Raw genomic sequence first — 144,179 nt, forward strand, 5'->3', positions numbered from 1 at the left:
CCCTACCTCTAAAGGGGCACTGTAGTTGCACGCTGTGTTTGAAATAATTTACTCAGGCAAATAAAGAAACACTGTGGCAAAATCATTAAGAAGCTTACCTTGATACACTTCTTGTTTAAGTCTTCTTCAGCAAACCATGGGCCAGAATCATTCTGGAAAGGTAAGGCAAAGTAACTAAGCAAGGCCAAAGCATGTCAGTTTGGAGGGGGATGTAAACCAAAAATGTCATTGGAGATCTAATTTTGGGGTAGGAGAGGTCCTAGCTGACATGAACATTTCAGTGTACAAATAAGCTATCAAGTATTTGTGCGGTACATTAGGATACAGACATTATTTTTTTTCGTGCTCTAAACCTATTGCTAATTTGCACCACTTGCATTTTAAAAGGCTTTTGAGCAGCATTCAGAAATATGTATCCTTGACATCTAGGTTCATTACTCAATCAGGGCCATGCCATGGTTTTGGTCAGCACACTGAAATTAGATACATATTTGTTTGAATACGTTAATGAATCAGGCTGTTTGTTCGGAGATTATACTTTGGTTAGAGTTGATAACAAGTATTGTTATTAAAAAAGCATTATGGAATATGCCTTACCAAATAAAGACACATTTCAGTAGTAGGAAATTTTTTATTCCAAAAAAAAAATATACATATTTTTGTCATATATTAAACTATATTTTTAGGTTAAAACAATACAAATTATTTTTTCCAAGCCTTTTTGAAGGGGGTTGCAAGGGAGGCTCCCCTACTCCGACTTCTTGTCACTCGTGATGTAGAGGAGTCAGAGGAACCAGGCAATGGGGCAAGGCAAGTGGGTTGTGTCCGACGAGGTCGAAGGTGCAGGGTCAGGGGATGGGGATGGGGCCATGACAGGCGAGGGGGAAGTGGGCACAACAGGGGATTGGCCATAGCCACGGGCAAAGGCTAAGCACATAAGACGACATAGTTCGGGGTCAGGGAGGGTGGACGCGACAGACACACCAGGGAGGGCGGACGCGTCAGACACACCAGGGAGGGCGGACGCGACAGACACACCAGGGAGGGCGGACGCGACAGACACACCATGGAGGGCGGAGGCGACAGACACATCAGGGAGGGCGGAGGCGACAGACACATCAGGGAGGGCGGAGGCGACAGACACATCAGGGAGGGCGGAGGCGACAGACACATCAGGGAGGTTGGAGGCGACAGACACATCAGGAAGGGTGGACGCGACAGACACATCAGGGAGGGTGGAGGCGACAGACACATCAGGGAGGTTGGAGGCGACAGACAACTGGGTATGGGGGCTGCCGAACAAATAATCTGAGCTGGGTGAAGGGATTGTGCCGGAGGTGCGTTGGGAGTGGGCATGCAAGATATCACCCAGGAGTGTTGCAATATTTGTCACTGAAGTATTTAAATTATCCATTTTGGTGGCGAGTGTCGTCAGTAAAGAGGTGTGTGTGCTCATGAAATCGGAGAGTGTGTTAGTGAGACTGGTGATTTGCTGATCCATGTGTTGGACAGTGCTCGATATTTGTGACAGGTGAACATTCTGTGCATCAGTGGCGTTTCTAAGATTTTGGGCTGCGCGTGCGAGTGTCCGCTGCCTTACATATTCAGCTGGAGCCAGCTGAGGCTCCTCCACATCACGGGCAACTTCATCATCCACTGGTGAAGCAGGCGCCTGCTGCTCACATTCTGTAGAGAGATAATAAGTAAAATAAAGTAATTAGAATCAAAAAGTAAGGTACAATATGATATTTTGGAAAACATCTTACAAGTGACTAATGCTACTATGTCACAATATCCATATTTATCTCTAGCGATATCTATATATATTATTTGACAAATAGACACAGTCAGTAAAGTTAAATAGGGCTATTAATTTTAAATTTGATTAGTACCTTTTCTGTACTTCAACCTTTGAACGCTCATACGGAGATATTTCATTGATGAGCCGTGTAATTTCCTGCCAATGCGTTTGGCGCTCGCGTCCGGTTATTTGCCGGTTGCCACTGTGGAACCTAGCCAGAACCTCTTCTACCAGCACCTCCAGCTCCTCCTCTATGAAATTGTTTTTACGCCTAGTTGGCAGCCCTGGTGCCTGCACATTACTTGGCCCAGCATCAGACATATTCCTATTTCAAAGAAAAGTCGTGTCTTTATAGGCAATGCACACAGTCAGGTGGTGATACAGAATCTAAGCACATCCACCCCCTACATAAGGTACCATTTCACAAACTTCAAACTATGTCTAAAACACATGCCCCTTATTATAATAACATTGTGGCTTGTCTATTTAACGAGCATTGAGTTTGGTCACTGCATTTTGACTGACATATTCGTCAAATACTATTGCAACATTCTCCTACTACTACTACTCGTCACTTTTCAAACCATAACATTAGTTTACAGGTTAGCAACACACCAAAATGAAGGATATCACTCAGTTGCAAACCCTATATTGTGTAATTATTATTAATATTTGGTTACAAATCAGCCAACAACACACTTAAGTGTGTACTTTAAATGCAATTTGCGAGGTATGTGCCCAAAATAAGTGTATACATTTGGACCCATGTGTCCATCAATGCAATGAGCTAGTTATTATGGTGTTGAACATGGATAAGGTTAAAAAGAACTTAGCATACTGTAGGCTACTATTGAACATTTTCCATGTTAAATGTGAGGCCAAGGGCCATTTCCATACCAGTTTATTTACAGTCCGGCCACACATATTTCATAGCAAACAGTTTGCTACATTAGGAGAAAAAAAACATATTAAAATCTTACAATCTCTGATTTAGTTTTGTACTTACTGTTTGTTGTTGGCTTCTTAGGCTAATCATCCAAATTTAATGAAATCTTGATTGTGCTCTATCCAGGCAAAAAAGCGAATGAACAGGCACTAGACCAAAGCACAGGTGGGTTTAAATGGAGTTTGGAATTAATAAACCAGGTGTACACTCTTCTTCCTAATTGCGGAGCACACAGTACTCGTCTCAGTGCAGGCGCCCGCCATGTTCTTGGTGGGAGAGACAATCAGAGACACAACACAGGTGTGTGAAAGCTCCGCGTGTGACGTGAGCACGCCCATACATGCTCAGCGAACCAATCGGAACACAGAGGCCCCCATTTTGTGTGATAGACATTATACCAAAATGAGGGCTACTATTTTCACCAGGCGTGAGCTGAGAGTCCTTACAGAGGGTATGGACAATGTACCCTCTGGAAGGTATGTGTCCAACGAGGTCAAGGTGCGGGCCTATCAAAGGGTCCGCAGACACCTCCGATATAACATTCGCCGAAGCACCGTTCAGCTCCAACGGCGGTGGAGCGATCTCCGGCGCCGCCAGCCCCAACTTCTGGAAGAGCTCCGTCGGGAGATTAGAATAAGTGAGTTCTCTACTAATCGCAAAAACATGACTACATATATATATTTGCTCTATGGCCCTGAATCATTAAGGATCCTTAACTTAAGAAACTTCTTATTTCAGTCTCCTGGACAACACCATGTTACAATGCAAGGGGTGCAAATTATTATTCTGTTTTGTACATAAGTTAAATACTGACTGTTTTTTAATTTAGCACACAGATACTTGATAGCTTATTTGTACACTGAAGATTAAAGTTGATATTTGTGTGCTACATGTAAAAACAGGCAGTATTTAAGTTATGTGCAAAACAGAATACTAATTTGCACCCCTTGCATTGTAACATGGTGTTGTCCAGGAGACTGAAATAAGAAGTTTCTTAAGTTAAGGATCCTTAATGAATCAGGCCCTATGTTTGTAAATATGTTCACCCTAAACACCTGACATGGCCTACAGAACAATGTGCAAGCACACTATAAAGGTCATGCCCCTTCCAGTGCACCCAAAAAGTATTGGCTCCTGTGTCCTAAATGTGTCTGCTATCCATTTACTGACCTAAATGTTTTTGTGTGTCAATTCTCACCATTAAGTGTGGTTTTTGAAAACAGGCATTCTAAGTCTTGACCCGAGTGCTGTAACTTGCTAGTCTAACCTTAAAAACATTTTGGAGTGGAAGATGTGTTGTCATTATTGGGCCAAGATTTAAAAGGCACGTTTCAAATACAAAACACCTTAGTGTTTAGACACATTTTTGCAAGCTCCCATAAGATGCACACAGATTAGAGAGTGTACTAGATATAGCTAATCATTCATTACTTAACTGCCTATTTAGCCTATTTTAGACTGTGAGGTAGTCCCAACAAAGGGTGATTTCCAAAGTATACTCAACATTCAAAGATTTGTAACTCCATCAACTAATTCTGTGGTCCTGTAAAGAGAGAACTAATTGACATCATTACCAGGGCCAAGGGAGTTTGCAGACTTAAAGTCACCTACATGAAAAAACATACTACGGGCAAATTTGAACAACACATAATTAGGCGGCCAGTAGTATGTTTGGGGAGTGTGTTAGACAACACATTCAAATATGGAGGAAGCCTTGAAACTCCACACATATGAAACATTAATCAGGGAGTTGAACTCCTGACCCCAGTGCTGTGAGAGCAAAGTGCTGACCACTAGGCCACTGCGATATTCCACATCTCTATGTAAAATACCACAATTTGTGCCAGGTCATCATCATAAGCATTTTTTAATATAGCGCCACTAATTCTGCAGCACTGTACAGAGAACTCATTCACATCAGTCCCTGCCCCATTGGAGCTCACAGTCTAAATTGCCTAATAGAGACATTCACACACACAGACATAGACAGAGAGGGAGAGACAAGGGTAAATTTTGATTGCAGCCAATTACCCTACCAGTAAGTTTTTGTAGTGTGGAAGGAAACCAGAGCACCTGGAGAAAACCCACGCAAACACATGGAGAATATACAAACTCCACACAGATAAGGCCATGGTCAGGAATTGAACTCATGACCCCAGTGCTGTGAGGCAGACGTGCTAACCACTAGACCACTGTGCTGGGCCGACAAGTCATGTGAAATGCTTTTTGTTCATCATGTTTACCTCCTTGCATTGTTATTAGCAAATATTTCTGCCTGCTGACAATGTAAAGTTTATTAAATATGTATGATCACCAGATTGTCAAAATACTATCTTTTTTTTCAAATGGTGATTGTGTTAACATTTCCTTTGGTTTATATTTCCTTTTTTCAAACAGACCGGGCACGCTGGGAACGGCGCCAACGCCGCCGGGCAGTCGTGGAGGCGCAGGCAGCGGAGGAGGAGGAGGAGCAGCAGCCAGTGGCGGTGGCAGTGCCACTGTCATCGGAGGAGGAGGAGGAGGATGCGGTGCCAGTGGCAGTGGCAGTGGAGGAGCAGGAGGAGGAGGATGCGGTGCCAGTGGCAGTGGCAGTGGAGGAGCAGGAGGAGGAGGATGTGGTGCCAGTGGCAGTGGAGGAGCAGGAGGAGGAGGATGCGGTGCCAGTGGCAGTGGCAGTGGAGGAGCAGGAGGAGGAGGAGGCGGTGCCAGTGCCGGTGCCAGTGGCAGCAGCGGTGGAGGAGGACGAGGAGCAGGCTGACCGGGAGCCCCAGAATTTTGAGTACTCCACATCGGGCAGCCAAGAGGCAGTGGAGTTGGAAGATTGTAAGTATTTGCGATAAGTGATGGACATAGTTATATAAGATTGACATGTGCATTAAACTTGTGCATAATCCCTGCTGTGACATGTTGATTAAATGGTGCCTTAAATGCCACAGGTTGAACACTTATAATATCTGCCTATAAATTTTAGGTGCATTAAACACTCAAACCACAGCCATAGCCATCTTAACACATGGGCACGCATGGCATTGGCAAAAAAAATGTGGCCGCTAGCCTGGTCAACTCGTCAGTATATTAATGACTTGTTTATAAAATCTAATATACACCAAAATCGTTGGAATTCCTGTGAGTGATTGTATAGGTAGTGGCCCATGTAGTGCATTGACCTGGGGCCAATAATGCTGGATAAGACAACCCTGTACATGGCCCTCTCCCCGTGGCTCACCAGAATTTAGTACATTGATTCAAATGCCTTCTCAACGTCTAATGTGCGTGCAAATGGTTTTGTGGCCAGAGGCCTAACTTTTGAAAGTAATGTAACAGTAAACATCTCTAGTAAATCCTGTCTGTTTGATGAAATATGTATCCATGTATGTAATGTTTAATTTCTGATTTCTTTCAGCACCCACTGAGGAAGCTGGCAATTGGCCTCCACCACCACCCACCGCAACAGAACATATGGCCCACATGGGTCAAATTGTGGAGGACCTGGAAGGCCTCCACCTACATATTGCCAATATTGTAGTCAACCTTCGGTTTAAATTGGCCTACTGGGCCTCATTTCAATGATAATTTTTTTTTTTGTGTACAGATTTATATGTAAATAGTTTCAAAACATTGTTGCGTTTTAAAAATATATAAGTTTATAAAAAAAACAAACCTTGGTATGTGTGTCTTTATTCATCTCATTACACAACATGTGGGTATATATAATAGTCCGAAAAGAGTAATGAAGAAAGATGATTTGCTTATAACATCATTTGTATAGCACAAAAGGATTTCTTTAGCTGTTTGCATGTAATCCAAAAGTAACATGTGCCCTCCACGAACAAGCCACCCCTATAACAGGTATTGCATCTGTAGGCCCTGTGTGCAAGATAAAATCCAAAAATGTCAAACGCTCTAGCTAGTTACCAATTCCCCCAAATACATATGTCATTGTAGTGATAGTCCAAGGTTACATTCAAGTAACAGAGCAAAGCCAGTGACACATTGAAGAGAGCCTCGAAAGTGTACCCAGAAGTGGCATCAGTGGTGTAAGGCAGAAGTGCAAGCGAGGCAAAGGACCATGGTACTGGAGTGTGGAGAGCGGCCTGTTTGGATAAAGCTGAGTACATGAGATAACGTTTACGCCATGGATCCAGATGAAAGTCTATTTGCTGACAATGTTGCATTTAGCTCCAAGGAAGCTGTCACCTACAACACCCCCCCCTCTTAGTCCATTCAGAATACTCAATGTCAGCATGCACCTAATACTGTGCATGTGAAGTATAGGCCGTGAGGCTTCTCGGATTTTCCCTCCAAATAAAGATTTACTTTCAATACAGTATAAATCAGAGGGCATATTTTACAATATGGTTGAGCATGTATAACAAATCAAAAATGAAAGCATTGTGTCACATTTCTTGTTAGGATAATGATTCCAGTCCACACATTAGTTATGGGAATGCTCAGTATTTGAACTCATGTCTGCTGTGCTGTGAGTCCAAAGTGCTAACCAGTGAGCTACCTGTGAGATAGGTATTTTGTGCGTAGATTGTGTGAATAATGCAGAGTAGTATTAAGTGTGAGTTGTCTGTGTAGCAGGCATGCTGTATTGTTGGTGTTGTCTGTGTTTTATTACATCTGAGGTTGGGGTAGTGGGTAGCTGTCCCACTTTGCATACAGTCATTCCTGAGTTCTAATCCAGACAGAAACCTTTCCTCTATGTGGAGGTTGTATACACTCATGTGTGTATCCTTTATGGAAGAGTATGCTATGCATTTTGCTTAAAAGGCAAAAAGATGTATTTACAGCACATACATCTTGATACATTCGTTATTCATGTGGTTTTTAATGTAGCCATATCCATGCATTTTGCATACTATACGGCGACTTGAAATCCAAAACACAGAAAGATTGTGAGCAATGTGTTTATTACAAGTGTGTATTACACTAATTAGTAGCAAAGAAAAAACAACCGTTCAGAGTGTTACACATCATTGTTATTTGTCAGTGATTAATGAGTATTAAGAGCTATCTCGTTAAAATAAGCCCCAGGCATATGTGTTGTGTTGTATGTAAACAAACTGTTGGTCCCTCCCACAGTGGGCATAAGGTTTGCATTGCTTGGCTTGTCATCAATCAGTTGAGTACCGTCGCTTGTGCTTGTAGCATGTTTAAAGATCCGCAGGTGGGTGTGTTTTCTAACGTTTGCACTGCTTATTTCCGTCACTTAGACCACATGGGGGTGTGCTTTTGCTGTTTGAGGTGCTTATTTCGGTTTACGTCACTCAAAGTATGCAATGCAGATGAGTATGCGTTTGCGAACTTTGATGAATCGGGCCCGAAATGTGTATCAATCAATAAATAACCTTTATTTATACCGATAAACACATGTATGATTAAATACAAAAATATACATTATAAATAGAAAATTAAACAGCAGCTTTTAAATGAAAGCATATAAATTAACCATCATAATGGTTGTAACATACAGTTATGGACATTTTTTAATTTCGTTTAATAGCCTCCCCATTAACAGTATCATTTTATGTTTACAAGTAGTGCTTTTTTATTGTCAGAAACTAACCCTCCTACCCTCTCCTCTCCCTGTTACAATGAGAGGCTGAGCGCTACCACTGAACGAGTTCTGTTTAGTTAAAAACAAGTCTACCAAAGCACCGTTAATATCAAGTAAAGGAGTTTAAGCTGCATCAGAACAAAGGACAAAATGAGTAGTTGCTCACACATACCTGAAAGCATTTGCTATATTATTTTATATGTTCTCTCTTACAAAACTATCTTCTTGCTTACAATCAAGTAAAATCTTCAAATGCAAACGTAGCTTACATAAATGGGGGCACAACTATGAGGCATAACATGAACTGAGTTCACAACTAAGAGATGTAACATGAACTGGGGGCACAACTATGAGGTATAATATGAAATGGGGACACAGCTATGAGGGTTAATGTGAGTTGGGGGCACAACTATGATGGATAAAACTGGGGGGCATAGTTTTGAGATATAATATGATCTGGGACACAACTGTGTGGCATAATATGAACTGGGGGCACTATTGTGTGAAATAACATGAACGTTTAATTGTTGGTCCCATTATTTTTAATATTAACATGATATTAGCATTATAAAGTAAGAAATAATTCAATTTAAATTATATATAATTTAAGTGTTCTGGTATACAGTGGTATATAGATAGCTAGCTATATCAGTGGATTCCAAACTTTTTCAGTTCAAGGCACCCTTAGGGCCTCCATAATTTTTTCAAGGCACCCCTAAGCCAAAATAATTACCAAGCAGTCCCCCGCCTTGCTTACCACTAGCCCTGGTCTAGGCATCCCTGTGAGATTGCTGAGGCACCCCAGGGAGCCACGGCACACGGTTTGGGAACCACTGAGCTATACACTGAATAATATTCAGGTGCCAGTATTTTCATAAGATATCCTCTACTTCCACTTCCATAAAGTAGGACAAATAATTGGAAGATGAGAGAAATAGAAATACTTACACAGCATCTCTTAATAGTAGAGCCTCCTTCTTTTTATAGCAGCAGAAGGACGTTGATGAACTAAGAAGCAGAGACACGATCACATGATCATATGATCACATGAGTCATTCCCCTGCAGTTCACCTCTGATCTCATTTGACAGCTGCTGCCTGTCACTGAGAGGCTCACAGCAGCAGCTGGGAGGCTGGGGAGCAGACAGCAGCGGTGGACAGCTATCATAGTTGTCAGTCTGAGCTCTCTGTTTTAATGAAAATCGATCAGGACCATCTTTACTTTGCTCCACCCCACCAAGGAAGTGGGTGGGGCTATCAGGTGTCGGGGCCTACCGGTGGATAGTCCGGCTCCCTGGCAGGCCAGTCCGAGGCTGATCTTAACTGTGCTGCATCAGTTCTGCTCTCTTCCACTTGTATAATGACAGACCTGTAACTCGTCAGGAACTCATACCAACACAATCTTCCCCACTGCAAGTCCACCTCTAGCTCACCTCTTCAACCTGTCTCTCTCCACTGGCACATTTACATCCTCCTTTAAACATGCGCTCATCTGACCAATACTAAGAAACCATCTCTCAATCCCGCCTCTCTCTCCAGCTACCACCCTATTTCTCTCCTCCCCTTTGCCTCCAAACTACTTCAGCGATTAGTGTACAAACACCAGTCTCACTTTCTCTCCTCTCATTCCATTTCAAGTCTCTGCGATCAGGCTTCTGCCTCCAACATTCTACTGAAACTGCTCTCACAAATGTTATCAATGATCAAGTTACTGCAAAATCTAAGGGTCCTTTCTCCATACTCATTCTCCTGGACCCCACTGCTGCTATTTGACACTGTTCATCAGCATTTTCTCCTACACACCCTTCACTCCATTGACCTTCATAACACAGTACTTTCCTGGTTCACTTCCTACCCTTCCTACCCTTCTAACCGCTCCTCTGTTCTTGGCCCTTTACTTTTTTTCATTGTACCTGTTAGTAGTCGCGGTGGCCACGACTCTCTGAATCCTCTTCTGGCGTCCCGGCCATCGCTATGACGACCGGGATGTCATTTCCTGCGTCTTCTTTGCCTGGGCAACAACCGGGATGCTGGGGAGCTTCTGGCGCCGAGCCCGGCCAGCTGTAAAACAGCCGGGCGCATGCGCATAGGGCAAGACAGAGGCAGTCATTCAAGGCTGGATTTGATCAGCCAATCAAGGCTGATTAAGAATTTAATCACCGCTGGCACTCTGCCTATCCCATTGGCAGACTCTGCATATTTATTATACTGCAGCTGAGGACACATTCGGGACTGTGTCCTGATTGGCCATCTGTGCTATTTAGGGCAGTGAGGACTGGGCCTCACTGGCGGTTATAGCGTCCTGTTTCAGTACTGCTGCCTGCTACTTTGTCCCTGTGTTTGGTGTTTAACCTAAGATTGATTTCCCGTGTATGACCCTTGCCTGTTCCTGGACTCTGAACCTCTGCTTCTAACCCTGATCTTACACCTGTCCCTGAACCCGTCTTGACTATTGCAACCTCCTGCTATCTGGCATTCCTGACACCCATATATCTACACTGCTATCCATCCTAAATACTGCTGCAAGACTGATCTTCCTCTCTCACTGCACCATTTCTGCTGCACCACTTTGCAAATCCCAACACTGGTTCCCTGTGTCCTCCAGGATCCATTTCAAATTACTCACTATTACCTTCAAAGCCCTCAAGAACATCATTTTCATACATCTCAAATCTCATATCAAAATACTGGAATGGAGACAAAGGGAGGGAAACAGAAAGGGACAAAGTGATGAAGAAGGGGGTCATAGAGTGATGAAGAAGAGGAGGGGAGGTACAGAGTAATAAAGAAGATGGGGCAGAAAGGCACAGAGTGATGAAGAAGAGGGGGGGCAGAAGGGGACAGAATGATGAAGAAGAGGGGGGGCAGAAGGGGACAGAGTGATGAAGAAGGGGGGGGAGGTACAGAGTGATGAAGAAGAGGGGGGGAAGGCACAAGTATTAATCGTAAGTCCTACTGATTTATATCCGGGCCTGGTTGTAATTTTCTAAATGTACCCATTTTTTTTCCAAATAGGGCCCCCGACAGTCCAGGATCCAGACAAGTCGTAACTAAAGAAACCAGCAACCACAGGTGGTGAAAGTGACAAGAACAGGTAGGACAGTCTGTCAAATGTTCTGATTCTACTGGGACAATCCCGATTTTTGGTGACTGTTTATATACACACTGTATTCTTTAAATACTACACTATGGTGTTAGCTGTCCTTCGTGGGCTGACCACTACCCCTCTAGTGTCTGGTCTCACCTCTATGATGGCTGGCCACACCCCCACTGGTGGGCCCCTAGCGTGGTCCCCTGGTGGTCCCTTCATGCCCCACTACGACACTGCATGGAGAGTGCAGAGGATCTACATTTGTTTTTGCTTATACAATGTAAGTCCCAACACTCCTGCACCCCATTCTTTACATTAATTAATTCCAACTTGTGTCAGGTGAGTCCCAGGTCTCCCATGACTGCTAGTGCTTAGGAAAGACTTTCCTTTAAAAGCTGTGTGCAGGTAAGCCTTAAGGACAGATAAAAAAGCATAGTATTTGATCATGTTAGGACTGAAAAGAATGGGAAGATTGTGGCGTGAGTTGGTCAGCACAACATATATTGCAATATGTGGAACTAACATTCCCTGTTTGTAATATAGAAAAGTATTTAGTACAGCATTAATTATGTGTTTGGAGAGTGCAGAGTATCTCTGTTTTTTGTGTGTGTATATATATATATATATATATATATATATATATATATATATTGTGACAGAGTCACTGGAAGGAGCCTAGATACAGAGGTATGTGTCCCAGGCTTCCAGCATTGTATACATAAGCCCCAGTCCGGGTCTCTTGTTTTATCAGTCTCTAACAGACTGATTAAGGAATGTACCTGTGAGGTGCTTGTAATAAGGCAGCTGTGATATGCAGTCAGGATCTCAGACCCGGGAGAGGAGAGTGTCTCCCAAGATACTCTGTTGCAGGGAGCAACAGTTACATGTGGTTTGGCGTGTGTGTGGGACAGGAGGTCCTACACATGAGAGAGGGCCTCCATAAATGTATTACCTAGAAGCCAGATGGCTAGGATTTTATTTGTGTTTTGTTCCTGTATTCAAGCTAGTGAATAAACTGGCAATGGCTGTATCCAGAAACGCCTAGATTCATGCCGATCAAGAATAGCAGCAGTCTTGGAGATACTTACAGAAGCCAGCTCTGTGTGTGTGTGTGTGCTTGAAACATTTAAAGGAACAGACACCGTGGAAATACATGCATGTCTTGTCATGTGGAGAAAAGCAGCTAAATATTGGAATGTTTATGCACAGTAACAGTGGGGTCCAGAGAACCACGTGGATGTGAGTAATAAACCCTACTGTGAAAAACTGTATACAAATTTGCTGCATATATGATAATTTGAGAAGAGTTGAAAGTTGTCTGTGAAAACTGGCCATTTGTGTTGGGAAAACAGAAGTGTTTGCAAAGACCAGTGAGAGGCAAAGGAATCAAGTATTTTGTGGACTGTGTTTGTTAATTACTCTAAAGCAAAGTCAATACAAATTTGTTTATGAAGACTCAGAAAAATGAGCACATTGTTGGCACAGACAAAAATGTTTTCTGCAAAGTAAAGACTAAGTTGTGTTAATTGATGGAAAGCAGGTCTGTTCATTAAGACTGAAGAAAAAATAATTCCAAGTATTAGTGTGTGTGTCTGAAAAGCACAAGTTGGGTGTGGTTCTGTGCATAAACCGAAAAAACAAAAAGACTTTAAAGAGAAAAGTTTATTGAGAATCTTTGTCAGTGCAAAGTGAATGTTTTCGGTGTTGAAACAGAAGTGTGCAAATGTGTTTGCAAAACCATTGAGCAGAAGTTAAAGGAGAAAAAGAAAAACTTTTGCTCTGCAAAGGAAAAGTTTGTGATATATGCTGGGTGTTGTAGTTCCACAGCTTTTTAAGTCAAGTGAGGTGTTCCTTCTGCAAAGAAAGTGCTTGGTTCGTATAAAGTTAAGTTGGCTACTCAAGCTACAGTGGGCAAGAAGAAGTGGAAGCCTAGTGTCTCAACCAAAAAGAGACTGGCTGAAAATGTAAAGAGACAGGCACCCAATTTTGGGAAAGTACACTATATTACCAAGTCTTATGAACCCTAACCCAGGACATCGCCAGCTAATTAAGAAGGCTACATTCTGCCCTTTCCCTGCACCGGGAGGCAACATGGAAGATATGTTCAAAGCGTTGGTACAATCTAACGCAGTTCAGCAAGAAACTAATAGGGTAATTATCAGAGGTCAGCAGGAAGCTACTGCAGTTCAGCAGGAAGCTAACAGGCTACAGAAGATAACCAATGAAGAGACCAACAGGCGATTTCAAGCCATTGAGGAGTCCCTGAGGCAACAAAACCGGCTTGGCAAGGATTCCCCGGAAGTCACAAGTAGCTCCAGCTCTATTCCAGCTAGTCATTTTCTTCAGAAGATGACCAAGGGAGATGATGTAGAGGCCTATTTAACAACGTTCGAGAGGACGGCTGAAAGAGAAAATTGGCCTAAAGTTCAGTGGGCTGGCCTACTCGCTCCCTTCCTATCTGGGGAGTCACAAAAAGCCTACTATGATCTCAGCGTTACTGATGCCAGGGACTATGATAAGTTGAAGGCGGAAATTTTGACCCATTTAGGTGTCACAATGTCTGTCCGTGCTCAAAGAGTACATCGTTGGGGATACCAGGAGGATAAACCTCCCCGCTCACAGATGCATGACCTAATCCACCTTACCAAAAAGTGGTTACAACTGGAGACTTTGACAGGCCCTCAAATTGTGGAAAGGATCGTGATGGATCATTATCTAAGGGCCCTGCCTGCAACTCTGCGCAAGTGGGTAAGTCATGGAGACCCCAAAACGGCAGACCAGCTTGTGGAGATGGTCGAGAGGTATCTGGCAGCTGAAGAACTAACGAGTATACCCTGCCGGCTCCTAGTTCCACTACACCGATCTTCAGTGACTTCTGGTAAGACTGTTCCAGGGGGAAAAGGTGCTAGGCGGTGGAATGAACTAAAACACCCAGAGACTGGGGGTCGGGAACCTGTAGATTGGCCAGTCATGCCAAGTAGGTCCCAGCCTCGTATAGGCCTTGATAGAAATATGATAAGATGCTTTAGATGTGGTGAATTAGGCCATATTGCTGCTAACTGTTCCCTTACCTCTGAGCCTATGCAATGTGATACTGCTTGTGTACAGCGCAGAATGTCTTTCTTCACCCAGTGGGCCTGCGCTGCAGACCGACACCCTGAGTCTGACAGACAGATGTGTGTAATTACCGTAGAAGGCAAAAGTGTTAATGCTCTACTAGATTCCGGTAGCATGGTGACACTTGTGAAAGCCGAGTTGGTGAGCCCTATAAAGCATATAGTGGAAAGTGTTGGGGTAACCTGTATACATGGGGACACACGGCATTATGCCACCGCTGCAGTGAACATAGTAACGCAGTTTGGTTCAGTGATATTTACTGTGGGATTAATCCCTCGTTTGGGGTTTGATGTAATACTGGGACGAGATTTCTCTCACTTTTGGAAGCTGTGGGGAACCCAGGGGGTTACACAAGAAAATAGCCCACACACAGTAAATAATGTTACAGATGTGGTAAGGGTGGAAGTGTTCCCAGAATCTGAAATGATTCCTTTCTCCAGTATGCTTGGTGAAAAAACCTAAGAGAGAATATTGCAGCAGTTTTTTTGGCCAGGGATCCATAAAGATGTATCTGATTATTGCACGTCTTGCCCCGAGTGTCAATACCATGCTCCTAGGCCACACTTTAAAAGTCCGCTTGTCCCGTTACCCATTATTGAAGTGCCATTTGAGAGGATAGCTATGGATTTGGTAGGTCCTTTACTAAAGTCTGCCCGAGGGCATCAATATATTCTGCCAATATTAGATTATGCTACAAGATACCCGGAGGCGATCCCATTACGCAATAAGTCGACAAAGGCTATTTCTAGGGAACTCGTACATTTCTTTAGCAGAGTCGGGATACCGAAAGAAATACTTACTGACCAGGGTACACCTTTTATGTCCAGAATTATGAAAGAGCTGTGCCGCTTGTTTAAGGTTACTCAACTAAGGACCTCTGTGTATCACCCACAGACTGATGGGTTAGTGGAGAGATTTAATAAAATGTTAAAACATATGCTAAAGAAGGTAGTGGACAAGGATGGGAAAAATTGGGACTGTTTGTTACCATACTTGTTACTGGCAATTAGAGAGGTACCCCAGTCCTCCACGGGGCTCTCACCTTTTGATCTGTTGTATGGGAGACACCCTAGGGGGTTACTGGATATCGCCAAGGAGACGTGGGAGGGGCAACCTAGTCCCCATAAAACTGTAATTGAACATGTTTCCCAGATGCAAGAAAGAATGTCTGCAGTGGTGCCAATAGTAAGAGAGCACCTAGAGCAAGCCCAATTGGCACAAAAACGGGTCTATAACCGTAATGCCCAAGTACGTACCTTTACTCCGGGTGACAGGGTGCTTGTTTTAGTGCCTACTGTAGAAAGTAACTTGTTGGCTAAATGGCAAGGACCCTTTGAAATAATGGAAAGAGTGGGGGAAGTTAACTACAAGGTTAACTACAAGTTAACTACAAGGCCAGGGAAAAGAAAACCAGAACAAATTTACCATGTAAACCTTATAAAACCGTGGAAAGAAAGAGTAGCCCTGTCAGTTATCCTGGTTTCACCGACACCTGTTTTGCCACTAGTCCTGGAAGTAGTAGTAGCTAACACCCTCTCAGTTGCCCAACAGAGTGATGCTAAAGAGTTGCTCATAAGAAATAGAGACTTATTTGTGGATGTACCTGGTAAAACAACAATCATTAAACATGATATAGTCACTGAACCGAGAGTTAAGGTCAATATGAAACCCTATAGAATACCAGAGGCCCAACGGGAGTTAGTGTCAAAAGAAATTAAAAAATGTTAGAATTGGATGTAATTGAAGAATCACATAGTGAACGGTCAAGTCCTATCGTGCTCCATCCGAAGCCTGATGGGAGTTTACGCTTTTGCAATGACTTTCGTAAATTAAATAAGGTGTCTAAATTTGATGCATACCCAATGCCTCAAGTGGACGAGCTTATTGAAAACCTGGGTACAGCACGTTATTTAACCACTTTAGACCTAACCAAAGGGTATTGGCAGGTACTGTTGACAGACAGAGCCAAAGAGAAGACAGCTTTTTCTTCCCCAGAAGGTCTATTCCAATATAAAAGGTTACCATTTGGGTTACACGGGGCGCCGGCCACATTTCAAAGAATGATGGATAAGATACTAAGGCCCCATAGGCGTTATGCTGCAGCCTACCTCAATGATGTAGTTATCCATAGTCCAGATTGGCAATCCCATCTGTCCAGGGTTCAAGCAGTGTTGGACTCTATTCGGGAGGCAGGTTTAACAGCTAACCCAAAGAAGTGTCACTTAGGAATGGAGGAGGTGAAGTATCTGGGGTATACCATTGGTAGAGGTCTGATAAAGCCCCAACTTAATAAAATTGAGGCAATACAAAACTGGCCAAGACCTCTGAACAAAAAATAAGTTAGGACTTTCCTGGGAATCACCGGGTATTATAGAAGATTTATTCCCAATTTTGCCACTATTGCGGTCCCGTTGACTGACTTGACTAAGGGTAAGAAATCTGTAATGGTTACGTGGAGTTCAGAAGCAGAGAATGCTTTTCAGGCATTAAAGATAGCACTGTGCACGCAACCGGTTTTAGTGACACCGGACTTCAAAAATGAATTTGTTGTGCAGACGGATGCATCAAATGTAGGGATAGGTGCGGTCCTGTCCCAGAGTAAGAATGGTGAAGAGCATCCTGTTATTTATTTAAGCCGGAAGTTAATTGCACATGAAAGAAACTATGCCACTATTGAAAAAGAAGCCCTGGCAATTAAATGGGCCTTAGAAACCTTAAGATATTACCTTTTGGGCCGGAAGTTTAGGCTAATCACTGACCATGCTCCGTTAAAGTGGATGTCGGAGAACAAAGAAACTAACGGGAGAATAACTAGGTGGTTCTTGGCCCTCCAAAATTTTACGTTTTCGGTAGAACATAGGCCAGGAAGCCAACTGGCCAATGCAGATGCTTTGTCCCGGATATATTGTTTAAAAACAACAAGTGTTCTGCCTCACAGGTCAAAACAAGGGGGGAGGATATGTGACAGAAACTCGGGACTAGTGATAAATAGCAGATACATAAGTCCCAGGTTCCTGTCATTTGTGGCTTAACAAGTGTTCCACCTGTAGGTTGAAACAAAGGGGGAGGATATGTAACAGAGTCACTGGAAGGAGCCTAGATACAGAGGTATGTGTCCCAGGCTTCCAGCATTGTATACATAAGGCCCAGTCCGGGTCTTCTGTTTTATCAGTCTCTAACAGACTGATTAAGGGATGCACCTGTGAGGTGCTTGTAATAAGGCAGCTGTGATATGCAGTCAGGATCTCAGACCTGGGAGAGGAGAGTGCCTCCCAAGATACTCTGTTGCAGGGAGCAACAGTTACATGTGGTTTGGCGTGTGTGTGGGACAGGAGGTCCTACACATGAGAGAGGGCCTCCATAAATGTATTACCTAGAAGCCAGACAGCTAGGATTTTATTTTGTGTTTTGTTCCTGTATTCAAGCTAGTGAATAAACTGGCAATGGCTGTATCCAGAAACTCCTAGACTCGTGTGTCTTTCTGTTGCTGTTCACCCAGGAGATGATACCTGTTCCCCTGAGTATACTACAATATATATATAGCAGGCATATTTGACAGCTCTCCTATAGGGGAATAGGTGAAAACCCAGCAGGAGCAGACTGGGTTTAAATACTTAGCCTGCGGGGTCCACAAATTGCCACTTTAAATGAACATTGATGTCAGTCGCAGCAACGTTAAACTGAAGTCCTGTGAGTTCGGAAACCCTGGCTGTCAGCATGGCGGTTCCTTCGGAAAGCTACACATTCGGTGTTCAGGTAAGTCTGTTTAGATTGCAGTCATATTATTCACAAATCGGTTTACTTTTGTAAAAAAAACAATAATCAGGTAACTAATTCTGCAATAACACTTCTGCAAATATGTCAAAGCATGCCTTCATTCTTGATTTTTGTATTTCCCCTGTAAAAATGTGTTGCGTGACTTTTTGCGGGTTTGCAAGTCGCAATGGAAGTGCACATGGAGCAAAAAGTCCAGCTTACTAACATATTAGGACCATCCTGCCAACCATTTTAACTCTTTCATTTTTCTCAGAGAAAACTGTTCAGTTTAGCCTCACTTTTGTCCAAAATTAATAATAGGTTAACATGGGCATCACTGTGGAACAGTGGTTAGCATTGCTGCCTCACAGCGCAGGGATCATGGGTCTGAATCGGACTATGCTATGTTATGTTCTCACTATGTTTGCGTTGGTTTCTTCCAAGTGCTCTGATTTACGTCCACATCCAAAGACATATTGATAGGTTAATTGGCTCCTGACAAAAATTAACCCTAAAGTGTGCATGGTAGGGAATATAGATTGTAAGCTCCACTGGGGCATGGACTTATGTGAATGATTAAATATAATTCCCGACCATGGCCTTACCTGTGTGGAGTTTGTATGTTCTCCCCGTGTTTGCGTGGGTTTCCTCCAGGTGCTCCGATTTCCTCCCACACCCCAAAAAAAACATACTAGTAGGTTAGTTGGCTGCTATCAAATTGACCCTAGTCTCTCTCTATGTCTATGTCTGTGTTTGTGTGTGCGTGTGTTAAGAAATTTAGACTGTAAGCCCCAATGGGGCAGGGACTGATGAGAATGAGTTCTCTGTACAGCGCTGCGGATTTAGTGGCGCTATATAAATGGTGATGATGATGGCGATGATGATAGTCTATTAATAAATAAATTATATGAGTGAGGCAAAAATAGGACTCTCTTTATTGCATGTGTCACCTTTGTGTGTATGAATGTTTTAATTAGCCTAGAAATGCTGTCATCAATATAAAGTACGCCTGGAAGGTATAAATGGTAGCCCACTGAGAGTATAAGCCAAGGTCTGGTTTCCATAACCTGTAAGGATATGTGAAGACAAATCTTTTTACAGAGAGAAAATCCTTGGCAGCCACCCCCAGACCAAGGAAGGCTCCATTGCATTCACTTTCATTAATCCTTCAATCGCATGTGGGTGCATAGCGATATGAATTCATGGTTCTAGCCAGCACTCTGAAAGGAATGCCCTAACACAATCAGCAATTTTGCACTACACATACCTTGTAGCCAGTTCACTGGTTGACCTTCCTTGGACCAGTTTTGGTAGGTACTAACCACTGCATACTGGGAACACAAGACCTGTCGCTTTCAAGATGCTCTGACCCAGCCGTCTAGCCATTACAATTTGGCCTTTGTCAATGTCTCTCAGATCCTTACACCTACCCATTATTTCTTCTGATGTCAACAAATCACCTTCAAGAACTGAATGTTCACTTGCTGCCTAGTATATCCCACCCCTTCACTGATGCCATTGTAATGAGATAATCAATATTATTCACTTCACCTGTCAGGGGTTTTAATGTTGTGGCTGATTGGTGTATACTGATCATAAAGTAAATATTATCCTTCAATGTATAATACAAATTCCACTATTACAGGAATTTTACTTGTGTATTTTGCACTACAGTAAGTGAAGTATGGTACCAATCAAATATAAGGGACTTTTATATAGGTGACTAATTAGCTGGTGCAGAAAAAAATAATAAAACAAATCACACAAAAAAAGTTGTCTTTATTTATTGTAGAACTTAAATTTGAATAGACCAGCCCTGCAAAACTGGAGTTATTATAAGACATGAACAGGCAACATTTTTTGTAGAGAAAAACTATAATGAGAATACATTTGCAATTCTGTGTAAAATTAAACACAATTTTATGTTGCAATTTATCTCATACAAACATGAAATATTTTGGTATATTCATTTTGATGTTTGTCTTCCTTATTTTTGGCTTTTTTTCTTTTCTAATCCTTGATTGTCACTGTTTCTATGGTTGCCTATCAAGACTGTGACTACAAGCCTTCTAAATATATTAACACAAAGAGGTGGAACATCAAACACAATTCTAAATAGAATACAAACATATTTTTTAAATTCAGTAAATTGCAATATTTGAAGTTATTTTTTACACACATTAAAACAACTGCATACTAATGAGAGAAAAAGGTGGAACACCAAAGTAGAACAAATTAAGTTGCACTATCAAGACCTGTAATATGAATGAAATTCTGTGACTACTCATAGAATTAAATATTTTGTTATATTTTTATATATGTTTGTAAATGTGGTATTTTTGCACCTACTTCTTTCTGTTTGGATGTTAAAATTATCCAAAAGCATGGGCCAGTTTGCCAACTCATTTAGAAAACAATATATTTTATCTGACCCTTAGCACCCATAAAAACAAATCCTTTAAGTTTTACCCAACATCTGCTTATTTTGCCCCAATGATATATAGAAGCTAAAGATCTCTCATAACAAAAGAAAAAAATAATTCTAGAATAACGTGTGTAATGTCAGAGGAAACAGGAATTCTGGGGCTTGTAGGATCTATGCATCTTTAATATTGCAATAAAATATGAGTATAGATTATTTTCCGCCTGGGATACTAGCATCCTCAGCATAGATCTGGCTTTTAGAAATGAAAAAGTCTTAATACTTCCACTCGCACAAGTGTGGAGTATTAGGAGACATATATATATATATATATATATATATATATATATATATATATATATATATATATATATATATTTAGTATGTATATGTATAGGGTCGAAGAAGTGTTAACATAATTATAAGCCGGACTGAGATATTGATAGAGACAATGGAAATAAATAGTATATTTCTCTTTATAACTTTAATATATTTAGGAAAACAAAAAAAGCTTCCACTGTACAAGGCAATGTAATCTTCACTTTTTTCCTGGCAATGTTTTTAAGGCTCACGAGTTGGACTGGAAGGAATGTTAATGGTTCCACAGAATAGCAAATGCTTACACTGACCCTCAACATCAGAGTTCACTCAATCCCAACACTTTTTGTCAAAATAATGCAATTCTGCAATATCCATTAAAGCATTTGCTAAATTCCAAATATGATTGGCTGCACTAATTCTGGATGTTTTCCCCTTTATCCATAGCTAGGTTCTATTAGGCCAGTAATCAACTGTATTTTTCATTCACAGTATCTTGAAGGAGTGGGATTGTTGGAGCTCTATTCACTTGTGTTTTCTTTTATTCTTTCTCAAAAGAGTAATGTCTCCATTTTACCTGAAATTCCAAACAATCTGCCCCAGGCCTAACGTTCCAGGTGTATACCACTATATTCCTGGAGGGCTAAGATGGGGTATCTTAGTGAACCAAAAGCTATTAACAATAAACACTGTTGTATCTTTGCTCATTTAGCATGACGCAGAGGAGCACTTTATCATTCCGTGAACATGTCTGCCCAGACATGTTGCCTGCTTTCTGGTTTCACTAACAGTTTCTGACTACAGGCATTTAAAAAAAAAATTAAAAGCCTTATATAGTATTACTTTTAAGTCAGAAAATCCCATAGCTAAATGGTTCAGGAGATATGACAGTAATATGTCCTTAAAGTACTATGTAAAGTTAATAATTTGGCACTGACCAATTCTAATTTGTCATTCATAATCCCAGAGAAGACTGGATAAAATGATATTGATATCATGTAGTATTTTAGCCAAAGGAAAAGAAGCATGCAGTGAGGTAAAATAGCAAAGCTTATTTCACTGAAGGATGCAGGAGATAAGTCTCGCATTAGCTGAAATTGATTTTAGAATTTCACAAAGCATCTGTAAGAAAGGAAGAAGGGAATATTTTCTTAGCTGTGAAGATTACACTGCAAGGAAGCTGTGAAAATGAAGCATGTGCTGCCTGCAGAGTTTACATTACTATTTAATGGGTAGACCAGACAAATTGAAGGGTTGCTGTGCAAATTGTAAGATGTGTATTTGGAAAGAAAACAAGCAAAATAAAGGAGAACGAAAGGTATGTACAGTATAATCAGTATAATTAATTTATATGGTTTCATGCCAAGTAGGGTAATATGTTTCAAATGAAAATGTATCTGAAAATGTTTAACTGTACCATGCAGAAAAAAGATCAAGAATATCTGTTGTGTATCGAAAAACATTAAAGGCAATGGCTTTTTAGGATTTGTACTGTTTAAATATTTTCAACCACTTGATAACCCAGATCTCAGTTTCTATAATAATAACTAACAACATAATACTTTCTACATCAACACAGTAAAGGGTTAAGTTGAGATACATAGATAGGAGTTTCATTCTAGCCCCGTCCCACCCAGGAATTCCAGTAAGTGGTTATTGCCGTCAGCTAGAATAAAACCTGTTTTTTTTCCTCCCAGACAAATCCAGTTATAACACATTCACTGCAATAGCAGCGAAAGATTTAGGCAGAGTTCCCCACCCTTTTTCTGCTCACATATTCCACATATCCATAGCTTTAGTAAGTAATAGAACAGCATTTCAAGCCTTCTTGATTCCAGAGACTTATGGGGATTCAGTGCTTGCCCCATTTCCCTTATTCACATAGAAAGGGCGTTGCTGGGTCTGTGGGAAATAAGCATAACATAAATGTTAGTGACTTATATTGTTTTGTGAATACTACACCAGATAAAGTTGAATTCTTTGTTTGTGTCAAATCTAAATAGATTCATTATAACATTGAAATTACAGATGCAGTTTAACTCCAAACAAAGTCTAACAAAGGTCATTGGACTATATCATAACCTGGGGAATTAGGTGACTACAAGTGCAACAAACCATTATTTCTGTTCATTAATGGATCACTAAATCAAAGTTTAAAGGATAAGTTCACCTCTTAGACTTTAAGAGCTAGATTTACGAAGCTGCGGGTTTGAAAAAGTGGGGATGTTGCCTATAGCAACCAATCAGATTCCATCTGTCATTTTGTAGAAAGTACTAAATAAATGAAAGCTAGAATCTGATTGGTTGCTATAGGCAACATCCCCACTTTTTCAAACCCACAGCTTAGTAAATCTAGCCCTTAGACTCTACTAGATACAAGATAGGGCAGGCATTATATTAAAAAAAACACACTATTTTAGCTACTTTCCCAATTTTAAGTATAAACAAAATTGGCAAAGGTGAACCTAAACCTTTAATATAAATTGTATGAAATATATTTTATGAAAATATACTTTATATGACTTGAACAAAGCAACTAAATGGTAAACAATGATCACTGATTAAATCTAATGTATGATATTAATAATACAAATTAGATTGAATGGTATTGAAACCAAAATGCTTTTTCTTTGCACCTGAAAGAAACAACAATGTTGTGTAAGGCTGAAGATGAGACATTAGTTACTCTTCACAAGAAAACAAGTAAAATAAAGTGATTTTTAATATCACCTTTTAAACAATATACCGTATAAATATTTTCAACAATCTGTGCCAAATTAAGGACCAATATGATAATATTACTTAAGTCAGTTGAGATCAATAAAAATATTTGCAAAAGAAAGAATGTTAAATGAGTTTTGTGAGTCATTGCTAAATCCTGTTGTCACAGAATACTTTATATAAAGTGAACTTGATGGTTTGCCACCTTTTATACAGCTCTTTTTAAAATGTTTCATATAACTGTCATATTCAATGTAATATACATGGATGGGTATGTCAATCTCACAGTACTGTCATGGTAACATATTGGAATGTTAATTATATAAAAAAAAAAAATAGAAAAACAGCTGGAGGGAGTCGGACCAGTAATTAGAGAGAGGTGTTGACACAACACTGTTTAACCCATAAAGATAGATATTGATTAAACAGTATTTTATTTTTTGGGTAACTTAAGTAGATGTAATGTATAAGTGATATAGTTACATTGTAATTATTATTGTTATTGCCATTAATGATATCTGATTAACCATTGTTGTTATTTATGTTATTTTACATATTTGATTATTGATGGAACTTTCAAGTGTTAAACCTACTGCTGTGTTCACCCTAAATTTACCCAGAAATAATAAAGGGTGTTTATTTTTTAACTTTTATTCTTCGCTAAAAAAACATATTCAGGATCAGTCATTATTGCTACTATAGAAAATCTACTTTTTATACAATGCAGGCTATACACCTTTTTAGGCTACACATATTATTGTGCTTCTGAGCAAAGTAAAATCATATGTTCCTTTACTATATTATTAAACATACATTAATATGGGTGGAATTTAAAGCACATGACAGCATTTCATGTGTTATCCTAGACAATATGATAACTTCCACTGTTCTAAAACATTCTCTCCATTCTGTTCCGCTTGAAAAAAGTAGGGTATTGACTCAAAAACTTGATTTATGACATTCTTTGTCTTTCTCTCTTCCCTTGAAAATGAGTCCTCTTTCTTATTGAAAGACATTATTAGAAAGCGGTCATTTTCCTGTCCGAAAATAGTGGACATTTACCATAGAGACATGTGTAAGAGCTGTGAATGGGCACGTTTCTCTCCCACCCAAGAACCATTTTAGAACACTTCAGTTGTTATAACACTGTGTGCAGGTTGACTCATCTCCAGCTTACAAAAATCTTATCTAAGCTGAGGAAATCAATGGGGATTTTATTTAGCGTAAATACTCTAGTCTAGTAATTCAACATCCCTGTCTAATTCCAGTATACACAACTCACCAGCAGACTTTGTTTTGAGGATTTCCATGTTTGAGGCAAAGTTTTTGTTGGCTGGTGTCTCGTCATCATTGGATACACTATAGGAAGTTATAAAGAAAATTTGTTACTATATATAACTAAAACAAACATAAGCTCACACAATCACTATATAACTAGAAGAGAGATCCACTGAAAGGACTCCGTACCAGAGGTGGAACTAGCAAGCTGTGGGTCCCGCTGCAGGAAGGCGGAGTGGAGGGAACAGGGGCTCCCGACCCTCTGCATCTGCCATGCAGTGGGCCCCATTATCTCCATGGGCCCCAGTGCATTGCACCTGCCACACCAATGGTATTTTCGCCACTGCTCAGTACAATATAATCCAGATGTTTTCAAAGTTTTGTGGTTTGGCAAGTCATAAACAATTTAGCACAAATGATGAGTTGATTATAGATATAGATTCACAATTACTTTTTAGAAAATAAAGGTTCCCCTTAAGTGTTGGTTTACAACATTTTTTTTAACTGACCCGTATACTATTTAATATAGCAAAAATATCTCTCCACTGCTCCATGACAGTAGGTGACCCAGAGGATATGGCCTTTTAAATGTAAGTTGTAATAACAAGACTTTCATTTAGACGCATCAACACATTTGCATGGTGTCATGACTGAGAATATTAGGAAATGATTGCTTTCCTATAATCAAAGACATTTCCATAATCACACCTCTAAATATTTTGGGCTCTAAAAGCTTAATTTGTAAATGTTATTAGTGGTTCTTCTATACAGTTGTATGTATTTTGGGCTTCCCTGATAAAATTATGTTTCATTGAATCTCTTAATTAAAAGAAACAAACCCTCTACAGGGTAAAATTTTAAGTATATTTCTGTAAATTGTAATGCACAATTACAATTTTTTACTGAATTTAACAGGTCAAAAAATCTTATTTTTTGGAACAATTTGCCAGTATAAGCAATCATTGGCAATGAAAATGTTAAAATCCCAAACACAGGTTTGTGTAACTATAAGAGCAATCACACAAAATAACAGGTGACACCAGTTTGTATTACTGTAAAAACTAACCCATTACTAAAAGATTCTAAAGTCTTGCCACACATATACAGATCATGGCACTTTTGACTAAACTGGAGGTGTGTGACCAGCTAATCAGTGATATTGCTAATCAAAATCTGATCTAGTCAAATCACATCTGGTAGGGCACAATGGGAAATCTAAGCAGTTGATGTTTTTTGTGGCAAATGCTTGCGGTCATGTGAAAAACACTGATTTAGACTGTGTACATATGCAGAACATTTTTCTTATTGCACAATATACAGATTTCCTATTCCACGGTCCTGCTGAGCAGAACATGGATAGTGGCAAAGGCAATAGGCAAGGTAGGAAATATTGAATAAGTGGCCTCAATGTCAATGCTTCAACTCCCTTATGTCCTTGAAAAAGCTTGGGGGCAAACATTAGAATAGCCATTTTCTATCAGGAAACGGCTCACCATTATATATATATATATATATATATAAAATCTATCAGGGGCGCACGCAGGGGGGGGGTTTCCCCTCCGCTAAAAAAGTGCCGCTATGTAGGGGCACTTTTATAGCAGCCGCGGCACTGTCAAAGAAGCGTCCGCGGCGGTGCTGTATTGTATACAGTGCCGCCGAGGACGCTTCTTTGTCAGCGCTGCGGCTGCTGTATAGTACAGTGCTGCCTAAACGGAGCTGCTCTCTCTTTTTTTAAAAAAAAATCCTGCTTGCGCCCCTGTGTATATACATATATGTGCGTATATATATGTGTGTATATATATATATATATATATATATATATATACACACACATATATGTATATACACAGGGGCGCAATATATATATATATAATATGCACTAGCACATACACACATATGCACAAACATGACTGGGTATGCAGTTGACATGTACTTAGAATCAGGCTCAAAGTAGCAGTAGCAATACCATGTATGATAATAAATCATAGTTGAATCATATAAAAAAATGTACCATTCATGTTAAATGGATTGCTATCTTGTTGACTGGTGGCCTCTGTGGTTGTCACAGTGGATTGAAACTGGTAAGATGGTAATTGACTGGTGCCTAGAATAAAATACAAAAACATTTAAATATATTTATGGCTATGAGGTACCGAACAGCTCATTCGACTGCAATTGAAACCTGGAACAGCAAAATAGATTTTTCAATTTATTGTTTGACATCTCATATGAAAGAGGTGAAATAGAAGGAAGATTAGAATGAACACCAGGGGGTAAATGTATCAAGATCTGATTTTTTTAAGCATTTTAAAATTGCCTCAAAATTTAGTCCACAAGTCGCCAGATGTATTAAACTGCGATTTTTATTCTGATCTTAAAATTCGCTGGTCATCTTTGGCGATTTGCTGATATATCGAACACTCCCATTTTTAGCTAACTCTCCTGTGTTGTCTTCATCTAGCTGCATGTTTAGTAAACACATCACTGTTACACTGCCCTAGAGCCCTAGTGCTTTCAGCACTGGGCTGGTTATTCCTAGGGTGGGGGCCAGCTCGTTTTTTTTGGCGAACCCCACTAACTAGGGAATCCAGCCCAGCGCTGACAGCCTGGGGTTGGTTTGTTATTATGGCAGGGGGACCCCTGCCGTGTGTCCCCCTGCTATAGTGCCACCCAGGGCCGCCGAGAGGGGGGGGGAGCGGGTACTAATTACCCGGGCCCGGCATGTCAGGGGGCCCGGCCCGGGCCCTTGCGCTGCTGATTTTTTTTAATTTTCAAATATTTTTTTTCAAAACGTTTTTTTTCCTTTTCTTTTTTTTTTTTTTTTTTTTTTTGGCAGGGGGGGGGGGCTCGGTCGTTGGTGGGGGGAGCAGGCTAGTTTAAAAAAAAAACAAAACATACTCACCTGATCGCGGAGCCGGCATCCCTCCTCTCTGCTGCTCTGTGCTCTATTCAGACTGTCTGAATGCTGGGTGTGATGTCATCATGTCATGCCCAGCATTCAGTCAGTCTGGAGCAATGGAGCACAGAGCAGCAGAGAAGACCAAGAGAGGAGAAAAGGTAAGTGAAGGGAGGAAAATGAGGGGGGCACAAAGGGGTTAAAAAACGGGGGGGCAGCATGACAGAGGGGTTAAAAAATAAGGGGGAGCACAGAGGGGTTAAAAAACGGGAAAGCAGCATGTCAAAGGGGTTAAAAACGGGAAAACAGCATGTCAAAGGGGTTAAAAACGGGGAAGCAGCATGTCAGAGGGGTTAAAAACGGGGAAGCAGCATGTCAGAGGGGTTAAAAAATTAGGGGGAGCACAGAGGGGTTAAAAAACGGGAAAGCAGCATGTCAAAGGGGTTAAAAACGGGGAAGCAGCATGTCAGAGGGGTTAAAAACGGGGAAGCAGCATGTCAGAGGGGTTAAAAAATTAGGGGGAGCACAGAGGGGTTAAAAAACGGGAAAGCAGCATGTCAAAGGGGTTAAAAACGGGGAAGCAGCATGTCAGAGGGGTTAAAAAATGAGGGGGAGCACAGAGGGGTTAAAAAATGGGAAAGCAGCATGTCAGAGGGGTTAAAAAATGAGGGGGAGCACAGAGGGGTTAAAAAACGGGGAAGCAGCATGTCAGAGGGGTTAAAAAATGAGGGGGAGCACAGAGGGGTTAAAAAACGGGAAAGCAGCATGTCAGAGGGGTTAAAAAATGAGGGGGAGCACAGAGGGGTTAAAAAACGGGGAAGCAGCATGTCAGAGGGGTTAAAAAATGAGTGGGGGCACAGAGGGGTTAAAAAATGGGAAAGCAGCATGTCAGAGGGGTTAAAAATTGAGGGGGAGCACAGAGGGGTTAAAAAATGGGAAAGCAGCATGTCAGAGGGGTTAAAAACGGGGGGGGGGGGCAGCATGACAGAGGGGGTGAAAAAATGAGAGGGGCACAGATGGGTTAAAAAACGGGGCAGTATGGCACAGTGGGGTTAATAAACAGGGGTCAGCATGGCACAGTGGGGTTAAAAAATGGTGGGCAGCATGGCACAGTGGGGTTACAAAGGGGGGGGAGGCATGGCACAGTGGGATTGAAAAAGGGGGGGAGCAGCATAGTATAGTCTGATGAAGGGGAGCCAGATGAAGGGGGCAAAAACAGCATGGAGGGCACAGTGTGATCATAAGGCATGGCGATGATGAAGGGGCACATTATTGTAATATTGGAGCTGGAGGAAGGCCTAATTATTAATCGTGGATGGTATTGATTTAACGCCAGGGTTGTTTGGAATTATCTAAATGTAGCTATTTTTTTCCAAATAGGGCCCCCAGCATTCCAGGATCCAGACAAGCCGCAACTAAAGAAACATGCAGCCACAGGTGGAGAAAGTGAGAAGAACAGGTAGGAGAGAGCAGGACAGTATGTGAAATGTTGTGATTCTAGTAGGGACAATACCAATTTTTGGTGAATGTTGTGCCCAATGTAAGGTGTAGGCCAAGACTGAACTGTTTGTGTACACACTGCATTGTTTGTATACTACACTGTGGTGGTAGATGTCCTGAAAGTCAGGAGTGCTTGAACATATGTGACGCTCCGGCGAATTGAGAGCCTAGTGGTTTTTATGTTAGCCACGCCCCAATGGCACGTTTGCCACGCCCCAAAATGCATGACCACACCTCCCAAAATTTTTGCACCGCCGTTTGGCTAGCTACGCCCCTGAATGCATGACCATAAACCTAAATTTTTTTGCGCCGCCGTAAGGCGGCGCAAAAAATTTTTGGGGCTTATTTGACTATGAGGGGGGGCCCCATGAATTTGTTGTACCCGGGCCCTGAATTCTTCTTGGCAGCCCTGGTGCCACCCACCCCAGCTGGTTTGCCTATTGCTGATTATGTTAAAATCGGGGGTCCCCATGCAAATTTTTTCAATGATTTTCTCGTAACCGGCAATAGGTGCTCAGACAGGGGGACCCCACGCATTTTTGAAAAAAACCTTTTATCTATTTTTAAACATTTGACAGCTTCTGGACCTCCGGCTCTATAGGCAGTCTAACAGTGATGTGTTTACTAAACACACTGCCAGCAGGCAGCGTGTTGTATCTGGCGATTTTTAAAGCAAACTCAGGAGAGTTTGCTTATTCGCAGCTTCATACATTTGAGACTTTTATAGCTAGTGTGGCAAACAGTCAGGACTTTGATCTCTATCGATTTTGGAAATAGCGATTTTGACAGAAACACATCTCTGGCGATTTTACATGAAATCTCACCTTCATACATCAGCGAGTTTTAACTCTCCCGAGAAAATCGCTGGATTTGCAAAATCGCACCTTGATACATTTACCCCCAGATATGATTTTTATGAAAGATACTGGAAAATCTTGAAGGCACTCTAACCTCAAAATTTTACCAGGAACTACCACCATAATAATAATAGTTAGATCATTTCAACATTAACAATCATTTGAGACTAGTGAATAGTAATTTATGATGATTTTAGCTAATCATATAATTAACCAAACTAATGCTTGAATATTACTTTTTAAAATTAATCATCAGGGTTGCATTTATTAATTTATTGAAGGGAAGCCATTGTGTTCTTAAATAAATTAAGGTGATTTATCCCCTTTTGGCAAGAGAAGTATCACATTGTATCGAACACAAATATACTAAACAGCAAATATGGACAGTGTTATCAACCCTAGGCCAGTTTCTTTCGTCTATGTCAGCTCTCCTGATCAGTGATAAGCACTAGAAGGGCTGACATAGAGGAGAAAAGTTGGCATTGTAGAGACGAAATCCTGCTCATTCTGCTTGCATACCAATACATCAAACAGGGAGATTTGATTCTCTCCAACGCCAGCCTTCCTCCTGGCCTGCCAGGCAGCCAGGCTAACCACCGGTAGGCACCGCCAGGTTCAAGCTCCACCCCCTCTGTTGTTAGGGTGGAGCTTACCGAACACCTGGTTCCCTACACTTCCGACAGCAGCAACATTTTGGGTAACCACACTAACGCGCAGGTGCAGGGAGCCGCGTCTGGGCAGAGTGTGAAGGGGAGCCAGGTCAGCATTACAGAGTGTGAAGGGGGGCCAGGTCAGCATGTCAGAGTGTAAAGGGGGGTCAAAGAAGCATGGCACAGGGTGATGAGGGATAAGGGGCAAAGGCAGCATGGTAGAGAGCAAAGGGGGCCAGGTCAGCATGGCAGAGAGTGAGAAGGGGCCAAGGCAGCATGGCAGAGAGTGAAGTGAGAAGAGGCCAAAGCAGCATGGCAGAGTGTGAAGGGGGGCCAGGTCAGCATGGCAGAGTGTGAAGGGGGCCAAATTAGCGTGGCACAGGGTGATGAAGGGGTTCCTGGAGAAGGAGGGAGCAAAAGCAGCATGGAGGGCGCAGGGTGATCATAAGGAGGCACGGCATGGTGATGAAGGGGCACAGTAATGTGTGTGTGATGATTTTGTTTGTAGGGTGATGGTGGGGCAATTTAATTTTATATTGGGGACTATTAATTTAAGATGGGGTGGTTTGGGCGCTATTAATTGAATGCGGGGCTGAGTTTGAGGAGCATGAGGTCTATTTATTAAATATGAATATGAAATATTTAATGACAGTGACAATTGTGGGAAATAGGTATATTTATTATACGTAAATGCTATTAATTTATTGCTGGGGCTGTCTGGAGGGAGGGAAATAGGTTTATTTATTAAATGGGAATACTATTACTTTAATGTTGGGGCTGGAGGAAGGCCTAAGTATTAATTGTGGGTCCTATTGATTTAACATCGGGGCTGGTTGTAATTTTCTAAATGTACCCATTTTTTTTCCAAATAGGGCCCCCAACATTCCAGGATCCAGACAAGCCACAACTTAAGAAGCCAGACAATCCCGATTTTTGGTGACTCTTCTGCCCAATCTAAGGGGCAGATCAAGACTGTGTATTCTTTATATACACACTGCATGCTTTATATACTACACTATCATCATCATCATCATCATCACCATTTATTTATATAGCGCCACTGATTCCGCAGCACTGTACAGAGAACTCATTCACATCACACTATGGTGCAAGCTGTCCTATGTGGGCTGACTACTCCCCATCTAGTGTCTGATCTAGCCTCTATGATGGCTGGCCACACCCCCTCTGGTGGGCACCTAGCGTTGCAGTCCCACAGTGGGCCCTTCATACCCCAGTCAGACACTGTTCCTCCTATATACCACCCCTTCCACATGTTGGATGAACTATGGGCCTTCAGAAGGGAAATTGTGCTGTTTACATTTGATGTTTATAAAATTGAGTGCGCTAAAAGGTCATTCTCTTAGCAGAACAGGTAGGGAAGAAAACATATTTTATTTTAAAGCAACTTACTAAAAATGTATGTTTTTTTTATCCTATGGAATATATGATGCCTATTGTTAATAACTTGGCAAAACAATTCTGTAAAACATTGGAACCTTGGGCATTATATAATAACATGCATCATTTAACTCCGCTTCCATCTTAACTTTTTCTTCTGCTCTAAGTTGGGATTATTCTCTCCTCCTCTTCTCCTAAGGCTCCTCCATCTCCTTCTTCATTCCCTACCTCCTTCTCCTTTCTTCTTCTCCTCCCCTTCTTGTTTTTCACCCTATCTTATTATCCTTTTCCATTGCCTGTCTCTTCTTTCTCTCCTCTCATACCTCTTCAAAAATGCTTGGTTGTTTATTTTTACATGACTGCTTTTACACAGTTGCCATTTTCCTGACAATTTTATCCTCATCTCTATGTCAAGTTTGTTTGCTTTTTAGTGGTTTTTCATTCTCCTGTATCAGACTGTTTTACCTAAACTTTGATTGGGTTCTCTTTGTGTTTTTTTTCTCCAACCAGGCAAAATAAACCATTTTAAAAATAACATTATGTTTTTAATACTAGATAGGCCATATCAACCTATTAAATTACTTTTATTAATATGTCAGTTTTAATTTAGAAAAATAAATTATTTGACACTGATCAACACACAGAATGAAACGGACAGACTGATACACAGACTGAATCTGACATATAGACTCACAATGACAGTGACTGCACACAAGCAGAAGCGCTCCCTACCACCTTCACTTACCTTACTTGTAACCTTTTGTTCTACAGATTAAACCCCCTACACCTGCCCGTGGTCCTGTAGCGGCTACAGCATTACTTATCAATTAAGACAATGTGTAAACGTGACTTGTATTTTACATATTTTATTGGCACTTCTTTACTACCGGATTGGAAAAATCTAATGTGCTTTGAGGGAAAAATAGTCAGCAGCAGATTCTAATCATTGACACATTAATGGATATATATGATTCGGACCATTATTACCTCGATCTACTGCCTTTGATTTCAGATAAATATTGAGAGACACTACACAGTGGCTGACTAGAAAACCGCATGAGCTTTAGACCAATGTACAGTACATATCAACATCCCCTTTTTAAACTGTGTTGCTCACATTTTGTTTGATGGCAGAAATGTAGCAAATGGCCCTTTGAAAATCATTTGGCCTCTATGAACTGTACACATTCAATGTTATATGAGAGTAAAAATAAGCTTTCCTAAGTGTCATGCTGTTATCAGCAACATAACAAATAATAAAGCTTGTTCTCATATCCCCCTCCCGTGTATTTCTGATGCTGACAAGAATGCACTTTTATAGAGTTGATTACTGCTTTATTCAGAAACACTAGGGGCCTGATTCATTAAGGAAAGTAAGGCAAATAAATGAGTAAGTTTTCTCCTGGACAAAACCATGTTACAATGCCAAGGGTGCAAATTAGTGTATTATTTTGCACATAAGTTATATACTGGCTGTTTTTTTCATGTAGCACACAAATACTTGATAGCTTTATTTTTACCCTGAAATTTAAAATTGATCTAGGATATGCCCTCTCCCAACTGTAAATCTGCCATCATATTTTAAATTGAGCTCCCCCTTCAATGCAACATGGCTTTGCCAAGGTGCAAAGTTACTCATTTTTTTGCTTTCCTTTCCTTAATGAAGCAGACCCTAGCTGCAGAACTTATTCTTTAGAACTAAGAAAATTAAAGTGTAAACCACAGAGGAGAAGATACTGATAGCAATTTCGACTAGAAAGCTTATGCAGTGATCATAAGACGGAGTGATCACAAGGTGGAGTGTGCCAATAGATTATCGTCCCTCTGATTTATACTGTAGATAGCACTAGCAGTTATTGAAATTAGCACCAGAACCAGCAGTAATACCTTTCTGAGCAAAGGTCGAGGCTGAATAGGTGGCAGTGTCCTCTTGGGCCGGGAGGGGAGAAGCGTCCCACATTCTGTAAGATCCTATAAGAAGAGGTGCTAACTTTTGAGAATTAATCTGCAGACAAAAGCTAAACTTTTATTTAATTAATATCTCTATAGGATTTTTTTCCACTATGATTTTGTTGCATTTTGTTTCTTATTATTATTATGGGTACATAAATTATGGATATAGATGTATACCCAGCATTTTAGGAGTATAATTGCTCAATTCAACTTTAGCATAGGAAAATCTATGGAAATTACAAAATAAAAATATTGGTGAGGATTTACTATTATGTTATCTGATCTAAGAGAAAGGTTAGTACACACATGAAAAGCTAGTTATTACATTGTGTACAAATTAAGCAGATCTTAATATTACATTGTACCAAGCAATAAACGTGCAATAGACAGATAATAATATTATAACATGCAGTTATTATTTTGTGAATTGAGCAATGCACAATATAAAGCACAGACAATACAATGACACACAAAATTAAAAAAATATAAATATTTGGACATTTCCTGCAATCACTTATTACAAAAATGAAATTTATTTTCTAAGAAAAACACAAAACAACAAGATGATGTTGCAAAATAATTTAATTCTGCCAGCTCCCATGCTCAGTGTAGAAACCTGCTTCTGAATGACTCGTATATTTGGCCTCTCCCCATTAAACATAAATTGGTCTTGAATACTAATGATTAATTGCTCTTATTTTGCAAATGTTCTTGTTTATCAGCTCATAGAGGTAAAGGATTAAACGCACAACTAACAATAGTCACGTAGCCTAGTGGGAAAGTGTTATGGCCTGGGTTTAGGACAGATTTGGGGGGAGTGTTGTGGATTGGGGTGTTGCCTAATCCATGCAGTTTTTCTATCAGGAATGTTAGTATGTATGTCAAGATGATGTGCTCCATTCACCTGACAGTTTGGTGGTTTTAATTTTTTTCACTTTCATTGCTTTTCAGTGCACTTAAACGCAAGTCTAGAACAATGAAGACATTGTGGAACACAATCAGCTTCCTACTAAATGTCCAATTTAAAACCATCTGGGGTGCAATTGTAAAAATTAGGCTTATTTGCACTCTAAAGGGGCTTTGTAACTATGAACACACAATAGTACATGTACATGTAGAGAAGTTAAAGGGTACTTCAGCCCATTGTATTTAACTTATATTAAAAAATGTTAACATTAGTAAAGTTTAAGAATAAATGATATACAAAAACATAAGAGGGCTTTGGAATGTAATAAAGTGGTACTAAATAAACATTTAGAGATGATAGGTACTTAGTTAACACTTAAATACTTAAGGGGGGGGTTAGAAAATATTTATAGGTATCAGGAGTCATTATTACATAACATGTCAAATTAATTTTCTTAGTTTAGTTTAATTTGAAGCTTTTTCCTTTTTATCATCTGGTTATAGACATCTGATTTGGGTGAGTGTGACATTCCTGATAAATTGGAGTTGCCTGTGTAACACTGGATACACAGTCTAAAATAAAGAATATAGATGCATTTTTGTAATGATAGCCATTATGTAATGGCCACATTTAGAGGAATATACTATATGTAATGTCAAATCATGCCTCTTATCAATACGCAATTAAAAATAGGAAGAGGTATATCAATCATTTTTGTAGCCAGTCATTATACCTTTGTTTCCATAGATGCTGTTTAAGCTTGAAGCATTGCTCTCTGCTAAGTTACGCACAGGAGAAGGCTGGAACGACTGTCGACCACCTGCTATAGAAAATAAAGATAGAATTTCAAATGAAAGAGCCAAAACATAAGTGTAAGTTATTTCTTTGTCACAGATCACTTTTTAATATAATAATAAGTTTTAATGATAGCAGTTAATCTCCTTGAAGAGGATGGCATTTTCTTAAACATTAACTCAAAAAAAATATGCTGATATTTAAGGGATTAGCATTTGAATGGAAATGTCAAACTATTTCAAAGAGATCTATCATAAAAATTAAAAGCAAAATCAATTTCATTTAGTTTGTCTTTGGCCATAATCTTTAGTTAACATATTAAATAATATATATGCATAGTGCTGGTCTTCAAATTAATCTGTCCACCCCTGGCCTCTGTTCATGTATTATTTTCGTGATACATGACCCTTAATAAAATCTCTATAGCCAAATGTGCTCAGTGTGCACTGCTCATTACAGTCAAGTTTACTCAGCTAACATGGAACTACTACACCTATACTACACTTTCAACACAACATCCATTTTGTTCAGGCAACAAAATGGCTGCTTCTATTGTTTACATGTGACATGTGCACTTTAAATAAGATTTATACAGTCTACAGCCTTAGGTCACACCCCAACTGGTCTTTCAGTTACTAAAAAGTCCCAGCAGTTAAAAGTTAAAACTAACATTGTACTAAACTCTTCCACAACCTGGATACTTGAGAACTAGACTATAGACATAGGCTGACTGCAGAAAAGTGAAGGTTATTACAGGAAAACTTTTGTTTCACTATTAAACTGCAATAACTTTTAATAAAGCTTGGTTAGAAAATATACTTATTCAGCAATGCCTACAGAATATTTTGCTGTAATTTATATAATATTTCACTGTTAAAAAAGGACATTTTAACTAATAATTATACTAAAGTTTTAAATTTAATTGCAGTTAATCCTGCCATTTTTAAAATACAGAGCTGTAATCCTTTGATATTTACTAGCAAAGCAATTAATCAGGGCTGTGGGAAGCAACAATTTTGCTAGAAGAAGAGCCCAAACAATGTATTTCATTAGCTATAAAGTGCTAGATAAATAAGTGCATGCTATATTTTCATAAAAGTACATCATTTTTGCAAATTAAATTAAATTAAATTACATCAACTGAAACATGATGAAGATAAGCTTCTTTACAGACAGAAAATTAAAAGTGCATTTACACCCTTCAATTCCGCATACAATTTTATGAACTAATGAAAGCGTTGGGTGCTAGAAATATAGTCTGAGTCGAAAAGGTACATTGTGTTAATATATAATATATTGTGCAATTTTGTAGTGAACACAAGATTTCAGAAACTTGTAATTTGCACATTATACCATGGCAAGTGGTTTTGGCTATGAAACCTTTGTTAAGCCATCATATTATGGCTTTGTGAGAGTGTCATTGCTGAAACTGGCTGCCACATACTTATTTTAAATATATCCAATAAAATGTAATTTATAACACAACATTTAATTTAAATTGAATAATATAAAATACATTTTATGATTATTGTAATTGTACTTTCATTGTTATATTCATTGTGCACTTAGCAAATATTTTACTGAACATAACCACTGAGGGCCTGATTTTGAGTTAGGAGCAAACCCAAGAAAAGGAATAAATTTGCACCTTGGCAAAACAATGCTGCATTGGAGGAGGAGGTACATTTAAAATATAGGGACAGATCTATAGTTGCAATAGGGCATGTCTTAGATCAATTTAATTCAGTGGAAACATAAAGCTATCAAGTATTTGTATGCTACATGAAAAAAAGAGCCAGTATTTTCCTTCTGTGCAAAAAGATAAGTCAATTTGTACCACTTACATTGTAATATGGTTTGTTCAGGTGCAAATTTGCTCATTTTCTTTGCTTTGCTCCTAACTCAAAATCAGGCCCTGAATCTTCAACATGATACCGAAAACTTTCATTCACATATTCTTTACATTTATCAAAAATAGTCACATTCTACTTTCTTTGATCATCAGAAAAAAAATGTATTTGCATGTTAAGCTTGCCACACTTGGGCCAATCATACAACTTGAATGTCGGGCAACAGGGTCATTGTCTACTTTGGCTACACACATAGATGGCTAAAGTGAAAAATCTGACATTTCACCATCATTAGTAGTAGTAGTAGTAGTAGTAATTGTAGAATAAACTAAAGAAAAGAAAATAATGCAAAAAAAATACAGATCAACAGGACTAATGTTAGTTACCTTTCACATTAAAGAGAGAGCTGAATCTTCCAAATGAGTCATTTGGTTGAGACCAATCAGTTGTGAGATCTTTCATCATGTATCTGTTTTCCACTAAAAGAGAAGTTTAAAGATTTTTACGACACCAATATTACTAAGAACAAAGTAGATCTCAATGTTTAGTGCTTAAAGACCACGTAAAGTTATTATTTGACATTACTTCATCAAAGGCTGTATATTATTGTGTTAGAAAATAAACATGAAATATGTTTCTACTTAACATAATATATCCACCATGCTTTCACTCCTCTGTAGTAGTTTGCCGTATTAGTAGGGAGATACTCCTCTAACTAAATCGGCTGACAGTGACTGCTAAGCAGACTTGCTTTAGAATTGCACAGAAGGGATTGGTTGATTCATAGACAAGGAGAAACCAAACCCTGTGTTGTCAACGGTCTCAGATTTTTGACATGTATCAGATCCAATAAGGACACTGTCTTAAAGAAGTGGGAGGAGAATGCACTGTCTACAGATCATTCTTTGTTTTTTACAGAGCTGCAGTATAATGTAATTTAAATTTTGTATCTAAGTGGTCCTTAAATATGTCATAGTATTTTTATTGTTGTTTTGCACTGGTTGAAACATTTATGCATATATACCGCTGACGTAAAGCAATATAATTATGCAGGAAATAAACATATATTATTGGGCATTGATGAAGAACACTCTGGGTTAAAAATAATAATATTAAAAACACAGAGAACATGTAAGGCTTCAACACTAATGAAATGTACATCCTATGATTTAGCTATTTTACTGAATGTGTTTCTTAACGGTCAAAAGTGCAAGGCCGCTGTCCTGTTGATGAGCACCTCTCCTTTTTTAAGCCACAACCTTTTTAACAACTGGACACACAGGGTGCAGGAAATTAAGATTTTATGCAAACTCTGCTTTATAATATGACATTCTATTGATTACCATTATTGCAAATGGTTTCAAAAGTTCACCTATTATGTCCCTGCTTTTTAACTGCCACAAAGTAGCTGCTGCTAGAGCCAAATGAAGACCCAATGGGACCCTAGGCAAAATACTGGTTTGAGCCCCCTTCCCACCCTTAGGACCTCATTTAGAGTCGGATGCAAAGTTTGTTTAAGAAGTGTAGGAGTGGGAGTGTGCCGCAGTTTGGTAGGGTATTACGAGTGGCAAGCGTCCCACTCATAATACCCTACCGAGCTGCGAGCAGTTCGTGCAGCTAGCTAACAGTTTGCGCCACCTAATTCCTGATGCACAGCTTTAGCCCTTTTTTGGTGTGTGTTGCGTCTGCGCCTCACTGCAACTAGGATTTATTTACATGGTCACGCCTTCACAATTCCGCGTTCCTCCCTTTCTCTCCTAGTAAGCCGCAAGCTGTCGCAAGTGTTAATTGCGTCCAAGATGCAGGCGGATATGGTGCTTTCTGCACATGAGTGATAGTGTTTTTTTGTTGCATGCGCCTAAAACGGACTTTGCGTCCGACTCTAAATGAGGTCCTTAGTGTGTCAAAATAAAAATCATAATAATGAGTAAGGATAATCTGGGCCCTAGGCAGGTGCCTAGATTGTTAATGGATAATCCAGCTATGGCAAACTTAACCACAATATAGCTTGGAATGTATGGGTATTTTTAGATTATTTTTTTTAAATAATACTGTCTATTTATGAATATTTACTCCCAACTAAAATGAATCTGCTTTATTTTCCCATATCACCCCAGGTTATTAGGCCGGCTGTAAGAACATTCAATTCCACCAATGTCTTTTGTGCGATACAATATAATTCAAGAAATCACCATGGCTTTACCATTTATAATGTTTTTAAGCTCACAATCATGCTAACTGAGGCAAGTCAAGACCTGGAAAGAGCCACAGCTTTATATCTCCATCCAATATTTATACTTCAGCATCATCATCATCACCATTTATTTTTATAGCGCCACTAATTCCGCATTCCGCACCCCGTATGCAGTAATCGCACCTGCTGATATTTGGTTACATTCTCTCACCGTAAAAGTGTTTATGTAGCAAGATTTTGTGATCAAGAAATTGCACTGTATCATTTTTCTAACATATTTTGTTGGCCTAGGGGATTCTCAGTAAATATAGCCAACCTGTTTCAACATGTACAATTACTGTAGCCACAATGTCCTACAATAGTTAGCATAAACCATTATGATTTTACATTTACCTTTCAAACTTGCAGCTTTTCCATTTCTTTTATAAGCTTACTAAGCTGCCTTTTTGCTGCAATGTAGCATAACAAAGTAGCATATTACTTGTAGGATATAGGCTTTTAAGATGAATGATAAACTACTGCAGTTGGAAAAAAAAATGCAGCGATTCAAAAAAGCATTTTATGGTTGATTTAAAAAAAGAACTGTACCTGCTTATTTTACTTTTAAAAAGCTCAGATATTTGTATGTGAATGTTATATCCCTTTAGATTTTGGGTTAATGGTCCCTTAAAGTACCACTAAACCTCACAAAAGAAATGATCACATTAGTCAAATGTACAATGAAGTTAAATCTATTTTTCTGCATAAACTCATAACTTCAACTGTCCCGATTCGTTGACCCCAAAAGGGTGGGGGTTATGGATAAGTGGACATGGCTTCACTGTGAAGAAGTCATGATTGGTTGGAATGGGGTGTGGTTTGTGTGAAGTGTGGACTTGGCTTGTAGAGATCGGGGGCTGGGCTTATTGTGTCCTGATTTTGCCTAGATACATTTTGAGAGGCATTGGTAAGCTGATATTCCACTGTTAAAAAAGTAGTATTTATCCACTCCACTACAGACAGCCCCTGAAACCCCCTCTCACATTGTCAGAACAGTGTCCTGCAATCTGCTATAGGTCCAAAAAAGAGACTACAAGCAATTGAGCTGTTGTGACATCATGACCATGACCCTGTGTATAAATACACCAATATATATATAGTTATGTATAGACACTCCAGTTATTGTATATTGTTTAGCTCAGGAATACAATCTTTTATATATATTAAAGTCAAGTGTCTTTTGCTTAGTCTTTAATGTGGAATAAAAATACGGAATATGATTAAATGCAAATGAAATAAAAAGTCAAGTCCTAAAGCTCTGTATTTTTCTACGTCAAATTTTCCAAGACTAGTGGATCAGGAGATGCATAATATACGTTTATTGTCAAAGGTTTATAAAAAGATAACGTGAATGGCTGCATCTGAGAAATGATTGAACGTTGGTGCTAGACCATGATATGGAACCCCAGTGATCCTATCAACATCTAAATAAACTATTTTTGGTTGTGCTGATATGTCATTTTGTATATGTATTGATTAAAAAGGTAAGAATCCATTTTGCATGGCATAATGCATCATGAATTAAATAAAGTGTTACAACAGTAAACCTTGATGTGAAATATTGGACAGTTTACTGTTAACATTACAATGATTATAATTCCAATACTGAATTTACAGGAAGAACCTGGCCTTTTCTAGATAACTTTATCAGTTACAATCATTGCGTGTCATTGTCTGCCTTGAACTCCACACGTATAGCAGCAATCAGTCAAGTAAGAGCGACATTTAAAAGGAAAAGAAAGCTACTTTATGTCATTTTCTTAAATTATCTGAACTGGTTCTACTAACATTTGAGAATTGTGTAACAGACATTGCATCTCACAGGAGCTGCAACTCTCTAGTTGAGCTGTTACTTTGCTATTACTTGTGTGTGATAGATGTTTTAGACAACATTACTGAAGGCAGTAGTATTATAAGAAAGGTTTACAAATTCAGGACCTGACATATGATAAAAGTGTATATACAAGTAAAAATACAATGTATAGACAGGGACTTATAGAAACGGCCTGAGTCATTAAGGAGAGCAAAGCATAAAAAATGGGGACTTAAATCCTCTATCTGTACACAGATAAAGGAAAACTCCTATAAACTCTTATTCTGGTGGTATTTAGTCCCATCCAGACTGAAAACAATTTATCCGGCAACCTCTACCCTTTGCTGGCGCAACTGTGGCCAGCGCGGCTCCCTGTCCCACATCTGGTGGAGCTGCCCAAAAATCATCCCCTTCTGGAAGGAGGTAGCTGATCTTATTCATAAAATAACGAATCAAAGATCTCCATTCCATCTATCTTACTTTCTCCTCCCTCGACTACCTCCTGACACCCACAAAATAATGTGGTTACTCCCGGGCCATATCCTAAATGCAGCCAGATGCTTAATAGCCAGGAAATGGAAACATTCAGAGAGCCCTTCTGTTGCGGCACTAATTCAAAGCGTTTGGCATATTCATAACCTAGAGCACATGACTAGTGTAGTTAATGATCGCCCTTACAAATTTCTCTCCACATGGCATAGGTGGCAAGAATACTTCACAGCTACACATTCCTCTTCTTGAAAAATGTAAATATCGATACTTCAGTAATTGTTTGAGCTAAGTCTCGCTAGGCTCTTTTTCCGCTTCCTTCTTCTTTGTTCTTCCCCCTACTAACACTCCCTTCTCCCCCCCCCCTACAATCTGCCCCCTCTCTGTTTTCCACTTATATTTTTTTTTCCCCTCTTCCTCCCCCTTTCTCCATCTTCCCTTCATAGTAATCCGGTTATCTCATAACCACAATTCTTTTGAATCTCGCTTTACCCGTATATTATTAATCTCAAGGAGCACTCCGTTTGTGGTGGTTCTGAGGTCCTTATTTCACCTGTATTATAAACTATCGCTGTTAATACTGTTATGAGTTGTATGATCACAACATATGCTGTACCGTTTATTCTTGACAAAAATCTGAATAAAAATATATTTAAAAAAAAAAAAAATGGATACTTTGCATCTGGGCAAAACCATGTTGCATTGGAGGAGGAGGTAAATTTAAAATGTGGGGACAGATTTATAGTTGGATTAAGGCATATCCTAAATCAACTTTAAATTTCAGTGTATAAAAATAAATTATTAACCATTTGTGCGCTACATGAAAAAAACAGCCAGTATTTAACTTATGTGCAAAATAATAAACTCATTTGCACCCCTTGCATTGTAACATGGTTTGTCCGGGAGAACATTTACTTCTTTTTTTTACCTTACTTTCCTTAATGTCCCATAGAGAGGAGAGAGAGATAGACAGAGAGAGGGATTTAACACTGCAACAAAGAAAAATAGTTTTGCTTCTTTTCCAGTGATATAAGAAGACAAACACATATCTGCAGATTTCTTGAAACAGTTTTATATATAAATATAAATATTATATTATTAACTATTAATAATAATTATTATTAATTAAATATGAATTATACATCCTAATATATAAAAGCGATAGTCCTGTGCAATTCTTAAAACCGGAATATATCATATCCAAATAAATATAGAAACCAATCTACATACATAGGTATCAATAAATAGACATTTGCTATAAACTAGATGTAGTCCATTTATATATGTGTTTGAATTAATATTTATTATAAACAAATAAAAAATAAAAAATAGAGATTCCTAATTATTGGTATATAGAATCAGCAATAATATTGTATATCTTGATGGTACCAAATTGATACATAAATAAGATACAAATGTAACAATAATGTAAATCAATACCACAGTAGATGTTAGTGAGACTCACTGCTTTGAAAAAGTCTGCATCTATCAGACGAATTGCGTCAGCGAGTCCTATCTATCACATACCCGTGGATCTGAGAGACCCGAATCAGATAGTGTATATCACTTCATTGGAAGGAACCAACTTCTTTAGAAACTTTGTATCCTGCTATTTTTTTCATACAACTTTAATAGGGTGCGCACCCGCGGTCACGTGACTGCTGCTCAGATGTTAATCGTCAAAGCTCTAAGAATCGAGGACTCTGGGAATACATGTGTACAGCCTAGCTGATAATAGAAAGTGTCTTCAGCGAAAACCGTGAGTTACATGCTAGCGGTAAATTGACATATTGGAACATTTCCTTATGAAGCCTGTGAGCCTAAGAATACTGACTATCTATATGGTTCTTTCCTACTTATGTTTGCATAGGTCTTGAGTCCTAATCATTTTGGGTATAATTATTCCCTAAGAACTTGTTGACCACATATGCACAAATAGGGTCTGGATCTACTGTGGTATTCATTTACATTATTGTTACATTTGTATCTTATTTATGTATCAATTTGGTACCATCAAGATATACAATATTATTGCTGATTCTATGGTATATACCAATAATTAGGAATCTCTATTTTTTATTTGTTTACAATAAATATTAATTCAAACATATATATATATATGTATATATATATATATATATATATATATATATATAGACTACATTTGGTTTATAGCAAATGTCTATTTATTGATACCTATGTATGTTGATTGGTTTCTATATTTATTTGGATATTATATATTCCAGTTTTAAGATTTGCGCAGGACTATCTCTTTTGTGTTTGTGTTACTATTGTGGGAATTCACTATCCCCCGTCCAGCTGCAGTCTTAATTTACCTATACTTTTTTCTTTTTTAATTCTTTAGCGCCTGATTTAATATTTTTAATCTTAATATATAAACTGACAGTTTGGTGTGGTACCTTTACGCTAAGAAACAATTTGGATGTATGAACTTTCTTTGTTATAGCTGCATTTGACACCACAATTTTCCTGCGTGAGTTTGATAGGCTCCCCACATCACCACTTTGTGCCACTATCTAGCAGTCAGTCTGTAGCTTCCTGCTTGCCTCCATCATCCTCCTGTTATCATTTATCTCTCACATGCAGCCCCTTCCTCACTAACATAATCAGAGAAGTGAATAAGGCAAAACTTAAAGAATTAATTTTTATATTGAATGTTAGGTTTCATGGCCCTTATTTTTCCATAATAATAATAATGTTATTGCTCAACATCATCTGATCAATGTTCATTCTATTTAGGGAAGGAAGGTAAAGTGGTTAATAAAAAACAAACATTGCAAGCAATAGTGCTGCAAACACCAAAATGAACTCAGAAAAGCAATTAAGCTCCTCTGCATGGCACCTTATGTTCTACGTAACATCCTGGGAAATAAAGAATAGCAGATTAATATGATTAGTCCTGATAGAAATAATATTCATACCACATTATAAATATTTATAGGTGAATTAACAGCTCCTGAAATATTGAAATAAATTGATATCTTAGAATATGGCAGTTAACCTGCTGCTTTATTAATTTATTGTGTATAATGAATGGGTCTTAACCCAATATTGTATAAATTTTCATGTGAAATGAAGAGGGATCTAGAATGAAAATAAGTACTGGAATTTAGCAAACAGGAAGATATAGAATGTCTTCTGTTACTGCGAGTCACAAAACTCTCCAATGTACCTTCACAAAAAAAAAATTTAAGTACAGGACACATTTAATGTGGACTGTGTGACTAATTTTTTAAGGGGAACCCTGTCATTTTCATGTAACTGACTGCTCAATAAGATTGTTGTGTTTTGTGCCACAGATTGACCTCCTTGATATGAATAAATGTTCCATGCCCCAAAGTTACAAAAGCCCTGGGGGTAAATTTATGAAGCTGCGGGTTTGAAAAAGTGGAGATGTTGCCTATAGCAACCATTCAGATTCTAGCTGTCATTTTGTAGAATGCACTAAATCAATGATAACTAGAATCTGATTGGTTGCTGTAGGCAACATTTCCACTTTTGCAAACCCGCAGCTTGATAAATTTACCCCCTGGAATGGTTCCAAGAACGTGACTGTGAATTAAGTTCATTGCAGTGACCTCACCAGTCAACAGATCTCAATCCAAATGAGTGTATGTGGGATTAGATGGAAGAAGCTATCTAAAGTAAAGGTCAACTAACATCTATTTTTTTTACAATTTTGTTTGCAGTTTTAAAAAGGAAGAATAAAATATACATTTGACAACAAAAATCACATTATCAGACCTGGGATAGATAAGAAATATATGTTCACCCATACTTCATTGATCCTTCTCACTTTAATGACCTCAAAACAAATGAATATTTCCAGTAAGAGCGCCATGGCTTCCATGACTGGTATGCGCTGTCCTGCAATATTACTATCATATACTCAAAGCTCCATACAAAATCCATCCAATTCAAGAACAGGTGAAAGGAGATCTGGATAGCAATGCACCACATAACGACTGCTAGCCTATGTAACCACTAGCTGGTTTGCAACAATTATAGTACACACACACATGATTTGCTGTAGCTTTTTGAACCCTTTGTTGAGTCCATGCCCAACATATTCCTGCTATTCTTAGTGCAATGGGAAGAACAACTTGCCATACCTTCTCCATTTATAACCTTGTCCCACTAAATCCTTCATAATATCCTTTGCCCTGACTACATCTATGGCACTGACTACCTCTGTATCATATAATCACAATAACTTTCTTCTTCACTGGAGGTTGATACCATCAAGGGTCTCTTCATACCCTTGATATATCCTTGCTAAATTTTGCTATTGTGTGTTGCTGTAACATGATTTTTTCCATTATGCAAAACTTTGGAATACAGTATGTTGCTGTCATATGAAAAAGGCTGGCAAAAAACAGTAATGAGTACTGCTACCAATGGCTAGTAGACTGAATTCAGATCACAAATACTGCTTGCGTATAGCCAAATGCATTATTATTTGTCTAAAATGCATTTAAATCTATACCTGCCTTTAAAATAATTTCAATGCAACTTATACAATTTAAAGGACTACTGTACTTAAAATACTGTGCCTCATATCAAAGAGTAACTAAGAACATTCATGAAAATACATGTAAATAGATCTTTGCATAGCAAATGTAAATGAAATGTTAACCATCTCAAGTTCTGACAAGGTACAGACAACTTACATAGACTTTGATAATGTTATAGGATGCCTTTTTAGAGTCAATTGTTTTATATTTTTGATTAATTGGCCTCTTGTGTGGCCAGTAAGAGGGCTTCAATGCCTTGTACACAGTGTCTATATAACATAAATCTAGCTCAGTTGTTATCTATGATGTAATTCTATTTTACTACACACTATTACATTTTGTTACACTTTGACTTTAGTACCCATTTCAGTTCTGTCTTACCATTCTTTTCAACTAGATTCCGACTAGCCTCTATTTTACTGTATTTGTCCACATTCTTCTTGGAGACTGTAATCAGTTCCTCTCTTAAGCCAGCCATAGCTTGCGTCAGTTTTTCTCCTTCCAGAGTCACTGTGTAGGTAGGCAGTGGAGGTATTGGAGGAGCATTTCTTATAACCATCTGAAACTCCTACAAAAATATATACGCATTAGATTTAGAGTTAAAATACATCATCTGAGAGGTGGTAGATGGTAATGATCGACAGTTTCATTTCTGCACTGCCCTTATATCAATTATTTTTGTATATTACACATCCAGTTCCATTAAAGCATGTACCCCGAAATGCTGCTACAGATTATTCTGAATTTTTTTGTTTTTCTGTTGAAGACCTTTTTAGACCCCTCCATTTACTTGAATGAAAAAAATGCTAATTTGACTATGAGTTTTAGACTGTGCCTGAGACATGAAAAATTAAAGATTGCTTTATCCTCCGTGCTCCTGAACACAATGTTATGGCGCAAAGGAAAAAAAACATTTGTCTAAATGTACCCTTAAGCTAGGTACACATTACAAAAAATTACTGCAGATGTGATTTTTGTATCGATTTTAACAACGACTAAAATTCCTGATGAGCATGAAGAATTATGTGTACACACCTATACGATTTACCTACAGATCTGTACTCTTCTTCATATCTGTACATACAAATAAATGTGTTTTTCTGCTTTGTCATAGAATTCTATTTTTGTACAGCTGAGGAACTACCTTTTATATGAACGCTTTACTATCTCCTAATTAGAATCAGAAGCTTACCTTCCCACAATCAAACAACAATATATATATAAAATACATATAACAAACAAAGAAACAAAAACATAAGCCAATAAAAATATTGTTTGAACTCTTGCATCAGCACTAAAAGTCAGTCTTCCCAGTAAGATCCATTGTCACAACTGTATATAATGTAAAATGATATACTTAAAATAATTACAGTTCATGAGTCTTTTAATTATTTAGCAGTATTGCAGATTAATATGAGTAAACCTTTGTTATACATGTCAAAGGATTTTACGGATTACAAAAGGAGTGGTTTGTTTAGTGCATTAATTCACTAAGATCCTGCTCCTGCTTACAGATGACCTTTACTGATTATGTCTTAACGTAAAGGAGCTTTTGAAAAGTAGGAGCTGTGAACATCTAGTTGTTTCTGAGGTTAATGATTTTGACAGGACTTCCGGACACTTGTCATCTCTTTGTGACTTTGGACATATTGCTTCATCCCTGCACCCCGGACACTCAAAAATTAGTGAGTGTGACCCCACACGAAGGCTATGACAGCATGTACTGTAAGAATTGCTTATTATTATGCATAGCCAGAAAACACTATCAATTTCAAGTTAAGTTAAAAAATGTGTTCATATGCACAGCAACAGCAATATGTCAAAAGTATTATTAAAACTAAACTAAGGTTAGCTCTTGCTGTAACTACAAAAATATTTAAAGCTGCAGTTACTATTTACAAATTCATAGACATCATATGCAACAACTGTGATTTCTACTGTTAAACAATCAGACTTCGGATGATATTTGATGCAAGTTTAACATAATCTGTGTGAATTTGACCCATTGTGTTACAAATGTGTTACAAATTGACATATTCTGTGAAATTCCTTATGCTAATTATTTAAAATCTGTCTTTCACAGCTAAAAATGCTGTCTGAAGACACACCTGTTTATGGAACTTATACTTTGATCTGTGTGGAAATTCCACAACCTTTCATATGACTGTTTTATGACTCAGTAGATGCAAAAGATGAACTGTAAACATCTAGTTAAAGCAACCTGTACATTCAAATTATGAAATGCATGAAAAATAGCTTGAAGTAATGACTTCATACCATAGATAGTTCTCGTGCTATTGCTATATTAGTTCTCACATTCACTGAAGTCAATTTTTTTCAAGAGAAGTATGTGCTATTTTCTTTACATTAACTCACCTGTAAGAAAAGTACGGCATCTGTGGTATGTAACAGCTTGTCTCCATCATGTTGCTTATCTTGAAGTTGATCTCTTTTCACTTGTAAATCACCTATAATCTGCTCAATAAGATCTACAGCAGCTCTCTCCTTTTGTTCTAAAAGGGATTTCACCTCTTCCTGCTGTCTCTGAAGTTCTCGTATAAGATCCTTGAAGCTATGGTCCACAGCTGACTTTTGGTTTGTTGTGAAATTCTAGAAATAGGAAATATTAAAAAAGATTGAAATGCAATCACTGTTAGACAGGTCACTACAACTAAGTCACAATATATTTGTAAACAAAAAAGTTGACAAGAAGGCACATTGCTAGACTGTGTTTTTTTCTCATTATGAATAGACTATTAACTCTCAACACAATCTACACTTGTTTAAAACACGCACACTTTTATGGGTATAACTTTAAAATCTGAATGCAACAAAGAGTAAAAACATAAAATTAGTATTATTAACATTATTATTGTATAATCATTGTAAACCTTGTTTAATAAGTAAAAACTATGCAAAGGGGCATTTTCTAAAAAGTGAAACTGGTTTTTTTATTTGTATTTTAATTACCACTTTATAAATAAAGTAAACTGCCAGCCTGACTACTTTTCAAAGTGTAATAATAATAGGTTCAGCTTGTCCCACTTATCTTTATAATTGCAGTGACTTGGGTTGAATTAGTTAATGTTTCATTCAGTCATTACTTCAAAGTAACATAAATGTCAAATTATTGTTGTAGGGAAATACATGAGGAAAGCAGAAGTTGATAGGGAACACACTGTGAAAAGAAGACAGGTTGCTTAGTGTGTTTGATGTAAATCCTCAATGCTTGTTTTTCTGTCTGTATATCTAGAACATGAAACATGACACTTTCAGAATATGTGTGATCAAAAAATCACCTGGGATAAAGCTATTGCAAGATGCACAGCCATAGTATGTGTAATATGCAAATATGTATAGATGTTTGGATACTTGCAGACAGGATCTGCTTGAGCGAGTCTACTTGTAAATGGCCTGCTTTGTCTTTGGGTGGAGTTATATGGAGCATTAGCAGAAATGATCACCTCTGCTGCTCAAAACCATTTAATTGCTGGGACATAGAATATACTTTCCCAGCAGTTAAAGGGCTTCCAGGGCAACACTCTCTGTGCAGGGAATGCTAGGGTGAGGGGCTTAATAGCCCCAATTGTCTTCCCTCAATCCACCATTCAAATAATAGGCCTGTTACAACCTCATAAGTACAAACACATTTCTACTGATGCAAAAAACCTTCATTAGAATTTGGATGATGGGCTTGCAGAAGAACCTTGTTCAGATCAGCCTAGATGTTAAAAATGTATGACATTGTATATTGCAATAGTGTTATCCCTAGTTATTTATTTCTAATATTCATAGTGTGTAAAGCATTTTTCTATACATGGTTAATATAATTGTCTAACAATATACACTGTTTTAAACTGGCAAACTATATGTTGCCACAAAACTATATGCTTTCAAAACTCCATACAGTAAACATAAATGTGTTGTTATTATTATTATTATTATTATTATTATTATTATTATTATTATTATTATTATTACAATGACTATTATTTGCTCTTAAACTGGAGGAATATGAGAAGCTTCTTCAACTAATTGGTAAAGAAAAATTTGTAAAATGTTGAAAACATTTTCTAAATTTTAACCCTGGTGCTCATCAAAATGTAATGCTACTGACTGGGTTCTACCTCCCAGCAGAGGCGGTAACTGTGATTTACATCTACTACAAATGGAATATTACTGAACGCGTGACACTTCCCTGAGGGAGAAATACCAGGCATTCATTGAATTTTGTTTTTGTCAGAAAAATGATCTTTCTACTTAATGATCACTATTTTACACGTATTGTATGTTCATGAACTTTTTGGCCAAATGTACTTCTTACTCAACTGACTTCATTTAATGTATTTGCTAAAACAAATACTTTAACATGAATGATATAATATTTTTTAGAATTTTTTTGACATGCTTCCATTTATTTTAGCTTTTTAATTTGATTAATGTGTAAATGAAGCTACTGTTACATAGTTGAGTGTTAAAAATTCTAAAGCATGCTCAGCAAATGACTTTATTACAACATACATTCAGACTATCATTACCTATCATTGTTTCCTGAATAGTCTCTATGCACTTATCTTATGTGTATAGTAACAAATGCTAGGAGACTTTCAAACAAGATAACTGAACTGGTATAACAGACTTGGCTGGATAAAAATCATGATTTAACAATGAATTTGGAATGCTATAGCATATTTATAAATTATTTGTCTATATGTAAACACATTTAAGGAGCTGTCTGTGAAGATAATAGTAAGATAATAACAATGTAGAGTCCATATGGGTATGGACAAAAGCAAAAAGACAGCTGTAAAGTACTGACTGGGGATTGGTTTAAGTCACTGAACCTAAATGACTGTACTGAATTCAGTTATTACAAATTGAAAGGCCAGCAAAGTATAATATGGTGCTTGTCATCTGTAATTTAAACTTCATATTTAAAATAATTGGTGGCCTTTCTTTGCAGACCCTGAAATGTCTGGTAGCATTACAATGCAGGCCACTGGTAAGAAAAAAGAGAGCAATTGTAAAGCCATATTAAAGAGAGCATTTAAATTATTAGATATAGAAGGGACTGAAAGTTACTTATGAAAACAGTGGTCTAAGTGGAAATTTAGTAGTGGCGATAAAGAAGTTGATAAGCAAATGGTATTTGATACGTTTACAATGAAAGCAAGAGGATAAGTGGCAGTATGGCATACCACCGGATACCAGCCCACATTGACCACTGTGTGTATATATATGTTATACAATGAATACTGCAAAAAATATGAAATCATCATCATCATTTATTTATATAGTGCCAACATATTCCGTAGCGCCTTAATAAACAAACTGGGTAAAACAGACAAAGAGGTGAGAAGGCCCTGCTTGCAGGCTTACAATCTATGGGACAATGGGAGTTTGACACATGAGGTTAAGTCTGCAGTCTAGCTGGGCCGAAATGCAAAATGTAAAGGTAAAAGTGACTCATAAGCTAAATGATCCTGTCACACAACAATGTTGGTCAGGGGGTAGTTGTCTTGTGTAAAATTGTGTAACGGGTGGTAATAGGGTAATGTAGTAATGTTAAGAGGGTGGTTGAGGAATATTATAAGCTTGTCTGAAGAGGTGGGTTTTCAGAGAACGCTTGAAAGTTTGTAGACCAGAGGAGAGTCTTATTGTGCGAGGGAGAAAATTCCATAGAGTGGGTGCAGCCCGAAAAAAGTCCTGTAACCGGGAATGGGAGGATGCAATGAGGGTGGATGAGAGACGCAGATCGGAGTTGCCGAGTTGGGAGATATTTTGAGGCAAGAGAGATGATGTATGTTGGTGCAGTTTTGTTGATGGCCTTGTAGGTTAGTAAAAGTATTTTATATTGGATTCGGTAGAAAACAGGCAACCAGTGTAGAGACATAAAGAGTGATTCAACGGAGGAATAACGATTTGCAAGGAAAATCAATCTTGCCGCAGCGTGCAAATAGGATTGTAGGAGTTTGAGTCTGTTTTGGGGAAGACCAGTAAGGAGGGAATTGCAATAGTCAATGCGGGAGATAAGTGCATGAAATACGGTTTTTGCAGTTTCTTGCGTGAGATATGTGCGAGTTCTGGAAATGTATTTTAGATGTATGTAACATGATTTAGATATAGAGTCAATGTGGGGACCAAAGGATAGGTGTGAATCAAGGATTACACCAAGGCAGCGATCTTGGGGGGGTGGGATTTATGGTCATGTTATCAACATAGATAGAAATGTCAGGTATGCTCTTGTTGGTGGGTGGGAATATTATTAACTCTGTTTTAGAAAGATTAAGTTTGAGCTGGCGAGAGGACATCCAAGATGAAATGGCAGAAAGACAGTCAGTTACACGGGACAACACAGATGGTGAGAGATCAAGAGAGGATAGATAAATTTGGGAATCATCTGCATAGAGATGATACTGAAATCCAAAGGAACTTATTAGATTTCCAAGAGAAGCGGTATAGATAGAGAACAACAGAGGACCTAGCACTGAGCCTTGCGGTACTCCAACTGATAAAGGAAGCGGAGCAGAGGTGGACCCAGAGAAATTAATAGTGAAAGAGCGATTAGAAAGGTAGGATGTGAACCAGGATAGAACAGTGTCTTGAAGACCGAAATGAAGTAAGGTTAGCAACGATTGCGACTGTATAACAGGCTGTCACAGATTGCACATCTAATCTGCAAATGTATTTAAAGCACATAAACAGCAGGAAAAAGAAAACATAATATTTGGCCAAAAAAAGTCTAGGAGACACAAGTGTAGGAGATGAAGCGAAAGCAGTTCCCACAAAGGATGTCTATGTTCATTATTTAAATGTTACTTATTGAGCACAGGAGAAGGTGTGGTTCCACCTACACAAAATTAAGCTTCTTAAGCCAGTATGAGCATGGTTTACGGAAGGACTGGTCATGCCTAACAAATTTTTATGAGGCGGTAAGTTTCAAATTTAATCTTGTTAATGCAGTTGATGCAATACATTTGGCTTTTGCAAACTTGTTCAACAGTTTGTTACATAACATGAAATTACTAAATCTAGGGGAAGATATATGTACATGTGTAGAGAACTGGTTACAGTATAGTAAACCAAGGGTAGCTATATATGAAATATATATGGACAGAGCTAACGTTATTAGTGATGTACCACAGAGCAAATATTGAGCCAGGCCTGTACTTTTCAATATTCTTATTAATGACCTTGAGGATGGTCTACACACGGCACCACACTATGTAGAGATAACACAGAGCAGGAGAGTATCTTGGTACATAAATATTTACACAAAATGACTTTGAAAGTGGCAGGAGCAATGTCAATCGATAAGTATAGGATTATGTACCCATGCTGTGGTAATAACTATGATACTTATATATTAAATGACATAAAGATGTGAAACACTAAGATTGGAAAATTACTTAGGAATGCTAATTGACAGAAAGCTGAGTAGCAGCACACAGTGCCAGGCAGTGGTTGCAAATGTGAAAAAGTCCTCAGATGGATAAAAATGTCCCTGATTATACTTTATGCCAAAGGTGCTTCTTAACCACCATATGCACAAAGGACCACTTAGTTATTCTATTGTTTACTGCAAAGCGGGTGTTGCATACTTTAAATAAAAATATAAAAATTATTGCCCTCAGCTTTGTGTTGTGGTTTATTTATGACCCTACATGGAGGGCAGTTTACTCACAGTTTACTAATATAAACCCAGTCTAATGTTGGGATGACACAATGTAAAGAGACCTAAAGTGTGGGTAAAATTGGAAAACACTCCCATTCTAAGGGCGGAATTCAATTGGCCGTGTTACTGCTGAAAGTAACGTTTCCTGCGCACTATTACCGTTAGTATGGTAATCTTTAATGGGAACAGCTAGCAGAAATCCCAGTAAAATTACCGTATTAACATTAATAGAGTGCAGGCTGCGTTACTTTTGGCAGTAACGCAGCCAATTGAATTCCCACCTAAGACACTAAAGTTATAAATTAGTGAAGTTTTTATCAATGTTATTTCTGTTTCAGTGTCTTACATTATTACATAGTAAAGGAACATCAAATTCCCCAGTGTGACAGATAATTTAATCCCCAATTACAGTAACAACCAAAACCATTTATTATAATTTGAATTGCAAGAGAATAGAGAGTTTGGGTGCCTACAATTGAACAGAATAACATAAGAGTCTTAACAACATCCGTTCTTTTTTAATTTAGTTTAGTTGGGGATATACTTGTCACCTAAATTTGTTGTATAGGTATTGCTATATCATTATAGTAATCCCATATATAGGTTAATTCCCATACTACATTTAGGGACAGATTAAATTCATAAAAAATCTGTGTGAGCTGCCTCTGGAGGGCTGCGAATGTGGTACCCCAAAGCCCTGTTGAACAGCATAGAGGAGTGCATAAACGCTTTTAAAATGCAGGGCTACAAGGGGTTAATTGTGCTCCTGAAAACTTGTGCCCAGGAGTGATTGACAGGAGGAGGATGAAGGCCCTGATTGGCTGGGGGAGTAACAGGAAGAGGATGTGCAGGAAGGAGGAAAAAGAGAGAGCAGCATGGTAGAAGGAACAAGGGGGAAAACGTGCAGCCGAGCAGAGACAAGAGTGAGCTGCTGCCAGAACTGTGACATTGCCAGCAAAGCGGACGGAGAACAGCTGGGTACACGCAGCGGGGTGCCAAATACAGTCTCCACTAACTGAAGAACCATCTCAAGGTAAAACCCTAGCCTGCAGTGTACTGCACACACCCCAGTGTCAGAGGGAAGAGTGATGAGAGAATCTATCCAAAACTGACATTGCATTCTTGTACAAGGAAGGATTGTGAGAGCTTTTCCCCCAGATCATACCTTTACACAGGCTGCAGGGAACAATTAAGACGGTTGTTTCAGCTATATCCCGTGTGTGTACTGATATCTGGACACCATACCCTGTTGCAGAGCACATGTGCTGATAGAGATTCATTGACTGTTGAGAGGACAGCGCCATCTTGTGGCTGAAATGAGCAACAGCCCTGCTTTCTACTATAATACTTAACCCTTGATGGAAACCTCTGCAGGACATTAAAACACTACCAAATTCCTGTACACAGGTCAGCCCAGGACTGAGTGGAAAATATGGTAAAGTTACCAGGGATAATATTGGTGCACCAAATGTTGAGATGGATGTTAATGTTATGTGATTTACCTAAGAATTGATTTATTAATATTGAAGGTGGGACATTCAGTGTTAGTGGTACCGCTGCAATTCAAGTTAACTCAGCAGTAGATGCTAGTTAGCGCGGTAGTGACCGTAAGAGTCTTGATGGGTTATTATTGATGGTTTTTGCATCATCACCAGTCAGATATTGTTAACGTGAAAGTAGTAACTGTGATTACCAGTGTGCCTTATTAGACAATGTGCATTGAAGATGTTATCGTTATTCTGCCTTATACTCACCAGGTGTATGTCATATGTTAAATGCTATTGTGCTCTATGCTGATCAGACACATTATTTTGTCATTACTATTGAGCTGAAGGGGTCAGTGGCGCGGTGTCTTACCGAAACTATCCTTACCGCATTCTCAATAAACCCAAGTTGTTTGACCAATCCTTGTCCCTGTCATTGAAGTATTTATCTCCTGACCACCGGATATCCGAACAGAAAAAAACCTGACTCGTGTCTGGAGGACAAGGTAAGGGAAGGATTCCCACCAGTACTCGACCACCACACGAGACACCTTTCATGGATATTTTCTGACAGAAGTAATGCTGATTTCTGCTTGTGCCCCATAGAGGTGTGAGCAAAAATCTGTGTTACATTTTACCGTAGTAACGCTAATAAAGCGCGGCCGCAATGTTCTGAGGAACATCGATGCCAATTGAAACTGCTCAAAAATATGGGATTAAATATCCTACCACATATTTCACATGTGTCTTTTGTGTTGTTACTATACCTTGAGTTTGGAAGGTGTGAATTAGTTTTTTTATTTTACCACTTATTTTGATCACATAACCTGAAAATCCAGACAGAGAATTACATAGCAGCAGCAACTGTGAAATCTTCCAATGCAAGCCATTAAAATGAGTGGGACTAATACTTTGTTTTCAAGACAGCACCTAAAATTAATTTTAATTACACCATACACTGCCATCATCAACCACCGCCTGCTGTGCTTTGTTTCCCCTATCACAAAGGGGGTAATTTATAAATGGGTGGAGTAGCACTAATGAGCTTCAGTGTACTTTGGCCTCTGATTTGTTTTTAGTTTTACACTGTTGTGAATGGATTTAAATAGTACGATACATAGTCTTAGGGCCTGAGTCATTAAGGAAAGTAAGGCAAAAAAAGAAGTAAATTCTCTTGGACAAACCATGTTACAATGCAAGGGGTGCAAAATAGTTTATTATTTTGCACATAAGTTAAATACTGACTGTTTTTTCATCTAGCACACAAATACTTGATAGCTTTATGTCACTCACCGTACTGTGAGTGCCTCTTCCCGGACATTTAGGAACCGTGGCCGTCCTCCATCCTGAGGGTCTGCGCATGCGCAGCCCTTTCCTATACTTCAGTGTATGTCCCTTTAACTCAATTGGCAGATCAGGCAACACTCCCTATATTAAGCACCTGTGGTCAACACCACGTTGCCTGATCTTGGAGTCTCATTCCCCATGAGTCTCTGAAGGTGTTCCTGTGTTTCCTCGTTTATTCAGCCCAGCTGATTCCTGTGGTTTCCAAACCACTTCTACCTCTGTGGTTTCCAAACCACTTCTACTACTGTGGTTCCCATACCACTTCTACCATCTACTGTATCATCGTGACTGTGAGCTGATTCCTATCCGCTGCCTCCGTGCACTACAGTCTTCTAACCACTTCAACTCTACCTTGAATCTTTTGGACTGTTAGCTGATGCCTATCCGCTGCCTCCGTGCACTACAGTCTTTCATTCACATCCACTCACCTGTTCATGATTGTGACTGCTAGCTGATTCCTATCCGCTGCCTCCGTGCACTACAGTCTTCAACCTGCAACCCGTCTGTGTTTCATCGTGACTGTTTAGCTGATTCCTATCCGCCGCCTCTGTGCGCTTCAGTCTTCAGCCCTTGTCAACTCTCCCGTGTTTCCTGGAGTCTGCTGCCACTATTGCTACCCGCTACTCTCCGTGATCAACTGTTCCAGTTCAACTCTGCTCTGGTGTCCCATCGTTACTGCACCTGCTGGTTGCTATTGGCTACCTCCGTGTTCCCGCAGAGACCCGCTGCTGTTACTTCTCAGCGCTACGCATCCATCTACTGCTGATCCGCTCTCCACGCCTTCCTGGGTTCCCTGCTGGTCTACCTACCTGTGCGCTGCACCTGCTAGACTACCGCTTCACCCATCCAGGGACTTTGCATCCTGCCGGCCTCCTGCCGTTCAGGTATCTCTGCACTTCTGTCTGACTGCCTTCTCCTGAACCACGGTATGCATACTTCCCATTGACTGTGCTGTGTATTGCATACCTTGCTGGACTGTGTTGGTTCTCCTCTGGAGTGTACTATCCGCTGAGTCTATTGCCATCATTGACTGTGTTATCTCATGCTGGATTACGTCAAGAGACTTTCTATATTGGCAGTGTTGTTCAGTCATTTATACATTTATATTGTGCATATTACTGTGGATCAAAGTCAAGGTGCCCGTGTATATATTGTGTTGCAGTCTCTCCCCGTGCACCTCCTCACATATATATTCAGTGGTACAACTTGCTAGTGGCAGACCACTGACCCCTGTTTCCAGTTTCACCTGCTCCAGTATCCTCTCACATAGCAGTGGTACAACTTGCTAACGCAGACCACTGACTCCCCGGATACCTCCACTTGGATTCCATTCCTTCACTCAGACAGCGGTACAACTTGCTATCCGCAGACCGCTGACTCTCATCATCTCCTCGTTCTGTTGGACATTCCTCCTCACTATAGCAGTGGTACAACTTGCTACCGCAGACCACTGACTACCTTCACGTGTCCTTTGTCCATACAGTTCCTCGTGTATTACTACCTCCATATTGCCAGTGCTGCTAGTCATAGACTTTCCTGAGCATCTCATCATCTGCTATTTCCTGTTCCGTGATCACCCTGCTACCAGAGTACCATATTACCACCTATACTGCTCTGGTAAGCCTATCACCTGGTGATCCCTGGGTAAAGACTCCTAGTGCCCGTGACAGTAAGATCAGGCCATGACAGACCCAGATACGGAACCTACCGCTAAAGAGATGCTGCAGCATCTGGTCAGCCGTGTGGAGCAACAGGATGCTCGCCAACAGCTGTTACTTCAATGTTACCAATCATTAACCTCCCAAGGAACATCTGGACAGACTGTTACAGCTAATATTGAAGCTCCTGTGCTTTCCTCCGTTTCCCCAGTGCCATCCCAGGTGTCTACAGCTCCTACGCTTCACCTGCCTACTCCGTCAAAATATGACGGGGACCCCAAAACTTGTAGAGGTTTCCTTAACCAATGTTCAGTCCATTTTGAACTCCAACCTCAAAATTTTTCTACCCATCGTTCCAGAGTGGCCTATCTTATCTCATTGTTTTCGGGACAAGCCCTGGCTTGGGCCTCCCCCCTGTGGGAAAGAAACGATCCAATTCTACAAGATAGTGCCAAATTCATTTCCACGTTCCGAAGTGTGTTCGATGAACCAGGTCGTGTGACCTCCGCTGCTTCCAGCATTCTTCGTTTGCGACAAGGCTCCCATACAGTAGGACAGTATGTCATTCAATTTAGGATCTTAGCCTCTGAACTTCAGTGGAACACTGAAGCATTAGTTGCCGCCTTCTGGCAGGGGCTCTCCGATAAAATTAAAGATGCACTGACTACCCAAGAGCTTCCTTCGTCACTAGAAGATTTGATCTCTCTTTGCCATCGTGTAGATATGAGATTTCGTGAAAGAGAGTCTGAGAAAACAACAGCTGTCAAAGCACCTCTTCGTTTAAACCCTCAATTTCGTCCAGCTCCATCCTCTGTGATTCCCATGGAGATAGGACGTTCCAAATTATCTTCAGAGGAAAGGAAACGAAGAGTAAAGAATAGACTCTGTATCTATTGTGCTGATTCCACGCATATGCTCAGCTCTTGCCCTAAGAGATCGGGAAATGCCAGGCCCTAACTAGTTCTGGAGAGGTGAAGTTAGGGTCCCTGGAGTCCTCTCCATTGTCTATGAAATCTAAAGTCTGCGCTTTTGATGTTACGATTTCCTTTGCTACCAAATCCTTTGAGTCACAGGCATTGATTGATTCCGGAGCAGCAGGAAATTTCATTTCTAAATCACTAGTGAATCAATGGTCCCTACCAGTGATCACTTTAAAAACACCCATTACTGTGACGGCTATAGATGGATCACGCCTCATCAATGGTCTCATCACCCAGAGTACGTCTCCAGTAACCCTTCAGATTGGTGTACTACACCATGAAGAAATTTCGTTTTTAATTCTTCCAGTTACGACAAGTCCGATTGTCTTAGGCCTTCCATGGCTTCAGTGTCACTCTCCCCAGATTGACTGGCGCACCCCTCAAGTTACGTCTTGGGGGTCTGAATGTCACCATCGTTGTCTCTCTCAAGTTATTCCTCTTAAAGTACAGCGATCTTCCATCTCATCTTCCTCCCCGGGACTCCCTCCTCAGTATGCTTCATTTGCCGATGTGTTTGATAAAGCTCAGTCTGAACGTCTTCCTCCTCATCGTTCTTGGGATTGTCCGATCGACCTTCTACCTGGCAAGACTCCTCCCAGGGGTCGGGTCTATCCTCTCTCGTTACCTGAAACTCAAGCCACATCTGAGTACATACAGGAGAATCTCCAGCGTGGGTTCATTCGACCTTCCACCTCTCCCGCTGGAGCTGGGTTCTTCTTCGTCAAAAAGAAGGATGGATCATTACGCCCTTGTATAGATTTTCGTGGACTCAACGCCATTACTATCAAGAATCGGTATCCCATTCCGCTGATCACTGAGCTATTTGATCGCATCAAGGGAGCTCGGATATTTACTAAGTTGGATCTTCGTGGTGCTTACAATTTAATTAGAATCCGTTCCGGTGACGAATGGAAGACCGCGTTTAACACCAGAGATGGGCATTACGAATATTTAGTAATGCCCTTCAGGCTGTGTAATGCCCCCGCTGTTTTCCAGGGTTTCATCAATGAGATCTTTCGGGACTTATTATATGTATGTGTCGTTGTCTACCTAGACGACATATTGATCTTCTCACAGGACCTGCCTTCTCATCACCAACATGTGGCAGAGGTCCTCTCCAGACTACGGAAAAACTCGTTGTTCTGTAAATTGGAGAAATGTTCATTCGAGTTACCCCAGATTCCATTCTTGGGGTATATAGTTTCCGGAGTTGGCCTGAAGATGGATCCAGACAAAGTAAATGCTGTACTACATTGGCCTCAGCCAACTACTCTTCGTGCCATCCAGCGTTTCTTAGGTTTTGCCAATTACTATAGACGCTTCATTCAAAACTTTTCATCCATTGCATCTCCCATTGTGGCCCTAACTCGGAAAGGGGCTAATACTAAGCAATGGTCATCTGAGGCTCTCCAAGCCTTTCAAATCCTCAAAGAGGCCTTCTCGTCTGCTCCCATTCTGCGACAGCCTGATGTGACACTCCCCTTCTTCCTAGAAGTAGATGCCTCTAATGTGGGCTTAGGAGCTATTCTCTCCCAACGCTCGGAGCAACAAAAATTACATCCTTGTGCCTTCTACTCTCGGGGTCTTCTGCCCGCAGAGAAAAATTATACTATCGGGGACAAGGAGTTGCTGGCCATCAAAGCTGCATTAGAGGAATGGAGATACTTGTTGGAATGAGCTCGCCATCCGGTGACGATCTTCACGGATCATAAGAACTTGTCATATTTGCAATCTGCTCAATGCTTGAACCCTCGTCAAGCAAGATGGTCTCTTTTCTTTTCCCGTTTTGAATTAATTATAACCTTCAAACCAGCCGCTAAGAACAAGAAAGCTGACGCTCTATCTCGAGCTTTTGTGACGTCCTCTGATGTAGAAGAGGTTCCCAACCATGCTATTCTAGACCCCAAATGTATTTCTCTGGCTGCTTCATCCACCAAAATGCTACCATTTGGGAAGACCCTTGTGCCTCCTACTCTGAGGAGGAAAATCCTTTCGTGGTTCCATGCCTCTCGTTTTTCTGGACACGCCGGTGAACACAAGACCTTTGAGATTCTCTCTCGTAGTTACTGGTGGCCTTCAATGAGGAGAGACGTCAAAGAGTTCATTGCTTCCTGTGAGCTATGTTCCCAGTTCAAATCCTCCCGCAGAACTCCAGCAGGGTTGCTGCGACCACTACCCATTCCGTCCAAACCGTGGACCCATATTAGTATGGATTTCGTTACTGACTTACCACCTAGTAAGAATCAGAACACTATTTGGGTGGTGGTGGACAGATTTTCGAAGATGGCTCATTTCATTCCTCTGGCTGGTTTGCCTTCCTCGTCTATTCTGGCTGAACACTTCATTAAAGAGATCTTCCGTATCCATGGATGTCCGTCTGAGATTGTGTCGGATAGAGGAGTACAATTCGTTTCCAGATTCTGGCGAGCCCTTTGTAAAACCTTGGGCATACGATTAGCACTCTCATCTTCTTACCATCCGCAATCTAACGGACAAACTGAACGTGTCAATCAAGATCTTGAGACTTTTATAAGGATGTTCTCATCAGCCAATCAAGACAACTGGGTAGAGTTGCTTCCTTGGGCTGAATTCGCCCATAACAACATGTACCATGAGTCATCATCCAAAACTCCATTTTTTGTGGTCTACGGTCACCATCCGTCTTTTCCGGAATTTCCTGCCCTCCCGCCCACCCAAGTTCCTGCGGTGGAAACTGTTTGTCAGACCTTTAAAAATATCTGGTCTCAGGTCAAAACCTGTTTAAAGAAGACATCTATCAAATATAAATCTTTCGCAGATAAGAAGAGGCGGGCTATTCCACCACTAAAAATTGGAGATCGTGTCTGGTTATCCACCAAAAATATTCGTTTGAAGGTCCCATCTATGAAATTCGCCCCTCGTTTTATTGGTCCATATAGGATCATTCAAGTAATCAATCCAGTATGTGTGAAACTTCTTCTTCCTAAGAATCTTCGGATTTCTAATGCCTTCCATGTGTCTTTACTCAAACCTCTTATTATCAACCGTTTCTCAAATCCTCCCTCAGCTCCGCAGCCAGTTCAAGTTCATCAGGAGGAGGATTTTGAGATTACTGAGGTACTAGACGCAAAAATTTCGCGAGGAGTCCTCCGTTTCCTCGTTCATTGGAAGGGCTTTGGTCCTGAGGAGCGCTCTTGGATCAAAGCTGAAGATCTGAATGCTCCTGCCCTTTTGAAGAAGTTCTACTCCAAAAATCCGGACAAGCCCGGTTCCAGGCGTTCTGTGCCCACCTTTAAAAGGGGGGGTACTGTCACTCACCGTACTGTGAGTGCCTCTTCCCGGACATTTAGGAACCGTGGCCGTCCTCCATCCTGAGGGTCTGCGCATGCGCAGCCCTTTCCTATACTTCAGTGTATGTCCCTTTAACTCAATTGGCAGATCAGGCAACACTCCCTATATTAAGCACCTGTGGTCAACACCACGTTGCCTGATCTTGGAGTCTCATTCCCCATGAAGGTGTTCCTGTGTTTCCTCGTTTATTCAGCCCAGCTGATTCCTGTGGTTTCCAAACCACTTCTACCTCTGTGGTTTCCAAACCACTTCTACTACTGTGGTTCCCATACCACTTCTACCATCTACTGTATCATCGTGACTGTGAGCTGATTCCTATCCGCTGCCTCCGTGCACTACAGTCTTCTAACCACTTCAACTCTACCTTGAATCTTTTGGACTGTTAGCTGATGCCTATCCGCTGCCTCCGTGCACTACAGTCTTTCATTCACATCCACTCACCTGTTCATGATTGTGACTGCTAGCTGATTCCTATCCGCTGCCTCCGTGCACTACAGTCTTCAACCTGCAACCCGTCTGTGTTTCATCGTGACTGTTTAGCTGATTCCTATCCGCCGCCTCTGTGCGCTTCAGTCTTCAGCCCTTGTCAACTCTCCCGTGTTTCCTGGAGTCTGCTGCCACTATTGCTACCCGCTACTCTCCGTGATCAACTGTTCCAGTTCAACTCTGCTCTGGTGTCCCATCGTTACTGCACCTGCTGGTTGCTATTGGCTACCTCCGTGTTCCCGCAGAGACCCGCTGCTGTTACTTCTCAGCGCTACGCATCCATCTACTGCTGATCCGCTCTCCACGCCTTCCTGGGTTCCCTGCTGGTCTACCTACCTGTGCGCTGCACCTGCTAGACTACCGCTTCACCCATCCAGGGACTTTGCATCCTGCCGGCCTCCTGCCGTTCAGGTATCTCTGCACTTCTGTCTGACTGCCTTCTCCTGAACCACGGTATGCATACTTCCCATTGACTGTGCTGTGTATTGCATACCTTGCTGGACTGTGTTGGTTCTCCTCTGGAGTGTACTATCCGCTGAGTCTATTGCCATCATTGACTGTGTTATCTCATGCTGGATTACGTCAAGAGACTTTCTATATTGGCAGTGTTGTTCAGTCATTTATACATTTATATTGTGCATATTACTGTGGATCAAAGTCAAGGTGCCCGTGTATATATTGTGTTGCAGTCTCTCCCCGTGCACCTCCTCACATATATATTCAGTGGTACAACTTGCTAGTGGCAGACCACTGACCCCTGTTTCCAGTTTCACCTGCTCCAGTATCCTCTCACATAGCAGTGGTACAACTTGCTAACGCAGACCACTGACTCCCCGGATACCTCCACTTGGATTCCATTCCTTCACTCAGACAGCGGTACAACTTGCTATCCGCAGACCGCTGACTCTCATCACCTCCTCGTTCTGTTGGACATTCCTCCTCACTATAGCAGTGGTACAACTTGCTACCGCAGACCACTGACTACCTTCACGTGTCCTTTGTCCATACAGTTCCTCGTGTATTACTACCTCCATATTGCCAGTGCTGCTAGTCATAGACTTTCCTGAGCATCTCATCATCTGCTATTTCCTGTTCCGTGATCACCCTGCTACCAGAGTACCATATTGCCACCTATACTGCTCTGGTAAGCCTATCACCTGGTGATCCCTGGGTAAAGACTCCTAGTGCCCGTGACACTTTATTTTTATACTGAAATTTAAAGTTGATCTAGGACATGCCCTACCTCAACTATAAATATGTCTCCACATTTTAAATTGACATCCCCCTCTAATACAACATGGTTTTGCCCAGGTGCATTTATTATGCTTTGCTCTCCTTAATGACTCAGACCCTTAATCTTTAATGAAAAGGCAATTTTACTCTGAATGGTGGGTAAAATAGATGTATAACAATAAAATTGTAATTATATAATGACAAAAGTACCAAAATTACAAAAACAAGATTATATTGTACACATGGGACATTTAAATGACCTACTATACACTTAGACCTGACTTTAACATGCACAGGGAAACCTTAGCAAGCAGGGTTTACCAACTGAGCAGAAAGACAATATAAAAACAAAATTAGGATTGTACTTAATTGTGCACATAGCACAAAAGCAGGCATAAAGATATTAAATTAGGTGGACTAATTTGTAAATGGCAGTCTAGTCATAATTAATCCACAGTCTTCAAAAGTTTTTCATTTTTAGTTCAAACTTGCCCACTCTCCCGGAATGTCCGTGAGACTCCCGAATTCCAGGTAGGTTTCCCACCCTTCAAGGAGAGCAGGCCATTGTCCCGCATCCTGCCAATTCCTATGAAGAGAGCAGGATGGCGTCATTCACCGCGAATTGAAGCATTTTGACACCACCCCGCGGTCACCTCATTGCGCTGTGGGGCCAAAATGATGCAATTCACCGCTCCCTGCCTCCATCCGTCCCCACACTTGACTTCCCCTCCCCTCTGGCTGCCATTTGTATGCTGGTGCTTGTAGTTCTACAAGCACCAGTATGCCCAGACTGTTAATGGCAGCCCAATCTGGCTAGGACTTGTAGTTCCACTAACTAAAATGGTGTTTTATACTTTTTCATTCTACTTTTTTCACTGTATTACCCTACACCCACTGCCCCAGTGGTGTAAGAAGAGCGCTGGGCTGGGTCTTCCTAGAAGGGGGGACTGCACAATTGTTTGGCTGACCCCACTCCCTAGGGAATTCAGCCCAGTGAACAGCCTGGGGTTGGCTTTTCATTATGTTAGGGGACCCCTGCTGTTGTCTCCCTGCTATAGTGCCACCCACCTCGACTAATAGGCCTAGTGCTGGTTTTCATGAAAGTGGGGGGACCTCACACTTTTTTTCCCTCAAATGTCATAGAAACCAGCAGTAGCCTGGCAGCACTAGGGTTCATAGTGTTTACATGGGGAGACCCAACACTTTTTTTAAAAAAAAAATAATTTCCCTATTTTTAACAGTATACAGTCGGCAGGTCCGGCAACTGTATCGCGGCCGGACCAGCTCGCATTGCCCTCTAAATGTCGGCAGTATGATTGTCTGCATTTTCACTGTCAGCAATTACATTTTTAGTATTTTATATGTGTCCAGATTTCATTCATGTAGGTATTTAGGCTGTCTGTGTTTTTTGCATGTCAGTGTTTACAACATTAGGTATTTCCTACTTGTCAGTATTTTAAGTGCCGGCATTTTAGTGTTAGTATTCTTTGTGTCTGTATTATTTGCGTCTGAAATATGATTACCACCCATAGTTTCAACCTCAGAGAAATACTTAACTAGAGTTTTCACAATGCAGTATATAAGTGCAACTGGAAATAACAGAGCTGTATATAAACTCTTTGTTGCTATGGATGGTAGTATACTATTACAGCATACAAAATAGGTAGATTTTTTAATTCAAGTCCATTTTGCACCGTATTTAATTTGACTACATTAATTCCAAATGACCATTCTCATTCCATAATGTATAAGTGTAGTCCTATTACCACATGGCCTGTACTTATTACCTTAAAATGATTGTGCATCTCATAGAAATGTCAATGGAGATCCAAATTAAAACCTTATTTACTGTACATTCATTACAAAGTTGCTAAATAGTCATTTAATATCCAAGCTTGTAACACTTCTAATTCCTATATAAAAAACATTCCTGCATAAAGATTATAGGAATGAATATATATGCTATGTACAAAAATATGATTTTTTAATTAGCTGATCGATATCACTTATGAAGCCGGCTAGGAAGACAAAGCAATTCACATTGGTTTCATTTGGCATACAAAATATGCAAAATCCTTTCTTCATGCCGAGTAAAAAAAAAATACTAATTGCCATATTTTTTGACTGTTGTTCATGTACAGGGAGTAAGACACATAAATGAAAATACTTTCCTCATACTTTGTATGAGGAAATGTTACATAGAAACCCATATATCAAAAGTGCTTTAAACTTTTTAAAAATCATCATCACCAACATTTATTTATATAGCGCCAGCAAATTGTATAGTGCTTTACAATTGGGAACAAACATAGTGATAAAACAATACTGTGTAATACAGACAGACAGAGAGGTAAAAAGGCCCTGCTCACAAGCTATCAATCTATGGGACAATGGGAGTTTGATACCTAAGGTTATTGCTACATATTGCTTATTGGTTCAGCCAGAATGCAAAAAGTAAAAAGTGCTTAGTGGGCTATATGATCAAGTCACATAGCAATGTTGGTCAAAGGGCTTCTGTCTTGGGTTAACTGTGTAAAGAGTGGTAATAGGGTAACCTAGAGAAGCTAAGAGGGTTGTTGAAAATCTTATTGCGTGTTGGAGGGAATTGCACAAAGTGGGTGCCGCCTCGAACAAGTCCTGTAACCGAGAATAGGAGCATATAATGAGAGTAGATGAGAGATGTTCCTCTTGTGCAGAATGGAAGCATCTAGTTGGGAGAAATTTTGAGATAAGTGAGGAGATGTATGTAAGTGCAGTTTTGTTGATGGCCTTGTATGTTATTAGAAGTATTTTATATTGGATTTGGGCAGGGGCAGGCTGGCCTGGGGGGCAGGGGGTTATCTGGGCAGGTCCCATAGTGGTCTACCTTGGGCTGGGTCACAGGCCACCTGCATTTATTTTTCATTTAAAATAGGCTGCTGAGTCGAGTCTTGCCCCCCAGGCTAAAGCTTGCCAGCCCTCCCCTGGATTTGGGGAAAAACAGGCAAACAATGTAGAGACTGACAGAGTGGCTCAGCAGATGAAGAATGATTTGCAAGGAAAATCAGTCTCGCCGCTGCATGCAAAATAGATTTTAGGGGAAGATTAGTAAGGAAGAAATTGCAATAATCGATGAAGGACATGAAGTGTAAATTAATTCAAGTTTTTGCAGTGTCTTATGTGAAATATGTGCATATTCTAGAAATGTTTTTTAGATGTATGTAACATGATATAGATATAGTCAATGTGAGGAACAAAGGATAGTTCTGAGTCAAGGATCACACCTAGGCAGCGAGCTTGTGAGGTGGGATTTATGGTCATGTTGTCAACAGATATAGAAGGTAACTTTTGTTGGCAGGTGGGATTATTATTAACATTGTTTTTGAAAGATTGAGTTGGTGAGAGGACATCCAAAATGAAATGCAAAAAGACAGTCAGTAACACAAACCAACACAGACAGTGAGATAATTAATGATTCATTAAGAGACATAAACAGCGATTTTGTGTGCATAATCTGCACAATTACTCTGCACATGCGCACAACCGGACCATATGCAACAGAAAGCAGCAACATTTAATTAAACTTCAAGCGCAAAAAACATTTACTACAGCCTATAATTTCAGGGAGGGAACGGGGTGGGGAAGGGGTGTATGCATGTATTCAATGTACAGTAAGAGTGTGCCAAGCTCATGTACACGCAGCAGCGTCCGATTAAAGCTCTCAGGTACTGGCTTTTCAACAGTATCTCTTGCTCCAGCTACAGGTATAGTCTAAGTGCCGATTACTAGTGATGTCGGCTGAGTATGTGTGCTAAGACACGTGTTTGCAATCAGGAGCAACTGTAAAACTGTATTTTATGTACAGTAGTCATTTATATCATACTAATAAATGTATGTCATGGAAATGAAAAAAAAACTTTAACTGTGACATTAATTGAATACTTTTTTTTATCTGTGCGTTCTTTTATAAGTTTATAATCCACAGAGACATTGGATGTGTCCTGTAGTGACCTGTCTAGTAGAGCAGCAAGGTTACACCAGTATTCATCACCACATGTATCTTCACTCCCGCTCCTTGCTGAGTTCGTTGTGCATACACATGATTTACGTTCATCCGCATAGTGATGATGCTGAAATCCAAAGGAGCTTATTAATTTTCCAAGAGAAGTGTTATAGATAGAGAATAGCAAGGGGCCAAGTACTGCGCTTTGTGGTACTCCAACTGATAAAGGAAGAGGAGCCGAGCTCCACAGAAATGAACATTAAAGTATAGCCCAGACCAGGCCCGGCGCTCTCATTAGGCAAGGTTAGGCACTTGCCTAGGGCGCCGGGCTCTGGAGGGCGCTCTCCAGAATGAAAATTACTTTAAAACTGTGCGGCGACCGCTGACCATACCTGTCACGGCCGCCGCACAGCATTCAGATGCACGGGAGAGGGGGGAAGAGGCTATTGCTCACCACCGCCGCCTCTCTGCTCCGTCTTCTCCCCTCCACTCACTAGTGTCAGTGAGTGGAGGGGAGGAGACGGAGCAGAGAGGCGGCGGTGGTGAGGTAAGGCTGATTTTTGCGTGGTGGGGGGGCGCCGATTTTTTTCAAAATGCCTAGGGCGCCATGGACCCTAGCACCGGCCCTGGCCCAGACACAGATACAATTATCATATCCCTAACCCCTTTGTCACTGAGGCTCTTCTCACCCCTGTGCTGAGCTTATTTTGGCACTTTTTGGACTGGTCACATTTCAACATAATTATCAGTACTTTGTTTATACAGTAATCACAGAAACACCTTGCTTTACATTTTCAGGTAGTAATGACCATGGTGATACACATTAAAACCTTATTTACATTATTTACTGTAAATTCAGTGAGACCTTGTAAAGTATCTAAACAGCAATTAAACATGTAAACCCTTCAGGCCTGATTCATTAAGGAATGCAAAGTAAACGCAATATGCAAATATTTTTAAATTGGACAGGAATTGCATGGAAGTACGCCCATATTGAAGCACAAGTGTATCTGAAGATAAATTTCTAATTGAATATGATTATAAGTACACTCCCCCTATAAGGCACTTGCTGTATGCAGACACAGCACACTGCAGAATACATACAATGCATATGTATGTTTATATATATATATATATATATATATATATATATATATATATATATATATATATATATATATATAATCATCAGCCCATCAGAAGGCACAGATAAAATAATACATAAAAGACATTAAGACCTATTAATAATATAATCATTAATAAAAATACATTGAAAAATAAAATTAACTTTTTTTTATATGACATACATTTATCAGGATGTTAGTAAAGTCTACTGTACACAGTACATTTTTACAGTTGCTCTTAATTGTAAAGACAGGTTCTGGCATGCATAAATGTCAGTCGTCACCTGAACTGTAGCTGGTGCAAGTGATACGGCTAAAAATCACGCACCCTAGGGATGCACAGAGCTTAAATCAGACTGATGTGTGCGCCCGGACTTAGCACGCCCTTACTGTACATTGGCTACTTACATACACCACTTCCCTCACCAGTTCTGCCTTTGAAATTGTAGGCAGTCGAAAGTGTCATTTGCGTTTGAAGATAAATTACATACACTCACATTCACTGGCGTGTAGTTCGTTTCTGAGCATGCACAGAAACAGACAAAATACGGCACTTATCTGGATTTATATTTCTTAAATGAATACGGCCATTCATTTGTAATGCTTATAATGTGTGCATCCAAAAACATTCTTGCCATTTAAAGGAATGCATATATATTAGAAATGTGCACCAGCGACTTTTGATGTCTCCTGTTTTGTGTTTTGGATTCGGATTTTCGTGATGTTTTGGGTTCGGATTTGTTTTGCAAAACACCTGCCGAAAGGTTTTGGTTCGGATTTAAGGTTTTGGATTCGGATTTTTTTGAAAAAAGCATAAAAACTTCACAAATCAAGTTTTTGGGCTTATTTTCACTCCTACGCTATTATTAACCTCAATAACATTCAATAACAAGCATTTCCACTAATTTACAGTGTATTCTGAACACCTCACAATATAGTTATTAGTCCAAAATGTTGCAACGAGGTATTTTTTTAGACTGCGTAGTGGAGTGGTCCCCACAATATAATTTAAAAACCCTGAACTTGTATTATTCGCACCAATAAATGTATCTGGACTGCATAGAGGAGTGGTTACCACAATATATATAATAAGAAAACCATCAACTGGTATGAATCGCACCAATAAATGTATCTGGACTGCGTAGAGGAGTGGTCACCACAATATAATAAGAAAACCATCAACTGGTCTGAATCGCACCGAATAATGTACCTGGACTGCGTAGAGGAGTGGTCACCACAATATAATTAAAAAACCCTGAACTTGTATGATTCGCACCAATAAATGTATCTGGACTGCGTAGAGGAGTGGTCACCACAATATAATAAGAAAACCATCAACTGGTCTTAATTGCACCAAAAAAATTACCTGGACTGCGTAGAGGAGTGGTCACTCACCACAATATAAATTAAAAACCCTGAACTTGTATGAATCGCACCAATAAATGTATCTGGACTGCGTAGAGGAGTGGTCACCACAATATAATAAGAAAACCATCAACTGGTCTGATTCGCACCAATAAATGTATCTGGACTGCGTAGAGGAGTGGTCACCACAATATAATAAGAAAACCATCAACTGGTCTGAATCGCACCGAATAATGTACCTGGACTGCGTAGAGGAGTGGTCACCACAATATAATTAATAAAAAACCCTCCACGGCTCTGAATTCCCCAAAAAAAAATTCTGGACTGCGTAGTGGGGTGGCCCCGGTACTAAATTTGATACCGGGGCCACAATATAATAAATAGTTACACCCTCATCTGGTCAGAATTCCACCAAACAAGTATCTGGACTGCGTAGTTGGGTGGCCCCGGTACTAAATTTGATACCGGGGCCACAATATAATAAATAGTTACACCCTCAACTAGTCAGAATTCCACCAAACAAGTATCTGGACTGCGTAGTGGGGTGGCCCCGGTACTAAATTTGATACCGGGGCCACAATACCTCCTCCAAGTTCCAAGTGTAGTGTTTATAACATATTAACACTACACTAATTCTAGCACGTCAAACCCTCTTGTTTTAAATAATGACAGGGCATTTAACTTTTGATTAAATTTTTGGAATTTGTTGACATTTTCTTTTACTTTTTGAACATGGCAAACGACTGTTGAATGGTCACATAATGCCAAAAAAATAGTTGCAAGATGGAATTGTCCTTGGGCCCTCCCACCCACTCTTATGTTGTTGAAATAGGACATGCACACTTTAACAAACCAATCATTTCAGCGACAGGGCCTACCAAACAACTGTGGCTGAAATGATTGGTTTGTTTGGGCCCCCACACCAAAAAAACAGTTTATCTCTCCCTGTACAAACTAAACAGGCTCTACTGAGGAAAGATGTCGTCCTCATCCTCAACCTCTGATTTCTCTCCCCCTACAGTGTGTACTTTCTCCTCCTCACACATTATCAATTCGTCCCCGCTGGACTCCACAACCACAGGTCCCTCTGTACTATCTGGAGGGCAGTGCTGTAGTTCATTGAGGAATTGATTATTCATTTTTATAAACATCATTTTTTCAACGTTGTGAGGAAGCAACCTCCTTCGCCGCTCACTGACCAGGTTCCCCGCTGCACTAAAAACTCTTTCCGAGTACACACTAGAGGGGGGAAAACTCAGGTAAAATAGAGCCAGTTTGTACAGGGGCTTCCAAACTGCCTTTTGGAGTTCTAGCACGTCACTACATCTAGTTAATTTAGATTGCAAGGCTTGTAAATACTTTGAAGATAAAAAAAAGCAGGCTGCACAGACTGTGGAGCTAGAAAGTGAAATTAAATGGACCACGTTACTTTGGTGGCTATCTATGCCCCCCCCCCCCCCGCCCTACACTTGTAGTTGAATATAAATAAAGCAGCCTGCATAGACTGTAGAACTAGAAATTAAAATATACAAAGAAATGGACAAAGGCAGTTTGGTATCTGTCTGCATCAGATCCCATCTCCACTAGGAGTAAAATAGAAAACTATTCAGCCGTTATATAATCTAGAATATAAATAAAAATTGAGAAAGGCAATTTGGTATCTGTCTGCATCATAATCATCAACATCCTCCTCAGCGCCAGCTACATCAATATCCTCCTCCCGGTGTACAACATTCACACCTTCATTAGCCAAATCTGTAACTGGACTGTGGGTGATCCTTCCAGCATATGCAGAGGGCGTGCTGCAAATGCTGGATGGAGTCACCTCTTCCCGTACAGTGATGGGAAGGTCAGGGTTCACAACCAACAACACCCTTGGTCTCGCCTTGGGGATTTGTGATGTCATCTGTTTAGAAGGCAGAGTTCTTTGCTGTTTTGTTGTTGTTGCTGACAGCATAACTCTCTTAAATTTTTTGTAGGTGGGGGAGGAGGAGGGCTTAGATCCTTGGGTGAAGCTGGACCACTAGTCATGAACACGAGCCAGGGCCTAAGCCGTTCCTTGCCACTACGTGTCGTAAATGGCATATTGCCAACTTTACGTTTCTCCTCAGATGATTTTGAGTTTCTCTTTTTGCTATTTTTTGAGAACTTGGGCTTTTTGGATTTTACATGCCCTGTACTAGGAGATTGGGCATCGGGCTTGCCAGACGACGTTGATGGCATTTCATCGTCTATGTCATAACTAGTGGCAGGAGCTTCAGCATTAGGAGGAAGTGGGTCTTGATCTTTCCCTACTTTATACTCCAAATTTTGGTTTTCCATTATATGTAGCACAAGAGAGCGTACCCCTAAGCCACACACACTCGGCAAAGCCTTTAAAAATTATATGCGGCACAGGAGAGTACCACTGGACTTATACTGCTGAATCAGTGAACTTTGTAATAGCAGTACCACTGGACTTATACTGCTGAATCAGTGAACTTTGTAATAGCAGTACCACTGGACTTATACTGCTGAATCAGTGAACTTTGTAATATATCAGTACCACTGGACTTATACTGCTGAATCAGTGAACTTTGTAATATATCAGTACCACTGGACTTATACTGCTGAATCAGTGAACTTTGTAATAGCAGTACCACTGGACTTATACTGCTGAATCAGTGAACTTTGTAATAGCAGTACCACTGGACTTATACTGCTGAATCTGTGAACTTTGTAATATATCAGTACCACTGGACTTATACTGCTGAATCTGTGAACTTTGTAATATTTCAGTTCCACTGGACTTCTACTGCTGAATCAGTGAACTTTGTAATATATCAGTACCACTGGACTTATACTGCTGAATCATTGAACTATGTAATATCAGTACCACTGGACTTATACTGCTGAATCAGTGAACTTGGTAATATTGCAGTACCAATGGGCTTATACTGCAGGATTGGTTTTGCAAATTTTGTTGTAATTAATTTTTTTTTGTATTTTTTTGATAACTTTTTTTTAATTTTTTAAACACTTGGGAATAATGGGGAAATAACTATGCCCTTAGAAGCACAGAGCACAGCACACAGCACCACTGGACTGATACTGCAGAACACAGCACAGCACAGCACAGAACTAAACAGCACAGCACGAGATCTACCAGGACAGAGGACCACCTAACACACCCTCCCTCTACCCTGATCAATGCCCGAGTGAAGATGGCGGCGACTAGCGGGGAATTTATAGGTTCCGAGTATCGCGAGATCCGACAGCGGGATTATCAGAGCCTCGGTTTCAAGTTTTCATTTGGCGCCAATACCCGGATCTGTCTCGGCTCCGACTCGGATCGGCAACGTTCTGGTGGGCTCGGATTCAGGAAACCTGAGTGCGCTCATCTCTAATATATATATGAGATATGTAACAATTTTATTTCTTAATTAGCTGATACATATCATATATGATGCAAGTTAGGATGACAAAGCAATTCACCTTGGTTTCATTAGACACATAAAACATGTAAAGACATTTCTTTATGTTTAATACTAAATAATACTAATTGGCATTTACCCAAGACCATTGTACGCCTGCAGCTGTACTTTTAAAAAATAGTTTTGCTCTTATTCATGTATAGGAAGTGAGACACCTAAATGAAAATATTTCCTCATACTTTCAAAAATGTTACATACAAGCCCATGTATCACAAGTGCTAGAAAACAATTAAATATGCTATAGCTCAGGCATTGAGAAATGACTAGAAAAGCTTTTTGGGCTGGTCAAATTCCCTTCCCCATGCTGGACTCCTTGGTGTTTTCTGTAGTGCAATGTGTTATTGCCACCACAAATGATCACCAAACAATAACTATTAAAGGGACCGTATCTTTAGAAACAAGGGCATTTTCTCTTTTTTAAAATGAGGGTACACCTGAGATGAAGGAGGGCACAGAATGTGTTTAGATTATTGTAAATTAATCTTTGACAGAAATATAATGGAAAAAAATATATAAAAATATTATTTTCCTTTGGACTAATGTTAATTATTTTTGCATACAACTAAATAAGTATTTATGTCCTGACCTAAATACTTATTAAATTTTTTCGACCAACTTATAAAACGGGACTGCTCAGTAATTATTATGGAGATTCTAAGGGTGCCACGGACTGCAGAAGTTTGGGAACCACTGCCTTATGCCATATATAAAGCAGTATGATTTTCTCTCTTAGATGCCAGTCTACACATTATGTTAATTTTCTGTAACTTGAATAATGCAAAAGCAAGTTACAGATAGAGAGCTATTATTTTAAACAAATGGTGCAATCAAACATTCCAACAACATTTCATTATTATATTAGTAACACTATGAAGTAGGCCGGGTGAGTACCAGGGGCGCACGGAGGATTTTTGGGGGGGGGGGGGTTTCTCCCCGCCGACCCCCCAAAAAAACCCAAAAAACGAGAGAGAGCTGCGGGCGCATGCGCAGCAGCTCCGTTTCGCCAGCGCTGTCCTATACAGCAGCCGCGGCGCTGTCTAAGAAGCGTCTACGGCGGTGCTGTATACAATACAGCACCGCCGCAGACGCTTCTTTGACAGCACCGGGGCTGCTGTATAGGACAGTGGCCACTTAGTTAGCGGAGGGGGGGCGTTTCTAGAGACTCAGAAACCCCCCCTGCGTGCGCCACTGAGTACAGTGTGATTAATTATACCCTCCTCATTGGCATCAGATTGGGCCTTTAGTGAAGCTAATGATAATCCAACTGTATATGGGAACATCTTAAAGAAGCAGGCAGCATAACATAAGATTCAAAGGCAGGAAATAAAGGAAGAAAGTCACTTTGATGCTAGTGATAATACAAAATTGCATTTTTGACAAGTTCATTACTGCTTGGTGTAAATATATGTCTTAATAGGTGCACCTCCCCACCCAACTGAAAGTAGATGTAAAATCCTATGCTTTAGCAGACGAAGGAAAACTCTCCGCAATTATCTACATTGTTAGAAAAACTCTTTTCAAGCTCTATCATGAGCTTAGATGTCTCTGATAAAAAAATGATCTATATAAAACTTTGGTATTGAATCTGCCTCTGTTGCAGGCTCAGCAGATGGCTGCGTAAAATGTAATAAAACAGAAAAATCAAAACCTGAAAGAGACTATGTTTTACTTACCCTGACACGGTCTTTCTCTTTGTGCCATCTCTCCACTTCATCATCCACATCAAGCAGCTGGAGATGAAGCTGTTCCTGGATTTCAGACAGTTCGGTCTTTAATGGAGAAAGCAAAGGGGAATTAGTCCCAATTTATTATTATCAGATTAAAGTTCTAAACACATGACTGTCAGCAAAGCAGAATTAACATTTGAAAAATATTTTAGGTCTATAGCTAAAAACAAATGACAAAATAATGATGACAGGGAACATACCGTATACTTTTTACTGGTTAGACAACTGTATAAAAACATGGAAATTATTTATATAATGTGATATAATGTTATTTCAAATGTAACTTCTCTTTAGCATTTTTTAAATTTATTACAGTATTTATTTATTTATTTATTTAGAGAATGTATTACAATAGTAGTTATATATAGCATTTTTTTACAGCACCATCTATTTTCAAATGAACAATTTAATATTTAAAGGAATGAAAAGGGTGAAACTCATGACAAGAATGCAACTATATACTTCCGCAAGACAATCATCCACATATGTATTATTTCACCTTAAGCCTTTTTGTGGCATTTGAAGTCTGAGTGTTGGCTGGGCCAGTTAAGTACCTGATATTGCTTAACATCACTATACTGTCGACTCAAAAGCTATGACTCAACTCTTATATACTAGTCATCAGATATGGCTCAGTCTCTTTATACTAGTGCCAGATGTGTTTAGTCACCAGATACTGTATGACTTATCTATACAAGTCATCAAATATCGCTTAATTTCTCTTAGTCAGCACAGACTGCTCAGCCTTTTTGTCTTAGTCACCAATTATGGCTCTGAATATCTATACTAGTAACCAACTGTGGCTCAGTATTGTATACAAGCCAATCAGTCATTTAGCATGGACAATCATAAAGGGGATGTTTTACGGTGCAACAGAACTACTCCGGGACTCTAATCCACCACTGCCCACAATATATCTTGTCCTGTAGTAGTGAATGCTCACATGGTTTATATTACATTGAGTTGAGTGGTAAGTGACTTTCATTGCCCCTTTATCCAGCTATTTAGTACAAGTAACATGTAAACTTTGTTGGCCTTTCATTTTAGTTTAGCAGTTAGGATTGTGTGAGCCAAAATAACAACCATCATAGAATGCACAAATGTGGTTGGATCAGATTGGAATAATTCCTTTAGTGTTTTTCTGCAAAGAAAATCTGTAAATTACTGCAGCAGTTTATGCTTGTGATAATCCGTCTGATGGTAACATGACCCTCCTCAAGATTTGTTCATTCTGCCCACCCACTGCGTGACTAGATATGCCTTGGATGTATGCATGTGGCCAAAGTATAGACACATTTTGTTATTCAATGATTGGGCTGGATTCTTTGCTCTCTTCAAGTTCATCTTCAGACAACCTTTTGTACAGCTACATATCCCAGCTTGCTCTGCACTAATGTACTACAGCAAGGTACATTGAATCTTCTATTTTCTCTTAAACAATCAATTCCATCTGGCAGTATATACTGGATAACATTCATATATTTAGTTATAGCTTTATCTAATGCTGGCATCAATAATGTGTGCTGTATTAGTGTGAATAGTAGAATTGCAATTGTAGGATTCATAATTACTGTTCAAACTATCATTAAACATCTGATCAGATGTAAAGGGCAGGTTTCTGATTTTGTTACACATGTATAATATATAAGTGTTAATCTACTGTAGATAATATTATTAGCATTGTTGAGTAGTGATTATAACTTTTCAGTATTCATATTTGCCACTGTGTAACAATTTACTGAAGATTAAGAATGACATGGAGCTCCAAGTCATAGATCTTTATAGTCACAGAAGATTTGTCTTAAAATAGGGCTCCTTGCAGCCTTGTTTATAGCTTACCTTTGTCATGAGAGTAAAGGGGAATTTGGGCAGTCTTTATATTATGTGACACATTTGTACTTTTTTATGTTTTAAATATGTTAGTAAATTTTTGATTATAAATTTCCTTTCCAAAATATAATGTGTATTGAAAGTGCAAAAGGTGTCCTGATTAATGTAATCCTATGGGGGGTATTCAATCGACGGCGGGATCGCCGAAAATCCCGCGCTCTAAAAATTTTACCGTTAATACGGTAATCATGCTCGTAAATACCGTTAATACGGTAATTTACTCGCTGGATTTCAGCTCGCAGCTCAGGGAGCCACGAGCTGAAATCCAGCAAGATATTACCGTATTAACGGTAATATCTTTCGAGGGCGGGATTTTCGGCGATCCCGCCGTCAATTGAATACCCCCCTAATTGTCTGATTACTGCCACCTCACAGATGTGCACACATTAAGCTAAATAGCATATCTCATCTGGCAAGATGAGATCTCATTTTTTGGATGCAGAATTAAGCGCATTACTGTCGCTAGCCTGAGTTACACATGGATCACCATGATTCGACCAGCTCCTCTCATTGGAATGAGGGGGATGCTAAGAAATGAGTTTAGTACTTTTAGTTATTTTAGCTCCCACTCTAAACTGCACAATATTTAATATGTGTCTGTGGTTTAACTTTCAATATCATAATTCATGAGGAAAATAAATACATTTTGCTATACTATAAAAATATCATGTTTGTGGTGTTTTGAAAATATTTTCGACGTGGTATAAACACAGCCTTCATTTTGCTTTTAAAGTATTTGTATAAAAACATTATAAAACATGCCTGTCACCTAAACACAACATCACAATAAACAGATATTTAAATAGACAACACATAACTAAACTTATATTTGCTGTATGTTACAGAGGTATAGATTCTTCTATAGTCTGCCTTTTACAAGCCAGCATAAAGCGATTTTCTGGTCAGCTATAAATATTCATAAGTATTAATGAGAGTGCCAACAGCTCATGTACTAGCAGGAACATGCTCATTGTGTTCCTGAGGAACATCCTGTGACGTCAACAATCTTCAAGCTTTCAGTATATGCACTGATTAATCATAGCTAATTTAGCCCACTCTGACAGCTAATTGAAGTAATACCTAAGGCATTATGACACAGAAAGGGAAGGGCACAGTTTTATAGCTGATTTCTGTCAGTAATGTATAGTGAGTTAAAACTCCACATTACAACTAGGCTTTTACACAAGTTGTACTATATGTGATAGATCTTTCAGAGCTGCATAAAACATATGCTTTAAGAAGAATAAGAACATGTTTTAACTAGTTCACAATATGGTTGTACACATTAAAGGCCTCCAGGTGATGTGAGGTATAAAAAGTGGGGGCAGGGGGCTTGATGACGCAATATGGATCATAAAGTGGGAGGTGTAAAACATATGATGATGTAATTTGCTTTGTTACACCACTGCCCACTTGGTGTTCACGGATATATCGGGGCAAGGTGAGTGTACTGTACCGTCACGGCCCTATCCACTCAATGTTAGCAGAGGTGAGAGGGTTTGATGACTCAACTCTAATCTTCACATTACATTGTGTCAAAACCCTTCTGATAAAATAGCCTGGTCTCCAAGGAGTCTGTGACTGATCTTCACTTTTCTCCTATATTGCAAATATATTGATGTACATGCAAAATTTTTAGATTTTGCTGGAACAAATTATTTTTTTAAGGGTACTCCACTGTGTACTGAAGGAGAGGTCTATAGTGCAGAGAGATCCTGATTGTGAGGAAATATGCACAGTTTTTTCTGACACTTGGTACAGAGGCCTTCTATATATGTTCATCACGTGTGAATATGGAGCTTTTTAGAAGTGTGAAAGGATTTCTACAAATGATCACTTTCGGAAATGTGGTATAAAAGAAGAATTGATGGTATTAGCCCACTCTATGTGTGTGTTTAAAAACACTAGGGTGTTGTTGAACAAGCAATATTACACTATTGTTGCCTTCTTTTCTATGCCGGTCCTATATGTTCATCGTCTGATCAATGGAGTAGAGCCATGAATAACAGTGGACCATTATGATACAGATGACCTAGATGTATTAACTTTTAAAGTACGCAGATATAGAGTTGAATTAGACAATTAAATTCGGAAATATTACACTAGGACAGTGTTGGCTAACCTGTGACACTCCAGGTGTTGTGAAACTAAAAGTCCCAGCATACCCTTTCAGCAATAAGCTGCTATATATTGGCAAAGCATTCTGGGACATGTAGTTTCACAACACCTGGAGTGTCACAGGTTAGCCAACACTGCACTAGGAGGTGCTTTTTTCTTTCCTTGCCTTTTAATATAATGCTATAATTAAGCTATAGCTCATGCAGTAAGGGCACTTAAATTCAAATATTACAATGATATATTTTTACTTTTTCATCATATAGATCTAACTATACTTATTAATAGGCTTTCTCTATTAAAAAAAAATATGTAGTGACTTTGCAAAAGGCATTACAGTGAAAATAATAGCTAAGTACCAATTACAAAATATATGCAGCAACCACCCTCATTACAATTCCCTGTCCCCCAAAAGTAAATCTAAAATTTGCATTGTGCACATAACCAGTCACATTATTGTGAATTTCTTGCTCAAAATCAAAATGATTTAAAAAGCAAATAAATATTTGTCATAATAATATAACTTAGATAAATTAAGTTTATGCTACAATTAAATATGTCAGTCATGTTCAGCTATTTGCAAAAGGATTAGCATGTTAGGATAGAGATGCTTCTGTATCTAAACCAGCAGATTGTGAGTTACAGGCTTTCAGACTTGCGCTTTGTGGATTGGTAGATTCATACACAGGTAAATGGATTTATATAAAAGCAACTTAAGTAACTCGTTTTAGAGCTACACTATCTACTTTATTTTGTCATGTCTTAAATATAAATTATTCAATTTTGTATTAATAGCCCCTTAAACATTTGATAGAAAAATGATATTCATGTTGCCAATTTCTGTTGTCCTGTTCAACCAATTTTACTTGCTCCAGATATTTATGAAATATTTCTGACCATTATGTAAATGGTATGAATTTCCTGCTTTCAATTCCATCCAAAAGTATTACACCACCCTTAATTATTATCATAATTAGACTTCAGCATCCTGATTTGCATTCTGAATTGCTCTGAAGGGCCTGCCAAGGATAAGTATTTCTCCTGTTATGAGCACATTCAGTGGATAAGTTACATCCTGTTACTCATTACTGGCTTAATGCCACTACTGAAAGGAATTTCACTGAGAAACTTATATTGCCACTAATTTGATCCAACTGGTGAGATATTAAGTAGGACAGAGAGCAGAGTAAGTGAGTGATTTACAACAATCAGTATAGAAACAAGAGTCAGGAATTAGATTTACTTTGCTATGTTGAGTGTAAAACTGAATAAATTAAGAAGAGATCTATTCATTTCTAGAAATGTACAATGATAGCATTTCATGTCACTGACTTCGTGCCAAAAATACATAAAATAAAGTAGCAGTGAGTTTGTAACCCAAGGAAAGATATTTAGCATTGTGTTATACAGCATAAATTATATATGTTATATTTGATAATATAGTAAGAAATTTAATTTTGTCTATGAAATAAATGTGTCACTTGGCGTGATATAGGGAAGAGTGAGCATAGCTCATAAGTTTATTCTGTTAAGCAGATCTTATTTCAAGTAATTATATATATTTCAATTTGGTATGGCATAATTTAATATCTAAAATATGAATCTGATCTACTAATATATTTCAATTAACATGTTTTAGCCATCTTCTTTTTAAAATGGCATTTATTTCTTCTGGTCTAATTTGCATTCTTTACTTACATAATAGAAAAATAACTCCATTTATGTGTCCAGTGTCAGTGACCTCAGTCTCCTAAAAGCCTCACATTAGTCCAATGCCACCCAATTTAGTTGATGAAAAACAAGGGAAGGTCTATAGATATAATAGCAATAAACACAGAGATCACCCAAAAAGATGAGGTGAAAGTGGGACTGTGTGTCCCACTATGAGTGAGTTGTACTGTGAGAGATCCCTTAGCAGGGACTGTGTCCCTCCATGAGTAAGATGTACTGTGAGGGATCCCTTAGCAGGGACTGTGTCCCTCACTATGAGTGAGATGTACTGAGAGGGTTCCCTTAGCAGGGACTGTGTATTACTCCATGAGTGAGACGTACTGAGAGGGATCCCTTAGCAGGGACTGTGTGTCCCTCCATGAGTGAGATGTACTGAGAGGAATCCCTTAGCAGGGACTGTGTGTCCCTCCATGAGTGAGATGTACTGAGAGGGATCCCTTAGCAGTGACTATGTGTCCCTCCATGAGTGAGATGTACTGAGAGGGATCCCTTAGCAAGGACTGTGTGTCCCTCCATGAGTGAGATGTACTGAGAGGAATTCCTTAGCAGGGACTGTGTGTCCCTCCATGAGTGAGATGTACGTAGAGGGATCCCTTAGCAGGGACTGTGTGTTCCTCCATGAGTGAGATGTACTGAGAGGGATCCCTTAACAGTGACTGTGTGTCCCTCCATGAGTGAGATGTACTGAGAGGGATCCCTTAGCAGTGACTATGTGTCCCTCCATGAGTGAGATGTACTGTGAGGGATCCCTTAACAGGTTCTGTGTGTCGTGCAGGTGAAGCGTGAGGATTCTAGTAGCCATCATGTAGCTTAGGGACGTTTGACATTTTCCTTCATTACATTACGAAGACAGCATATGATCAATAATGCCTAGTTGTGTGACCTAAAGTATTAGGTGGTGTGTCTAATTTACAGTAATATAAGTTAAAATGTGCTTTTATTGACTTTATTGAGAATAGGTATCTAAAAAGAGAGATAATTAACATGATGAGTACTGCTGGCTGGGTGAAAACAAATTAAGATATATGTCAATAAACTTGAATTTGATAAAACATTAATACCAATGGTTTTCTTTGCATATTGATTAAAACTTTTACAATATTGATTTTAAAAATTGTATGAGCTGGAAGTGCTTGTGTAAATTATTTAAAGATATAAATTTAGTATGAGGTGGATCTGCATGTAATATTATTTACTTATATAAATTACTTTTGTTGGTATGATGTGTATATGCATTTTATCTGCCCATATTTAATTTTTTCAGAAATTATGGCATGCAGTGAATTAAATGTAATAAAAATAAACTTCCATTCTTTAAACATTGGATTTTGCACTATAAAGATACCTACTAGTGTAATAAGCCCTCATATTGGTGAGATGCTTGGTTGTTGTGCAAAATAGTAAGTATAAAAATAATATAAATATCATCACTGGGACCCACACACTTTTCATATAGTGACTTTCTGTCATGTGTTTGTGGCACCTGTAATGTGCTTATGTGAAAGCAGTGGGCATCCCACTGGTAAATTTAAACTTCTTGCTAAGTTATTTTGTGCACCATCTTGCAAAAATAGATGTTGAAAATCACACTGGCAGACACCTGAAGTCTAGTCTTTTAAATACAAGAATTCAATGAGAGTAGAGTTACTTTTACTTACATATATATATATCTACCTCACCAATTAATTTTGAAATACAGAACTTTATGTGCAGTAAAATGTAATTACATGAATGTAGCAGAACCTGTTTTACTATAGTAACAAATAATGTTAATGGTAGAGTTTTTGAAGCACATAAACATTTCCTGTATGTATATTGGCTATAAATGACACAATGAAAAGCAATGTATGGATTTCTGAATCTGACAGTATCTTACATGCAATAAAAGTTGGTCTGTGATGTATAATTGTTTTTGATCTGGGGTTTGGTTTGATTTTATATAGTATGGGACCACATAAATGTGTTTAATGCATGATCTTAAGGGAGTGGTGGGTATCACAATAATGGCTACTTCGATGTCATTGCTGCTATTAATGTTATGTAAATTTGCAAGCAAATAGGCAACTGTGGCTTTAAAAATGAAAATATTCTACAAAGCTATGTTCTCTGCACAGACAATATTTTGGCATTTATTATCTATAACGTAAATAGGACATGAAAAATAATTCTGGTTACAAGCAGTTTGATTTGAGTAATGTTGTAAGTTATTATCTAGTTAGGGAGCCACCATTGTTAAAATGTAGTTTAGTTTAATAATTAAAATGTGCAGCATGTAAATAGCATATTATGTAGGTATACTTGAATACAGGAACAACCAGTACAAAATAGCACTATATTTAAAAGGCACCCTTTTTCTTCCTTTATCTATAGGGATGTTTTTAGCGTATACAAGGGTAAACAAAGATCAGGCCTCAGCAAAATGATCAGGATTCATCAGGTTTTAAAGCCTGAAGACCATTATTAAAAAGCACTAAGAAACTATCTTACAGGCCACGGATGCAAGTTCTCATTACTAATTCCTCAGGTGGGGTTGAAGTGATGTCAGTCTGCGTAACTCACAGAATTAGGCTGCAGGCAAGTGCCTTGTCTGCATAATGCTCAGACACACCCAAGGTGGGGCTGCACAACAGCCACAGATTTTAGTTATTATACAGAGGCATTCATGAAATGTCATAATAAAGGAGACGCCCTCAGTTTGAGTTATGTTCAGACAGGTAACAGCAGAATTTAAGTCTTCCTACAGTTAACTACTTCCAAACACTGCATTCTGCAATAGAACTTCAAAATGACTTCCAAACCCTAAATAAGTAAAATCCAATTCTGTTAATTTACAGAGGTGTTTAGAAATCGTCAATGCTTTCTATTTCAATATTGGAAAACCCAAAAAGTGCACAATATATAATATGTCATTCTATAAGTTTATGGAAACTGATTATATATTATATGTGTTAATTATTGAATGACTCAATATCCCATTTCTACACAATATTCAATTAACATAAAGTATAGATTATTAATATTTTTTTCCATGTACAGTTTATCCCATTTTCACATACTGATATTTACAACTATTGGAAGATTTATGAAGAATGTATCACATTGCTCAATTGTATATAATGTCAAAGATTGTTCACCTCACATGAAGATTAACATTGACATATCAAATAATGTCCTTAAAATTAGGGAATAGGGGGATTTTCTTTTGGATAATCTAAAATAAGAGTTATGATGATGGCAATAATAAGACCATGTGAAACGAGATAATGCCATATATTTTTTTATCCGGATAGTTCATAACAATTAAACCAGTGCAGGTACCTTACAGACCATATTGAGGATATTTTTTTACACAATGACAATTAAAAAATATCGGATTTCTGTGTGTACGCTGCCAGTCTTTAGCAATGCTACTCTACACTTACACTTGCAGTGTTCCAGATATTGCCAAGATGAAAAAATATACTAAGGGGTATATTTACTAAACTGCAGGTTTGAAACAGTGGAGATGTTGCCTATAGAATATACTGAATAAATGATAACTAGAATCTGGTTGTTATAGACAATATCTCCACTTTTCTAAGTCTGCAGTTTAGTAAATATACCCCTAAAAGCAGATACATTCTGAAAAAGATCTTACAATATTGTGTTATCTAACTTGTAAAATAGATTGATCTGTTTGTAATTGCCCTTCCCTGGTGGCTCTAGTTTATATAACAAAAGCAGCATTTACATTGAGAGTTGTTTTAGTATTTTGCTTTACTTGAACAATACAAGTAGAGTTCATAGGCATTATCTAAGGAGAGATTAACGTTCTTAATGTAATGATTTAACTATGACTATACATAACTCTTACAGGCACTTTGATAAATTATGTTAATATAGGTTTTTTTCCATGAGTATTATATTTGACAATGACAATACTTCTTTAGTTCTTCTTAACCTACAATAAATTAATATTATGTGCTGATAGCGACACTTACCTCTTTCACATATTTTTCAGCCTCAACTGTCACTGTATTGTGATTCTTATGTTCCTGGAACATGCACAGATAGCAGATGCATGTTTGGTCTGTTTGACAAAACAGCTCCATTGTTTTGCTGTGCAGTTGGCATTTTCTGGCTTCAAAGTCTCTGATAGGATCCAGCAGCTTGTGGTCTCGAAAGGCAGCCCCCTCCAGATGGGGCTTCAGGTGAGGCTCACAAAATGAAGTCTGGCAGACCAGGCAGGACTTAACAGCTTTCTTCTTATCATCAATGCATGAATCGCAGAGGACTTCATCAGAATCTATGTTAGATCCTGTGCTTACACGAATAGATCTCCGAGCTTCTGAATTTTCAATACTAGGACTTCCAGCTGCCTTTACATCAGATGCAGTATAAAGGCTCACCCTGCTAATTTTGACACCCCCTGTTCCAGGACTGGTTTTAAGTACTGTTGTCTTCACACCGCCATTGTCTGAAGCAGGACTACTTAGTACCTCTTGATTCTCATCGATACTTGAGTTTGCAAAATCCTGGTGCAAACTGTCATTACCATCTTCGGAAAAGGAGCCATTGGCTGTTTTTATATCCTGATCTTCCATGGTCTTCCTTACTGGATTTTATAAAATACTTCTTAATGCTATAGATTCTATATGCTGGCAAATCTGTTGAGATGCTTTAGGATCAGAGAGAGTGAACAATGAAAGTACTCTGATAAATAACTAACTACCTGTGACTCACACCTATTCTAAAGATGAAACCTGATTCTTGTCGATGAAGAAGATATGCAGGTGAGATGAGACAGCTAAGGTTACACAATCTGATCCACACCCAGGAAGCTTTGAGAACATTCCTGCCCTGCCCTCTTTTACAGGAAAAAAAACTATTTCTTTTAAATTATTTTCCCACTGGCTGCAACCTGCCCGACTTGACGTTGCAGACAATTTTTTTCTGGCAGTTCAACCTGCTGATTAAGTCTACTATAAGCCGCTAGAGTTCTACATACAACTGCAATTTTGACTTTTAATTAAACTTTAGTTTAATTGCATGCAATATTTTACCCAAAGGCATGCATATAAAACACTTAATAATTGTAAAATATTAAAATATAAACAATTGCAAACTGAGTTGTGCAAATAAAGCATCTAATGTTGTTAAACAAAAATATTATTCACTGTTGTAAAATAAATATTAAGAAACAATAGTATTGTAAAGTTTGTCAACATTTTTTTTAAAAAAAACTTTATTTAAAGAGGAAACAGCAGAAAGTATACAAAGATCATATTAAACAAAATAATGTTAATATACAAGATGTCTCCTTTTAGTTTTATATGTTTTATCAATAGTGGAAAGGAAAGGGAAGGGGGAGGATAGAGGGGGGAAAGAAGGAGAGGAAAAGAAGGTGGGTGGGAAGTAAATAAGAAAGGCACAAATACCACCAGAAACATTGCAAAGGAAAGTACATGGGGCATAGCCAGAAACAATTAAACCATGTAGTTAAAAATCAGACATCAACAAGATTGGGATCCAGTTGCGGCCAAAGAACTATGTTCCAATAGCGGGGGGAGAGCCAAAGTGGATAGGCAACTACGCTTTCTAGTAAGTACCATGGCGCCCACATATTGTCGAATTTATTTTATTTATCATGGAGTTAGTACGTAATACTCTCCATGTTTGTGACATGCCATATGTAAGTCTGTAGCTCCTGCATGGAGAGAGGAGAGTGGCCTTGCCAATGCTTTGCTATTAGAGATTTAGCAGCTGCTAGTATATAAGAGATAAGCTTGTTAGAATGGGCACTCTCATCAGGTATATGGCGAGAGAGAAGGAACAACTAGAGGTCCTTACTCACCTGTTGTTCTGACTCAGAGTTTATAAACCCAAGGACCATGTTCCAGAAGGTAAACTATAAGAAGGCAGGTATACCATATATGTAGCATCGTACCCCTCTAACCACATTCCTGCCAGCAACTCGGAGTGGCCATGTGAAACATTCTAGACAGCTTATGCAGGGTTTAGTACCTCCTATAGTATAATTCGGCAGTTCCCAATGTGTGGCTCCCAGGGGTGCCGCGGCGCTGTCACTGGGGTGCTGCGAGCCAGCCATAGGAAAAAAGAAAGAGCACATAAACTTACCAATCCGTAGGGCGCCGGGACCCAGCAGCCTCCTCTCTCCCGCAGCTTGTTACTGAAGTCGATATCCAGTGACAGCTGCGGGAGAGAGGAGGCTGCTGGGTCCCGGCGCCCGACGGATTTCTTTTTTCCTATGGCTGGCTCGCGGCAGAAGAGTGAGAGGGAGTGTGACAGCGGGCAGACAGTGGGGCAGACAGTGGGGCAGACAGTGGGGCAGACAGCGGGGCAGACAGTGGGGCAGACGAGTGTGACAGCGGGGCAGACATAGGGGCAGAGGAGTGTGACAGCGGGGCAGACAGAGGGGCAGAGGAGTGTGACAGCGGGGCAGACAGAGGGGCAGAGGAGTGTGACAGAGGGGCAGAGGAGTGTGGCAGAGGAGTGTGACAGAGGGGCAGACAGAGGGGCAGAGGAGTGTGGCAGAGGGGCAGACAGAGGGGTGGAGGAGTGTGACAGAGGGGCAGAGGAGTGTGACAGAGGGGCAGAGGAGTGTGACAGAGGGGCAGACAGAGGGGCAGAGGAGTGTGACAGCAGGGCACACAGAGGAACAAAGGAGTGTGACAGCGGGGCAGACAGAGGGGCAGAGGAGGGGGGGACATCGTGAGAGGGGCAGTGGAGGTTGACATAGCATGACATGGGCAGAGGAGGAGGACAGCGTGAGAGGGGCAGTGGAGGGGGACACAGCGTGAGAGGGGCAGAGGAGGGGGACAGCGTGACAGAGAGCAGAGGAGGGGGGACAGCGTGACAGAGGGGGCAGTGTGTCTGGATGCAGAGGGGGCAGTGTGTCTGGATGCAGAAGGGGCATAGTGTCTGGATGCAGAGGGGGCATTTTTGCATACAACTAAATAAGTATTTCTGTCCTGACGTAAAATACTTTTTACATTTTTTTGACCCAACTACTTCTAAAACAGGACTGCTCAATAATTATTTTGGAGGGTTGCCTTGAAAAAATTTGGAGACTCTAAGGGTGCCACGAACTGCAAAAGTTTGGGAACCACTGGTATAATTTGTAGACCGTTTCCTTGATTAATGCAGAGATCAAACTCTTGGCAATTCCCTACCTGACCTCCTCCCAACAAGAGTCATCTGGGAGGGGTCCCCAGTCATTCTCCCATTCCCGTTCTTGCCATCCTGGTGTGTTGAGGGTGGTCTTTATCAGCCAATTATAAATCCTGGATATCATCCCTTTGGTGAATGGGGAATGTAGACACATATGCCTCTACCTCCACCGACCCTGGGCCTCTTGAGCACTGCTACAGAGATTCTAGGGGCTTGACACACCATATAAATTTGAGAAAAGTGAAGTGCAAATCTCAAAACACAGTCAGGAACTTTCACCGGAAGAGTCTGGAAAAGGTATAGAAGTTTACGGATCAGGTTCAGCAATGATTCTCCCCAGCCACGATATGATATAGCTCCTCCATATTGCTCGATCCTGCTTAATTTTAGTCAAAAGGGTGGAAATGTTCCCAATATAACATATCATAGGAAGAGGTGATGTAGATTCCAAGATATTTGATCTTATTTGCCTGTCAGTGCAAGACAAAATTAGCCTGTAGGCTGGTCCTAAGGGAAGGAGGGGCATGAAGGATCAGGGCCTCTGATTTGGTAAAGTTAATTTTATAACCTGACAGAAGGCCATACTCATCCATGAGTCTGTGGAGGGTGGGCAAAGATTCCTGGGGGTTCGTCATGGAGAGGAGTAAATCATCAGCAAAGAGGGAGACCCTGAATTTTCCCTAACTGTAGGGAAATTATAAATATATACCCCCCGTCAGAAATTCAGCGGAGAAGCCATACACTTTCAGAACATGAAACATAAAGTCCCATGAAATCCGGTCGAATGCCTTCTCGGTGTCTAGGGAGAGCAACATGGCTGGGAGACGTCTCTGGTTGATTATTTGGACTAGGTCTATCGCGCAACGGGTATTATCCCTCGTCTAGTGACCCAGAATGAACCCTGTCTGATTGTAATGGATCAGACCCAGAAGAACTCTATTCAAATGGGTAGCCAGGATCTTTGCATATAACTTAACATCAACATTAAGGAGGGAGATGGGATGATAGCTTGCACAGTCACTGGGGTCCTTCCCCTCCTTATGAATGACTACAATACGCGCTTCCAACATTGATTTAGGGAAGGGATCTCCATTCAAGACAGCATTGAGCAGGGTGCGGAGGTGGGGGACCAAGGTCTGGGAAAATCTCTTGTAGTGTGCCTTAATAACAGTCAGTATTTCCTCCGTCGTAATTTCCTAATTTAATGGTTGGGCTAAGCTACAGGTGAGTGTGGGGAGATTCGCTTGTCTCAGAATAGCTGCTCCTGGGGTTCAGGGCATCTAGAGTAGAGTAGAATAGAACTTCTGAAACTCGCAACCTATCTGGTCAGGGCTGAGTGGGTGAGCCAGAGGGAGACTTCTGGGCCATAACATTGTTTTGGGATCTCTGAGCCCTCAGATGAGCGACTAAGATCCTATCTGCCTTGTCTCCCTTCTCGTAGGATGTTTGCTTCAGCCATTTCAGGGCTGCGGCAGTGGACTCCAAGCGACGGAGGTTCAAATCAGACCTCACCTTTAGAAGTTTGGTCAGAGTGGTGTCATCTGGGGAGAGTTTGTGTTGTTTCTCCAGAGTTTGGAGTTGGATAGCTATCAATGTACGCTTATAGATGACCAGCATCTTACGGCGTAAGGCCATCCTAAAAAGGTGGCCCTATACCACCTACTTATGAGGTTCCCAGTGGGTTGTGGAAGGTATAACAGGGAGGTCATTGTGAAGAAAATACTCTTCTAATTGGGTCCGGAATTCTTGTGTAAATTGCAGGTTGTGGAGAATGGTGTCATTGAGGCGACACACGGGGCAAGGGCAGGAGACTATGTCTGAAAGGTTAGCAGATATGGGAGAATGGTCAGACCAGATCATCAGATGTATGTGAGCCGCCCGGAGTTTCAATGACAGATCATGGCTGAGGAAGACCATGTCTATTTGTGAATAGGTGCCATGGAACGGAGAGTAGAATGGATAATCTCGGGAGGAGGGTTCCCTAAGACTTCAAGAGTCAAAGAGAAGATGGTGAGTGAGGAGAGAGGGGTGGGGTAGAGTGGATGATCTATCTATGATGTCATCTACTACAACATTAAAGTCCCTTGCAATAATCACTTCTCCCTGGCAGACCCAAGAGAGCAAGGAGTCTAGGGCAGCGAAACACAAACATTGGTTTTGATTCGGTGCTAGAGTAAATAGGGTATTGTTGAGCTTTCCCACCAGAATTAGAAAACAACCGTCAGGGTCAGAATGGCATGTCAACAGCTCAAATGTCACATGGGAGGTAAAAAGTGTAGCAACATCCCATTTTTTCAGTCTGGGGATCACAAGCATGGAAACTAAAAGGGTACAGTCTAGACTTCAATTCCAGATGTGAGTGACAAGTAAAGTGTGTCTCCTTAAGAAAGACTCTATCAGCCCTATGTTGTTTAAGTGTAAGATAAAGTGTTGTACATTTTTGTGGGCTGTTCAAACCTTTAACATTTAAGGAGAACATCCTAAGAGCCATCGGGAGGTGGAAAAAGGACCAACCCTGGTCCTCGAGTGAGGGTCAGATGTGCTTTAAGAAAACAGAGCAACAATACAAAGTCAGTAATGTTGCAATGAAGACTAAGAATATCAAAAAGTGCCTGAAGTAAGGAAAAATGGAAGGGAGACGAGGAGGAAAAAAGGGGAGCAGGGAAGTGGACAGAACTAGTATATGGGGGCACATCTGGCCCGTGATGCTGGCCAGGATAAGTAAGGGGCAATGCCAGTGTCAGGGAAGGTCCGGGCGAGGGCAGTATACCCATTATGAGGACATGGTCAGAGATAGAGGAAAAGGTGTGGTAGTCCCAACCACAGTTGGTGGACTTCCACACCACCTCCTGGCCATGGTCAAAAAAGCTGAGAAGGGAACCAGATGGAGGGGGAATGTCATACAGGGCATGGATCAACTACTACCATGGTCCAGATATCCATTCAAATAAAAAGAAATGGGGCAGTAACAGAGTATCTAAAACAGTAAGAAAGCAATGAAATAAAAACACAGAAAGTTATTAAACAACAAGGTAAAGCAACATTCTGGACCTAAGGCCCACAAATCCTCTAAGTCTACATGAGAAGGACCAAAAACCAGGAGTCTGTCATGTAGATAAATGGGAAATAAAGTAAAGCAGTTTTTGAGCTTTTGAGAATGAGAACACAATAAGCACATATCAAGAACAGAGGCTGTGGTTTAGTGGTTTTTGTCACAGTTGTCCACTTGGTAGTTGGGAGCTTCCAGACGGAGGTGGTGAATGCCAAAGAGCTTGAGCCCGGTCACTGTGTTGGTGGTGGGTAGGGAAGGTCGGGTCTGGGAGTCCCAATGTCTCAAGGAGTCAGACTGCTTCTGCCATTGTACAAGCAGAGTGAAGACGGTTATGATGCCAGAGGAGAAGAGAGAACAGAAAGCCCCAGCGATATGGTCCCTGAGGATACATGTCACTGATTTCAATTCACGCCTCTTGAGGAGGGTGAGCGGGGTGGCCTCCTTGAATGAGATTGAGTCAGTCTTACCAGATTCCCGCATGATCGCCTCCTTAGTAGTATCATAGTGACAAAGGAGGATGACATCCCGAGGATTCCTGAGGGTGACGATGAAGGGCTCTGGGCTCTGTCCAAGAGGAACTGATCCTCTAGATTAGCAGGAGCTAGACAGGCAAAGAGTCTTCTCAGGTAGTAATCAAGGAGGGCTTGATCAACCTTCTCTATGATCGCTCTGATGCGCAAGTTATTATTTCAGGCCCTGTTCTTTTGGTCTTCTTGTTGTTCCTACAGATGAAGCATGTCTTGCTGTAGGCGCTGGAGGTCAGCCACTGTGTCCCAGTGAGAGGAGACAACTTCATCCATTTTAGTGTCAAGGTGTTCCATCCTGTTCCCAAGGTCCTGCAATTCAGTCTTCAGTGAGCCAATTGCTTTTTGAACTTCTGTTTGGATCGCCAGTACCGATTTCCTTGTCTCCTTGACCTTACGGATTAATGATTGCAAATATTTGTAAGCCAGTGGCGAATCATCAGAATCAGAATGAACTATGCGGTGTGGAGTGGAAGTGCTTGGTGTCTTTGCTTCTGTATAGACAAATTTCTTAAGGCTCTAAGAGAGATTCGATCCACCCGCCTTCCTGTCCCCTTCAGGCATGGTACGCTCAAGGAAGAGGCCACAAATAGATCAAACAGGACGTGCTGTTGTGGAGGTTTCTGTGTTTAGGTTAGAAGAAAATGTAGAGTCATGACAATCCAGATGAGAACCCCGACCCAAGGGCTATGTGGGGCATCACAACTTAGTCCATGTCATGGCTCACATTAGAGCATAGCAATGTTCAAGTAGAAGTCCAGACCTCTCCGTCTGTGGGTGTGGAGAAAGGAGCTACTCCCTGTGTGCTAGAATGGGAAGAGCCGCCAGAGAGTGGGGGGTGGTGCAGAGTTCAGAATATAAGCACACTTTGTGTGGAAATGATGATAGATAGGTGATATGGTAAGTGCAAAGACAGTGGTCAGGAAAAGCTCAGAAGGGAGTTGAGTGGCTCGCTGCAGGAGGAGCAGTTCAGGCCTTTGTCTCAGGACAAGTGGCACAAAAATGATCCAGCGTCAGTACTCCCAGAGCTGCGGGTGTACCATGTTTATCTGGTAGATGAAGGGATCCCACTCAGATCTAGGACCGTTTATGCCTTTTTCTATATGAATTGGGGAAGGGGAAGCCTCTGAGAAAGGTCCGTTTTAATTAGGGATGGAGGAGCTCTGTCAGGAAGCGTCCACCATATATGCTGGCCAGGCCACCCCCAGTTTGTCAACATTTTGAAGGTGACACAGCATAGATAACTCTTTACTGTTTATGGAGCGTGCAAATTGTTCTGTTTACTATGGAAGTGTCAGTATGTGTTAACGTTAGTACAAAAATGCTGATAAAATATAAAATGGCTATAAAGCATGTCTTCATTGAAGATTATTCTCAAGGAAATCTGACAAAAGTGATTTCCCAGAAACAAAGTGTGATTGTTCTTGAAGGTAGAATTATAAGCCATATTTACAGAAGTAGTGCAAATAAGATATTTAATGTGACAATTATGTATATGTCTAATCACTGTGCTAGGAACAGCAGGTAATTACTGTTTTCATTCTGTCTGCTGCAGTGTTGCTTTCAGCCTGGGTGTGATCACTTGAACTCCTCTCACAGCTCAATCTTACACCTGCCCTGATTGGCACCTCTGTCTTTAAATACCTGTCAGTTTCATTGAACCTTTGCCGGTTATAGCGTTCAGTTCCTAGTTGCTGACCTGCTCCTGTGTAGTGTGCTGATTCCTGGATTGATATTCTGTGTATGACCTTGTTTCCTGGACTGTGTTTTACTGCTGGTGGCCCTGACCTTTTGCTTGTGACTCGGATATTCTAGCTTTCTGTGGGCCCTGACCGTTGCCTGAACCTTACCTCGTTGCCTGCTTCTGTGCTCGGACCCCATCTTGTTCCTGACTATGGTTATCTCCTGTTATCACCTCCTATACCTCGCTGCGCTGATATTCATAAGCTTGCACTACACTGAGTTTAAGACCTGGGTGCATCTGAGTACCTGTGAGCGCAACAAGCTCTATGGGAAAGGCGGCTGCCATAGGTGAAGACCTCTACACCCTGTTCTGCATGCTTATGATAATCAGCCATTAGCAGTAACATTCAGCCGTTAGCCGTAACATTAATGGTAGGAACAGCAGGTAATTGCTGTTTTCATTCTGTCTGCTGCAGTGTTGTTTTCAGCATGGGTGTGATCACTTATACTCCTCTCACCTGCAACTCAATCTGACACCTGCCCTGATTGGCTACTCCTTCTTTATATACCTGTCAGTTTCAATGAACCTTGGCCCATTATAATGTTACAGCTAACGACTGAATGTTACAACTAACGTCTGATTATCATAAGCTTGCAGAACAGGATGTAGAGGTCTTCACCTACAGTGGTGGGAAACAAACCCACAACCTTTGAATTAGAAGTCCAATGCGCTATCCATTGCAGAAGTTCTGGCTAATCAACTACAGGCTCAATATCAGATTGTTCAAGACTTTTCTATCAGATTGTCTGTTCATAAACAAGCCTCAAAGACTACCTCTTTGCAGGAAATTGAGGTTGAAGAACCCACACTTCATCTCCCAGATAGATTTTCTGGCAACTGAAGGGATTTCCACAAGGGAAGTTGCAAATTATATTTCAAACTACGTTCTCAGTCATCCGGTTTTGAACAGCAGCGAGTGGGTATTGTTATCTCATTGTTTCAAGGAGATCCACAAATCTGGGCATGTGGATTGTGCCCTGACAGTCCAGAATTGTTATCTGTAGATTCCTTTTTTCAAGCCCTGGGCCTCCTGTATGACGATCCTAATAAAGTCTCTTCTGCAGAGTCTAAACTTAGATCTTTGAAACAGGGACGTCGTTCTGCCGAAGAATACTGTTCAGAATTCTGCAGATTGGCCTCAGATTGTGATTTAAATGACCCAGCTCTCTGTAGTCAGTTCGTTTAGGTCTCTCTGAACTAATAAAGGACATATTGGTGCAATATCCAGCTCCAGATTCATTGGAGTTCTTTATGTGTTTGGCAATTCGCATTGATCTGCAAATAAATGAAAGAAGACTGGAAAAGCAATCTCATCTGCACAACTTTTTCTATATCTCTAACTCAGCTAGGACAGGGTTTACAAGGAAATGTAATCTAGGCTTTTACCTTTTACAGAACAAAAACTCCCTCCAGTTAGCTGCACAGATTTTCCTGGCCTCTGGGAGTATTGATGTCCTAGCTTTCGTGGACAGCGGAGCCGCTGAAAATTTTCTAGATATATTTCTGACACGGAAGTTTACTGTTCCTACCCACCCATTAGAAGTTCCAGTACCTGTCTGAGGTTTGGATGGGCACCTACTTTTGGGCGGAAGCGTGCTAGAGAGTACCAGCACTGTTACCCTGACAGTGGGTGCACACCATAAAGAATCCCTATCATTTTATCTTACTCAATCACCAACATATCCTATGGTTCTGGGGTACCTATGGTTTATCAAGCACAATCTAGTCCTTGATTGGTTCACAGGAGAATTGGTGGCATGGGGGAAAGACTGCCAGGGGACATGCTTAGCAACGCCTGTTAATGCTGGTTACGGCTTCGGTCAAACCAGGTCTTACACTATAGCTGCAAAATCAAAATTTTGCTGATGTTTTCTCCACACAATCTGTAGATACACTACCACCACATCGCCCGTAAGACTGCACTATTGATATTCAGCCTGGATGTAAATTTCCTAAGACTCGTGTATATTCTCTTTCCATGGAGGAGATCAAAGCCATGGAGAACTATATTTCTGAGAACCTGAAAAAAGGGTTCATTAGACCTTCTCGATCACCCCTTGGTGCCAAATTTTTCTTTGTCAAAAAGAAAGATGGAGATTTATGACCTTACATTGATAAGAGATGTCTGAATCAGAATACCATTAAAAACAAATATCCTCTGCCACTGATTTCTCAGTTGTTCGAACAGTTAAGCGGTGCTTCAGTATTTTCTCAGATAGATTTACGCAGAGCAAATAATTTGAAAAGCATTCAGAGGGGTGATAAAGAGAAGACCGTTTTTAAATGCTCATTCCAGACATTACGAGTATTGTGTTATGCCGTTTGGTCTTTCTAATGCACCAGCCGTGTTGCAGGACTTGATCAGTGATGTACTACGTGAATATCTGAGTAAATTCGTCATAGTGTATCTGGATGACATTTTGATCTACTCCATATCTTTGTCTCAACACTGTGAACAAGTCCGTTTGGTACTACAGAAACTTAGAGAGAATCATCTATTTGCCAAGTTGGAGAAATAGGAGTTTGAAGTCTCCACTGTGGCATTCTAGGGGTATTTCATTTCTGCCAATGAATTTACTTTGGATCCAGCCAAAGCCCAAGCCATCATTGATTGGAGTCTTTCTAGTAACCTAAAATACATCCAAAGGTTTCTCAGGTTTGCCAATTATTACAGGAGATTCATTGACAATTTGTCAGTATTTCTGGCACCTATCACTCAATTGATTAAGAAAGGAGAAGATCCAGCGGTATGGCCGTCAGAAGCTGTTAAAGCATTTGAGACTCTCAAAAAAACCTTTGTTTCCGCTCCCATCCTTAAACATCCAGATGCAAAGCTCCCTTTTATAGTTAAAGTGGATGCTTTTGATCTTGGTGTAAGGGGAGGAAGACCCCTGTACCCTGCTAATAGTGGGGCACCCCTTAGTGGAACCCTTGACCTGGGACCCAGATGGAGGAGAGACAATGCGAGTCCCCCTGGCGTACACCCCGCCAGAGCTCGCTCCCCCGCTATGCACTGTGAAGGAGAGTACGGGAGTGACCCTGTGCCAAGCCCCGCCTCCCGAACCCTAGCCGGCGCACTGCGCACACGGCTATGTCTAGACATGCCTGTGGACACGACAAGGTAAGGGGAAACAAAAAAAGAATCCAGCCACGGAGCCCCGCAGCCGACCAGAGCATAAGAAGGAGGGAAGGGGGGGGGGCAGGGGTGAGAGAATGGGGAAAAGGGAGAGGGGAGAAACGGGGAGAAGGAGAAAGTAGGAGGAAAGGACAGAGAAAGAAAGAGGATAGACAGGGGGATACACCAAAGAAAAATACAACAAATAAGTGGAGAAGTAAACTGTATAATAACAAAATATCACAAAGCAATAGAGCTCTACTCAGCCTGACTCCTCAGTGTGAAATCCAGAAGCAGAGAGACAGCTCTATTGAGCACCAACACCTATATAAACCTAAACGACTCCCCTCCCGAGTCTTATTGGATAATAAACTAAACTAGGCTATTACTGGTTAAACACCCCATCACTCAAACACGTGATTTTACCTTTGTTAAGTCTAATGGACACACTTCCCTTATAATGAAAACATTCAAGGAAGTGTCTTGGGTGTTTTTAAAAATCATTACTATGGTACATCATTATTTGAATTAATATATATATATATATATATTTTTTTTAACTATTTATTTTGAATACGCAATAACAGTTTACATGAGTTTACAAACATACTTTCACTTCAACAGCCTGTTGCACATGGTACAAAAATTCAAGCAGGCAACAAAGGGTAACTTACTACAGCAATGTGGTGAACAAGTGGGAATAACAAAGAAAATAAGAGGACTGGCTAATGTACAGAAGATAAATCAAACAATTAGGATGGAGCGGTGATTATATATTTTACGGGAAGGGGGGAATGAAGGGGGTAGGGGAGTAGGGAGGGGATATACCCGGGGTAGGGTAAGGGGAAGGGTGGATTGGATGAGCTTTTCACTCAGGTAATCCCAGGTACTGGAGCATGATGTGTGTTGAACCACGGTGTCCACACCTCACGGAATTTAGACACAATTATTCAGAAGGGCAGTGATAAAATTTTGAATTTGTATGAATTGGAATTGTGTGGCGGGGGAGGGTGGCATTTTATCCGAATTTCTTCATATGATGTAGGGACTGTTTCCCCCAAAATGTGTAGTAAGTGGTCAATCTTGTGCGATCTTCACCAGTGGGAGGCTGCATCTGACTCACATGGCGGAAACAATGGATGAGTCCAAATGGGCGTCAGGGGAGATGGGTAGGGCGCTAACGTGTGGTGTTTGTTAGCCAGGTCCCATGTTATTAATGTGAAGGAGTCCAGGGTTGAGGTGCCATGAGCTGATGTGGCTAAGTTGTGTGGCCAGGTAGTATTAGCGTAGTAACCGGAATCCCATGCCTCCCGCCTCCTTGGGATTTGAAAGTAGTGACTTCTTCGATCTGGGTTTCCTGCCGCAGGCAAATAAAGCGATTGCAGGCAGATTGAAGTTTTATCAGTGTCCTTTGAGGGATTGGGATTGGTAGTGTCTGGAAAAAGTATAGAAGGCATGGGAGGATCTTCATTTTGACCGCTTGTATTTTTCCTACCCAGGAGATGTACATGGGTTCCCATTTGGATAAGTCTTGTTGAATACTTGTTAATAAGGGCAGATAGTTCGATCTGTACAGCCCTGAGTAGTGTTTGGTGATATTCACTTCGAGATATTTCATGGAGTGAGGGCGCCACTGGAAAGTGTAGGATATTTGAAGAGCTTCTCGGGTGAGACTGTGGATATGAAGTGTTAAGGCTTCAGATTTAGTGTCATTAATTTTATATCCAGACAATTTCCCAAAGTGTGATAGTTCTAGCATTAGGTTCGATAGAGAAACGACCGAGTTTGTTAGTGTAAGTAAGACGTCATTTGCAAAGAGGGATATTTGTAGTGGTTAGGGCCCGGGGCGATACCAGTTATGTCATCGTTGAGGCGCATTCTAGCTGCACAATGCACAAGGAGAACAACAATGGTGATAGAGGGCAGCCCTGTCTTATACTGTTGTGTAGTTGAATGTGACTGGAGACCTGGTCATTGGTCATAACCCGCGAGGTGGGATTTGTATGGAGGACAGTGACAGCCTTCATAAAATGGCCTGGAAAACTGAATGCCTTCAGTGTGGAGAACATGAAGGGCCAAGAGACCTTGTCGAATGTCTTTTCCACGTCCAAGGCTAGTAGAAGTAAGGAAAAGTTTATTCACATTAATGTGGTGCACTAAGTCAATTACCCTGCGAGTATTGTCTAGTGCTTGTCTATTAGGAATAAAGCCCACCTGGTCAGGATCAAAAAAGCTCAGCCAGGGCTCCATTCATTCTGTTAGCTAGGATTTTAGTGAAGAGTTTGATATCAGTATTGAGGAGGGAAATTGGGTGGTAGATAGCGCAGGCAGTGTGATCTTTGTCCGGTTAAGGAATAACTATAATTGTGGAGGAGGTGGTGTCAGAGTGAAAGGTATTGCTGTGTAGTATCAAGTTAAATAGGTGAGTGAATTTCAGGAGCAGTGTGGGGGCAAATGTTTTTGCAATAGGACACAGTGAGTCCGTCTGGGCCTGGTGCTTTAGAGGGCTTCTGAGAGCTGAGGGCAAGTGTCCCGAACACACTTTTAGCTTTCGTGACTTTGGGGTGTTTGCTGTATGAGGTTACACATGATTCCAGCCCGCAGTCTCTCTCTGCCTATCACACAGGTTACAAACCTACTGAATCTCCCCTACACCGCACTCTCACACCCCACACACACTTCAGGTTTCCCACCACCTATTGAATACGGGCAATAGGACCCCAGTATACTGTCCCACACTGGCACACAAGGCTTCGGACTACCCACAGGCTAGCAAGGAACACACCAGCAAACAAAGGGTTAACTCTTCACATCTCCAGAATGTTACACAGATGTAAATGCATGCACACACTAGGCTTGTTAGTCAAATGTATCAACAAATCACTCCCTGACATTCAAAGGGTTAATTTGGTTGAGCTATTTTCTTCTTAACAGGCTAATGAACTCGTTGAGTATCAAGGACACCACTTACTAAATTTATAGATTTAATATACAAAGGTACATGGCATACAGATATATGTAAAAAAAATAATTAATAAACAATTGACATAACATACACAAGCAAAGCAGTTTAAAATAAAAGGAGTTACATTCGGAGTATAATTTACATGAGTTGCATAATCTGTGCCATGGGAAATTGGCTAGGAAGATAGATAGCTTATCAATGTTGATTGATTTTCCCAAAAGACTGACAGAAATGTCCCCTGGGTGTCACCTACGATTTGTTCTAAACGATTCCTAAAGTTTTTAACTTTGCTAACTTTTCTCAGATATATCCCAGATACATAACTTCCCCTTCAATAAACCAGTCATAACTTCCCATACATTTAAATACCAAATATGATGGGATTACAACAATATCAGATCTCATCCTAAAATACATGTGACTACGGCTCCTTGTATAGTTGGTATCTATGTTTTAAAACCTTTGTATGGTTTTTGCCCCTCAGTACGCAGTGGCATATGGATTTCCAAAAATATGTTCTAAATACCTGCATAAAGAGCCTTCAGGTTTTACCTGGGTCTCCAAGATTCTCACCTAGGCATTTGGCTTTCTAATTAAACCTAGTGGTTCTTTTGTGTTTACAATACCTATTGAAAGGAAGTCAATTAGGAAGTGGAATACATGATCAAAACAATGGATGCCTAGGATCTGCATATCTTAAACTTGTCTCCTCAACCTAATTACCTCCTACTGGGCTGATTTCCGAAATCCGAGCCCACCCGAACAGTGCGGATCCGACGGGATCCGAGCACTGTTCGGGAACTTCCGGGCGCCAAACGGAGCCAAACTGAGGCTATGACATCCAAGTCTCGCGTCGGATCTCGAGAGACTCGGATGTCATAAATTCAGCGCTAGCGGCCGCCATCTTCATTCTGGCTGCGATCACTCGTGAGAGAGGTTGCAGTTAGGGAGCTCCTGTCCTTGTTTTAATATTAGTGGTACTTTTGTGCTTTGTCCAGTGCTCTGTTCTGCTGAGTCCAGTGGTGCTTTGTCCTGTGCTTTGTCCTGCTGAGTCCAGTGGTGCTGCCTGTGTCCTGTGCTCTGTCCTGCTGAGTCCAGTGGAGCTGCCTGTGTCCTGTGCTCTGTTCTGCTAAAAAATAAATTAAAAATAATACAAAAATTATAAAAAAGAAAATTACAAAATTTTTTAAAAAAATTATAAAAAAATTATCCAAAAATAATTGTAAAAAAATATAAATAAATTATTTTAAAAATACTAGGTACTGCTGTATAACTCCAGTCCAGTGGTACTCTCCTGTGCCGCAGATAATTTGTAAAGGCTTTGCCGAGTGTGTGTGGTTTAGGGGTACGCTCTCTTGTGCTGCATATAATGGAGTACAAAAATTTGGAGGATAAAGTAGGGAAAGATCAACACCCACTTCCTCCTCCTAATGCTGAAGCTGCTGCCACTAGTCATGACATAGACGATGAAATGCCATCAACGTTGTCGAAGTCGTATAATTGGATGAACGAAAGTATATTGGTTTAATATTGGTTTGCCGTGCGTATTGCGAAGCGTACGCCACGTGTTACGTGACGTGGTGCGTTCGCACGGTAAAATACGCACGCACACACTCGCATTACAACAGTTAGTTATTTATATAATTTCATATTGGTTCTGTTACACTGTAATTCAGGAGCAGATAGTATTCGGTTTATTATTAGTCTATATATATATATATATATAGATATATATATATATATATATATATATATATATATATATGTTGATTATATGTACATTGTAGTGTTATTAAAGGTTTAGGTAATAGGAGAGGTGTCATGCCTGATATCATATTGAAGCCCTAATCATCAGCAGCTGTCCGGTGCAGTCGGCGAAGAGATCGCACATTGCATACTTTAGTTATTGATATTAGAGAGTAAAACCTTTGTATGATACTGGCTATGAAAAGGAGCAGACCCCCTGGAGAGAAGACCCCCACCTTTGGATTCCTTAGATTGAATCAACCTATTACCTGTCTGGCCTGGACCCACCCAACGTCTGGACCTATAGAAACAATCTACGTCATCTCTTTTGTTCACAATGAAACACTGACTGTATATATATTAGCTGCATCTCACTGGGGCCTCAGTCAACTCTGACACAATATTCTATACAGAATATTGTCCATCGGGTCCCGTGGTTGCGCAGCGTGCGCAAGCGATTGCAGCGGTATGTATGTATTATCTTTTGGTATTGGCTGTGCTGTACTGTACTTTATCATAATATAATAATGTATTGAATTGTTGACTATTTACATCTGCTAAAATAAATTACTTTGTGCTTTGGACACACATTCAATTGATTGGGCAATGCTTATTTTAAAACGATAGAATTACTTTAATAATTTGGGGGCTCGTGAGTTAGGAGTTACGTTACCGGCAGGTATGCAACGCTTACGAAATTCGGTTCCTCAACAAAGGGTGGATGGACGGACGCGTCGTATAAAGCAGGAAAGAACGTAATGCGTCTAATACCTGTGGTTCACTGTGTGTTGCGAAACTGAATGTCCGTTGTTGCATAGACTGAAGGAACGCTAATTAGAATCTAGGGACAAGAAAGAAAAATGTTTCTTTTTATTGTCGTTTTATGTTTTAAAGTGTATTGCATTGCTGTGCGTATGTGTAGTTCCTGCTGTGCGTACGCAAACTTACGGTAGATTTGCCACGTGGTTGAACAATAGTTTTGATAGTTGTTATATGCATACTGTAAGCACTTGGTAAAGTCTCTGAAAAGATAGTGCCATTGTTTGGGAAAGTTATTTTCTGTACAGAAAACAAAGGTTATGTGTGTGTATGTGAATAAATACATAAAGGCAAAAATATACTGGTAACTATAGGCAACTATAGGTTTTTGCACGTGACCCAATACTAATCACGACATTCACTGATAAAGGGTATTGTTTGCTGGAAGGGACAGAGCATTGCGGTGTTATCTGTGGTCCGCATAATGAATCATTGAGCTGTGCAAATCGACTGCATGGCAAGGCCGTGATTGAGTATTGGGAGGGCAGTGTGGTACTATTTAAAAATTCATAGCGCTGTAGTTCAGGTGTGTCTGACGGGGCATGTTAAAAAAGGTGACCTGACAACAAAGGTTCTGTTCTAGGGCTGAGCAGGATATAAAGAAACCTTTGTGTGAGTGGTGTTCTGTTCTAATAAGAGCAGGTGATAAAGAGACACCACAGAGTATGCATGGCATACTCGAAGCGAAAATAACAGGTTTTCGCGGCATTCCCAAATATTAATCGCAAAGCTTACCGATAGTTAGTATCCGTAAGCCGTGCGATCGGACCGCATGGTTGATTTAGTGCAGCCGTGATTGCGACTTGGGAGATGTGGGAGGAAATACGCTGCAACCACTGATATTCTTGATTGATATCTGGTGCTGACAGTGGTAAAGTACTCACACTAGGAAGGGCATTGATATCTTAAGGGGACGTGCCTGTTGAAAACGTCCATGAATAAAAAAAATCTCTAGTAAGTTCTGTTTCAAAGGAGAACAGGTAAAAGTCTTTTTGTGTAGCGTTGAGAAATAGGTTGTTTTCACAATGGATACGAAGCAAACGCTAGAGATAGTTCATGTTGTGCTACCTAATGAATGGCCGGTTGGTTCGGCAAAATATGTTATATATAATAAATACGGTGCGTATGCTACTGCATACTGCGACAAATGGGTCAAGATGACCTGGGAGTGTGTGAAACCTTTCCCAAACATAGGTACTCTTGACTCAGAGGTGTTAAATAATGTTAGAGATAAAGTGTGGTTGATTAAATCAACAAAAACGAGAATTGAACATGATGACTGTTAAAAATTGTGGCAAATGGAAGGTAACACGTGGCAGAGCAGCGTACGCACAGCGGAAGTGAGTGTAAGGAAAAACATGTGTTCAGCGGAAGTAAGCGTACCGGAAACAAGCATTCCGGAAGTGTGCATTGCAAAGCGTGGCGAACTGAGCGCAAACACGCCCCCGATAAATTCGGTTGGGGCAGGAAGTACAGCCAATACCAAAAATGTAAAAATGGTAACTAGTAACTTGTATGGTGTTTTAAGTAATGTTAAAAGTAATGTTTCAGGACAAAGAAGAGGAACGGTCCCACCAGCAGGGGCAGCTGCTGAAAGTGGTGAGAATAATGAAAAGGTTAACACAGGGGGAGACATTCATTGTACTGCAACAGCAATTCCAACAACTAGGTCAGAACAGAGTGATTTAGTAGGCTTATATCCTATCCGCAGAACAGCAGTTCCCAATGGGAAAGCGGACAGAGATGGTGTAGTTCCCATGAAACAGGTAGCAGTGTATTCTCCATGGACTAAGACGGAACTATTTACAATTATGTCTGATTTCCCTGATCCTAGAAAAGATTTGGCCAAGTGTCAGAAATTTATTAGACATTTAGGTAATGCACATGAACCTACTAATAAAGATTGGCGAGTGCTGTTTAGAGCTTGTCTTCCTCTCGATACTGATATACAGAAGTTCATTGAGGGTTGTAGCTTGGAGAAGGATAAACCCTTAACTGAGGATAACAATCAGCATAATATTAGACGTATAATCAAAGAGTTGGCCGTATATTTTCCAGTGACTGTGGAATGGGGCAAAATATACAACATCAAACAAAAAGGTAATGAGAATACAACTGATTATTTTTCAAGGGCGCTAGCGGGCATTATTAAGTACACAGGAATATGGGATATAATGGTAAATCCACATTACAGGGAGGTAACTGTTGCAGTACTAATGGATGGCCTCCAGGAGGATCTAAGGACCTGGATACAAACCTCTTTTCCTAATTGGAGAGGTCTCACGGTAACTGATATTAGAGAGCATGCTATAGAACATGATAAAAATATATGTAAAAAGGAAAAAGCACAGAGTGATAGGTTAATGATGTTGAGTATCCAGGCATTAGAAAAACTACATCCACAACCTCAGAATTATAAAAACCACTATAAGGGACGAAAGAACAGAAATCTTTGAAGTGTTTTAACTGTCTTAAAAAGGGACATTTGAGGAAAGATTGCAAAGAAAATATTAGAGCCAAGGCTAAGAAAATGGGACACGAAGCAAAGAGACTTGGCCCACCTAAGGGGGAATCACATAAACACCCACAGAGACGGCGCACACAAGTCTCGGAGACTTCTCAACAGTTTCCTGTGCACCTCATAGCAGCCAATGCCTTGGGGGAGAACCATAGTCAACCCTGGAGGTTAGGTCAGACCTGTAGTCCTACAAACAGGTGGGGTTTAAACTGTGGTAAGTAGTAGTGTACAAGAAACTGATTTCTAAAAGGTAACCTTTGTTGATTTTGTTTGTTCATTTATGTTGTGAAATGTTTGTTTTCCTAAATTGCTAGCCGACGGCAAAGAATAGAAATGTTTGTTGTGTTTGCTGTTTTAAGATAACTATCTTGTTTTTCTTCTCACAGGTAAAGGGGACACAAAAGGAGTATAGACTTAGTGATCAAAAGGGGAGATAGAGAAATAGAAGAATCACTCTTGAAAGACAAATTAACAATAGACAATTGGAACACTCTTTTGTTTTAGGCTGCAGTGTCTCATGATAATTTGTTTGGCTGAGAATCATTATCCAACAATGAAGTATGTACATACTTTGCTCCAAAATATCGTTTTATGTATTTCAGAGAAAATATGAGTCACTAAGAGTACATTTTTTCATTTCTCTATCATAAATTAGAAAAGTCCGTTGAAAAGGTATGTAGTCAATGAGATACCGAGTTCTTAATGAACAAATGACGGACGACACTGGATTGCACTGTTAAGACCCCCTAGTCAAGTATGGGGTAGGGTCATAGTTAGAAAATAGCTAAGGGGAACAGTGGAATGAATACAGCCATTTCCCCATAGAGTCAGAGTCCAATCCAGCTGTCAGTTTGTTGTAAAAATCTCCCTTTCTACATGTATGTTTGTATTCAAACCTTTGTATTCCCATCATTCATTGCTTTCCTATTTCCCATTCTTTACACAAATGCTAGTCTCTCTCTCTCTCTACCCTCTCTCTCTCTCTCTCTACTCTCTCTCTCTCTCTCTCTCTCTCTCCCCTCTCTCTCTCTCTCTCTCTCTCTCTCTCTGCTCTGGTAGAGATAAAATCAGACAGTCTCAACAATGGGGCTAAAACATATTTTATGTTTTTACATAAGACAAATTCAGAGATACACACACTAGATTGACATGAGTTACAGAAACAGTCAGGGGTTTTGTTTTCATGTGTATAGAAACTGCTGATTTTAAGCAGAAAGGTTCTGTTGTGGAAATACGATTCATGTGTTATAGATTGCATATCTGTTTTGTTTTTTGTTTTGGCTCGTGCCTCCTGTACAAAAATGTGCCTTTATATGGATGCACAAAGGGTGGGCAGGACAGGAGGACAGAAGAATGCTAGAGGATAGGCATACAGATATGCATCTCTGTATAGAACATTGGAGTAGGATTTTTACCACAAGATACGACATAATGTGAAACCCTAGAAAATTTAGAATTTTCATGTTTTATAATTTTCACTGTTAGACAGGCATGTACTGGATACTGTTATATTTGAAGAAAGTGTTATAGAAAGAAACTTCTTTGCCTTTCCCACTTAGTCAAGTAGCTGAATATGAGGTACTGAGAATGACATGTGAGTTGGCAGAGGGAAAATCGATTGATATACATTGGTCTTTAACATTTTTCTAGTCTAGAGGGCGATGTTGAGGTGACTGAGAAATCGTTTTATAGCAATACCAGCACATGATTAGGACACTACATAGAGGACTTTATACAGTGACACAGTTACCAACTGAAGTAGCTGCTAGTAAGGTCCACACTTACACGCACAACCATACATGGCTGTCACACCAGGGAGAACATAGCTGTCAAGAAGACAGCAGGGTTTTATGTGACAGCTAACAAATCTATGTTTTGTTTTGTTCTTTGTTGTATTGTTTTAGTTTTAAAAAGGTGAACACACACACACATGCACGCATACACATATTGGTTAATATAGGAAGATTTGTGTTACCCGAGGGATAAACTGTCTGGAAGGTGAAGAGATGTGGTGAGGAGTCTGGTGTACTCTGGAGAGATGGACAAGGTAGACCAATAGAGCCATCCCATATCCCTCCTGCTGATGGGTTTTCCTCCAGGTAAAACAAATACACGTCATCCAATTACCACCATGCAGGATCCTCAAGTATACACAGGTGTACCAATGAAATATGTCTGGGTAGAGGTGTATTGAAATGTGTCTAATGTATTACTGTATCATACTCAAAGCTTTTGTTATTTAATGTGATAGTCCTAGAGTTATAATAGATGATAGGGGTATTCATGTTATTGATAATAGATGTATAATGTATGAGTAGTGGTAACAAATCACATACTTTCAGTTAGCCATAAACCAGTGTGAACATAAAGTAGTGGTACTCGGTAGAATGAATTGAATAGAATAAGAGTTGGAACTTGATTGAAGTGCCACTAGTCCTTTCCCGCTACCAAAAGATCACCCCTGGGCAGACTCCTAACCTGTCAGTTTTTTGAAATGTTCTTGACCCCTCGTGAGATGAGATTGTAACTGGGAGGCTAGGTTAGACCTTGAGAGAAACTAAATAGTGAGACAGTAACCAAGAACGTCCAAAACACTGTTTCCTGAAAGGTCACACTAACTGTCAGGATGTTGGATCGGGAGAGTAAGTTGTGGAGCAGAAATTTCTTAAGCTTAGGTTATGTGCCAGACAGGTACCAGGTGTAGGCTACCAGCCTCACGGCTTCAAGGGTAGCAGAGACACACTGGTGCCCATACCACCCACTGCAGAGGGGCCAACACTCAGAGAAGGGTCCAAGGGCACTCATGAGTCTGTACTGGAAGGCCTCAAATGCAGTTAGTAGCACCTGAGCCAAAGGCTAAGACTGTTGTCCAGCATGAAGTTGTAGTTTTTCCTCTTTTGTGTTCTCTCATTTCATTCTCTTCTCAGGGCTGTTAATTCTTTTAATTATTAGCAGGTGACAGAGACTGGTTCAGGTAATGATAAGGAGGTATTGGGGAGGAAGAAGTTAGTGGCATAATCAGTCCAACCAATTACTCTATTCAATTCAGAGGTAAAGGAAAATTTGGAAACCTTGGAGCTTGGAGAAAGTGCGAGGGGCTATTGTCTGAGTAGCATTACGTCCGTAAGTACGGCGACCCCATAGTTAAAAAGAGACACACTCAGCGATGCCAGTCCAGTAATATTCAGACTTGAGCAGGCATCCTTGAGAATGATTATCATTCTTGGGAGGGTAAGGTTTTAGACCAAACAAAGTGCTGGGCGTGCTCACACGTGCCTCAGTGATTATATCAAGTAGGATTAGTTCTCTTTCCACTAAATATTCTTGAGGTACCCGAACTATAGGCGGGAGGTCACTAAGGGAAAAAGTAGAACACATAGGTCCTTTAGTCTGAAGTCTCCCAATGCTTTGCAAGCCGATCACTGTTAAATCTGAGTATTGAGAGACTGGGAAGAACGAGCAGACAATAGCCCGCCCACAAGTGTTGATGAAAAGAACTGGTGACATTATTAGATGTGTGTGTATATTAACGTAAGCTGAAGGAGATTGCATATGACATTATTGATAGACATAGGATGATGCTATTGATGAACATGAAGTGTTTAAATGTATTCTGAGCTTAAAGACATGCGTTGAACAGAAGAACCTGTTAAACTTGAAGAACTGTAGTAGAGTATTCTGTATAGCTGATACACGTTCTACTGTACCTTGTACCTTTCCAAATAATGTATTAAGTGTTTTATTGCACCCTTGAAGGGCATACAAAAGGTTATCTCCAAGCTCCAGAAGTGTACAGTTTATAGTAAAAGAAGAAGTCGTTTAGAGGATTAAGACTCTCTCTTATGATAACTTGTTTAGATCTACAAACAGCGTGGACATACACCAAGGGGGATTTGTATTACATAACAATGAAACATGGTACTGAGATCCTGCATATAACATCTTTAAGGTGATAGTTTATTGTACTATCAAAGGGTGGACTGTCGAAGTCGTATAATTGGATGAACGAAAGTATATTGGTTTAATATTGGTTTGCCGTGCGTATTGCGAAGCGTACACCACGTGTTACGTGATGTGGTGCGTTCGCACGGAAAAATACGCAAGCACACACTCGCATTACAACAGTTAGTTATTTATATAATTTCATATTGGTTCTGTTACACTGTAATTCAGGAGCAGATAGTATTCGGTTTATTATTAGTCTATATATATATATATATATAGATATATATATATATATATATATATATATATATATATATATATATATATGTTGATTATATGTACATTGTAGTGTTATTAAAGGTTTAGGTAATAGGAGAGGTGTCATGCCTGATATCATATTGAAGCCCTAATCATCAGCAGCTGTCCGGTGCAGTCGGCGAAGAGATCGCACATTGCATACTTTAGTTATTGATATTAGAGAGTAAAACCTTTGTATGATACTGGCTATGAAAAGGAGCAGACCCCCTGGAGAGAAGACCCCCACCTTTGGATTCCTTAGATTGAATCAACCTATTACCTGTCTGGCCTGGACCCACCCAACGTCTGGACCTATAGAAACAATCTACGTCATCTCTTTTGTTCACAATGAAACACTGACTGTATATATATTAGCTGCATCTCACTGGGGCCTCAGTCAACTCTGACACAATATTCTATACAGAATATTGTCCATCGGGTCCCGTGGTTGCGCAGCGTGCGCAAGCGATTGCAGCGGTATGTATGTATTATCTTTTGGTATTGGCTGTGCTGTACTGTACTTTATCATAATATAATAATGTATTGAATTGTTGACTATTTACATCTGCTAAAATAAATTACTTTGTGCTTTGGACACACATTCAATTGATTGGGCAATGCTTATTTTAAAACGATAGAATTACTTTAATAACGTCGTCTGGCAAGGGCAATGCCCAATCTCCTAGAGGGCATGTAAAATCCAAAAACCCAAAGTTCACTAAAATTAGCAAAAAAAGAAAACTGAAAACATCTGAGGAGAAACGTAAACTTGCCAATATGCCATTTACGACACGGAGTGGCAAGGAACGGCTTAGGCCCTGGCCCGTGTTCAGCTTCACCCAAGGATCTAAGCTCTCCTCCTCCCCCCCTCCAAAAAATTTAAAAGAGTTATGCTGTCAGCAACAACACAGCAAACAACTCTGCCTTCTAAACAGATGACATCACAAATCCCCAAGGCGAGTCCAAGGGTGTTGGTGGTTGCGAAGCCTGACCTTCCCATCACTGTACGGGAAGAGGTGACTCCATCCACCATTTGCAGCACACCCTCTGCATATGCTGGAAGGATGACCCACAGTGTAGATCCAGATTTGGATAATAAAGGTGTCAAGGAGGCTATTGATGTAGCTGGCGTTGTGGAGGAACTTGACGAGGAGGATGCTGATGTGGTTATCATAAATGAGCCACCAGGGGGGGAAACAGTTGTTGTCTATGGGATGAAAAAGCCCATCATCATGCCTGGTCAGAAGACCAAAAAATCCACCTCTTCTGTCTGGAGTTATTTTTATCCGAATCCGGACAACAAATGTATGGCCATATGTAGCTTATGTGAAGCTCAAATAAACAGGGGTAAGGATCTTGGCCACCTAGGGACATCCTCACTTATACGTCACCTGAAGAACCTTCATAATTCAGTGTTTAGTTCAGGACCTGTGGCTAGGACCGTCAGCAGTTCAGGGACAGCTAAATCCCTTGGTCCTGTTGGATACATACCACCAACACCCTCCTCGTCAACTTCCTCCACGATCTCCATCAGATTTAGTCCTGCAGGCCATGTCACTAGCCAGACAGAGTCCTCTTCAATACGGGATTCATCCGAGGAAACCTGCAGCGATACGCCTACTACTGCCACTGCTGCTGTTGCTGCTGGTAGTCGGTCATCTTCCCAGAGGGGAAGTCGTAAGACCGCTACGTCTTTCACCAAACAATTGACCGTCCAACAGTCATTTGCCATGAGCACCAAGTACGACACTAGGCAAAGCGGATAACTGCGTCAATAACAGCAATGTTGGTGTTAGATGTGCATCCGGTGTCCGCCATCTGTGCAGTGGTATTAAGACCAGTTGGAGGAGGTATTGTGGCCCCAGTACCAAATTGGGTACCGGGGCCACTCCACTACGCAGTCCAGATAGCTGTGCAGTGGAATTCAGACCAGTTGAGGGTGATATATTGTGGCCCCGGTACCAAATTTGTTTTTGTAGTTCCAAAAAAGAGGAACTGCCATTTCTATTACTATGTTCTTTCTTTCTGTATTTCAAAAAAAGAATAACTGCCATTTCTATATCTATGTTCTTTCTTTCTGTATTTAAAAAAAAAAGAATAACTGCCATTTCTATTACTACGTTCTTTCTTTCTGTATTTCAAAATAAGAATAACTGCCATTTCTATTACTATGTGCAGTGGAATTGAGACCAGTTGAGGGTTTTATATTGTGGCCCCGGTACCAAATTGGGTACCGGGGCCACTCCACTACGCAGTCCAGATAGCTGTGCAGTGGAATTCAGACCAGTTGAGGGTTTTATATTGTGGCCCCGGTACCAAATTGGGTACCGGGGCCATTCCACTACGCAGTCCAGATAGATGTATATCAGATATTAAACTACATTCAATGTTGGGGCCAAATCTAAAATTAATTAAAATGACCTGTCATCGTCAAAAACAAGAGGTATTGACGCGTTAGAACTATACCCTGTATATGCTGCAGAGGATGTAGGAGCAGGCAGCTGTGCAGTGGAATTCAGACCAGTTGAGGGTGATATATTGTGGCCCCGGTACCAAATTTGTTTTTGTAGTTCCAAAAAAGAGGAACTGCCATTTCTATTACTATGTTCTTTCTTTCTGTATTTCAAAAAAAGAATAACTGCCATTTCTATATCTATGTTCTTTCTTTCTGTATTTAAAAAAAAAAGAATAACTGCCATTTCTATTACTACGTTCTTTCTTTCTGTATTTCAAAATAAGAATAACTGCCATTTCTATTACTATGTGCAGTGGAATTGAGACCAGTTGAGGGTTTTATATTGTGGCCCCGGTACCAAATTGGGTACCGGGGCCACTCCACTACGCAGTCCAGATAGCTGTGCAGTGGAATTCAGACCAGTTGAGGGTTTTATATTGTGGCCCCGGTACCAAATTGGGTACCGGGGCCATTCCACTACGCAGTCCAGATAGATGCATATCAGATATTAAACTACATTCAATGTTGGGGCCAAATCTAAAATTAATTAAAATGACCTGTCATCGTCAAAAACAAGAGGTATTGACGCGTTAGAACTACACCCTGTATATGCTGCAGAGGATGTAGGAGCAGGCAGCTGTGCAGTGGAATTCAGACCAGTTGAGGGTGATATATTGTGGCCCCGGTACCAAATTGGGTACCGGGGCCCACTCCACTACGCAGTCCAGAAAGCTACCTCGGTCCAACGTTTTGGACTAAAAACAATATTGTGAGGTGTGAGGTGTTCCAAATACACTGGAAATTAGTGGAAATGATTGTTATTGAATGTTATTGAGGTTAATAAAAGCGTAGGAGTGAAAAGCAAACCAAAAACTAGATTTTAGCACTTTTTATGCTTTTGTAAAAATAAATCAGAACCCAAAACCTTAAATCAGAACCAAAACCTTTCGTCAGGTGTTTTCGCAAAACAAATCAGAACCCAAAACCTCAAGCTAATCAGAACCCAAAACCCAAAACACTAAAAGTGCCCGGTGCACACCCCTAGTTCACTTCTATGTCTCAATGTAATATTTTATTTGTGCCCTGACATTTAATATTCTATTTCATACTGTCATATTTATGCCCTCATCCTGACAACAAGTTTAACCTCTTCTTCAGAAATGTTCTCAGATAGCCCTTCTGCTTTAATCTGGGTTAGTGCCGGATAGAAAATAGTTGGCGGTGTCAGAATCATGTCGGTCAACGTCCCCTTGGGTAGGTAGATTATAAAGAGCCCCGCAGAAGGAACGAAAGGTCTTGTTAATTACCCGGGAGCCCCTAAGTCCCGTGTGGTGTTAATTGTTTGGGAGACACGTTTGCCAAAAGAGAATCGGCTTTGTTACTTTCTTCGTAGAACCTCTGTCCCAACCAGAGGAGGCTCTTTTCCATGTTTTTAGCTATAAGGTGGCTAAGTTCCCCATGCAATTGGGTGAGTCAAGTTAGGGTCTGTGTGGAGTGAGTGCGTTTGTGTTGTTTTTTGAGCGTAGTGATCTGTGAGGAGAACGAATTGATATGCTCGTCCTCTGTTTTTTATGGGTAGAGGCGAATTTGATGACCTCCCCGCAGAGTACTGATTTCTGTGCTTCCCACATAGTGGGGAATCATACATCTTCGGTGTTGTTAATCTCAAAGTATTCAACAAGTTTGTCTTTCATCAGGGTCTGGAAGCCGGGGAGCCTGAGGAGTGCACCATTCAGTCTCCACGAAGATCCCATGCCACCAGTGGTAGCTAGATCAAAAGTTGCCTTGGTGGCTAAGTGGTCAGACCAAGGGTTGGAGTGAATATCGGTTGAGATTAAGGAGGACATTAGATGTGGGCAGCAGAGGAGCATATCAAATCTAGAGTATAAATCATGTGGGTTTGAGTAGAAGGTATAGTCCCTCGCTGAAGAGTATGTGGCACGCCATGTGTCAAATAGTCCCGCCTGTATAATGTGTTTGTTAAGGGTCTTTGAAGCTGGAGTGTGTATCCGCACTGAGGATCTGCACGATCGATTCAGAGACTGGGTGTCACGGGCACTAGGAGTCTTTACCCAGGAATCACCAGATGGTAGGCTTACCAGAGCAATGTAGATGGTAATAGGGTACTCTGGTAGCTGGGTGATCACGGAACATGAAATGATGGCCGATGAGATGCTCAGGAAAGTCTATGACTAGCAACACTGGTAATAATGAGGTAATGATACACAAGGAACTGTATGGACAAGGAGACGTGAAGGTAGTCAGTGGTCTGCGATAGCAAGTTGTACCACTGCTATAGTGAGGAGGAATGTCCAACAGAAACAAGGAGGTGATGAGAGTCAGCGGTCTGCGGGTAGCAAGTTGTACCGCTGTCTGAGTGAAGGAATGGAATCCAAGTGGAGGTATCCAGGTAGTCAGTGGTCTGCGGTAGCAAGTTGTACCACTGCTATGTGAGAGGGTAATGGAACAGGTGATACCGGAAACAGGGATCAGTGGTCTGACATCAGCAAGTTGTACCACTGCATATATATGTGAGGAGGTGCACGGGGGAAGACTGCAACACAGGATATACACAGGCACCTTATACACGATCCACAGTAATATGCACAATATAGGTATATATATATGTAAATGACTGATCAGGTCTGCAATCTAGAAAGTCTCTTGAAGTAGTCCAGCACAATGATAACACAGTCAATGATGGCAATAGACTCAGCGGATAGCAGACTCCAGAGAGAACCAAACACAGTCCAGCAAGATATGCAATACACAGCACAGTCAATGAGAAGTATGCATACCGTGGTTCAGCAGTAGCAGTCAGATGGGATTGCAGCGGTACCTGAGCGGCTGGAGGCCGACTGGATAGGAAGTCCCTGGATAGGAGAAGCAGCGGTCTAGCAGGTGCAGCGCACAGGTGAGTAGACCGACAGGGACACGAATCCACAGGAGTCAGCAACACGTGGAACTGGACTCATAGGAAACCCAGGAGAATGGAGATGATCCAGCAGAGGGTAGTAGAAGAGATACCAATCCAATGCTGACAGGAGGGTAGAGGCCAGTGGAACACGTGAAGGCGTGGAGAGTGGATCAGCAGGAGATGGACGATAGCGCTGACCACAGCGGCAGGACTCAGCGGCACACGGAGGTAACCAGTAGCAACCACAGGAACCAACAGCGATGGGAAACAGGAGTGCAGCGCAGGGCAGGAGCTGTAGATCACGAAGTGTAGCAGATGGTAATGAAAAGCGGCAGTCTCGAGGAAGTCACAGCAAAGATGAGATGAGAGTGTAGTGCACGGAGGCAGCGGATAGTAATCAGCTGGCAGTCACGATGTTGAACACAGGCGAGTTGCAAGCAGGAGACTGTAGTGCACAGAGGCAGCGGATAGTAGTCAGCTGGCAGTCACGATGTTGAACACAGGCGAGTTGCAAGCAGGAGACTGTAGTGCACAGAGGCAGCGGATAGTAATCAGCAAACAGACTTGATGAGAAGCAGGTGAGTGAGGTAAAAGCTGGAGTGCACGGAGGCAGCGGATAGCAATGAGCAAACAGTCACATTGATATAAAATAACGTTGAAGTGGTGTAGAAGACTGTAGTGCACGGAGGCAGCGGATAGGAATCAGCAAACAGTCATGATGATAAAGTTGATGGTAGAAGTGGTATGGAACCACAGTAGTAGAAGTGGTTTGGAAACCACAGGAATCAGCAGCACTGAATACACAAGTAATACAGGAACACCTTCAGAGACTCATGAGGAATGAGACTCCAAGATCAGGCAACGTGGTAGTGACCACAGGTGCTTAATATAGGGAGGTTGCCTGATCTGCCAATTAAGTTAAAGGGGTATACACTGAAGTATAGAAAAGGGCTGCGCATGCGCAGACCCTCAGGATGGTGGACGGCCACGGTTCCTAAATGTCCGAGAAGAGGCACTCACGGTCCGGTGAGTGACAGTACCCCCCCTTTTAAAGGTGGGCACAGAACGCCTGGAACCGGGCTTGTCCGGATTTTTGGAGTAAAACTTCTTCAAAAGGGCAGGAGCATTAAGATCTTCAGCTTTGATCCAAGAGCGCTCCTCAGGACCAAAGCCCTTCCAATGAACGAGGAAGTGGAGGACTCCTCGCGAAATTTTTGCATCTAGTACCTCGGTAATCTCAAAATCCTCCTCCTGATGGACTTGAACTGGCTGCGGAGCTGAGGGAGGACTTGAAAAACGGTTGATAATAAGAGGTTTGAGCAAAGATACATGGAAGGCATTAGAAATCCGAAGACTCTTAGGAAGAAGGAGTTTCACACATACTGGATTGATAACTTGAATGATCCTATATGGACCAATAAAACGAGGGGCGAATTTCATGGATGGAACCTTCAAACGAATATTTTTTGTGGATAACCAGACACGATCTCCAATTTTTAGTGGTGGAATAGCCCGCCTCTTCTTATCAGCGAAAGATTTATATTTGACAGATGTCTTCTTTAAACAGGTTCTAACCTGAGACCAGATATTTTTAAAGGTCTGACAAACAGTCTCCACCGCAGGAACTTGGGTGGGCGGGAGGGCAGGAAATTCCGGAAAAGACGGATGGTGACCGTAGACCACAAAGAATGGAGTTTTGGATGATGACTCATGGTACATGTTGTTATGGGCGAACTCAGCCCAAGGGAGTAACTCTACCCAGTTGTCTTGATTGGCTGATGAAAATATCCTTATAAAAGTCTCAAGATCTTGATTGACACGTTCGGTTTGTCCATTGGATTGTGGATGGTAAGAAGATGAGAGTGCTAATCGTATGCCCAAGGTTTTACAAAGGGCTCGCCAGAATCTGGACACGAATTGTACTCCTCTATCAGACACAATCTCAGATGGACATCCATGGATACGGAAGATCTCTTTAATGAAATGTTCAGCCAGGATAGATGAGGAAGGCAAACCAGACAGAGGGATGAAATGAGCCATCTTCGAAAATCTGTCCACTACCACCCAAATAGTGTTATGGTTCTTACTAGGTGGTAAGTCAGTAACGAAATCCATACTAATATGCGTCCATGGTTTGGACGGAATGGGTAGTGGTCGCAGCAACCCTGCTGGGGTTCTGCGGGAGGATTTGAATTGCGAACATAATTCACAGGAAGCAATGAACTCTTTGACGTCTCTCCTCATTGAAGGCCACCAGTAACTTCGAGAGAGGATCTCAAAAGTCTTGTGTTCACCGGCGTGTCCAGAAAAACGAGAGGCATGGAACCACGAAAGGATTTTCCTCCTTAGAGTAGAAGGCACGAGGGTCTTCCCAAATGGTAGCGTTTTGGTGGATGAAGCAGCCAGTGAGATACATTTGGGGTCTAGAATGGTATGGTTGGGAACCTCTTCTATATCAGAGGACGTAGCAAAGGCTCTAGATAAGGCATCAGCTTTTTTGTTCTTGGCAGCTGGTTTGAAGGTAATTATTAATTCAAAACGGGAAAAGAAAAGAGACCATCTTGCTTGACGAGGGTTCAAGCATTGGGCAGACTGGAGATATGACAAGTTCTTATGATCCGTGAAGATCGTCACCGGATGGCGAGCTCCCTCCAACAAGTATCTCCATTCCTCTAATGCGGCTTTGATAGCCAGTAATTCCTTGTCTCCGATGGTATAATTCTTCTCTGCGGGTAGGAGACCCCGAGAATAGAAGGCACAAGGGTGGAATTTTTGCTGTTCCGAGCGTTGGGAGAGAATAGCTCCTAAGCCCACATTAGAGGCATCTACTTCTAGGAAAAAAGGGAGTGTCACATCAGGCTGACGAAGGATTGGAGCCGAAGAGAAGGACTCTTTTAATGTTTGAAAGGCTTGAATAGCCTCAGTAGACCATTGCTTAGGATTAGCCCCTTTACGAGTCAGGGCCACAATAGGAGATGCAATGGAAGAAAAATCTTGAATGAAGCGTCTATAGTAATTGGCAAAACCTAAAAAACGCTGGATGGCACGAAGAGTAGTTGGCTGGGGCCAATGTAGTACAGCATTTACTTTGTCAGGATCCATCTTCAGACCAACTCCGGAAACAATATACCCCAAGAATGGAATCTGGGGTAATTCGAATGAACATTTTTCTAATTTACAGAACAATGAATTTTTCCGTAGCCTGGAGAGGACTTCTGCCACATGTTGGTGGTGAGAAGGCAGGTCCTGTGAAAAAATCAATATGTCGTCCAGGTAGACGACGACACATACATATAATAAGTCCCGAAAAATCTCATTAATGAAGCCCTGAAAAACAGCGGGGGCATTACATAGCCCGAAAGGCATTACCAGATATTCGTAATGCCCGTCTCTGGTGTTAAACGCCGTCTTCCATTCGTCACCGGAACGAATTCTGATTAAATTGTAAGCACCACGAAGATCCAACTTAGTAAAAATACGGGCTCCCTTGATGCGGTCAAATAGCTCAGTGATCAACGGAATGGGATACCGGTTCTTGATAGTAATGGCATTGAGTCCACGAAAATCTATACAAGGGCGTAATGATCCATCCTTCTTTTTGACAAAGAAGAACCCAGCTCCAGCGGGCGAGGTGGAAGGTCGAATGAACCCACGCTGGAGGTTCTCCCGTATATATTCAGATGTAGCTTGAGTTTCAGGTAACGAGAGTGGATAGACCCGGCCTCTGGGAGGAGTCTTGCCAGGAAGAAGATCAATCGGACAATCCCAAGAACGATGAGGAGGAAGACGTTCAGACTGAGCTTTATCAAAAACATCGGTAAATGAAGCATATTGAGGAGGGAGTCCCGGTGAAATAGCTGAAATGGAAGCTTGCTGTACCTTGAGAGGAATGACTTGGGAAAGGCAATGATGGTGACATTCAGGGCCCCAAGACGTGACTTGAGGGGTGCGCCAGTCAATCTGGGGAGAGTGACACTGAAGCCATGGAAGGCCTAGGACAATCGGACTTGTCGTAACAGGAAGAATTAAAAACGATATCTCTTCATGATGCAGAGCACCAATCTGAAGGGTTACTGGAGACGTACTCTGGGTGATGAGACCGTTGATGAGACGTGATCCATCGATAGCCGTCACAGTAATGGGAGTTTTTAAGGTAATCATTGGTAGAGACCATTGATTAACTAACGATTTGGAAATAAAATTTCCTGCTGCTCCGGAATCAATCAATGCCTGTGACTCAAAGGTCTTGGTAGCAAAGGAAATAGTCACATCAAAAGCGCAGACTTTAGATTTCATAGACGATGGAGAGGACTCCAGGGACCCTAACTTCACCTCTCCAGAACTAGTTAGGGCCTGGCATTTCCCGATCTCTTAGGGCAGGAGCTGAGGACATGAGTGGAATCAGCACAATAGATACAGAGTCTATTCTTGACTCTTCGTTTCCTCTCCTCAGAAGATAACTTGGAACGTCCAATCTCCATGGGAATCACAGCGGGTGACACTGGACGAAATTGAGGGTTAGAGCGAAAAGGTGCTTTAGCAGAAGTCGTTTTCTCAGCCTCTCTTTCACGAAATCTCATATCAACACGATGGCATAGAGAGATCAAATCTTCAAGTGACGAAGGAAGCTCTTGGGTAGTCAGTGCATCTTTAATTTTATCGGAAAGCCCCTGCCAGAAGGCGGCAACTAGGGCTTCAGTGTTCCACTGAAGTTCAGAGGCTAAGATCCTAAATTGAATGACGTACTGGCCTACAGTATGAGATCCTTGTCGCAGACGGAGGATGCTGGAAGCAGCGGAGGTCACACGACCTGGTTCATCGAACACACTTCGGAATGTAGAAATGAATTTGGCACTATCTTGTACTATTGGATCGTTCCTCTCCCACAGAGGGGAGGCCCAAGCCAGGGCTTGTCCGGAAAACAAAGAGATAAGATAGGCCACTCTGGAACGATGGGTAGAAAAATTTTGAGGTTGGAGCTCAAAATGGACTGAACATTGGTTAAGGAAACCCCTACAAGTTTTGGGGTCTCCATCGTACTTTGACGGAGTAGGCAGGTGAAGCGTGGAAGCTATAGACACCTGGGATGGCAATGGGGAAACGGAGGAAAGCACAGGAGCTTCAGTAGTAGCTGTCACAGTCTGTCCAGATGTTCCTTGGGAGGTTAATGACTGATAACACTGAAGTAACAGCTGTTGGCGGGCATCCTGTTGCTCCACACGGCTAACCAGATGTTGCAGCATCTCTTTGGCGGTAGGTTCCACATCTGGGTCTGTCATGGCCTGATCTTACTGTCACGGGCACTAGGAGTCTTTACCCAGGAATCACCAGATGGTAGGCTTACCAGAGCAATGTAGATGGTAATAGGGTACTCTGGTAGCTGGGTGATCACGGAACATGAAATGATGGCCGATGAGATGCTCAGGAAAGTCTATGACTAGCAACACTGGTAATAATGAGGTAATGATACACAAGGAACTGTATGGACAAGGAGACGTGAAGGTAGTCAGTGGTCTGCGATAGCAAGTTGTACCACTGCTATAGTGAGGAGGAATGTCCAACAGAAACAAGGAGGTGATGAGAGTCAGCGGTCTGCGGGTAGCAAGTTGTACCGCTGTCTGAGTGAAGGAATGGAATCCAAGTGGAGGTATCCAGGTAGTCAGTGGTCTGCGGTAGCAAGTTGTACCACTGCTATGTGAGAGGGTAATGGAACAGGTGATACCGGAAACAGGGATCAGTGGTCTGACATCAGCAAGTTGTACCACTGCATATATATGTGAGGAGGTGCACGGGGGAAGACTGCAACACAGGATATACACAGGCACCTTATACACGATCCACAGTAATATGCACAATATAGGTATATATATATGTAAATGACTGATCAGGTCTGCAATCTAGAAAGTCTCTTGAAGTAGTCCAGCACAATGATAACACAGTCAATGATGGCAATAGACTCAGCGGATAGCAGACTCCAGAGAGAACCAAACACAGTCCAGCAAGATATGCAATACACAGCACAGTCAATGAGAAGTATGCATACCGTGGTTCAGCAGTAGCAGTCAGATGGGATTGCAGCGGTACCTGAGCGGCTGGAGGCCGACTGGATAGGAAGTCCCTGGATAGGAGAAGCAGCGGTCTAGCAGGTGCAGCGCACAGGTGAGTAGACCGACAGGGACACGAATCCACAGGAGTCAGCAACACGTGGAACTGGACTCATAGGAAACCCAGGAGAATGGAGATGATCCAGCAGAGGGTAGTAGAAGAGATACCAATCCAATGCTGACAGGAGGGTAGAGGCCAGTGGAACACGTGAAGGCGTGGAGAGTGGATCAGCAGGAGATGGACGATAGCGCTGACCACAGCGGCAGGACTCAGCGGCACACGGAGGTAACCAGTAGCAACCACAGGAACCAACAGCGATGGGAAACAGGAGTGCAGCGCAGGGCAGGAGCTGTAGATCACGAAGTGTAGCAGATGGTAATGAAAAGCGGCAGTCTCGAGGAAGTCACAGCAAAGATGAGATGAGAGTGTAGTGCACGGAGGCAGCGGATAGTAATCAGCTGGCAGTCACGATGTTGAACACAGGCGAGTTGCAAGCAGGAGACTGTAGTGCACAGAGGCAGCGGATAGTAGTCAGCTGGCAGTCACGATGTTGAACACAGGCGAGTTGCAAGCAGGAGACTGTAGTGCACAGAGGCAGCGGATAGTAATCAGCAAACAGACTTGATGAGAAGCAGGTGAGTGAGGTAAAAGCTGGAGTGCACGGAGGCAGCGGATAGCAATGAGCAAACAGTCACATTGATATAAAATAACGTTGAAGTGGTGTAGAAGACTGTAGTGCACGGAGGCAGCGGATAGGAATCAGCAAACAGTCATGATGATAAAGTTGATGGTAGAAGTGGTATGGAACCACAGTAGTAGAAGTGGTTTGGAAACCACAGGAATCAGCAGCACTGAATACACAAGTAATACAGGAACACCTTCAGAGACTCATGAGGAATGAGACTCCAAGATCAGGCAACGTGGTAGTGACCACAGGTGCTTAATATAGGGAGGTTGCCTGATCTGCCAATTAAGTTAAAGGGGTATACACTGAAGTATAGAAAAGGGCTGCGCATGCGCAGACCCTCAGGATGGTGGACGGCCACGGTTCCTAAATGTCCGAGAAGAGGCACTCACGGTCCGGTGAGTGACACTGGGAGAGTACCATGTTAAAGTCGCCTCCCAGCAGGACCCTACCGGTCCGATGAGTGTGAAGTTTGCGAAATAAATTATGGAAAAAAAGGCGTGGCCTGTGTTGGGGGCATATGTTGTCACTGGTCTTATAGGGAAGGAACCAATCTTAACTATTAATATAAGAAAGCGACCTTCAGCACCAGTGATTGTTTTGGCTACCATGAGGGGGACCGAGTGATGTACCACGATCGCGACTCCATGGCGTGTAGAGGCGTGGTTGGAGTAGAAGGCTGTAGGGTATCTCCAGAAGGACAGCAAGAAGTGGTGATCCTTCTTGAAGTGAGTCTCCTGCAGGTATACAATAAAGGCATGATATTTGTTAACATAGGAATGTAATAGTGACCACTTTTGAGGGGTATGCAACCCTTTAACATTCAATGAAAGAAGAGTGAGAAGCATGAGCAGTTCTAGAATGAACAAGAGAGGTTATAGAGGGTAACGAAGGTGGGTTGACTGAGCGGAATAGGGTTTGGGGTCTGTGTAAAAAAGGGTGGGGAGCAAGCAATAGGAAGAAGAATCTGAGGGGTGGAAGGGGAGGGTAGTCAGAGATTCCCTGTTACGGGGAAGTCCACTACCAAATAGGAGCCATGGGGTAAGGGGCTCAAGAGCAGGACTGTGAACCGCTCTCAAGGCGGGTGATAGTGTGATATACAGTAAACAAAGGTGACTATGGTAGTCCATGTGTAGTGGGGCTGCGGGGGTGCGGGTGGCGGCAGCCTGGGACAGCAACCGCCGTCCAGATCATTCACATGAATAAAGTTAACAGTGTAATGTGTGGGGTCAAGAATATATAAAGTTAAACAACCAACAAAAAAGAGCATACAGTTGCAACAGTATATTAATAAAAAACCAGAGTCGTAACTAAGCGCATATGAGAACAAGCATTAACTTTTAACGTGTGCATGCCCTGTGTCCAGGGTCCACATCTCAGGGGTACGGGAAGAGCGGAAGACTAGAGGATGCACACACCAGTAAAGCATAAACAAATGTAAGTCACAGAGTAATATTAACTGCGCTTTAAAGTCCAGCGGGTAGGTTGGGAAAAAAAAAGGTATGTTAGAACATAGCAGTTAGTAGTCTCATGCAGTTTGTCAGCTTGAGGTTTCATCCTCTGGCCTCAGTCCTAAGGAAGGTGGGCTTAGTTTTGGCGTAAGAAGTGTTGGCCATATTCCAAGGTTTTGATTGCCACCTGACATCCTGCTGCCTTCACCACCAGTCAAAATGGAAATCCCCAGTGGTACATGTAACCTTGGTCCCGCAGAGCTGCAGTGATTTCTTTTAAGTCTCATCTCTTAGTGGACGGTGCTAAGTCCTGAAATATTTGAAGTCTGGAGCCTTCAAATAAAATAAAGTTGGAGTTCCTGGAGCTTAATGTGATCCTCTCCTTGATTTTAAATGAGAGGAATTTCAGGATGACATCTCTCAGGGCGCAGAGTCCTTTGGTTTTGGTTGAAGAGCTCTGTGGGCCTGATAATCAAAGAGGGAGGGCACCAGGTGGATAAAGATACATAATAGGTAAGGCTCCAGGGAGGGTGTATCAATAAATTCTGGAAAATTCCGGATGCGGAAATTATTTCTTCTCTCGTGATTTTCAAGATCTTTGTTTGAGGTTCACATGGAGGTAGCGAAGATCAGAGATATCTTTTTTCGTTGCTGGGATATCTCCTAATTCCAGGTCCTCTTCCCGAGAAGGTCAATTTCGGGGAGATGAAGAGCCAGCAGAGTGTGACTTGTCTTGTCTAAAAAAATGGTGTGTGATTTCAGCAGTCTGCCCCTTTTTGTTTTTGGATGCAGCTTTATTCATGATTAAAGAGGAAGTAGATACAAATTGTTGTAAGTAAATAGATTATACTTGCCCGGTAGTTAATGCTCTGGACGGATGCGTCCTCCATCTCACATCCTTCAAATAGTGAAGTTAAGAGTCAATGTAAGGGGACCTGGTTCACTTGAATGCAGTTAAAGTCAGGAGAATAGTAAAGCAGACCTTGCCTCATACAGTTTGACCACTAGGTGGCGTTGTTGATCAGGTTAACCCCTGTAGCTTTCCAAGAGAAGAGGTTTGTCTCCAGTGCAGCAGTGCTTAATAGAGAGAATGTATGCCTGCCGTGAACCTGCAAAGTTTCCCTGTTCTTATGTATCTAGACAGTGCAGTGCTACCACAGCCCTTTATCACCAGTGCCAGAGAGTCAAGAGGGGGTGCCTTGAAAAGGGCCCTGTGTGACTTGTAGACTAGATTGATGACCGCTATAGAGCCACAGCGTGGCTGCAGTAGGGACCATTCACTCCAAATGACAGGCAGTTTGGATAAGAGTGTAGTCACCCACCCTGCTCTGGTGGTGTAAGTTTATCCATTTGTGTGCCAGGGAGCGTTTGGTGATGCTAGAGGGCTTCCAGGCCTCAGACCAGGGGTCTGGCTTCCATACTGGTACTTCCTGACCGGTAGTAGGCTGCAGTTTAAGTGAGCAGCATGACTATTTGAACTATAGCTTCAGGCCAAGCAGTAAATTGGATTATCTCTAGGCACGTGTGGAAGTGTGAGTCTGGAATTAATCTTGTTCAGATGTGGGGGAGAGTGCGAGGTAGGGCCAACCTGCAGTGAGAGTCGATCCAAGCACCGATCTCCACATCCACGAACCGGAAGTGTCCAGATGCAAACTGGAAGCGACCGCCCGTGGTCCACTCCTGCAGTCACCGGCACCACACAACGTTGTGGAGTTCAGGGAGAGACCCCGCGGATGAAGGCAGCAGTGGAGTTACCTGCCGGGTTAGGTATAGGGATCGGTCGGGTCTCGGTGGCCGCACCCACGTGATTTCCAGAGGTAAGGATCCTTTGGCGAGCAGAAACAACTCCAGCTGCATCAATTTTCAGGTCTAACGATGCCCGAGGACCTCCCAAGCAGAGCAGACTACAAATGGGTCACCGGCAAGCCCCAGAAGATGCTCTTTAAGGGGCTCAGCAGGGAGAGCTCTGCAGCCAAGCAACTGTTCAAGATGGAATTCAGGCCACACCCCACATATTTTCTTATATTTATTTGCAGTACAAAGTAGCTTGTCTGCAATTGCAGGAAAAAAAAAACCAAAACATCATGTAAGGTTGAATGAATTGCTATATAAGTCATATTCTAAATTCTAGTTTCATAAGATGGGTATATTTGTACAATACTGGTTACTTTTTTTTTATTTGGTTATTAATTAAAAAATAGATCATTATATGTTCAGCTTCTAGAATTGTTATTGTTATAGCTGATACTGTTAACATCGGTGGTACAAATAAAAAAATTATCACGCTAAACACTTTACAAGATTCAGATAGATAAAAAAGTTTTCTTTACAAATGTTTAATTTAGTTTGCAATGAATTTGGATTTTGTTTTTGTGTCTGGAAGCACCTTGCGCTGAATTTAATATGCCACTTATATTCATAAGCAATGATTTGTTTAGAAGTTATTTTTATGAAAGTCCTTAATATGTATTTTTAAACGACTATAAGTTTAAAGAGAGAAACCAAATCAGTTTTGTCCCTATACTAAAAATTGATATTAATGGACAATATTTTTTATACACAATGTAATGTATGTTTTATGTAAAACACATGTATTGCCTAAATATAAAGGACAGAAATATGCTATTATGAACATTGTTTATGTAAGGTTGAAGCTGAACATTATTTTTTTTTATTGTATTATTGTGTAATAGTGTATATATATTTTTCCTCTTAAATGTAGATTTACAGTTGCCAAGGTCCAGAAGTTCACTCACAAAGGACTCAAGACACACTGATATGCTTATAGAATAATAATTAGCTATATTCATTTTTTTTTTACTGTGGGCATGTCAACAAAATTTCTTAAAAAATATATGTATATAAAGTTTTCTAAATACTTTATTTGTAATTCCACATGCCTAACCGATGTACTATGCTAAAAATTTTTAATAGGTAAGCATGTGAAATATATAGTTAGCATCAGAGTTATGCAAGTGTTTGATTCCATCTATATAACAATTTTCATTGTTGCTTGTGTGAAACAGGTTATTTAGAAATCAAAAATTCAAATACTTTATCATGATACAGTTACTTATTTTGTACTTGCTATATATTAAAATTAATAATGAATTATTATTTGAAAAATCAGTATATTATATTGAACCATGTAATGCTTTTTCAAAGATCGTACATTTACCATTACACAACTACAAGTGACCCACCACACTGCCGATAACAAATTTTTAGTGTGTACATGATAAACAGGTCTTTATTTTTTTACATGAGGGTAGATTTTCCAATTTTATGCTTGGCCTATTGCCTGTAAATATTAGGTATCTATTTGACATTGGAGACTAGGGTGGCATTAAGTATCATTTTGTATTGCTGCATATCTCAATGATTCAAAATGTACTGCAGCTTTTTTTTTACCATGCCGTGGCTCATTGACAAACTGTGACGATACCGCCCTCCCAAACTAACTAAAACTCCTTCAATGGCAACCTAATGCTGCTGGTGAATGAAGGATGTGAATCCTGTGTGGCTATTACATATATCGATGGGCACATGGCATCTTCTCTAGCAGTGATGGAAATCTATAGACTGCATTGAAAAGGAAAGCTCCTGAAATGGCATTAGATTGTTAAGTCTGCTTGTTAAATAAGGTCATATCACCATGCCCATAGAGGTTAATATTATTATTATTATTCATTTTATTGCACCAAAAGGTTTCCACAGCGCCGTACAAAATACAAAAGACAGTACAAGCGTAGACCAAACAGGGTACAGAGTAAAACAAGTATAACCAAGACTTCAGTAGCTCCAAACATAACAAGTACAGTAACGTAGGAGAAGAAGAAATGGTATTGAAACAGAAGGGATGAGGGCCAAGCTTGTAAGAGCTTACTGTTATGTTCATTTTATCACTACCAATAAATATTGTCCAATGCGACCATTGTGCTTCCAATGCACAAAGATTTAATTGCAAAATATAGTAGGATTTACAGCAAGCCATTATGATGCATAAAAGATATTATAATAAACAGGAAAGTATAAAAACCCAAATACATTACTTATGTGCTTTCCATGGGCCAAGATTCAGATACAGTCCTGTTGTCTGTTGTCAGAAAGAGAGAACAATGGCCCAGAGAAGCTTGCTTTTATGCAGTTTCAGTTTACAAAAAAAAACCACTGATGATGTCACTATGTACATTGATAACACTCAGAGAGGTCTTGATTGGTCCAAGGTTAACAATCTTCCAGTTGTCTGCTGGTCATATGTCAGTTCATTTGATCTTCAACAAAGGGTGGGGGGCAACTTCCCCCAACTGTTGTCTACATGTTTTCCCACACAATAACCACTTCAAACTGACCCACAAAGTACTTTTGAGTATTACCTCATATTGTTCATAACTTGCGATGCGATTGTTACTGTGTCGAAACCAGGTTAATGCTGGTGAAATAAGCTTTAATATGAGACCAAACTCTTTACCTTTTAAAGAACCTGAACCATTAATACCTTTACCATAGTTTTATCTATGTATAAATAATCTCTAATACATTATATATGTGGATTGGAACTAAATAAATGTGTACTATTTAGAAGTGTAAGTGCGAATGTAATTGTATGTGTTTATTAATCTGTGCAATTGCATTATTACACATGGCATACTAATCGCAATTGCACGGTAAAACAATATTAACCAATTTAGCTTACTTCATCCAATTACTTGAATCTCACATTACATACTAAAGGGATTGGAACCAGACAGCAGACATGAGAGGAGTCAATGGAGGATATCAAGCGCAAGAGGAGACAAGGAGGTGGGAGATGAAGAGAACAAGGATGGAGAAGGCTAGGTGGATGGCTAGTAGGCCTTGAGGAACAGATGGGTTTTGAGAGCCCGTTTGAAGGAGTTAAGATTAGGGGACAGACAGATGGTGGAGGGTCGTTCCAGTGGATGGGAGGGCAGCATGGGAGAAGTCTTGAATTCTGACATGGGATGAGATAATCAATGCTGAGGAGAGGTGATGGTCATTGGCCGAAAGCAGGGAACGGGCAGGAGTGTGGATGGAAAGGAGGTTAGAGGTATAAGGGGTAGTGGAATAGGAGAAGGCTGTAGAGGTGATGGTGAGGAGTTTAAAAAGGATTCTGTAAGGGAAAGGTAGCCAGTGTAAGGTAAGGCAGATAATAGGGACTGGACTAATCAAGTAATGTTTTTGAGAGACTTGCTATCCCCACCTTGGACAAAATAAACAATATATTAAACGGCACTGTACAAATTATGAAAACTTTGGTCAGCTCATGGTTGGTGGAATTAGAAATGATTTACAAAAATGATTACCAGTGTTCTTATACAGATATTGTTGCCCAAATCAGAGGTGGAACTAGCAAGCTGCGAGCCCCGGTGCAGGGAAGCTGGAGAAGGGAACCAGGGCCCACAGTACGCTAGTGGTAGTGCACTAATGGTAGTCCCACCACTGGCCCAAATGTCTTAAAATATGCTCTACCTTAGTAGACTCACACAAACCAAAACATTTTAACATAACTGTCAAGTTACGTGCCAACCACCATAAATTAGATTTTATATTTTTGAAATGGTAAACGAAATTGTATAGAGACAAATAATAATGAATTATGTATAAATAAAGATGTAGTAATTTAACCCCAGTACCATATATTCTATGATTTAACTTTATAGTAATAACTATTGATACAACTAATTTTTTTTTTATTAAACATTTTTATTGTATAGCAAGCACTAAATTACGTTTACATATACATCCAGCAACATGACAATAAACTGTAATTTGAAGTTTTCATATTATAAAAAGAAGAAATCCTTCTAAAAGCAGAAAAGAAGGAGAGATAATAAGAAGGTATTAGAGATAAGAAAAAAGAAGAGCAAAAAGACAGAGTGTATTAGAAGTAAAGACGACCGTGCAGACAGCACCCTAATATTTCTAAATAACAAACTAAATTGGATGCGGTGTCAATCATTTAAACAACGTTCAGAAAGGGGGTGGGGTGTGGGAGGGAGAGAAAGGAATTAATGTCCTTCTTAGGTCCAGTATCTTAGCTTCCAAATACTCTTTAAGATTGGTGAACGTGACTGGATCGTAAACCTATTTGTCGATACTAAATGCTCGTAGAAACATTTACAACCTTCTTAAAATAGACCATTTGGTGCCTTCGAACACATGCATGATGTGTGTTTGCACTTGATTATCCAATGTTTCTATATACGTGCCCCATTTGGCATAAAAAATTGTAACACCTTTTTCCAGGTCTGAGAAAGTAAAGTGTCTATCGAAATATAAAGTTTCTAACAATTCCACCTTTAGTTCCATGACAGATGGAGATGCATGCACCGTCCACTTGCCCAGGTATAATCTGGGGATCTGGTATATATTCTCTCCAAATATCAAAGGAAGCAAATAATATTGCCTCATGATGTAGGTGCAATTGGAGATGAAATGTGAAATTTAAGAATGTGACCATTCTGTTCCAAAATGTCACTATTTATTTGAACAGGTCCAAATAATGTGAATTATCTCTTTCCTACATTTTGGGCACAGGCCTGATTCAAAATCCACTACATGATGTCTTTGCATTTGGGATATGTAGGCTCTGTTGAGCCATTTAATATGTACTTCTTGTAGCCGTGCTTAATGTAGTGCCTTCATTATCTTTTCTGTATGAACTAGTATTTTTATCGGGGGTGGCGGAGATCTGGTATATCCCGTTCCCAGGACCCCCAAGTCCTGGACCACACAGATGATATATCCATATCAATCAGGTCTGTGTATAAAAATTTGATTTGAAATCTATGTATACAAAGAATCCCAAAAAAAGATTCAAGACTGTTTGTGGTATCATCTGTATTTTGGCATATAGTTCATTGTTTGCTTGCAACATAGTGGCGTATCTGCGAGTATATATAGAAATGGGAGTTTGGGAGCACATGCCTCTACCGTAGTTGCTGGAACATATAAATCATACCCCCAGGATCAAAAACATCTTTCGCGTTTAAGATACCTCTCTCCCTCTAAACCTTATAGCTGTTATTTGTAAGTGATGGAGTAAATTCTGGGTTGCCCCAGATTGGTAAGTAGTTAGTATATTTTGAGTTGTTGTTCAGCTTCTTATTTATTGCTAACCATGCATCATATGTGTCTTTAAATAAGATATTATGTGTCAGGTAAGGGGGGACCAATGTCTTAGGTAAATGAAAAAGTGCTACCGTTGCATATATTAAGAAATATTCTTCCTCCAAAGTTCTGATAGTAAAATGCTCGAGGTGTAACAACCAATCTTATATGTATCTAAACATTGCTACCTTGTTGAAAACCTGTATATCAGGGAAGCCCATTTCCCAATTTTGTTTCAGTAGAATAAGTTTTCATCTCGCAATTGTAGTTTTTTCTTGCTGCCATACAAATTGACTAAAAAGAGCAGTACATTTCAATACGTCTGTTTTACTAAGTACTCTAGGGAACATTTGCATAGGGTATGTGAGTTTAGGGAAAATTATACTTTTAATTATTGCTATCCTTCCCATTAGAGACACACGTACATTTTTCCTATTGTTTAGTTGCAATTGGATCTTTTTAATAAGAGGGGTAAAATTGTGGTAATACAATTGTTGTGGGGATGGAGATATGTGAATACCTAAATATTTGAGTTCCGGTTTTACCACTCTAAAGGAGCCAATATGCTGTGAGCATTGTTTTGTCATTTGGCGGGTTCCCTAATTGCAATATTTGTGATTTTTGGAAAATCATTTAATAGCCTGAGTTGTGTACATAGAGAACTAACAGTTATTTATAAGGGTTAACCCATCACAGAATTGTGGGGAATAAGGCCTAAATCAGTGTAAATATGGTATATCAAACTAATCTATTAATAAGTTGCGCTACTAAAGTGTAAAATGTGAAGCCAGAAAGTCTCTGTGTGTGTATTTGGTGGCTCTGACCATCCCAGTGTTAGAAGATAGCAGTGTCACCTGTAGCACATTCAAAGGGCCCCTGCTGTGAGCTATATCCTGATACAAGTTAGTTTTTGGACACCTAAATAGACTGTGTGGGGCCGGTCACAGCAGAACATCCTTGCAGCCAAAGCAGCAATTGAAGGCCTATACAGGTATATAGAAATATGAGCTTCAAAGGAAATTATCTTCATAGTTCATATTTTGGGAAATCTGGATGCCACTACATAATGAGGAGCAGATATCACACCAGAGTTGTGACAGGTACTGGCGGTATACGGGAACAGCTATAATCACATATCTTTGGAAATGGTATGTCACATTGTCATAATTCCATCATGTTCGGTATTTAAATGTGCGGCAGATTATGACCGGTTTATTGAAGGGGGAGTTATGTCTCTGGGATATATCTATGAAGAATTACCCCAAGGTCAAAACTTTGGGAATATTTGTGAGCAAACTATATTTACATCCAGGGGACATCCCTGTCCCCCTATTAGCATTAATAATGCCCCTTTGAAGAACGTCCCATTTAAATTTGCTTAAAAAACCTGTGTTGGGAAGGGGCAAATTGTGAGTCTTTTGGGAAAATCAATCCACATTGATAAGCTGTCCATCTTGCCAATTTCCCATGGCACAGATTATGCAACTCATGTAAATTATACTCTGAATTGAACCCCTTTTATTTTAAACTTCTTTGCTTGTGTATGTTATGTCAATTGTTTATTATTATTTTTTTTTACATATATCTGTAAGCCCTGTACCTTTGTATTTAAAAACTATAAATTTAGTAAGTGGCGTCCTTGATACTCTAACAAAACCATTAGCCTGTTAAGAAGAATATAGCTTGACCAAGTTAACCCTTTGAATGCCGGTGTGTGATTTGTTGATACATTTGACTAATAAGACTAGTGTGTGCTTGCATTTACATCTGTGTAACAGTCTGGAGGTGTGAAGAGGTAATCCTTTGTTTGCTGGTGAGGGCCTTGCTAGCCTGTGGGTAGCCAAAAGCCTTGTGTGTCAGTGTGGGACAGTATACTGGGGTCCTAGTGTCCGTATTCAATAGGTGGTGGCACACCTGAAGTGTGTGTGGGGTGTGAGAGTTCAGATATTTAATTGTAATTATTTCGTCCTCCGAAACCAGGGCTAACAGGCCAAATATTTCTGTATCGGATAGCTGGGGAAAGCTTACTTGAGATCAAAAACCTGTTTTATTATCTAAATTGGCGAGTTCTTTTTCGTACAGATTTTCATAGAAATGTTGAAGTATGTTTAGTATGCCTTCCCCTGAATATTGTAGGTCACCAGAAGCATCCCTGATCAGCGTAGGAGATTGTGAACCCTGCAGAAAATTGGAAAGCAGCCTATTCATTTTATTCCCATATTTATAAAATTGAAATCTGCATTTTTCAATATACTTATTTTCTAACTGTGTTACTACATTATCAAAATGTGTGTATTTCTCCTTATAACATGCTTTATTTATTGGATTCGGGTCTCCATTTCTTGAAAGCAACATTTAGTTCTTTCTGGGATTTTAAGTATGCCTCAGATTGATCTATTCTTATTTTTTTTGGTATAAGAGTTATTATCACCTCTCAATACTGGTTTTACTGTTTGCCAGAATAGAATCGGATCCGAGGCATGCTCTTGTTTTGAGCCAACATAGCCCATGCTGCATCTAGCCTTTTTTTTTTTAATTGTTGTGAGGAAGCCAATCCCGTGGGAAAGCGCCACTGCCTATGCCTACCCAGGTCTGTATTAGTCTCTAGTTTAAGCCAGATAGGTGCGTGATCTGATAAACTGATGGGTACAAACTCTTCATCTGAAATATAGTTAACCAAGGAACTTGATACTAAAAGTTAATCTATTTTGGAGAAGGTGTTATAAATTGGGGAGTGGTAGGTATATTCCAAGTCTGTGGGATGGCGTATTCGCCATATATCCGTAAGTTGTAGCTGTTGACCTATATAATTAATCGCAATCTTATATTTTCGCATTGATCCCTGGTGAGTTCTCAGCCTATCCAGGATGTCCGAGGAGACAATGTTGAAATCTCCTCCCAGAATTATTTGAACATCTATGTGCGGGTACAGTTTTTTAACCATCTTAAGGAAGAATGACTTGTGGTAAGCTGTTGGTGCATAAATATCACACAGAATATATTTAATGCCTGCTATGGAAACCTCTAGAAGAACAAAACGTCCATCCGTATCTGTTTGTTTATTATGAAAAGATATGGGTAAGCCCTTACGAACCAAAATCGCTACACCCCTGGATTTAGAGGAGTGAGAAGACTATGCAATAAATTGTTGCTTAAACATACTCAATTTCTCATGTACTGAATCTGTACGGTGTGTTTCTTGCAGAAAGGTAATACCAGAATTCAATTTATTAATATAGGTCAGAATCTTCCTTCTCTTAATTGGGGAATTAATACCATGCAGATTCCAAGAGTACATCTTTAGGGTACCCATCATATTCTAGTGAATATATGATGACCCGGTGTATAGTTTAGAACTCAGGGTTACCTGCTTTTCCCCCAAACACAGAAGAAATGCCCCCACTAACCCCTCCAAAGTCATTCAAAAACTTTACATCAAATTGTATCATTGACCACCATAAAAAAATAGAGAAATGCAACATAACAGTTTTGTGATACTATGAGAAAAAGGAAATAGAAAAAAAGAAGAAGTGAGAGAAAGAAATCAGAAACGGAAAAGAAATCTGAAAGGTGAATGAGGGGATTCTTGCCGCCGAACCATGTCCCTCTAAACAGGAAAAACAATATTACTCTCTTCATATCTAACTCAGAAAAGTGACAGGTCTCTAACAGACCACAACTTGTAACATTATATACTACAATGGTGTAGTATGAACAGTAAATCTACATAGAGTATAACAGTACAAATCAAAAGAAAATAATAGAAACAGTAATACGAAGCATTAATATGTGCATCAAAATGTCCTGGACCAAAAGGACTCAAAGGTACCTTAAATAACTTTAGCATGTATGTTGACCTCTGGCTGAGTCAGAGATAAATATCAGTCAGTAAATCCAGAGGAACATAAGTAGCTTATATGGCTACAAGGTGTCTGGGCAGTTCAACTAATGCCATCAATATCCATAGGGATTATATTATTACTGCTGACAGTATCTCGGCTCCGCAAAGTTTCTCCATGTCCAAGTCTAAACATACAAGACCACATGGGAGCAAGCCAAACCATAACTGAGAATCTGATATTTAAACAGTATACTTCTCTCCCCAGGTTAGTCTCTTTGAAGTCGAAATCATGCATCTACAGATAAGGCCGCTCTTTCAGATTACTCTTCATCAAGAAAAGCCTGTGCATCTACCACATTACTAAAATCTTGGAATTCCTTGCCTTTAAATTAGAGATGGTTACTGACCCTGTTAGGAACCCCTCCAGCCGGCACAACACAACCCGGAATCTACTCTGCCAGTCAGGTGTTCACTGGAGCCCCTGATGGTGGGGACAGACTGGGCCGCAGACTGACAGAGGGTCGTGAAGTGCGTACCAGCTGGGGAGAACCCAGGCAAGAGGAGTCAGGTCCACGCAGAGGTCAAGGGCCGTCAGCAGACAACAGTATCGATGAACAAGCTGAGGTCAGGGGTCACAGGCAAATAGCAGAACGGGTAAACAGGCCAAAGATCAGGGTCACAGGAAACACGAGCAAGGTCCAAATCAAAGCCAAGGGTCATACACGGGGAGTCAAATAGAGATATCAGGATACAGGACAGGAACTAGCAGGTTAACAGACTGGAACACAGGAGCTATAACCGGCAATGAGGCAGCAGACCTCATTGCCTTAAATACCAATGCCACCAATCAGAGCCTAGCTCTGAATTAGACACAGCCCCCAGCATAATTAATAGGCTGCATTAATCAGCCCACAGGCTAGAACATATGGTGAGCGCTGCGCCCGGCTTCCTCTCATTGCCGGGACGCAGCGCTGAAGCGTCTTCTCGTTGCCCCGGCAACGGCCGGGTCAGGGCCGGAAGTGACGTCCCGGTCGCCATAGCGACGGCCGGGACGCAAGTGAGTGAGTCGCGGCGGCTGGGCACCGCCGCGACTCGTAACAGTACCCCCCCCCTTGAGGAGGGGTCGAGGGACCCCGACATCCAGGTTTTCTTGGGAACCTCCTGAAGAATTCCTTCAATTGTTTAGGGGCATGGAGTTGTCTTCGCGGAACCCAAGATCGCTCTTCTAACCCGCGATTCCTCCACTGCACCAGGAAGTGCACCTGTCCTTGCACTTTTTTGGAATCTAAAATCCTTTGAACCACATATCTTAGTGGCTTACTCGAACTTCCCCCATGCACAGTTGAGGATTGGCTAGGATACAATACCGGCTTCAACAATGAACAATAAAATGTGTTCGGAATTTTTAGTGAACTAGAAATCTTCAATCTAAAAGCTACCGGATTGATCTGTTTGGTAATCATGAACGGCCCAATAAATTTAGGCCCTAGTTTTTTACAAGGCTGTCTGAGCCTAAGATTTCTAGTTGATAGCCATACTTTCTGGCCCACTTTGAATGGGCAGGTGGTACGGTGGCGATCCGAAAATTTTTTGGCCGACAATGAGGATTTTTTCAAGGAGGACTGAACTTTCCCCCAAATTACTTTCAGATCAGCAGCTGTGGAATGAATCTCCGGAATACCAGCAGATTTGAGAGAGTACAGAGAATTAGACCTGGGATGGAAACCGAAGTTACAGTAGAACGGGGAAGTTTGAGTAGATGAGTGAGATGAGTTATTGTAGGCAAACTCTGCCCAAGGCAGCAAAGATGACCAGTTGTCATGGAATTCTGAGGAATAACATCGGAGGAACTGTTCAAGTGCTTGGTTAACCCTTTCAGTTTGCCCGTTAGACTGAGGGTTGTATGCAGATGACAGACTGATCCGGATTCCGAGGAGGGTGCAGAAGGATTTCCAGAATTGTGCTATGAATTGTGAACCACGATCAGAAACAATATCGGAAGGAAGTCCATGGAGCCGGAAAAAATGTTGTATGAAGAGAATGGCCAGATCTCGAGCTGTAGGAAGCCTGGTTAATGGGATGAAATGTGCCATTTTACTGAAACGGTCCACCACAACCCAAATAGTATTATGTCCTGCAGAAGGTGGCAAATCAACAATAAAATCCATGGACAAATGTGTCCAAGGTTTTGCAGGAATGGGCAATGGAAGCAATTGACCCACCGGGCGAGTCCTGGGGACTTTGTTCCTGGCACAAATTTCACACGAGAGGACATGACTCTTGACGTCAGCGGACAAGGTTGGCCACCAGACCGTACGGGAAAGGATCTCCAGCGTCTTATAAACTCCAGGGTGTCTAGCAGACCTACTATTATGCGCCTCTGCAAGAACCGCCTTCCTTAGATGGACTGGAACAAAAAGACGTTGTTCCGGAGTAGTATCAGGGGCTAATTTCTGGAATCTCTGAAGTGTGATACTCAGATCTTGGGTTAATCCAACATGGATTATGGAAGGAGGAATAATAGGCTCTGGGTTCGAAACTGGAACTTGGTGTGCCAAGAAACTTCTGGACAGAGCATCTGCCCGGACATTTTTGGAACCCGGTCGATAGGTGATCAGGAAATTGAACCGGGTAAAGAATAACGACCAACGGGCCTGTCTGGGATTTAGACGTTTGGCCGATTGTATATATTGCAAGTTCTTGTGGTCGGTAATGACAGAGATCTGATGTGGAGCACCCTCCAGCTAATGTCGCCACTCCTCGAAGGCCCATTTGATTGCCAACAGTTCCCTATTCCCGACATCATAGTTGGCTTCTGCTGAAGAGAACTGGTGGGAGAAATAGGCACACGGGTGTAGACGATTAGTATGAGGGTCCTTCTGTGATAGTATAGCCCCAGCACCGACATCAGAGGCGTCGACCTCAAGAACAAATGATTTAGCTGGATCCGGGTGTCTAAGGACCTGAGCGGAGACAAAGGCTTTTTTCAGGCTTTCGAATGAGGCTACTGCTTGAGGCGACCAATTAGTTGGATCCATTCCTTTACGGGTTAGGGCGACAATGGGAGCCACGATGTCCGCAAAACCTGGAATGAACCTTCTATAATAATTGGAGAAGCCCAGAAACCTCTGCACCGCCTTAAGGTTGTTTGGTTGCACCCAATCTAGAATAGTCTGAACCTTAGTTGGATCCATGGAGAATCCCTCAGAAGAGATTATGTAACCTAAAAAGGATACTTTCTGCACCTCGAACTCACACTTTTCTAGTTTGGCGTAAAGGTGGTTCTCTCGCAGTCTTCGTAGAACTTGTTTAACGTGATTCTGATGTACAGACAGAGATCTGGAATAGATGAGGATATCATCTAAATAGACGACCACGAAACTACCAAGAAAGTCCCGAAGAACCTCATTGATTAAGTCCTGGAATACTGCAGGTGCATTGCTAAGACCGAACGGCATAACCAAGTATTCATAATGGCCAGAGTGCGTATTGAATGCCGTCTTCCACTCGTCTCCCTCCTTGATACGGATGAGGTTATACGCTCCACGAAGATCGATTTTTGAGAAGACAGTAGCACCTCTCAGCTGATCAAATAATACGGAGATGAGCGGAAGGGGATAGGTATTCTTGATTGTAATAAGATTCAATCCCCGGTAATCAATACAGGGTCTTAGTCCTCTGTCCTTTTTGGATACAAAGAAGCATCCTGCTCCTACGGGAGATTTAGATGGCCTGATGAAGCCCTTCTCCAGATTTTCTTCAATGTATTCCTGCATGGACTTGGTCTCCGGACCAGAGAGAGAGTACAGGCGACCCTTAGGCAACTTGGAACCAGGAATAAGCTCGATGGCACAGTCAAAGTCACGGTGAGGTGGTAAGGTGTCAGCAGCTTTCTTGGAGAACACATCCCAGAACTCATGATATTGTGAGGGAAGCTGCTCCGGATTAGACTGAATCACCCGCAGGGGCAGTGACAAGCAGGACTGTGTACAGTAAGAGCTCCACTGGACAATTTCTCCTTTTACCCAGTCCATGACAGGGTTATGACGGGAAAGCCATGGGTGGCCCAAGATCAAGGGAACTGATGAACAATCGATAAGAAGGAAGGTTATTGACTCTGAATGGAGAGCTCCGATTTTTAATTGTAGTGGCGAGGTCTCCCAGGAAATCTTGCCACCAGGCAACGGACCTCCATCTAATCCACAGACAGTAATAGCGGACTTGAGTTTTACCATCGGAATTTTAGCAGCGCGGGCGAACCCGATGTCCAGGAAGTTGCCTGCAGCTCCACTATCAACTAAGGCGGACAGGTCCATTGATCGAGCACTAAACATGAGCTGTGCAGGGATCAATACGGCGTTTTTCGGGGAGACAATCTGCAGACCTAGGTGAACTTTCCCCTCGTTCCCTAGGCATGCTCTTTTCCCGGCTTATTCGGGCAGGAACGGGAGAAGTGGCCTTTTGTGCCGCAATAGAGACATAGGCCCTGTGATCTTCTCTTGGCTCTTTCCTCAGGGGAGAGACGATACGCCCCCAATTGCATGGGTTCCTCACCATCCGTGGGAACAGGAATGAAGCCGGATAGACGTGATGATGTCTCCTTTTTGATTTTCCGCTCTTTAAATCTCCTGTCGATTTTAATGGAGAGGTGCATCAGATCCTCCAGAGAGGTAGGAGATGGGTACTGCACCAAAGAGTCTTTGACCTGTTCCGACAGGCCAAGACGGAACTGACTCCGCAAGGCAGGATCATTCCATCCACTATCAGGTGACCATCTACGGAATTCAGCACAGTATTCCTCTGCCGAGCGCCGGCCTTGTTTCAAGGCCCGTAGATGAGTTTCAGCGGAGGCAGTACGGTCCGGGTCGTCATATAGTAGACCTAACGCCTCGAAGAAAGCGTCTACTGACTGCATGGCAGGACTGGTCTGCGGCAAGGAAAACGCCCAGGACTGGGGGTCACCCTGTAGAAGGGAAATGATAATCCCGACTCTTTGATGCTCTGACCCGGAGGAGCGGGGTCTCAATCGGAAATAGAGCTTGCAGCTCTCCCTGAAATTCCGAAACAGGGACCTCTTTCCAGAGAAGCGATCCGGCAAGTTCATCTTAGGTTCACAGACGGAACTTGGAGTGGGTTGTGACACTTTTGCGGCTTCTTCTTGAACAGACAGACGCTCAGCCAATCCCTGGATCATCTGAAATAAGGACTCAACATGGGCTGCTAGGGCTTGTGCCGGAGACGGTGAGGATCCACTTGCATCCATTCCAACCTCGTCTCCGTGAGTGGGCCGGTTATAATGTTAGGAACCCCTCCAGCCGGCACAACACAACCCGGAATCTACTCTGCCAGTCAGGTGTTCACTGGAGCCCCTGATGGTGGGGACAGACTGGGCCGCAGACTGACAGAGGGTCGTGAAGTGCGTACCAGCTGGGGAGAACCCAGGCAAGAGGAGTCAGGTCCACGCAGAGGTCAAGGGTCGTCAGCAGACAACAGTATCGATGAACAAGCTGAGGTCAGGGGTCACAGGCAAATAGCAGAACGGGTAAACAGGCCAAAGATCAGGGTCACAGGAAACACGAGCAAGGTCCAAATCAAAGCCAAGGGTCATACACGGGGAGTCAAATAGAGATATCAGGATACAGGACAGGAACTAGCAGGTTAACAGACTGGAACACAGGAGCTATAACCGGCAATGAGGCAGCAGACCTCATTGCCTTAAATACCAATGGCCACCAATCAGAGCCTAGCTCTGAATTAGACACAGCCCCCAGCATAATTAATAGGCTGCATTAATCAGCCCACAGGCTAGAACATATGGTGAGCGCTGCGCCCGGCTTCCTCTCATTGCCGGGACGCAGCGCTGAAGCGTCTTCTCGTTGCCCCGGCAACGGCCGGGTCAGGGCCGGAAGTGACGTCCCGGTCGCCATAGCGACGGCCGGGATGCAAGTGAGTGAGTCGCGGCGGATGGGCACCGCCGCGGCTCGTAACAGACCCCCGTGTTTTGGTTTTGTATTCGGTTTTGGATCTGGATTACCGTCGTATTTTGGTTTTGGTTTTGCAATTTTGTTTAATAATCAATGTTTTTGTGCATAAAATAACCTAATTTAGTGCTCCACCTGTTTCTTGGATAAGTAAGGTAATTCTAAAGCTAATAAATTAGGAAGAAAACAGTTTATTCCCTGGTAGGCCATCCTTAATTCTCCACACAAACCTGGTTGTCTTCCTCTTCATCTTTGCCTATTGGCAATGCAGCCATCGTCATTGGGTGTATATTACACCCTCCACTTGTAGTTGAATAGAAAAAAAGCAGCCTGGATAGACTGTGGAATTAGAAAGTAAAAATAAATGGACCAAGGTAGTTTGTCTGCATCAGACCCCCTCTCCACTAGGAGTAAAATAGTAAACTATTCAGCCAATATAGAGTCTAGAATATAAATATAAATTGAGAAAGGCAATTTGACATCTGTCTGCATCATAATCATCAACATCATCATTAGTGCCCTCGTCGCCTACACTATCTCCCCCTCATCCTCTTCTAATTCAAAATTGGCATCCTCAATTGGTGTATCACCGACTACACTCGGGGTGTTAAGGCACACATCAGCAGAACTGCTGAAAGGAACCTTCTTTATGGGTACACTGTCACTAACAGAATGCTCACGATTAGACATACCACTGGTGGATGGACTCTCCCCAGGGATTGGTGTCATTTCTGATTCAGAGCATACATTATCCTCTAATGCAGGCCTGTCCAACCAGTGGCCCTCCAGATGTTGTGAAACTACAAGTCCCAGCATGCCCTTCCAGCTAGCAACAGGTTGTCTACTGGCAAAGCATGCTCTGGCTTGTAGTTTTACAACACCTGGAGGGCCGCAGGTTGGACAGGCTTGCTCTAATGCCTTACTGTTTTCTTGCAGCTCGGCTTTCACGTGTAACAGTACTTGTGCACCACTTGTAGGCTCAGTAACATTTTTTGATCTGCCACTAATGGACAAAGACGAAGGCCTCATTCTCGCTTTGCCACTGCGTGTATAGAATGGCATGTTGGCAATTTTTTTTTTATCGGCACTTAACTTTTCCTCAGTTACACTTCTTTTTCGCTTCAAAATAGTAAAAAAAAATTGGTGTGTGTTTTTTGGACTGATTTCGAAACACTGTGTAGTTTGACATCGCCTTGCCCAGATGACGTACTGGGAACACTACCATCAGGACTGGTGACAGAACCTGGTTGCTCATTCTGCTCATATGTGGACTGCTTTGAATCCATTCTGAGCCCAAAGCACTTGTAGTGCTAAAAATTATTTGGTAGATACTGCTGACAAATGTGACTTTTGAGAGCCAGAAATATTTATGCACAATTATGGGGGACACCCCAAAAGCACTGGGGAGTGCTAAAAATTATTTGGTAGATACTGCTGACAGATAGTAATTTTGACAGCCAGAAATATTTAGGCAAAATAATGGGGGACACCCAAAAAGCACTTTGAGTGCCAAATATTGAAAAAAAAAAATCCTCAATCCTCCTCTCTTCTCTAGTGATTTTTGTTAGCACAATTGGAATCAGAATATTGTATTCTCTGTCCCTGCTCTAATCAGCCTGTGACTACACCCTGCTCTCTCCCTCTGTCAAATGGCGATGGATTGCTGTGGAGGCGTGTATTTATAGTCTTCAAGTATCGCGAGAACCGAGCCCCGAGATCTGATGACGTCACAATGACGTTCGGCCTCGATTTGGATTCCAAGCGGGCGGGAGAGTACCGAGCCTACTCGGATAGGTTCGGGTGGGTTCGGTTCTCGGGGAACTGAGCCCGCCCATCTCTACTTTAAATAAGCACAATTTAGGCTGATACATAAGGGAAAACGTCCTTCCTTCCTTGACTAGACGTGAACACACAGGTGTCATTTCTTTGCGTGCTCTAGAGACCTCCGTTGAGAAGTCTTGGAATAGTAATAGTTGCTTGTCCTGCCAAAAGATCTTTCCAACCTGCTCTGCTGCCGACCAAAATTTAACAATATGGACGTAGTTTAAACATTTGAAGATGACCGTGCAAGGCCTGGTTTCCATATTATCACTGGTAAGGCCCAGGCGATGTTCCCGGCCTCTATTTCCAGACTCTGTAGGTCCTCCGAGATACCAAGCAGTGGCGGTAAATCAGTCATGAGGAATTGAATCAAAGCTTGACCTTTAATTGCCTCTGGGAGGCCAACCAGGCTCAGGTTTTTGCGTCTTGATCTAATTTCAAGATCATCGAATTTTAAGCATTTGTTTCTGAGCTTTGCGTAGTACAGTGACTTTCTGTTTCAAAGACGAGACATCTTCCATTTGTCCACCAATACGTTGCTCATTGACTTTAACCTGTCTATCAGTAATCGCTATTTGGTACCCAATTTGGTACCGGGGCCACAATACCTCCTTCAACTGTCTAAATTCCACTCAGTGGCGGATCCAGGGGGGGGGGGGGGGGGATCGGGATCGGGGCGATCGCCCCCCCCCCCCCCCCCCCCCCTAGCAGGGGCTTGCTGCCGGCGGCTGCACACTGTTAAGGCCGCAGTTATCCGCTTTGCCATAGGATGACTACTGTCGTACTTTGTGCTCATGGCAAACGACTGTTGGATGGTCACATAATGCCAAAAAAGAGTAGTAAGATGGAATTGTCCTTGGGCCCTCCCACCCACCCTGATGTTGTTGAAATAGGACATGCGCACTTTAACAAACCAATCATTTCAGCGACAGGGCCTACAAAACTGTGCCTGAAATGATTGGTTTGTTTGGACCCCCACAAAACGAGCTGGCAAAGAAAAAAAAGAGGTGCAAGATGGAATTGTCCTTGGCCCTCCCACCCACCCTTATGTTGTTGAAATAGGACATGCACACTTTAACAAACCAATCATTTCAGCGACATGGCCTACCAAACTACTGTGGCTGAAATGATTGGTTTGTTTGGGCCCCCACAACAAAAAAAGCTGTTCATCTCTCCCTGTACAAACTAAACTGGCTCTACTGAGGCAAGATGTCATCCTCATCCTCATCCTCTGATTCCTCGCCCCCTTCAGTGTGTACTTCCTCATCCTCACACATTATCAATTCGTCCCCCACTGGACTCCACAACCAAAGGTCCCTCTGTAGTCTCTGTGGGCAGTGCTGTTCTTGATTGAGGTAATTGATAATACATTTTTATGAACATCATTTTTTCAACGTTTTGCGGGATCA

At 41.0% G+C, this 144,179-nt stretch overlaps 1 protein-coding gene across 3 annotated transcripts; it reads right to left on the bottom strand.

Annotated features, from left to right (window-relative positions):
* Nucleotides 1–20,032: 20,032 nt before the first annotated feature.
* On the bottom strand, nt 20,033–87,253 carry TRIM29 (tripartite motif containing 29). 3 transcript variants are annotated; one of them, XM_075190815.1, is made up of 10 exons: nt 86,469–87,253; nt 76,699–76,794; nt 49,265–49,498; nt 47,270–47,456; nt 38,205–38,297; nt 35,907–35,993; nt 34,201–34,284; nt 27,024–27,116; nt 25,017–25,093; nt 20,033–22,915 (listed from the first exon to the last, which is right to left on the bottom strand). In XM_075190815.1, the coding sequence occupies exons 1-10, from the start codon at nt 87,069–87,071 to the stop codon at nt 22,856–22,858; spliced, it is 1,614 nt and encodes a 537-aa protein (XP_075046916.1). In that variant the 5' UTR covers nt 87,072–87,253; the 3' UTR covers nt 20,033–22,855. The 3 variants fall into 3 exon arrangements, with proteins under 3 accessions (XP_075046916.1, XP_075046915.1, XP_075046917.1); XM_075190814.1 differs by having other exon boundaries at nt 35,907–35,996; nt 86,469–87,252; XM_075190816.1 differs by lacking the exon at nt 34,201–34,284 and having other exon boundaries at nt 35,907–35,996.
* Between the last annotated feature and the right edge of the window lie 56,926 nt (nt 87,254–144,179).

Source organism: Mixophyes fleayi, chromosome 11 (genome assembly GCF_038048845.1).
Source record: "Mixophyes fleayi isolate aMixFle1 chromosome 11, aMixFle1.hap1, whole genome shotgun sequence".
In the NCBI taxonomy this organism is placed as follows: Eukaryota; Metazoa; Chordata; class Amphibia; order Anura; family Limnodynastidae; genus Mixophyes; species Mixophyes fleayi.

Coding starts and splice junctions, on each gene's coding strand:
- TRIM29 (XM_075190814.1), bottom strand. CDS start 87,071: ATGGAAGATCAGGATATAAAAACAGCCAATGGCTCCTTTTCCGAAGAT. Junction 38,298..47,269: donor GAATCTAGTTGAAAAGAATG/GTAAGACAGAAC, acceptor CTTCTCTTTTAG/TGGAAAACAGATACATGATG. Junction 27,117..34,200: donor CTCGACCTTTGCTCAGAAAG/GTATTACTGCTG, acceptor ATTTTATTCTAG/GCACCAGTCAATTACCATCT.